Source organism: Oncorhynchus tshawytscha, linkage group LG13 (assembly GCF_018296145.1).
Source record: "Oncorhynchus tshawytscha isolate Ot180627B linkage group LG13, Otsh_v2.0, whole genome shotgun sequence".
NCBI lineage: Eukaryota > Metazoa > Chordata > Actinopteri > Salmoniformes > Salmonidae > Oncorhynchus > Oncorhynchus tshawytscha.
The window spans coordinates 60,922,484-61,066,662 of record NC_056441.1 but is presented as its reverse complement, the minus strand read 5'-3'; the positions used below and the strand labels follow the sequence as shown (position 1 = coordinate 61,066,662).

Here is a 144,179-nt window from a genome sequence, read left to right as displayed (position 1 = left end):
AGATGCAGCAGGATGTGATCATGGTGTTGAAGTTCCCCTCCAACTCCCCGGTGACACATGTAGCAGCCAACACCCTGCCACACCTCTCTGTCCCTGCCGCTGTCACCGTCACCTGCAGCCGACTGTTCGCTGTCAACCGCTGGCACAACACTGTCGGTGAGGGTACTACACACACACAGAGGCCAGAAAGCACAGACCAGAACACACATACTCTACCGTTCAAAGGTTTGGGGGTCACTTAGAAATGTCCTTGTTCTTGAAAGAGAAGCACATTTTTTCGTCCATTAGAATAACATCAAATTGATCAGAAATGCAGTGTAGACATTGTTAATGTTGTAAATGACCTGTAATCGAACCCATAAGTGCTGATGCCCCAGATACTCAACTAGTCGAAAGAAGGCCAGTTTTATTGCTTCTTTAATTAGAACAACTGTTTTCAGCTGTGCTAGCATAATTGCAAAAGGGTTTTCTAATGATCAATGAGCCTTTTAAAATGATAAACGTGGATTAGCTAACACATCGTGCCATTGGAACACAGGAGTGATGGTTGCTGATATTGGGCCTCTGTACCGCTTCCAGCTACAATAGTCATTTACAACATTAACAATGTCTACACTGTATTTCTGATCTATTTGATGTTATTTTAATGGACAAAAAAAAAGTGCTTTTCTTTAAAAAACAAGGACATTTCTAAGTGACCCCAAACTATGAACGGTAGTGTACACGCACGCACACACACACACACACACACACACACACACACTCATAGGCCAGAACACACATGCTCTTGTAAAACTAATTGCGTGTTCCACCACATGTGCTACCTACCACAGCAGTGGCCCTGTAAAACCCCTCCTTATCAACCAGGGCTAACTTACACAGCCTGGGTCTGTAGCAGCCTGGGTCTGTAGCAGCCTGGGTCTGTAGCAGCCTGGGTCTGTAGCAGCCTGGGTCTGGCAAACAGCCTGGGTCTGTAGCAGCCTGGGTCTGGAACAGCCTGGGTCTGGGTCTAGCAGCCTGGGTCTGTAGCAGCCTGGGTCTGGAACAGCCTGGGTCTGGAACAGCCTGGGTCTGTAGCAGCCTGGGTCTGTAGCAGCCTGGGTCTGTAGCAGCCTGGGTCTGGAGCAGCCTGGGTCTGGAGCAGCCTGGGTCTGGAGCAGGCTGGGTCTGTAACAGCCTGGGTCTGTAACAGCCTGGGTCTGTAGCAGCCTGGGTCTGTAACAGGCTGGGTCTGTAACAGCCTGGGTCTGTAACAGCCTGGGTCTGTAACAGCCTGGGTCTGGACAAACCATTTTAGGAGCCATAAGAGATAATTGTGTTACATAAACTTTGCACAGTGACAAGTCACGCCCCTGAGTGAGGTCAGAGAGCGTGTCAGCCTGATGGAACCATCCTTTCGAACAAACTGGGTTAAGGATTAACATGTCAGACCAGAAAAACGTTGAGATGCAGCTGCACATTTAAAGTGGTCTGAACTTTGAATATCAACACGAGGTAGAGATGATAAACTCACCTCTCGGACAATCACTGGTACGGCTGATTAGCTTCGAAAGCAAATTTAAGTGGGACCATTCTACTAACGTTTCTCTGCTCAAACCATCATATTACGTTACTCTCACCACCCCACTGGGAACCATCGACCCGGCTGGCTAGCCTATCTTCATAGAAGCATCTTCAGGAGTGAATGGAAGAAAAATCAATTGTAGTTCTGTTCAGGACTACACGGCAAGTCACCAGATACCGGAAACTACAGAGAAGAACAACAGTAGAAGACTTGTTGGAACCATTTTGGAACAATCAGAGCCTTACAAGCTTGCCACGTAAAGGCCCAACCCCCTTTCTTGGCCCTGTCCACCGAGAGAGATCTGGCATTTCATGTAAATACATTCATGATTTCTTGCTCAAAGAGGGTGGCGGTTCATGTGTAAAGTATATGATTACTGTAAGTGAGAGTAGTTTCTAAATGTACCAAGGTTGTGTCTCTGCCCATCTTTGCCCCCCATCCCTCGATCTCTTTTATAACAAGCAGCCATATTGTTGTCATCCCGCCAGGGACCTGTTTTTAGTGTATAAAGTGTGTATGTTTATCCTGTGTTACCATTTAATTAGCTAGTAAATAATTAATTAAATCAACTTGTGTTGGACTGAATAAGTAAGGCTCTGGTTTTTGCAGATGCAAGGAGGTTACGAATGTGCAGAACAATGATATGATACACGGTTATGATGAATAAGTTGACTGTTTATAGACGTGATAGGTAAAGACCTTTAGAGTTTAATTCGGGAGATGGTAACTCTTTAAAGAACCGCTCTCATGGTGCCCCAGATCCTAATGAGTTAATTGTTACACGATTCATTGAATAGGGTAACAATTAAACATATTTAGGTAATTAGATAAATAACAGTCAGGTTAATGTTAAAGTCAAGCCACGACAATATCTACCCACCATGCTACACCCCTTGGTCAGGTAAAGAGCGACTGAGTGCTTCCACATGTTGGTCCTCAGGCATGAGTGAACAACATTACCCTCCAACGCTCTAAAGAAAAAAAAACACACACACACACGCAGGTGCACACACACACACACACACATTCACACACACACACACATTCACACGCACAAACACAAACACACACACACATGCACACTTCTCAGGGACCAAACTCACCTCAGGGTCAAGGGTCACCTGAAAGCTTACTGGGAAATTAGGCTGCAACTGCACCAGATTCTCTTCACACTTCCACATCTGTCACCGGAGCGCGCACACACACACACACACACCGAGTTGAGGACCAGAGTGTAGCCTTACATTCTGTCGTTAAGGACCACAGCTGCAACTCCAATGTTCTTCTGTTGGAGAGAAGAAAAGGGTTCTGGGTTCCAACAATAATGAGCAGAATAATAAGGGCTTCATATTCCCAGCATACTGCTGTGTTTCTGCCCTCCAGAGGATCATAGCTCTACTCAGCCTGACAGTCAGGAACTGAAATCAATAAGCTTCATGGAAACCTTCATGAACCAACCTCTAACCATGGAGCAGGTGTTCAGGGTGTGTGTATGTGTGTGCGTGCATACTTGTGTGTGTACCTGCTTGTGTGACATACATGTGAAATGTGTGTGTGTGTGTTTCCAGGTTTGAGAGGAGCGCCAGGTTACTCCCTGGAACAGGCCCACCACCTGCCCATAGAGATGGACCCTCTGATTGGTGAGTGTAACCCTGAGGCCAGGCCAGACCATTGTACTGAATACTGACTAAGTTATCCTTCTGATTGGTGAGTGTAACCCTCAGGCCAGGCCAGACCATTGTGCAGAATACTGACTAAGTTATCCTTCTGATTGGTGAGTGTAACCCTGAGGCCAGGACAGACCATTGTACTGAATACTGACTAAGTTATCCTTCTGATTGGTGAGTGTAACCCTCAGGCCAGGCCAGACCATTGTGCAGAATACTGACTAAGTTATCCTTCTGATTGGTGAGTGTAACCCTCAGGCCAGGCCAGACCATTGTGCAGAATACTGACTAAGTTATCCTTCTGATTGGTGAGTGTAACCCTGAGGCCAGGACAGACCATTGTACTGAATACTGACTAAGTTATCCCTCTGATTGGTGAGTGTAACCCTGAGGCCAGGCCAGACCATTGTGCAGAATACTGACTAAGTTATCCCTCTGATTGGTGAGTGTAACCCTGAGGCCAGGCCAGACCATTGTACTGAATACTGACTAAGTTATCCCTCTGATTGGTGAGTGTAACCCTGAGGCCAGATCAGACCATTGTACTAAATACTAACTAAGTTATCCCTCTGTGTGGGTGTGTAGCCAACAACTCTGGGAGTAACAAGCGTCAGATCACAGACCTGGTGGATCAGAGCATCCAGATCAACACACACTGCTTCGTGGTTACCGCCGACAACCGCTACATCCTGGTCTGTGGCTTCTGGGACAAGAGTTTCAGAGTCTACTCCACCGAGACAGGTAATACTAACTACCATGGTACTACTCGCTACTATAGTACCACCATAATACTACTACTATACTACTGTAGTACTATACTACTACTATATTACACTGTACTACTTCCACACAGTAGGCCTAGACACAAAGTTTTAAATCATAATACTGTCTCTGTGCGGGTGAGCTGACCCAGATAATAGTACAGACCGTATAATACTACTACCTTATTACTACTGTACGTCTACAATACTTTATATTGCTCTCTCTGTCCTGCAGGTAAGCTGACCCAGATAGTGTTTGGCCACTGGGACGTGGTGACGTGTCTGGCCAGGTCAGAGAGCTACATCGGGGGAGACTGCTACATCGTGTCAGGGTCCAGAGACGCTACTCTGCTACTGTGGTACTGGAGCGGACGACACCACATCATAGGAGACAACCCCAACAACAGTAAGTCTGAACACACACTTACATGCACACACACACAAACAGACAGAGACAGACATACACAAACACACACACAGACACACACACAGTGTAACAGTCCTGTCCATGAGCTGAAGCCAGTAGTTGCCCTCTGTTCAAGGGTAGAGAGAGGAAGCTCTTCATATGAGCTCAAATGAATTACAGCACTTCGTCGTGGAGCTGTAGTTCATCAAGGTAGATTATTATATTAATAGAAGCATTCTTTGATCAGCAGTGAAAATTCTGGTTTCCACTCTTGTTATGGAATGATGGACAGAGACAGGGAGCGGGGCTGATTCCAGAATGAATCAGTTGGACTGCCTTTTGATTTCTATAGGCGGGCCCGTTTTTTTTTCTTCAAATGTTGTTAATGGTTTAATAGTTTTCAGCTGTGCTAACATAATTGCAAAAGTGTTTTCATTTAGCCTTGTAAAATGATAAACTTTGACTAGCTAACACAATGTGCCATCGGAACACAGGAGTGATGGTTGCTGATAATGGGCCTCTTGTACGACTATGTAGATATTCCATAAAAAATCAGCCACTTCCAGCTGCAATAGTCATTTACCACATTAATAACGTCTGTCTACACTGTATTTCTGATCTATTTGATGTTATTTTAATGGACAAAAAAAATGTGCTTTTCTTTAAAAAAACATGGACATTTCTAAGTGACCCCAAACTTTTGAACAGTGTGTATGTAATGTTGAATTAATAAAAATCAACAATCAAAGGGCAAACAATTCACACAATGAAACAATGACTGTGCAAGATTTGGCAAGAGACAGCAGAGAACATTCTGTAGAGTTTAGTGCATGCCCCTCCTTCTTGTACTGAGGACACATTATCTAAACCCATTTAAGATGCTATTCACTGACAGATGCAACTCAATGTTCAGCCTGGCCTATAGCCGCGCACGGTGCACGAATTCTGGCTTCGCAAATAAGCATAGGCTATTTAAAAAGAAGGAGCCAATGATGCTCTGTGGCTAAGTCAAGCTCTCTGGTAAAGACTTTTAAATGATTTTATTTAGACAGGAGTAATTATATCATTTTTACGTTAGGGGAAGCCAGCCTCCGAACAGTGCACTGTGCACCCGTCAACTTTCCTTTCTAATGTTCAAGTGGCTGAAACCAGAGATCTGTATATAATGCCTTTCAACAAGTTTAGGTCTGCATATTGTGCCCATAGAAACGCATTGGGCTAATTCCTCGCTGCAGAAACTAGCGGACGAAACAGCGCCACTCGGTCTTACTATATGTAGCCCGTGTTTCTGATGCTGTCTGGCCAGAAAAAGTATAACATACCATAGTCCTTTTGCACAGACAGCGTCAGATACATGGTCCACACATACAGAGACAGAGGGGTGCTGTTTTGCTCACTCAGGTGCTTTATCTGAGATTAATGCATCTTTCTGTCGGTGCGCATCTCAGTCAAATAAATTATCATTATTTCAATATTTTATTTGGTTGGGGAAGGGCGGGCCAGGCCCCCTGGATCCCGCACATAACACCGGTGTGTGTCACTTGCGTTCCAGTAAATACTCCAGATGTCTTGCTATTCAGCTCCAGAGTGTGATTTGATTTCTGCTGCTCTTCTCACTTAGTTCCTCATACTCACTAATTATCTGTGTTCAAAACAACCACTTCACCATTTGTCTGGCCTGTGTGTGTGTGTGTGTGTGTGTGTGTGTGTGTGTGTGTGTGTGTGTGTGTGTGTGTGTGTGTGTGTGTGTGTGTGTGTGTGTGTGTGTGTGTGTGTGTGTGTGTGTGTGTGTGTGTGTGTGCGTGTGCTGTGCATCTACTGGTGTCACATGAGGCTGTGGTTGAGGTGAGTGTTTTCTCATTATCTTTACTGAAGATAATTAAGAATTTCAGCTTGGTTTGTTCCAATTAATAGAGGGTGCTGCAGCACTATACTGCAGGAGAAAACACTCCCGTGGTACACACACACACACAAACACACACACACACACACACAAACACACACACACACACAATGCTTACTGTACTGTGCACCTTCCCTAACAAAGGAAGGTTTCTTCTATGGAGAGAACTTCAACTAATCATATTCCATATCAATCAAACCAGGATGTTTGATATCAGTTTTTTCAGATTGAACATTTAATAAGTTCTTCACTATAGATGACCACATAGTGGTCTTCAGTAGCTACCTACTGTACCAGTCAAAAGTTTGGACACAACTAGGGTTTTTCTTTATTTTTACTTTTTTCTAAATTGTAAAATAATAGTGTAGACATCAAAACTATGAAATAACACATATGGAGTCATGTAGTAACCAAAAAAGTGTTAAACAAATTAAAATATATTTTAGATTTTAGATTCTTCAAAGTAGCCACCATTTGCCTTGATGACAGCTTTGCACACTCTTAGTATTCTCTCAACCAGCTTCACCTGTAATGCTTTTCCAACAGTCTTGAAGGAGTTCTTACATATCATTTTCACTTGTTGGCTGCTTTTCCTTCACTCTACTGTCCAAGTCATCCCGAACCATCTCAATTGGGTTGAGGTCAGGTGATTGTGGAGGAAAAGTCATCTGATGCAGCACTCCATCACTCTCCTTCTTGGTCAAATAACCTTTACACAGCCTGGAGGTGTGTTTTGGGTCATTGTCCTGTTGAAAAACAAATGATAGTTCCACTAAGTGCAAACCAGATGGGATGGCGTATCACTGCAGAATGCAGGTTAAGTGTGCCTTGAATTCTAAATAAATCACAGACAGTGTCACCAGCAAAGCACCATCTCACCTCCTCCTCCATGCTTCATGGTGGGAACAACACATGCAGAGATCATCCATTCACCTACTCTGCATCTCACAAAGACACAGCAGTTGGAACCAAAAATCTCCAATTTGGACTCATTACACCAAAAGACAGATTTCCACCAGTCTAATGTCCATTGCTCATGTTTCTTGGCCCAAGCAAGTCTCTTCTTATTATTGGTGTCCTTTAGTAGTGGTTTCTTTGCAGCAATTCGACCATGAGGGCCTGACTCAGTCTCCTCTGAACAGTTGATGTTGAGATGTATCTGTTACCTGAACTCCATGAAGCATTTATTTGGCCTGCAATTTCTGAGGCTGGTAACTCTAATGAACTTATCCTCTGCTGCAGCAGAGTTAACTCTGTGTCTTCCTTTCCTGTGGCGGTCCTCATGAGATCCAGTTTCATCATAGCGCAAGATGGTTTTTGCGACTGCACTTGAAGAAACATTCAAAGTTCTTGATATTTTGGCTGACCTTCATATCTTAACGTAGGGATGGACTGTCATTTCTCTTTGCTTTTTGAGCTGTTCATGCCATAATATGGACTTGGTCTTTTACCAAACAGGGCTTTCTTCTGTATACCACGTGTACCTTGTCACAACACAAGTGATTGGCTCAAACGCATTAAGAAGGAAAGAAATTCCACAAATGAACTTTTAACAAGGCACACATGTTTAAGTGAAATGCATTCCAGGTGACCACCTCATGAAGCTGGTTCTGAGAATGCCAAGAGTGTGCAAAGCTGTCATCAAGGCAAAAGGTGGCTACCTTGAAGCATCTCAAATATAAAATACATTTTGATTTGGTTACTACATGATTCCATATGTGTTATTTCATAGTTTTAATGTCTTCACTATTATTCTACAATGTAGAAAATAGTTTAAAAAAATAAGAAATGAGTATGAACGAGTATGAACGAGTATGAACGAGTATGAACGAGTATGCGTGTCCAAACTTTTGACACTTTTGGTACTGTATTTGAGCTATTTAGTTGTATTATTAATAAAGCAGTTAATCATAATTTACGATACAATTTTAAGATGAACAATAATACTTTTTGTCAGACTTCAGTTCACAGCAAATCTAGGTAGGAGAGTATTATATGATTCATATATGACAGAGTTGAAGATGTTGTAACCCTTGGCAGGAAGAGGACAGTGCCCTCTAATGTACACCAGCCTGCATGTGTCCTTAAACACCTCATGCCTCATTTATCAAAGGTCCGTGCCCAGTCAGCCCACAGAAATGACTAAAGCTTGCCTGCGCCAGTTATCCCACAAAGGTGTTTTATCAACATTTATCAATGTTGAACTTGATGGGAAACTTTGCTTATCTCCATGCAAATCTCAGATCAGGAGTATTTACCACGTCAAGGGGTTGATCAACTGTATTGCAAGCAAATATTGTTATTTTGAGGGAAATGGAGGCGTTTGATACACAGGAATGATAATAATGGTAGGCTAATAAAAACATTAAAACATATGCCTAATGATGAAACAGATGCATTTTCCATTGGTAAGGAGATGTCATGTAGACTATTATTCCCGCTACAAAACAAATATTAGGCTACCATTTATCCGTTGCTCAGAATGTAGTGAGAAATGTACGCATTCTTGATAAATGAGGCCCCTGGTCATTAAAATTACTTCCAGCTCAATCCCCCACCTGCCTCTCAGGCCCAGCCCGGCCCATACCACTGCAATGTGAGGCAGGGTGGGGAGGTTGTGTTGGCTGGCTTGGGGGGGCTCAGTGTAGGTTGATTGAATCTTTTGTAGGGCAGGTGAGCTGGATGAGTCCGTGGTCTCTGGAGGCCTCACACTGTCCTGGAACTGACAGGTCTGTTCTGGTCCTACCCTCTAAGGGACTGGAGAAGAGAGAGGGGTGAAAGGGAGGAGAGGGGAGAAGAAAGAGGGATGAGAGGAGAGAGGAAGGAAAGGACATATGGGGTGAGAGGAGAGAGGGGTGGAAGGGAGTAGAAGGGAGGAGAGGAGAGAGGGACGAGAAGGGGAGAGACTCCAGGTGTCCAGGACCTCCCTTCACTAGCCTCTCCCCCAGCCGTCATCAATCATGGGACAGTGTGAGGGGAGGGTGGTTGGGGAAGGGATGATTTGCCGTCACAACATTTATATGACAATTGACAAGGACCTCGCTAGAAGCAGCTGGGTGGGTGTCACTCTCACAATGTCTGTGGTCAGTTATTTATCAACATAACAACACATTTGAGTCCTGATGAATGCTCTTATTTCAGAAAGTTACATTCTTCTCAATCGCTCCTAATAAGTGCATCCCCCAGTGAAGTGCGCTCTGTTGCAACGATCCCAAGCTATGGTATGTTGTCCTTAATAAAACCCAACTGTTGTGTTCCAGGTGACTACCCGGCACCACGAGCTGTGCTGACCGGCCATGACCATGAGGTGGTGTGTGTCTCTGTGTGTGCCGAGCTGGGACTGGTCATCAGTGGAGCCAAAGGTCAGCAGAGACAGCCTGAGTCCCAAATGGCACTCTATTCCCTGTGTAGTGCACTTCTTTTGACCAGGGCCCATATGGCTCTGTTCCAAAGTAGTGCACTATCTCCTTCATCTAATAATAATGATTCATCTGGTTTATAAAGTGCTTTTCTCGCACCCAAGGCACTATAGAAAGAACTACTATAAAATTGAAGTCACAGTATTTTTAAAAAAACATACACTATATAAAAAAATTATTTGGACACCCCTTCAGATTAGTGGATTTGGCCTGTCAGCCACACACGTTGCTAACATGTGTATAAAATCGAGCACACAGCCATGCAATCTCCATAGATAACACTGGCAGTAGAATGGTATTACTGAAGGACTTTTAACACGGCACAGTCATGCGATGCCACCTTTTCAACAGGTCAGTTTGTCAAATTTCTGCCCTGCTAGAGCCACCCCGGTCAACTGTAAGTGCTGTTATTGTGAAGTGGAAACGTGTAGGAGCAACAACGGCTCTGCCACAAAGTGGTAGGTCACACAAGCTCACAGAACGGGACCGCCGAGTGCTTAAGCGCGTAGTGTGTAAAAATTGTCTGTCCTCGGTTGCAACAATCACTACTGAGTTCCTAACTGTTACTGGAAACAATGTCAGCACAATAACTTTTTGTTCGGGGCTTCATGAAATGGGTTTACATGGCCGAGCAAGCCTAAGAACACCATGTGCAATGCCAAGTGTCGGCTGAAGTGGTGTGAAGCTCACCGCCCTTGGACTCTGGAGCAGTGGAAATGCATGGAATTGCTTCCAGTGGCAGTTTGGAACTCAGTAGTGAGTGTTGCAACTGAGGACAGATGATTTTTACGTGCTGCACGCTTCAGAACTTGGCGGTCCCTTTCTGTGAGCTTGTGTGGCCTACCACTTTGCGGCAGAGCCGTTGTTGCTCCTAGACGTTTCCACATCACAATAGCAGCACTTACAGTTGACCGGGGCAGCTCTAGCAGGGCAGACATTTGATAAGCTGACAGGTTGGAAAGGTGGCATCCTATGACGGTGCCACGTTGAAAGTCACTGAGTTCTTAAGTAAGGCCATTCGTCTGCCAATATTTGTCTATGGAGATTGCATGGCTGTGTGCTCGATTTTATACACCTGTCAGCAACGTGTGTGGCTGAAATAGCCCAATCCACTAATTTGAAAGGGTGTCCACATACTTTTGTTTATATGGTGTATTTGAGTTGGCTGATAGGATTGTAATGTCACATGCCACAGTACATAGTTGAGTTATCTCAGTTAGGAGTGGAATGTTGAGTATCTCAGTTAGGAGTGGAATGTTGAGTATCTCAGTTAGGAGTGGAATGTTGAGTATCTCAGTTAGGAGTGGAATGTTGAGTATCTCAGTTAGGAGTGGAATGTTGAGTAACATTCTTGAAACAGTGTGTGTGCATACGTCCGTGCGTGTTCGTGTGTAACTCTATCTTGCTCTCCCTCCAGAGGGTCCGTGTCTGGTCCACACTATAACAGGGGACCTGCTGCGGGCCCTGGAGGGCCCAGATAACTGCCTGTGTCCCCGCCTCATATCAGTGTCCAGCGAGGGCCACTGTATTATCTGCTACGAGAGAGGACGTTTCTGTAACTTCAGCATCAATGGAAAACTACTGGCTCAGATGGAGGTCAACGACTCAACACGGGTAAGACCACAGACACAATATGTGCCTAGTAAAAGTCTACACACGCCTTACACAGTCTTCACATTTTACTGTCTTAAAATTAAATATAACAAAGGGATTCAATTGGGGAGGTTTTCCACCGATCTACAGAACCTACTCCACATTTTAAAAGTGAAAGAGAATTATGTAAAATTCTCCAAATGAATAATAATACATATATATATTTAAATTAAGATATCTTGATTGCATTCTTGATTGCATACGTCTTCACACCCCTTTTTTAAATCTGAATTGCTCAAGCTCAGTAAATTGTGTTTGTAATCATTGCTGGACAGCAGTATTCAAACTTAGTGCACTACATAGGGCCTAGGGTCTAAATATCTAAAGTAGTTTACTACATAGGGCCTAGGCTGTGATTTGAGGTAGATGATGTCGTATTTGTGATTTATTTTTGTTATTTATTATTATATAATTATTATGATGTGCTCCCTAGGCCATTATGCTGAGTAGTGACGGTCAGAACCTGGTGACAGGAGGAGACAACGGGGTGGTGGAGGTGTGGCAGGCCTGTGACTTCAAACAACTCTACATCTACCCAGGCTGTGATGCTGGTGTCCGCGCAATGGACCTCTCTCACGACCAGAGGTTAGTCCTGTTAGTCCACCCAGTTAGGTTGCCTCTACAACAGGATCAATGGCTTGTGTGTGTGTGTGCGTGCGTGCGTGCTTGAGTGCGTGCGTGCGTGCTTGAGTGCGTGCGTGAGTGCGTGAGTGCGTGAGTGTGTGTGTGTGCTTGCATGTGTGGTTGTAGAGCGGTATGTAGGCTGTAACACTGAAAGGGCCTGTGTGTTTCATGCTTGTCAGGGTACATTTGGGGAAACGGAACGTTCGCAGTTCAGTGAGCTTTGTTTTCTTTAAATAGAACCGGTTGCCATAGAGACACCGAAATTGCAGTGCAAGGTTCTGAAAGCACACTTGCCTTGGAGCAATACACAAGCGTCACTTTCCTCACACACACATACATACACACACACACCAGACACACACCACACACATACACACACACACCTATTGTGTTTATGTTAGTAAAGTAATGGGTCATATAGAGGTACATTGTGTTGATGAACATACTGCATTGTATGTGTGTGTGTGTCCCCTCCCCCAGGACTCTCATCACTGGCATGGCATCCGGCAGCATTGTGGCGTTCAACATCGACTTCAACCGGTGGCACTACGAGCACCAGAACAGATACTGAGGGTTACAGAGACAGAGAGGCAGTACAACATGGCCGCAGGTTTGGAGGACACCTGGAGTTAACCAACTACACAGGTTAGCTGCTGTTAACTACCGATACAAGTTAGCTAATTACGGTATAAGAGTTAACTAATGCTAACTAACCTCACAGGTCAACTACAAGTTAACAACAGGTTAACTAACTAACCATAAACTGTAGGAATACAGTGAGGTCTGCAATTATTGACACTCTTGATGAAGATGAACAATAATGACTGTATAAAATAAATAATTCTGAAACTGAGCTATATTATATGCTCCCAAAAATGTGAGAATTATATTATTTTATGTTAATAGAATTGCTTAGAGAAATAAATGTTGTTTAACAAGTTTTAAAAAACTATTCTCAAAAAGGTAGGAGTGAAAATTAAAGCTCCCTGAAGATTCTTATAAATAAAGTTGTCAAAAGTGTAGTATTAGGTACCATATCCCTAGCATGCAATGACTACATCATGTTTAGGATCCTACAAACTTGTTGGATGCATTTTCAGTTTGTTTAGGTTGTGTTTCTGATTATAGAATGGTAGAAATGAATGGTAAATAATGTATTCTGTCATTTTGGAGTCACTTTTACTGTAAATAAGAATATGATACGTTTCTAAACATTTCGTAATTAATGTGGATGCTACCATGATTACAGATAATCCTGAGTGAATAATGATGAGTGGGAAAGTTACAGAGGGTCAAAATCATACCCCCAAGACATGCTAACCTCTCACCATTACCAATAACACAGGAGTTTAGACTGTCTTGGGGGTATGATCTTTGACCTGTGATAATCTGAAGTACCCAAAAGGGCCACTAGATGTTGTGTGATAGATTACATAAAATCCTTAAAAGAAACCAAAATGCTGGTAGTTTATTGGCAAACTTTAAACATTTCCAGTAATACCCTCCCTTTGCAACCTATATTTTAATATATATATATATATATATATTACTTGTTAAACAAAATATCCCTTTCTCTGAGCAATTGAATTAGTTTAAAATAATACTTTTTTTTAAAGTATACAATATGGCTCAGTATTTGAATTATTTCTTTTATTCAGTCATTTTTGCTCATATTTATCAAGGGTGTCAATCATTTCAGACCCCAACTGTAGATACTAAGGCCTAGAAAAAGACAGGTTAAAATATAGGTTAAAAGACATGGAGAACAAATCCCTTCAACTGATGATCTTAGAAGAAGTCAGTTATAGTGCTACAGTGACAGTTTCTTTCAACACTGATTTTAAAACATGATTTTATTCAACTGGTCATATTTAAAACTGTGAAAAATACAATAAACAAACCTACGGTTAATAACGTTTATACAACATTTGTATGTCAAATACATATCAAACTTGGGACACTTTTCTAGGAAAAAAGGAAAAAACTGTTGTATATAAGGATGATGGAAAGAGTTTATTTCCAGAAAAGATTTGAAAAGAACAAGACGTCTCCATTTAGTCTCCATTTTGACAGTTGAACCATAATTCTCTGTTCCAAGCCGTGACCTGACTCCCTCACATCGTATCTTAGTGTGCGTCCAAAATGGTACCCTGCTCCCTTTATAGTGCGCATCATTTGATCAGGACTCATAGGGCTCTGGTCAAAAGAAAGGCACTATAAAGGGATTAGCGTGCCATTTGGGACGTAGATTAGTTGGTTTGTAATAATGACTGATAGTTGGTCTCCCATCACAGTAGTCTATTGATGTAGGTGTTCTATGTTAATTTGATCATGTGTTTACATGTCTGTAAGGGCAATTTCAGAACTCTACGTACTGTGTGAAATGTGTCCATTGTAATTGTAATTTGTTTCTTAATCACGTTTCACATTATTAGCAGGAAATAACAATCCGTGTAATGATTTCCATCCCATTTGTTGTTCGGTAACAATTTGATTTATATTTCAACAAAGGCAAGGATTTAAAATAACTTCTATCTACTTTTAAAATTACTACCACAGGCTAGTCAGGTTTAGCACTGAATTCTTTAAGTCGTCATGGTTTGTATTTCCAGCTAATGGATTGATAAGGAAGGCAGTGCAAGACATCAGTTGTAGAAACTCTGGATGATAACTATGGCAACTCAATATGAAAACTATCAATACCATGAGTTTATTAAAGCCTGCAATCCAGACCTGTTTTGTACTACCATTCCACTCATTGTACTCTGTGTCATATGCCAAACATGACATGATATTTGGCATGGCAAGTAGTGGAAAGGAATGGAATGTTAGTGCAAACAGACTGATACCCAGGCTAAATGAAAGGTTGGGGCATGTAGCTAACCTAACCAAGAAAAGGCTATAGTCATCCAAAAATGATTCTTAACTATTTTGAATAAACAAAAAATATTACAACAATGTTAAATATACCACATGTGAGTTGACAGTAAGATGAAAAGGAAAAAACTAAATGATATTATGCAAAGAGTTTGGATTTGCATTGTAATGGTACAGACAGCAGCCTAGCTAAACCAGGGGCTCTACATGCAGAGACCCACAGTGGCTGTTGTATGGAAAATCCATCTTACTTTACTGGTTTGATTCATAATAACCATCCATATGAATTTGACATTCTGAGTTAATTTAGAATATTTGACAAATATTTGTGTAAGGAGGATTTAGCTAAATAAATGCATTTTATTTGTGTTGACATTAGCACTGCAATTTGATGTCGTTTTTTTAAACATTTCTTATTGCTTTCAATTTTTTGTTTTGATTTGTATGTAATATATTTTGTTGATATAAGTATATCATATGATTTTACAAGTTATTTGTATTTATCTTTTGTTTTTTGCGTATGTTGCAATTTCTGAGGTATTTTCCTTGTGTTTGTTGGAAGCTGTTTTACATTAAGCTCTGCCAATATATACAGATTGATCAACTGTGCAATATAAAATTGGTTTCCTTTTTGTTGTATTTATAATAAAAATGAATAAAGCAAGCTCTTATGCAGGTGAATGTCCATTCTTTATAGCAGTCTAAACATAACTAGTACTATGTTTACCTAATAGTCTGGCATATAGAATAGAGTATGTATATGTATTTTACTAATAAACCCATGCACTAAAAGTTATCTCAAGAGTGGATGCTCAACGTGCTGAAATGTTTATTGTGTTTGTTGTTGTTTTACTATCTTCTGGATCTGGTACAGATGATCCTATACTGCCATCTACTGACTGGATGTTGTTATTGCTGCTGCTGTGGCTGCTGTTTGTAAATCCCAGATTGTTCTATTGTCGTCCCCCTGGAACGACGCAGCACAATGACCAGGCTCTCAGATTGAAGAAGTGATTTATTCACAGGTTTGGCTTGCTGATGACCACAGCTAAAGGGTTGCTTCTTCAGGAACAAAGACCATTCACTAACATCATCAGGAAGAAAGACCATTCACTAACATCATCAGGAACAAAGACCATTCCCTAACATCATCAGGAACAAAGACCATTCACTAACATCATCAGGAACAAAGACCATTCACTAACATCATCAGGAACAAAGATCATTCACTAACATCATCAGGAACAATGACCATTCACTAACATCATCAGGAACAAAGACCATTCACTAACATCATCAGGAACAAAGACGTGCTACTGGTGATGAATCCCAATCAAATTGGCTTCACATGTAGTCACTGAATCTTAAATATCATCGGGTAACAATACATATTTTGCACAGTAACATACTTTCAATCAGTACATTTTCTTTCTCTCACAACAGAAATTTGGTAACAAATGTCTTTTGGACAATTACATTCCGCAGATAGATACAGTCAACACACTGTCCACTCTCTAGACCTGTCAACACACTGTCCACTCTCTATACCTGTCAACTCACTGTCCTTATCTCTCTAGACCTGTCAACTCACTGTTCACTCTCTAGACCTGTCAACTCACAATTCTTATCTCTCTAGACCTGTCAACTCACTGTCCTTATCTCTCTAGACCTGTCAACTCACTGTCCTTATCTCTCTAGACCTGTCAACTCACTGTCCTTATCTCTCTAGACCTGTCAACTCACTGTGTCTCTGTCTACACCTCTCAACTCACAGTCCTTATCTCTCTAGACCTGTCAACTCACTGTCCTTATCTCTCTAGACCTGTCAACTCACTGTGTCTCTGTCTAGACCTGTCAACTCACTGTCCTTATCTCTATAGACCTGTCAACTCACTGTGTTTCTCTCTCTAGACCTGTCAACTCACTGTCCACTCTCTAGACCTGTCAACTTACTGTTCTTCTCTCTCTAGACCTGTCAACTCACTGTCCTTCTCTCTCTAGACCTGTCAACTCACTGTGCTTCTCTCTCTAGACCTGTCAACTCACTGTGCTTCTCTCTATAGACCTGTCAACTCACTGTGCTTCTCTCTCTAGACCTGTCAACTCACTGTCCTTATCTCTCTAGACCTGTCAACTCACTGTCCACTCTCTAGACCTGTCAACTTACTGTTCTTCTCTCTCTAGACCTGTCAACTCACTGTCCTTATCTCTCTAGACCTGTCAACTCACTGTGTCTCTGTCTAGACCTGTCAACTCACTGTGCTTCTCTGTCTAGACCTGTCAACTCACTGTGCTTCTCTCTCTAGACCTGTCAACTCACTGTCCTTATCTCTCTAAACCTGTCAACTCACTGTCCACTCTGTAGACCTGTCAACTTACTGTTCTCTCTCTAGACCTGTCAATTCACTGTCCTTATCTCTCTAGACCTGTCAACTCACTGTGTCTCTGTCTAGACCTGTCAACTCACTGTCCTTCTCTCTCTAGACCTGTCAACTCATTGTGTCTCTGTCTAGACCTGTCAACTCACTGTGCTTCTCTGTCTAGACCTGTCAACTCACTGTGTCTCTGTCTAGACCTGTCAACTCACTGTGTCTCTGTCTAGACCTGTCAACTCACTGTGTCTCTGTCTAGACCTGTCAACTCACTGTGTCTCTGTCTAGACCTGTCAACTCACTGTCAACCTCACTGTGTCTCTGTCTAGACCTGTCAACTCACTGTGTCTCTGTCTAGACCTGTCAACTCACTGTGTCTCTGTCTAGACCTGTCAACTCACTGTGTCTCTGTCTAGACCTGTCAACTCACTGTGTCTCTGTCTAGACCTGTCAACTCACTGTGTCTCTGTCTAGACCTGTCAACTCACTGTGTCTCTGTCTAGACCTGTCAACTCACTGTGTCTCTGTCTAGACCTGTCAACTCACTGTGTCTCTGTCTAGACCTGTCAACTCACTGTGTCTCTGTCTAGACCTGTCAACTCACTGTGTCTCTGTCTAGACCTGTCAACTCACTGTGTCTCTGTCTAGACCTGTCAACTCACTGTGTCTCTGTCTAGACCTGTCAACTCACTGTGTCTCTGTCTAGACCTGTCAACTCACTGTGTCTCTGTCTAGACCTGTCAACTCACTGTGTCTCTGTCTAGACCTGTCAACTCACTGTGTCTCTGTCTAGACCTGTCAACTCACTGTGTCTCTGTCTAGACCTGTCAACTCACTGTGTCTCTGTCTAGACCTGTCAACTCACTGTGTCTCTGTCTAGACCTGTCAACTCACTGTGTCTCTGTCTAGACCTGTCAACTCACTGTGTCTCTGTCTAGACCTGTCAACTCACTGTGTCTCTGTCTAGACCTGTCAACTCACTGTGTCTCTGTCTAGACCTGTCAACTCACTGTGTCTCTGTCTAGACCTGTCAACTCACTGTGTCTCTGTCTAGACCTGTCAACTCACTGTGTCTCTGTCTAGACCTGTCAACTCACTGTGTCTCTGTCTAGACCTGCAACTCACTGTGTCTCTGTCTAGACCTGTCAACTCACTGTCTGTCAACTCACTGTGTCTCTGTCTAGACCTGTCAACTCACTGTGTCTCTGTCTAGACCTGTCAACTCACTGTGTCTCTGTCTAGACCTGTCAACTCAACTCACTGTGTCTCTGTCTAGACCTGCCAACTCACTGTGTCTCTGTCTAGACCTGCCAACTCACTGTGTCTCTGTCTAGACCTGTCAACTCACTGTGTCTCTGTCTAGACCTGTCAACTCACTGTGTCTCTGTCTAGACCTGTCAACTCACTGTGTCTCTGTCTAGACCTGTCAACTCACTGTGTCTCTGTCTAGACCTGTCAACTCACTGTGTCTCTGTCTAGACCTGCCAACTCACTGTGTCTCTGTCTAGACCTGCCAACTCACTGTGTCTCTGTCTAGACCTGTCAACTCACTGTGTCTCTGTCTAGACCTGTCAACTCACTGTGTCTCTGTCTAGACCTGTCAACTCACTGTGTCTCTGTCTAGACCTGCCAACTCACTGTGTCTCTGTCTAGACCTGCCAACTCACTGTGTCTCTGTCTAGACCTGCCAACTCACTGTGTCTCTGTCTAGACCTGTCAACTCACTGTGTCTCTGTCTAGACCTGTCAACTCACTGTGTCTCTGTCTAGACCTGTCAACTCACTGTGTCTCTGTCTAGACCTGTCAACTCACTGTGTCTCTGTCTAGACCTGCCAACTCACTGTGTCTCTGTCTAGACCTGCCAACTCACTGTGTCTCTGTCTAGACCTGTCAACTCACTGTGTCTCTGTCTAGACCTGTCAACTCACTGTGTCTCTGTCTAGACCTGTCAACTCACTGTGTCTCTGTCTAGACCTGCCAACTCACTGTGTCTCTGTCTAGACCTGCCAACTCACTGTGTCTCTGTCTAGACCTGTCAACTCACTGTGTCTCTGTCTAGACCTGTCAACTCACTGTGTCTCTGTCTAGACCTGTCAACTCACTGTGTCTCTGTCTAGACCTGTCAACTCACTGTGTCTCTGTCTAGACCTGCCAACTCACTGTGTCTCTGTCTAGACCTGCCAACTCACTGTGTCTCTGTCTAGACCTGCCAACTCACTGTGTCTCTGTCTAGACCTGTCAACTCACTGTGTCTCTGTCTAGACCTGTCAACTCACTGTGTCTCTGTCTAGACCTGTCAACTCACTGTGTCTCTGTCTAGACCTGTCAACTCACTGTGTCTCTGTCTAGACCTGTCAACTCACTGTGTCTCTGTCTAGACCTGCCAACTCACTGTGTCTCTGTCTAGACCTGCCAACTCACTGTGTCTCTGTCTAGACCTGTCAACTCACTGTGTCTCTGTCTAGACCTGTCAACTCACTGTGTCTCTGTCTAGACCTGTCAACTCACTGTGTCTCTGTCTAGACCTGCCAACTCACTGTGTCTCTGTCTAGACCTGCCAACTCACTGTGTCTCTGTCTAGACCTGCCAACTCACTGTGTCTCTGTCTAGACCTGTCAACTCACTGTGTCTCTGTCTAGACCTGTCAACTCACTGTGTCTCTGTCTAGACCTGTCAACTCACTGTGTCTCTGTCTAGACCTGTCAACTCACTGTGTCTCTGTCTAGACCTGCCAACTCACTGTGTCTCTGTCTAGACCTGCCAACTCACTGTGTCTCTGTCTAGACCTGTCAACTCACTGTGTCTCTGTCTAGACCTGTCAACTCACTGTGTCTCTGTCTAGACCTGTCAACTCACTGTGTCTCTGTCTAGACCTGTCAACTTACTGTGTCTCTGTCTAGACCTGTCAACTTACTGTGTCTCTGTCTAGACCTGTCAACTTACTGTGTCTCTGTCTAGACCTGCCAACTTACTGTGTCTCTGTCTAGACCTGTCAACTTACTGTGTCTCTGTCTAGACCTGTCAACTTACTGTGTCTCTGTCTAGACCTGTCAACTTACTGTGTCTCTGTCTAGACCTGTCAACTCACTGTGCTTCTCTGTCTAGACCTGCCAACTCACTGTGTCTCTGTCTAGACCTGTCAACTCACTGTGCTTCTCTGTCTAGACCTGTCAACTCACTGTGTCTCTGTCTAGACCTGTCAACTCACTGTGTCTCTGTCTAGACCTGCCAACTCACTGTGTCTCTGTCTAGACCTGCCAACTCACTGTGTCTCTGTCTAGACCTGTCAACTCACTGTGTCTCTGTCTAGACCTGTCAACTCACTGTGTCTCTGTCTAGACCTGCCAACTCACTGTGTCTCTGTCTAGACCTGCCAACTTACTGTGTCTCTGTCTAGACCTGTCAACTTACTGTGTCTCTGTCTAGACCTGTCAACTTACTGTGTCTCTGTCTAGACCTGCCAACTTACTGTGTCTCTGTCTAGACCTGTCAACTTACTGTGTCTCTGTCTAGACCTGTCAACTTACTGTGTCTCTGTCTAGACCTGTCAACTTACTGTGTCTCTGTCTAGACCTGTCAACTCACTGTGTCTCTGTCTAGACCTGTCAACTCACTGTGTCTCTGTCTAGACCTGTCAACTCACTGTGTCTCTGTCTAGACCTGCCAACTTACTGTGTCTCTGTCTAGACCTGCCAACTTACTGTGTCTCTGTCTAGACCTGTCAACTTACTGTGTCTCTGTCTAGACCTGTCAACTCACTGTGTCTCTGTCTAGACCTGTCAACTTACTGTGTCTCTGTCTAGACCTGTCAACTCACTGTGTCTCTGTCTAGACCTGCCAACTCACTGTGTCTCTGTCTAGACCTGCCAACTCACTGTGTCTCTGTCTAGACCTGTCAACTTACTGTGTCTCTGTCTAGACCTGCCAACTCACTGTGTCTCTGTCTAGACCTGTCAACTCACTGTGTCTCTGTCTAGACCTGTCAACTCATTGTGTCTCTGTCTAGACCTGTCAACTCACTGTGTCTCTGTCTAGACCTGTCAACTCACTGTGTCTCTGTCTAGACCTGTCAACTCACTGTGTCTCTGTCTAGACCTGTCAACTCACTGTGTCTCTGTCTAGACCTGTCAACTCACTGTGTCTCTGTCTAGACCTGTCAACTCATTGTGTCTCTGTCTAGACCTGTCAACTCACTGTGTCTCTGTCTAGACCTGCCAACTTACTGTGTCTCTGTCTAGACCTGTCAACTCATTGTGTCTCTGTCTAGACCTGTCAACTCACTGTGTCTCTGTCTAGACCTGTCAACTCACTGTGTCTCTGTCTAGACCTGTCAACTCACTGTGTCTCTGTCTAGACCTGTCAACTCACTGTGTCTCTGTCTAGACCTGTCAACTCACTGTGTCTCTGTCTAGACCTGTCAACTCACTGTGTCTCTGTCTAGACCTGTCAACTCACTGTGTCTCTGTCTAGACCTGTCAACTCACTGTGTCTCTGTCTAGACCTGTCAACTCACTGTGTCTCTGTCTAGACCTGCCAACTTACTGTGTCTCTGTCTAGACCTGTCAACTCACTGTGTCTCTGTCTAGACCTGTCAACTCACTGTGTCTCTGTCTAGACCTGTCAACTCACTGTGTCTCTGTCTAGACCTGCCAACTCACTGTGTCTCTGTCTAGACCTGTCAACTCACTGTGTCTCTGTCTAGACCTGTCAACTCACTGTGTCTCTGTCTAGACCTGTCAACTCACTGTGTCTCTGTCTAGACCTGTCAACTCACTGTGTCTCTGTCTAGACCTGTCAACTCACTGTGTCTCTGTCTAGACCTGCCAACTCACTGTGTCTCTGTCTAGACCTGTCAACTCACTGTGTCTCTGTCTAGACCTGTCAACTCACTGTGTCTCTGTCTAGACCTGTCAACTCACTGTGTCTCTGTCTAGACCTGTCAACTCACTGTGTCTCTGTCTAGACCTGCCAACTTACTGTGTCTCTGTCTAGACCTGTCAACTCACTGTGTCTCTGTCTAGACCTGTCAACTCACTGTCCTTCTCTCTCTAGACCTGTCAACTCACTGTGTCTCTGTCTAGACCTGTCAACTCACTGTGTCTCTGTCTAGACCTGTCAACTTACTGTGTCTCTGTCTAGACCTGTCAACTCACTGTGTCTCTGTCTAGACCTGTCAACTCACTGTGTCTCTGTCTAGACCTGTCAACTCACTGTGTCTCTGTCTAGACCTGTCAACTCACTGTGCTTCTCTCTCTAGACCTGTCAACTCACTGTGCTTCTCTCTCTAGACCTGTCAACTCACTGTGTCTCTGTCTAGACCTGTCAACTCACTGTGTCTCTGTCTAGACCTGTCAACTCACTGTGTCTCTGTCTAGACCTGCCAACTTACTGTGTCTCTGTCTAGACCTGTCAACTTACTGTGTCTCTGTCTAGACCTGTCAACTCACTGTGTCTCTGTCTAGACCTGTCAACTCACTGTGTCTCTGTCTAGACCTGTCAACTTACTGTGTCTCTGTCTAGACCTGTCAACTTACTGTGTCTCTGTCTAGACCTGTCAACTTACTGTGTCTCTGTCTAGACCTGCCAACTTACTGTGTCTCTGTCTAGACCTGTCAACTCACTGTGTCTCTGTCTAGACCTGTCAACTCACTGTGTCTCTGTCTAGACCTGTCAACTCACTGTGTCTCTGTCTAGACCTGCCAACTTACTGTGTCTCTGTCTAGACCTGTCAACTCACTGTGTCTCTGTCTAGACCTGTCAACTCACTGTGTCTCTGTCTAGACCTGTCAACTCACTGTGTCTCTGTCTAGACCTGCCAACTTACTGTGTCTCTGTCTAGACCTGTCAACTCACTGTGTCTCTGTCTAGACCTGTCAACTCACTGTGTCTCTGTCTAGACCTGTCAACTCACTGTGTCTCTGTCTAGACCTGTCAACTTACTGTGTCTCTGTCTAGACCTGTCAACTCACTGTGTCTCTGTCTAGACCTGTCAACTCACTGTGTCTCTGTCTAGACCTGCCAACTTACTGTGTCTCTGTCTAGACCTGTCAACTTACTGTGTCTCTGTCTAGACCTGTCAACTCACTGTGTCTCTGTCTAGACCTGTCAACTCACTGTGTCTCTGTCTAGACCTGTCAACTCACTGTGTCTCTGTCTAGACCTGTCAACTCACTGTGTCTCTGTCTAGACCTGTCAACTCACTGTGTCTCTGTCTAGACCTGTCAACTCACTGTGCTTCTCAATTTCAATTAAATTCAATTTAAAGGCTTTATTGCCATGGGAAACATACATTTATTGGCATGGGAAACATACATTTATTGGCATGGGAAACATACATTTATTGGCATGGGAAACATACATTTATTGGCATGGGAAACATACATTTATTGGCATGGGAAACATACATTAACATTGCCAAAGCAAGTGAAGTAGATAATAAACAAAAGTGAAATATCCAATGAAACAGTAAACATTACACTCACAGAAGTTCCAAAAGAATAAAGACATTTCAAATGTCATATGTCTATATACAGTGTTGTAACGATGTGCAAATATGGAAAATAAAGAAATATAAATACGGGTTGTATTTACAATGGTGTTTGTTCTTCACTGGTTGCCCTTTTCTTGTGGCAACAGGTCACAAATCTTACTGCTGTGATGGCACACTGTGGTGTTTCACCCAGTAGATTTGGGAGTTGATCAAAATTGGGTTTGTTTTTGAAATATTTGTGGATCTGTGTAATCTGAGGGAATATGTCTCTCTGATATGGTCATACATTTAGCAGGAGGTTAGGAAGTGCAGCTCAGTTTCCACCTCATTTTGTGGGCAGTGAGCACATAGCCTGTCTTCTCTTGAGAGCCAGGTCTGCTTATGGCAGCCTTTCTCAATAGCAATGCTCACTGAGAATGTACATAGTCAAAGCGTTCTTTAAGTTTGGGTCAGTCACAGTGGTCAGGTATTATGCTACTGTGTACTCTCTGTTTAGGGCCAAATGGGATTCTAGTTTGCTCCGTTTGTTCGTAAATTCTTTCCAATATGTTCAGTAATTATCTTTTTGCTTTCTCATGATTTGGTTGGGTCTAATTGTGTTGCTGTCCTGGAGCTCTGTGGGGTCTGTTTGTGTTTAACAGACACCTCAGTCTAAACATCAGCACCACAGGTAACTTCCACAAAGCTGTGAATGAGCTGAGACAAGGCAAGAAGGACCTTCTATGCCATCGAAAGGAACATAAAATGTGACATACCAATTAGGATCTTGCTAAAAATACTTGAATCGGTTATAGAACCCATTGCCTTTTATGGTTGTGAGGTCTGGGGTCCGCTCACCAACCAATAATTCATAAAATTGGACAAACACCAAATTGAGACTCTGCATTCAGAATTCTGCAAAAAATATCCTCAGTGTACAACATAAAACTCAAAATAATGCATGCAGAGCAGAATTAAGCCAATACCCGCTAATTATCAAAATCCAGAAAAGAGCCATTAAACTCTACAACCACCTAAAAGGAAGCGATTCGCAAACCTTCAATAACATAGCCATGACCTAATAGAGAAATGAACCTGAAGAAGAGTGCCCTAACCAAGCTGGTCTTGGGGCTGTGCTTCTCTCTCTTTCTCTAGACCTGCCTACCAAAATTATTTTCCAATTGCTTTGTTCTAAACACAATCATTATTATTTCCGTTCCATTCCACTGTTTTGACCAGCAAAATAAAGTTCTGAACCGGTTTGAACCCCCCCCAAAAAGTAACAGTTTATATCGATCCTTTCTGTTCCTTTCTAAACCTCTGAAGTCCTTTTTTATATATACACTGCTCAAAAAATAAAGGGAACACTAAAATAACACATCCTAGATCTGAATGAATGAAATATTCTTATTAAATACTTTTTTTCTTTACATAGTTGAATGTGCTGACAACAAAATCACACAAAAATTATCAATGGAAATCAAATTTATCAACCCATGGAGGTCTGGATTTGGAGTCACACTCAAAATTAAAGTGGAAAACCACACAACAGGCTGATCCAACTTTGATGTAATGTCCTTAAAACAAGTCAAAATGAGGCTCAGTAGTGTGTGTGGCCTCCACGTGCCTGTATGACCTCCCTATAATGCCTGGGCATGCTCCTGATGAGGTGGCGGATGGTCTCCTGAGGGATCTCCTCCCAGACCTGGACTAAAGCATCCGCCAACTCCTGGACAGTCTGTGGTGCAACGTGGCGTTGGTGGATGGAGCGAGACATGATGTCCCAGATGTGCTCAATTGGATTAAGGTCTGGGGAACGGGCGGGCCAGTCCATAGCATCAATGCCTTCCTCTTGCAGGAACTGCTGACACACTCCAGCCACATGAGGTCTAGCATTGTCTTGCATTAGGAGGAACCCAGGGCCAACAGCACCAGCATATGGTCTCACAAGGGGTCTGAGGATCTCATCTCGGTACCTAATGGCAGTCAGGCTACCTCATGGGCTGTGTGCGGCCCCCCAAAGAAATGCCACCCTACACCATGACTGACCCACCGCCAAACCGGTCATGCTGGAGGATGTTACAGGCAGCAGAACGTTCTCCACAGCGTCTCCAGACTGTCACGTCTGTCACATGTGCTCAGTGTGAACCTGCTTTCATCTGTGAAGATCACAGGGTGCCAGTGGCGAATATGCCAATCTTGGTGTTCTCTGGCAAATGCCAAACGTCCTGCACGGTGTTGGGTTGTAAAAGCACAACCCCCACCTGTGGACGTCGGGCCCTCATACCACCCTCATGGAGTCTATTTCTGACCGTTTGAGCAGACACATGCACATTTGTGGCCTGCTGGAGGTCATTTTGCAGGGCTCTGGCAGTGCTCCTCCTGCTCCTCCTTGCACAAAGGCGGAGGTAGCGGTCCTGCTGCTGGGTTGTTGCCCTCCTACGGCCTCCTCCACATCTCCTGATGTACTGGCCTGTCTCCTGGTAGCGCCTCCATGCTCTGGACACTACGCTGACAGACACAGCAAACCTTCTTGCCACAGCTCGCATTGATGTGCCATCCTGGATGAGCTGCACTACCTGAGCCACTTGTGTGGGTTGTAGACTCGGTCTCATGATACCACTAGAGTGAAAGCAGCATTCAAAAGTGACCAAAACATCAGCCAGGAAGCATAGGAACTGAGAAGTTGTCTGTGGTTATCATCTGCAGAACCACTCCTTTATTGGGGGTGTCTTGCTAATTGCCTATAATTTCCACCTGTTGTCTATTCCATTTGCACAACAGCATGTGAAATGTATTGTCAATCAGTGTTGCTTCCTATGTGGACAGTTTGATTTCACAGAAGTGTGATTGACTTGGAGTTACATTGTGTTGTTTAAGTGTTCCCTTTCTTTTTTTGAGCAGTGTATATTCCATCAACCAATCCGTATGGTATAGCAGAATGCCCGGATAGCTTCCAGCTCCCCTCTCTGGTCCTCTGTAAAGTGTGTAATATATTATATCTCCAGCAGCACCAAGAACTGGAGAATACCTTAACGCTAGATAGTTAGATGACTGGGCAGGGACGCAGCCATGGGTGGGCCTGGGAGGGCATAGGCCCACCCACTGGGGAGCAAGGCCCAGCCAATCAGAATGAGTTTTTCCCCACAAAAGGGTTTTATTACAGACAGAAATACTCCTCGGTTTCATCAGATGGTCTCAGACAATCCCGCAGGTGAAGAAGCTGTATGTGGAGGTCCTGGGCTGGCCGGTTAGACGTACTGCCAAATTCTCTAAAATTACATTGGAGGCATCTTATTGTAGAGAAATGAACATTCAATTATCTGGCAACAGCTCTGGTGGACATTTCTGCAGTCAGCATGCCAATTGCACGCTCCATCAACTTGAGCCATCTGTGGCATTGTGTTGTGTGGCAAAACTGCACATTTAGGAGTGGCCTTTTATTGTCCCCAGCACAAGGTGTGCCTGTGTAATGATCACGCTGTTTAATCAGCTTCTTGAGATGCCACAACTGTCAGGTGGATGGATTATATTGCCAAAGGAGAAATGCTCACTAACAGGGATGTAAACAAATTTGGCAACAACATTTTAGAGAAATATGCTTTTTATGCACATAGAACATTTCTGTGATCTTTTATTTCAGCTCATGTAACATGGGACCAACACTTTAGATGTGGCATTTATATTTTTTTGTTCAGTATACATACATTATATCTTTACATGACAGGTGTTATAGAGCATGTCTTATTGAATGTTCTGACTCTTAGATTACATCTTTTCACTTGGAAGTGTTTTTCTGAACAAGTTGTAATGAATTGGATGCTATATCACTTCACTGAAAAGATTAACTGACTGGATGCAAACGTTTTTGAATTTATATAGTGCTTTTCAAGGACCCAAAGTCATTATTATTATCATTATTACTTTTCAAAATGTATGTTTAATCACAGAAATACTTAAGATGCCCTATTCAGGGCGTATGAGGTCCCGTCAAGTTAAATGGAAGATTTTGATCTGTAGGTTTACATAGTTGTTGTGCTAGCAGGTTGGTTGCCCTGCAGTACTCATCTCCCAACACCAGGAGACTTCAGCGGACGAGTCAGTGTTTCCTGAAAAAAGGCTTAACTACTGTATGTCTGTGTGGTGTCTCAGAAAAGATAAGCAGATACAGATTCTCTACCTTAGTAATCTCTCAGGGCCAGAGCAGAACCCATCCAGAATACACCTTTAACCTTGACCCTAACCTTTAACCCTAACCCCACCCTAACTGATTTCTGTGAATGGCTCTGACCCCAGTGAATCTTAGGGTTAATGGACAATTTAGCCGGAATGGCAAATCAAAGTTTAAGTAATTGGCAGGCATCTTGACAGACTGTCATCGTGAATACAGGGACATGGGCTAGTGTTAGTACAGGGATACGTGCCCCCTGTCCTTCCTCGTTCTCTTTCCTTTCTCTCCTTTCTCCTCTCTCTCTTCCTTCGGGGTCTAGACGTCTAGAAGGGCGAGGTGGGGGAGCGGACGGTGTCAGCAGAGCTAGGGGAGGTGGGGGAGGGGCTGGGGGAGTAATCTTCTGACTCTGAAGTGAAATCAGCGGGAGAAAGGGCAGGGTTGCTGGATCTGTGGGTGGAGCTTTGACTGGCACTAGTGGGGAAGCCAGTTGGTTGGGGATGGGGCTGGAGGCGGGGGCGGGGCTTCAACCTCACACCCTGCTGGTGTCTTAGTCTGAAAACCTGCCGCTCCTTATCAAGAGGGGTGGTCTGAAAGGGAGAGAGGAGAGATGAGAGAGGGAGGAGAGAAGAGAGGGGGAGATAGAAGGGGGTGAGAGAGGGAGAAAGAAAACAAAAGAGAGAGAGAGGTGGGGGAGAGAGGGGCAAAGAGGGGGGGCAAAGAGAGAATCAGGAGCGAGGAGAGAGGCAGAGAAAGAGAGAAGAGGGGGATGAGGTAGAAGAGGACATGCATTAGATGTCAGAGTTACATGTGAAGAACCTAATGTTTGGGGCTGTACACATTCGGAACAGTCCTAAACACCTACACAGCCTTGAAAAGAATGACTAAGAGGGATCCTTACTGTGATAACAGACACTCCAGCAGTGGTGCTGCAGGCTTTAGGACCCGTGTTGAAGTGTTTCTTAATCTTCCCAGCCACAGAGAGCTGCTGGTCGTTCACTAATCGCCCATCATCCTGGAACGCAAACAGAACCTGGTTTAACTAACACACACACACACACACACCTACCATATGTATGTTTTAAGTACTAAGTTCTAGTTACTCACATTGATCCAGGGGTGATCCAGAACCTGCAGAGCTGTGTATCTCTGTTCCACCTTCACCTGCAGCATCCCTGTGATCAGCTCCTACAGTAAACCCAATCAAACAGCTTGTTAATTATTTTATTTTAATCAAAATGTTTTGTCACTAAGTGAAGGGATTAAACCATAGACCAACCTTAGCAGTGACAGACATGTTGTCCCAGGACGGTGAAGGGAAGTCTAGTTGTCCCGTTAGAATCTGGTCCAACAGAATCTCCTGGTCCTCACTGCTCCTTGACAAAAACAACAGCAAGTCTCATGTCATTATCATCATCAGCATTATAATGTTATCGTCTATCTGGGTATGCTGAAATACTATGGCCGGGATTCAATGCAAGGCGCGTTATAGCGCAGCAGACTAAAACTGACTTTAAAAGGTCATTTACACTTCAGCCAACATGAGAAGCTTTTACTATGAATGTGATCTCCACAAATGTCTGGGAAAATGCCTTTAAACAGCTTATTGTCGGTAGTCTAGTGCATTGAGCTAGAGAGTGCCTGGGATTGAATCACGGCCTATGACAAATAAGACATAGAGCACTACAGACCCACTGAAGGGAGGGAAGCCACACAGCAGAATGTATGTGATTACTCCAGCTGCCCAGATATCAACCTTCAGCCCGTACCTGTCAGGGGACAACACACACACACACACACCTGTCAGAGAATACACACTCCTGTCAGAGGACAACACACAAACCCTTGTCACACACCTGTCACACAGACGTACCCTGTCTCAGCGATGATCTCAGGTGCTACATAGGTGGGGGTGCCACAGACCAGGTAGAGGAGTCCATCCACCAGGCTAGCCAAGCCAAAGTCTCCCAACTTCAGAGACTTGCTACCATCCTGATGCTCATACACCTGGGACACACAGTGAATTCGTTACAGACTTTTAAAAGTAATTCATGGTTGAGTTGACATGTGTAGCGTTTACCATAAATGCGATTTTCCTGAACTTCAGGCATTTAAAAGGTGCATTGAGTGGTGTGCCGCATTATACCACACCTTGCATTGAATCCCGGCTATATATAGTTTTACTCATTCAAGGGTTTTTCTTTATTTTTACCATGTTCTACTTTGTAGAATAATAGTGAAGACATCAAAACCATGAAATAACACATATGGAATCATGTAGTAACCAAAAAAGTGTTAAACAAATATTTTATATTTGAGATTCTTCAAATAGCCACCCTTTGCCTTGATGACAGCTTTGCACACTCTTGGCAGAAGATAGCCCTATTTGGTAAGTTTCTTCAAGTGCAGTCCCAAAAACCATCAAGCGATATGATGAAACTGGCTCTCATGAGGACCGCCCAGGAAAGGAAGACCCAGTGTTACCTCTGCTGCAGAGTATAAGTTCATTAGAGTTACGATTCTGCTTCACAGAGTTCAAGTAACTGTTCAGAGGAGACTGTATGAGTCAGGCCTTCATGGTCGAATTGCTGCAAAGAAACCACTACTAATGTCACAACTTTGATGCCTCTCCTTGTTCGGGTGGTGTTCGGCGGTCGACGTCACTGGTCTTCTAGTCATCGCCGAACCATTTGTTATTTTCCATACATGATGTCTTTGTGTGTGATTGTTATTTGTTCAGGTCGGAATGTTCCGGCTGGTTTGTACCGGGTGCTGTTTAGCACCCATGTTTTTGTGGCAACCGTTCTTTTAGCACTTTGTAAATGGTTTACTTTGTGCTGTTGAGTAAAGTGTGTTGTTTCACTCATCTCTGCCTTCCTGTGCCTGACTTTCTACAACCTGACAACATTAAGAAGAAGAGACTTGCTTGGGCCAAGAAACACAAGCAATGGACATTAGACCGGTGAAAATTTGTCATTTGGTCTGGAGTCCAAATTGGAGATTTTTGGTTCATTTCTTTGTGAGACGTGGTGTGGGTGAGCGGATGATCTCTGCATGTGTATTTCCCACCGTAAAGCATGGAGGAGGAGATGTTATGGTGTGGGGGTGCTTTGCTGGTGACACTGTGATTTATTTAGAATTCAAGGCACACTTAACCAGCATGGCTTCCACAGCATTCTGCAGCGATACGCCATCCCATCTGGTTTGCACTTAGTCCCACTATCATCTGTTTTTCAACAGGACAATGACCCAACACACCTCCAGGCTGCGTAAGGGCTACTTGACCAAGAAGGAGAGTGATGGAGTGCTGCACTAGATGACCTGGCCTCCACAATCCCCCAAAATGAAACAAATTGAGATGGTTTGGGATGAGTCAGACCACAGAGTGAAGGAAAAGCAGCCAAGTGCTCAGTATATGTGGGAACTCCTTCAAGACTGTTGGAAAAGCATTCCAGGTGAAGCTGGTTGAGATAATGCCAAGAGTGTGCAAAGCTGTTATCAAGGCAAAGGGTGGCTACTTTGAAGAATCTCAAATATAAAATATGTTTTAATTTGTTTAACACTTTTTTTGGTTACTACATGTTTCTATATGTGTTATTTCATAGTTTTGATGTCTTCACTATTATTCCACAATGTAAAAATAAAGAAAAGCCCTTGAATGAGTAGGTGTTCTAAAACATTTGACCGGTAGTGTATAAACATAAATAAACAAACACTCAAAAACATCATGTACACACACACTCACCAGCAGGTTCTCAGGTTTGATGTCTCTGTGTACGATGTTGAGGCTGTGCAGGTACTTGATGGCACTGGCCAGGTTATAAATCATCCCACTTGCATCTCTCTCTGTGTATTTATTCGAGGAGGTGATGGAATCAAATAGGTCACCCCCCTGTGGACCATACACACATTACACCTCACAACACGAAGCGTTGTAATGAACAGTGTTGACCTGCATGACTCTATCCATAACAGGGTGTAATCTATGAAACACCTGACCAGGTACAGCTCATCTTGACCAGCTTGTCCGAGTCTGGTGTAGCGGTCTAAGCTCCGGACTGTATGTGCCCTGTCCTCTGTTTCCCTCTCTAAACCTGTCTCCAAGTCTAACTGTTCTGTCAACTCACCTTGACCAGCTCCATGACCAGGTAAAGCTCGCTGTAGGTGTCCATTTCCTCGATCAGCAGGACAATGTTGGGATGTTTGATACGACGGAGGATGGACACCTCGTTCTGGATCATGTGTTCCTGGGGAATAACATCAAGGAACGGTCAGGTTACAGATGTTAATAGTAGCTTAATAGTACTGTAGTGCAGGTAATAATAATATAATAATACTACTACTACTATCAAACTACTGGAGACCATGCAGTCATTTTCAATAGGGGGAGAAGACATGAGGAAACATTCAGTGACTTATCGGTCAGCTACTATGAGCTGAGCTCAATAACTGATCGGAAGAGGTAGGGTCTCACTAGGTAGCTTTGAGATCCTGCTGGATAGGCTATTAGCGAATGTGACATATTTCTAAGATACACCCACAAAAAGAGAGCTCTGCAATTCCCTTTCGGTATAACTGGGCCGAAACAGGAGTAGTTCTCACCTTTCCCCTACATTTGACTTTGTTGATGATCTTCAGGGCGTATTCTCTGCCCGTACATCTCTCCACACACTCTCTGACAACAGCAAAGGTACCGTCACCTAAAGTCCTCCCCACCTTGTACCTCTCAGCGATGGACGGAGGGACGGAGGGACATTCATCACTCAGCAGGTTCAGCTCCGCTATCAAACCAGGCAAGCAGGAGAGTTCGGTCATGACTGCTACTGCACTCTCCACTCCACAGTCCCCAGATTAATAAGAGCTAGATTCAATCTGTATCGTGGAAGATCAGCGCTATAGCCCAATATAAACGTAAAAGTAATTTCCAATTGAGCCGACAAATTCAGCGTTTACCGTAAATTCAGTCTCCTCGAACGTGGGAACATTGACTTCAAATGTCAGTCACGCTATAGTGCTGAACTTCCATGAGACGGATTGCACCTAGGCCTAAGTCTCTGTACAATAGGCACCCTATCCCCTATACAGTGCACTACTTTTACTTACAGTTCACTATAAAGGGAATAGGCTGCAATTTGAGACCCATCCAATGCCTCCTATAGCATGCGCAATGGAAAAGCTGCCCTTAAACATGTATACAGTACGTCCTCTCTACTACCTTCACTTCCTGCTCCATCTCCCTCATCCATGGATCTACACACCTTGGTGGAGGCTAGAGACAGAGATGAGCCACTGTGTTGGGACCCCTAAGGCACAGAGAGATCACAAATGCTTTTTGAACACATGAATTTTGACAGTTTGGGCATCTATAGGGGACTATCTAAAGGGGACTATATATAGGGGGCCATCTACGGGGGACTATATATAGGGGAATATCAATAGGGACTATCAATAGGGGACTATATACAGGGGACTATCTAAAGGGGACTATCAATAGGGGGTATATATAGGGGCTATCAATAGGGGACTATCTAAAGGGGGATATATATAGGGGCTATCAATAGGGGACTATATAAAGGGGGCTATCAATAGGGGACTATATAAAGGGGGCTATCAATAGGGGACTATCTATAGGGGACTATATATAGGAGCATATCTATAGGGGCCATCTATGGGGGACTATATATAGCGGGCAGCAGGTAGCCTAGTGGTTAGAGCGTTGAGCCAGTAACTGAAAGGTTGCGAGATCAAATCTACGAGCTGACAAGTAAAAAATGTGTCGTTCTGCCCCTGAACAAGGCAGTTAACCCACTGTTCCTAGGCTGTCATTGTAAATAGGAATTTGTTCAGAACTGACTTGCCTAGTTACATTTTAAAAATGAAATAAATATAGGGGACTAAATATAAATATAGGGAAGGTCTATAGGTGACTATCTATAGGAGGCTATGGGCTCTGTTCAATCAGATCCATTTTAGTCCACATCCACATAGTGTTGTTTTGAAGGTGTCGGAGGTGGAAATGCTTTAGAGCTGTGAAATCCACATGCTCCTGGAATTATATCTAAAGCGAACATTGCCATTGGCTGCACAGAGTCGCATTAAGAGAAATCCAATGCAGCCTTGTTTACAAGTTCAAACACTGGAATGTGACGTGTAATCTATACCTTGATTAGGCTGATAGAAATCCTAATTATTTTTTAATAATGATTTTAATGATTTTCAAATTGTAGGCTATAGACTACACTTTCTCGTTCTGAACTTCTAATGGGAGTGGGATGGGTGTGGCTTTGTGACAATGATCAAGAGCAGCAGCTCACCGATTTGACAGCTCCAATGCAGTTATACCTCCGACACCGCCCAAAACATTAGCTATGTGGGTGCCGGCTACCACCGGTTAACGCTTGATTTGATTGAATCTAGGCTTATGTTAAAGCGTTGTGATTATATTAGTAAAGCATTGTTTGGTCCTACCCTGTGTCGTCGGAGGCTGGCAGGACTGGTAGGAGAGGGGCTGGGGGACTTCCCAGATCGAGGAGTCGACAGCTGACTGCCTGCCGTCCCATTGGCTACAGTACAGACACAAGAGGTTAGAGGTTAGAGAAAAACACTCCTCACTCAGTTGGTTGCTGATAAGAAGGACAAATACATTGCTAAAAAAGTTGTTGATTCTGCAGATTAATTACTTATGCATGCACAAAAACACATACACACTCACAGGGCCATACCTGAGCCTGAGCTTCGGCGTGAGCCTCCTCCTCTGGGTGAGCCTCCTCCTCTGGGTGAGTAGCGTCCTAGCAGAGAGGAGATCCGACCATATGACGTCGACTTCACCACGCTACACTCTGGAGGGAGAGGACACTGTCAGATACACACACACACATAAACATCTACAGTACACACACACACTAATTCCAAGGAAATTCTCATTTCAATGTTATGGTACTGTTATTATAATTATCTCACCACTCTCATCTAAGAGGAAGTCATCTTGGTAGCGAAACTTCTCTGGACCACAGGCCATAAAGATGTCGTCGTCACCAAAGAAGTCCTGAAGGCATGTCACCTGGAACAGACAGACAGCTAGACACTGTCAGTCACCTGGAACAAGGACACCACAAACAACTAGTCTTCACACGCTCTCCTCACCATCTCTCCCCATTCCTGCTATCACCCTCCCAGCCTCACCCTCTCCTCTCTCTCCACTCCCCACTTCTCCCACCTCCTCACCCCTCCCCCATATCCCTTCTCCTCTCTCCATGATCCCCCCTCCCCACCTCCTTTCCTGCTCCCCGTCTTCACCCTCACCAACCTTCTCCTCCTTCCTCCTCCCATACAGTCATATAGGCCAACAGCCTTAATGCATGTACAAGAAAAATACTGACTCATAGCTACAACACCACTGGAATTAAATGCCTCCCACTCAGAGACAGGCTCTTCCAGAGACAGGTGGTTTCAGAGACAGACTTTTTCAGAGACCAGCTACTGACAGGCTGTACAAGAAACAAGCTACTGAGAGGCTGTCGGGTGGATAACAGTGTTTGGCCATTAACCAAAAGGTTGCTGGTTCGAATCCCGGAGCAGACTAGCTGAAAAATCAGTTGATGTGCCCTCAAGCAAGTCACTTAAACCCAATTAAGAGTGTCTGCTAAATTACTTAAATGTAATGTTTAAAGAAATTGGCTATTTGCAGGCTGTTTCAGGCTACTGACTGTTTCAGAGAGAGGCTAGTATCTGTCTTAGATCTGTTCATTCATTATTGAGCGACATTAGACAGACTGCTACAGTATGTCAAGCAGGAATGTCCATTATCAGAGATGCGTGTGGCGGGGAGAGGGAATGTATTCATATCAATAACATGTACAAGTAGTCATCAGGTTGAATATGATTACAGTAGCAATCAGTAACAGAATGTCAATGTAATCAATGTCTGAAATGAGCTTATAACCAGTATGTAAATCACACTGGGTGTTTATGAAGCGCTGAGAAGTTCCAGCTGGCTGCTATATTACTACAACTGCATCCCAAATGGAAAGTAGTGCACTATATTGGGAATAGGGTGTCATTTGGGACACAGCCTGCAGCTGCAGTGGAGGAGATGAATTATGAATGGCTTCAGACGGGAAGTCAGCACAACTGTACGTCGCTCCATTACTGTTCTGTAGCAGCTCCCTAACACACAGTTACTGTGGAGTCAGACACTTAGCAACACTACACTACATGAAGCAAAGCTCCATTCACCACTCTGCTGACAGTACTCACGTTAGTCCAGGATTCTCAGCTGTAAGTTGTTGTATTTTCACCTCAGACAGATCACGTCAACAAGTCAACTTCACAGCTGATGTTCAGAAAACAAATTAGTGCAAGGCTGGGATTCAATCTGTATAACACTGTCAACAATTAGGTTTTTAAATGCTACATCACCATGTTTGCAGATATTGCATTTGCGGTAAACACTGTAGATGTCGGCTCAATTAGAAATTGCCTTTAAATAGCAGATTGTCGACAAGTGTTGCTTTACTGTGCAGTAATAAGACATTTCTAACAGTAATTACACAACAGCATCATTTGACCTTAGGAGACGAGAGCTGCTGAAGCCAAACATCAACAGACAATAAGCCTCAGGTAACAGTGACATCTCTACCACAGCGGTGAGGAGCGTGTGTGTGTGTGTGTGTGTGTGTGTGTGTGTGTGTGTCCGTGTGTCCCCGTGTGTGTCCCCGTGTGTGTCCGTGTGTGTGTGTCCGTGTGTGTGTGTGTCCGTGTGTGTGTGTGTCCGTGTGTGTGTGTGTCCGTGTGTGTGTGTGTCCGTGTGTGTGTGTGTGTGTGTGTGTGTCCGTGTGTTTGTGTCCGTGTGTGTGTGTCCGTGTGTGTGTGTCCGTGTGTGTGTGTCCGTGAGTTTGTGTCCGTGAGTTTGTGTCCGTGAGTTTGTGTCCGTGAGTTTGTGTGTGTCTGTGGATTGATTGCACAATCACCAATCACCAACCCTGATACCCACGGTACAGAACTGTACTGTATGGTCCAACCGTGAAACCCACTGTATAGAACTGTACTGTATGGTCCAACCCTGATACCCACTGGATAGAACTGTACTGTATGGTCCAACCCTGATACCCACTGGATAGAACTGTACTGTATGTCTAATTAATACTAATTAAATCAGTATAGAACTGTACATTATACACTGTACCAACTCTGATAAACACTATATAGAAGTGTACTGTATGGTCCAACCCTGATACCCACTGGATAGAACTGTACTGTATGTCTAATTAATACTAATTAAATCAGTATAGAACTGTACATTATACACTGTACCAACTCTGATAAACACTATATAGAAGTGTACTGTATGGTCCAACCCTGATACCCACTGAATAGAACTGTACTTTGTAGCCCAACCCTGATACCCACTGTATAGAACTGTACTCTATAACCCAACCTTGTTACACACTGTAAAGAACTGTACTGTATAGCCCAACCCTGATACCCACTGGATAGAACTGTACAGTACGGTCCAACCCTGATACCCACTGTATAGAACTGTACTGTATGGTCCAACTCTGATACCCGCTGTATAGAACTGTACTGTATGGTCCAACCCTGATACCCGCTGTATAGAACTGTACTGTATGGTCCAACTCTGATACCCACTGTATAGAACTGTACTGTATGGTCCAACCCTGATACCCATAGAACTGTACTGTAGGTCCAACTGTACTGTATGAACTGTCCAACCCTGATACCCACTGTATAGAACTGTACTGTATGGTCCAACCTGATACCCGCTGTATAGAACTGTACTGTATGGTCCAACCCTGATACCCGCTGTATAGAACTGTACTGTATGGTCCAACTCTGATACCCTGTATAGAACTGTACTAGAACTGATACCCGCTGTATAGAACTGTACTGTATGGTCCAACCCTGATACCCTGTATAGAACTGTACTGTATGGTCCACTCTGATACCCGCTGTATAGAACTGTACTGTATGGTCCAACCCTGATACCCGCTGTATAGAACTGTACTGTATGGTCCAACTCTGATACCCGCTGTATAGAACTGTACTGTACTGTATAGCCCAACCCTGATACCCACTGTATAGAACTGTACTGTATGGTCCAACTCTGATACCCGCTGTATAGAACTGTACTGTATGGTCCAACTCTGATACCCGCTGTATAGAACTGTACTGTATGGTCCAACCCTGATACCCACTGTATAGAACTGTACTGTATGGTCCAACTCTGATACCCAACTGTATAGGTCCAACCCTGATACCCACTGTATGGAACTGTACTGTATGGTCCAACTCTGATACCCGCTGTATAGAACTGTACTGTATGGTCCAACTCTGATACCCACTGTATAGAACTGTACTGTATGGTCCAACTCTGATACCAAGAACTGTACTGTATGGTCCAACTACCCACTGTATAGAACTGTACTGTATGGTCCAACTCTGATACCCACTGTATAGAACTGTACTGTATGGTCCAACTCTGATACCCGCTGTATAGAACTGTACTGTATGGTCCAACTCTGATACCCACTGTATAGAACTGTACTGTATGGTCCAACTCTGATACCCACTGTATAGAACTGTACTGTATGGTCCAACTCTGATACCCGCTGTATAGAACTGTACTGTATGGTCCAACTCTGATACCCACTGTATAGAACTGTACTGTATGGTCCAACTCTGATACCCACTGTATAGAACTGTACAGTACCCAACCCTGATACCCACTGTCACCCACTGTCTTGAAGTGTACTGTATGGTCCAACTCTGATACCCACTGTATAGAACTGTACTGGTCCAACCCTGATACCCACTGTATAGAACTGTACTGTATGGTCCAACCCTGATACCCACTGTATAGAACTGTACTGTATGGTCCAATACCCACTGTATAGAACTGTACTGTATGGTCCAACTCTGATACCCGCTGTATAGAACTGTACAGTACGGTCCAACCCTGATACCCACTGTATAGAACTGTACAGTACGGTCCAACCCTGATACCCGCTGTATAGAACTGTACTGTATGGTCCAACTCTGATACCCACTGTATAGAACTGTACTGTATGGTCCAACCCTGATACCCACTGTATAGAACTGTACTGTATGGTCCAACCCTGATACCCACTGTATAGAACTGTACTCTGTAGCCCAACTCTGTCACCCACTGTCTTGAAGTGTACTGTATGGTCCAACTCTGATACCCACTGTATAGAACTGTACTGTACAGCCCAACCCTGTTACACACTGTAAAGAACTGTACTGTATGGTCCAACCCTGATACCCACTGTATAGAACTGTACTGTACAGCCCAACCCTGTTACACACTGTAAAGAACTGTACTGTATAGCCCAAACCCTGATATCCACTGTATTGAACTGTACTCTATAGCCCAACCCTGATACCCACTGTACAGAACTGGACTGTATAGCCCAAACCTGTTACTTACTGTATAGAACTGTACTGTATGGTTCAACCCTGATACCAACTGTGTAGAACTGTACTCTATAGCCCAACCCTGTAACTCAATATCTAGATCTGACTGTATAGCCCAACCCTGATACCACCTGTATACAACTGTACTGTATAGCCCTTCCCTGTTACCCACTGGATAGAACTGTACTGTATGGTACAATCCTGATACCCACTGTATAGAACTATTCTCTATTGCCCAACCCTGATAGCAACTGTATAGAACTATACTTTTTAGCCCAACCCTGATACCCACTGTATAGAAGTGTACAGTATGGTCCAACCCTGATACCATCTATATTGAACTGTACTCTGTAACCCAACCCTGATACCCACTGTATAGAACTTTACTGTATGGCCCAACCCTGAAATCCATTAGTCTCACTTAGTAGCACAGAGAGCATATTAGCCTCATAAATCATCAAGAGAAACAATGATATTGTACCGGAAGTGTGTGACTGGAGAACTCTTGTCAATACTTTCTAATTCTACCTGGGCCATACGAGTACCTTACACCATTCTCTAGCCTTCCTCGATAGCATTGACATAAACACTGTTCTGCAACACTGAGCCACACACAGACAACATTCCCACTGCACCACTCTGCCGCAGAGGCTGTTCCTTAGCAACCAGCCCAGGCAACCAGATCACCATAGAAACCGTCCAGGAGAGAAAAAAGAAAAACTACATCGGAGTTTCTTTGATAGAACCAAAATAAAAGAGGAGAGACGGACTATTAATAGGCATACCGCAACTAAACATCATGATTCCCAACTCTACTTGCCTCTCTGAATCACTTCTCCTTTTTACTCTCTCTAGTAATCCTGTATTCAGGACTCTGTGTTAAAGGTCTGTGTTCATGGGATTTAAACCATATAGTCATCTGGTCATAAAGGCTATACCTCAAAAATATTTAAAGGTCATTCATTGTGAAAATGTCTCAGTGAAACTGTGCTCCTGAAACACCTAATGACTGGGTTAATAAAGGATTATAAGACAGCAGACTGAGTCCCAGAAACCTACTTCTAACTCTAATTGCCTTATAGCCCATCCCTCTGAGTCTGTGGGGGAAGCTAAGCCTGAGAACCAGGCAGTAAATTCACTAGTATAACCGTAATTCATAACCCACCAGCTTCCCGTCCACGGTGTACAGTCTCTTGACAACCCCAGAGTCCAGCTTGATGGCGTCTGTAATGTCAGAGAGAACCTGTTCAAAGGAGTGGGCAGTCTTCTTGTTGAGGAGGATGCGGATGGCCTTACGAGGCTTCACCCCGCTGCGGATGATGGTGACCAGTTTGGGCCGAATGAAGTCCTTACTCTCCCTGGTCTCCGGGGCCCCAGCCTTGGCACTGCCCAGGGATGGGGGGCCACGTGCAGAGGCAGCCACAGCTGTCTTCACCCCAACTGACCAGCTGGGGTTGACATTCTTAGTGTAGTCCAGCTTCTTGTATGACTCTATGGAGCCACACACATAGCTCTCTCCTGCAGATAGGCAACACACAGAGATAGGCATACATGGTCACAGCAACCATAGACTCACATCACTGAATGCACCACATAATGACACAGCTATGACATTTAGATTATAGAGTTTACAGACATATTGGAAATATACTATATGCCTACTATATAGGCCAACTGGAGCAGGTCACTCATTGTACAGTGGGAAACCTAGAAAAAGGCACAACTTAATTTGTTCTCAGACTTCTACTGTCTCAACACTTAGGGTTAGCTGCTCAATACCGTCCCCTCCCTTAGGGTTAGCTGCTCAGTATTGTCCCATCATATCCCTTAGGGTTAGCTGCTCAATACTGTCCCATCCCATCCCTTAGGGTTAGCTGCTCAATACTGTCTCACTCCAACCCTTAGGGCTAGCTGCTAAATACTGTCTCATCCCATCCCTTAGGGTTAGCTGCTCAATACTGTCCCATCCCAACCCTTAGGATTAGCTGCTCAATACTGTCCCCTCCCTTAGGGTTAGCTGCTCAATATTGTCCCATCCTATCCCTTAGGGTTAGCTGCTCAATACTGTCCCATCCCAACCCTTAGGGTTAGCTGCTCAATATTGTCCCATCCCATCCCTTAGGGTTACCTGCTCAATACTGTCCCATCCCATCCCTTGGGGTTAGCTGCTCAATACAGTCTCATCCCATCCCTTAGGATTAGCTGCTCAATACTGTCCCCTCCCTTAGGGTTAGCTGCTCAATATTGTCCCATCCTATCCCTTAGGGTTAGCTGCTCAATATTGTCCCATCCCATCCCTTAGGGTTACCTGCTCAATACTGTCCCATCCCATCCCTTGGGGTTAGCTGCTCGATACAGTCTCATCCCATCCCTTAGGATTAGCTGCTCAATACTGTCCCCTCCCTTAGGGTTAGCTGCTCAATATTGTCCCATCCTATCCCTTAGGGTTAGCTGCTCAATACTGTCCCATCCCAACCCTTAGGGTTAGCTGCTCAATATTGTCCCATCCCATCCCTTAGGGTTACCTGCTCAATACTGTCCCATCCCATCCCTTGGGGTTAGCTGCTCAATACAGTCTCATCCCATCCCTTGGGCTTAGCTGCTCAATACAGTCTCATCCCAACCCATAGGGTTAGCTGCTCAATACTGTCTCACCCCAACCCTTAGGGTTAGCTGCTAAATACTGTCTCAATCCAACCCTTAGGGCTAGCTGCTAAATACTGTCTCATCCCATCCCTTAGGGTTAGCTGCTCAATACTGCCCCATCCCTTAGGGTTAGCTGCTAAATACTGTCTAAATCCAACCCTTAGGGCTAGCTGCTAAATACTGTCTCATCCCATCCCTTGGGGTTAGCTGCTAAATACTGTCTCATACCAACCCTTAGGGTTAGCTGCTAGATACGGTCTCATCCCAACCCTTAGGGTTAGCTGCTAAATACTATCTCATACCATCCCTCAGGGTTAGCTGCTCAATAATGTCTCATCCCAACCCTTAGGGTTGCTGCTCAATACTGTCTCATCCCTTCCTTAGGTTTAGCTGCTCAATACTGTCTCATCCCATCCCTCAGGGTTAGCTGCTCAATGCTGTCTCATCCCAACCCTTAGGGTCAGCTGCTCAATACTGTCCCCTCCCTTAGGGTTAGCTGCTAAATACTGACTCATCCCAACACTTTGGGTTAGCTGCTAAATACTGTCTCATCCCAACCCTTAGGGTTAGCTGCTCAATACTGTCTCATCCCAACCCTTAGGGTTAGCTGCTCAATACTGTCCCACTCCTTTAGGGTTAGCTGCTCAATACAGTCTCATCCCAACCCATAGGGTTAGCTGCTCAATACTGTCTCACCCCAACCCTTAGGGTTAGCTGCTAAATACGGTCTCAATCCAACCCTTAGGGCTAGCTGCTAAATACTGTCTCATCCCATCCCTTAGGGTTAGCTGCTAAATACGGTCTCAATCCAACCCTTAGGGTTAGCTGCTAAATACTGTCTCATCCCATCCCTTAGGGTTAGCTGCTAAATACGGTCTAAATCCAACCCTTAGGGCTAGCTGCTAAATACTGTCTCATCCCATCCCTTGGGGTTAGCTGCTCAATACTGTCCCATCCCTTAGGGTTAGCTGCTAAATACTGTCTCATCCCAACCCTTAGGGTTAGCTGCTAAATACTGTCCCCTCCCAACCCTTAGGGTTAGCTGCTCAATACTACTCTCACCCCAACCCTCAGGGTTAGCTGCTAAATACGTCTCACCCCAACCCTTAGGGTTAGCTGCTAATTACTGTCTCACCCCAACCCTTAGGGTTAGCTGCTAAATACTGTCTCACCCCAACCCTTAGGTTTAGCTGCTAAATACTGTCTCATCCCATCCCTTAGGTTTAGCTGCTGCTCAATCATGTCTCATCCCAACCCTTAGGTCCCATCCCTCAGGGTTAGCTGCTCAATACTGTCCCATCCCTTAGGGTTATCTGCTCAATATTGTCCCATCCCTCCCTTAGGGTTAGCTGCCCAATACTGTCCCATCCTATCCCTTAGGGTTAGCTGCTCAATACTGTCCCATCCTATCCCTTAGGGTTAGCTGCTCAATACTGTCCCATCCCATCCCTTGGGGTTAGCTGCTCAATACTGTCTCATCCCATCCCTTAGGGTTAGCTGCTAAATACGGTCTCAATCCAACCCTTAGGGTTAGCTGCTAAATACTGTCTCATCCCATCCCTTAGGGTTAGCTGCTAAATACGGTCTAAATCCAACCCTTAGGGCTAGCTGCTAAATACTGTCTCATCCCATCCCTTGGGGTTAGCTGCTCAATACTGTCCCATCCCTTAGGGTTAGCTGCTAAATACTGTCTCATCCCAACCCTTAGGGTTAGCTGCTAAATACTGTCCCATCCCAACCCTTAGGGTTAGCTGCAAAATACTCTCACCCCAACCCTCAGGGTTAGCTGCTAAATACGGTCTCACCCCAACCCTTAGGGTTAGCTGCTAATTACTGTCTCACCCCAACCCTTAGGGTTAGCTGCTAAATACTGTCTCACCCCAACCCTTAGGTTTAGCTGCTAAATACTGTCTCATCCCATCCCTTAGGTTTAGCTGCTCAATACTGTCCCCTCCCTCAGGGTTAGCTGCTCAATACTGTCCCATCCCTTAGGGTTATCTGCTCAATATTGTCCCATCCCTTAGGGTTATCTGCTCAATATTGTCCCATCCCTTAGGGTTAGCTGCCCAATACTGTCCCATCCTATCCCTTAGGGTTAGCTGCTCAATACTGTCCCATCCTATCCCTTAGGGTTAGCTGCTCAATACTGTCCCATCCCATCCCTTGGGGTTAGCTGCTCAATACGGTCTCATCCCATCCCTTAGGCTTAGCTGCTCAATACTGTCCCATCCCTTAGGGTTAGCTGCAAAATACTGTCTCATCCCAACACTTAGGGTTAGCTGCCAAATACTGTCTCATCCCATCCCTTAGGGTTAGCTGCTCAATACTGTCTCATCCCAACCTTTAGGGTAGGGTTAAGGTTAAGGGTTAGCTTACCTTCCTCCAGCTGCTCCATGCCGGATATTCTCTTGGTCCCGTCGATAGAGTAGATGGTCCGGACCCCCTGGGGCATATTCACATTATCTGACAGGGAGCGGGTCAGATCAGCCAAAAGGGCTTCTATAGACCGGAACCTGTCCTGGGAAATAGCGTAGACAATCCCTTTGAAGTAGCGGTCTCCATTGCGATAAAAGCGGACCTTTTTGGCCTTCTTCTCCGAGGCTAGAGACTGCAGTGTCCGGGTCCTGTACAGACTACAGTGGGCGCTGCGAGTGGGACTCTGCAGCCCGTTGTTCCTGGAGCCTATGCGGGTGTTTCTCTGGGCTTTCTCCCGCTCGTCAAAGTGCTCCAGCTCCATGACTGTAGTGATGTTACACAGAAAGAGACAAATCAGGGAGGGGAACATTATGAATGAGAACATTTAAACCTCAAGCAACTTATTTTCCTTTGCAGAATAAATAAGGCATCCTTTAGTTTTAGTTGAATGTCATATAGGCCTACTGGAGAGACTGGGGAGAGTAGAATCAATTGGATTTCGGCATGAACTCTGAGGTCGGGTCCGACATTCAGTGGTGCTGAATGGACAGCGCCGCAGGTTCGGATCTCCTAGCAGCTAGCTAGTCTGACAGGTAGTCTATAGCGGTGGTCGTAGTCAGATTGAACTCCGTGGTGCTGAACGGACGGCGCTGCTGTCTAGCCAGATAGAATTCTCCTGCTTGTGGGCAGTTTGTCACATCCTGAAAATTAGCTCTTTCTGAGGCACATAGAAATCTGATTGGGGGCCATAGCACGCTCACACATGTCATGCTCTTTAGTTTCGTCCACCACCCAATTAGCACCGTGATTCTAATCAAACGTAACGTTTGTTTTGATCATATTAATTTCTGACAACATAACCCCAGCTGTTGTTAAATGACACGGAACAACACATTATGGGATTTTAAAACATGTTTTGGGCAAATAACTACTTACCTTTAATTGAAGTCGGATGCAGTCAACCGTGGCAGCGTTTAGCAATTGCATATATCAGCTTTCCAATAGGCTGTGTCAGTGCTGATATGTGTAGTTTGAAGGCCCGCCTGAGCGGCAGAAGAAGCATCCGTCCCTTTGTTGCTCTTTGATTGAGCAAGTGTGAGCAGCACGAGCTGCAGCTGGTTTCTGTCTCTAGCAGTGATTTCCATTTGGCCGTCACTCATTGACATGCAGGTCTTCCAAGGGAAGCACCAAGCATCTCACCTCGCTATCACGCTCCCTTCTCTCCAGCCCTCTAGATGCGCTGAGACAAGGGGCGTGGCGCAGGCGTTCATTACTCTACTAGTCTGTCAGTGCACTAAACTGCAATGACAGACACGAGACTTTTCAGCAACATGCTTGTTCAATAAGGCAGATAGACTAAATTAGTGCCATAGGGAATAGTTTGCCATTTGGTAAGCAGTCATGAGCATGGGCATCTATCTGTATGCTGGTGCTGAGGAGGATGTCTAGCAGTGTCTGCAGTAGTGTACTATACTGCATACACAAACACAGGATGACCAAACCCAAACATGTCTGTAACAACCTAATAATGATTCAGCAGTACACGCACACAAAAATATAGTTGAAGTCGGAAGTGTACATACACCTCAGCCAAATATATTTAAACTCAGTTTCACAATTCCTGACATTTAATCCTAGTAAAAATTCCCTGTTTTAGGTCAGTTAGGATCACCACTTTATTTTAAGAATGTGAAATGTCAGAAAAATAGTGGAGAGAATGACTTATTTCAGCTTTCATTTCTTTCATCACATTCCCAGTGGGTCAGAAGTTTACATACACTCAATTAGTATTTGGTAGCATTGCCTTTAAATTGTTTAACTTGGGTCAAATGTTTCAGGTAGCCTTCCACAAGCTTCCCACAATAAGTTGGGGGAATTTTGGCCCATTCCTCCTGACAGAGCTGGTGTAACTGAGTCATGTTTGTAGGCCTCCTTGCTCGCACATGCTTTTTCAGTTCTGCCCACAAATTTTCTATGGGATTGAGGTCAGGGCTTTGTGATGGCCACTCCAATACCTTGACTTTGTTGTCCTTAAGCCATTTTGCCACAACTTTGGAAGTATGCTTGAGGTCATTGTCCATTTGGAAGACCCATTTGCGACGAAGCTTTAACTTTCTGATTGATGTCTTGAGATGTTGCTTCAATATATCCACATAATTGTCCTACCTCATGATGCTATCTATTTTGTGAAGTGCACCAGTCCCTCCTACAGCAAAGCACCCCCACAACATGATGCTGCCACCCCCGTGCTTCACGGTTGTGATGGTGTTCTTCGGCTTGCAAGCCTCCCCCTTTTTCCTCCAAACATAACAATGGTCATTTTGGCCAAAATGTTATATTTTTGTTTCATCAGACCGGAGGACATTTCTCCAAAAAGAACGATTTTTGTCCCCATGTGCAGTTGCAAACCGTAGTCTGGCTTTTTTTATGGCGGGTTTGGAGCAGTGGCTTCTTCCTTGCTGAGCGGCCTTTCAGGTTATGTCGATATAGGACTCGTTTTACTGTGGATATAGATACTTTTGTACCGGTTTCCTCCAGCATCTTCACAAGGTCCTTTGCTGTTGTTCTGGGATTGATTTTCACTTTTCGCACCAAAGTACGTTCATCTCTAGGAGACAGCATGCGTCTCCTTCCTGAGCAGTATGAGGGCTGCGTGGTCCCATGGTGTTTATACTTGCGTACTATTGTTTGTACAGATGAATGTGGTACCTTCAAGCATTTGGAAATTGCTCTCAAGGATTAACCAGACTTGTGGAGGTTTACATGTGGAGGTCTTGACTGATTTCTTTTGATTTTCCCGTGATGTCAAGCAAAGAGGCACTGAGACTGAAGGTAGGCCTTGAAATACCTCCACAGGTACACCTCCAATTGACTCAAATTATGTCAATTAGCCTATCAGAAGCTTCTAAAGACATTACATCATTTTCTGGAATTTTCCAAGCTGTTTAAAGGCACAGTCAACTTAGTGTATGTAAACTTCTGACCCACTGAAATTGTGATACAGTGAATTATAAGTGAAATAATCAAACAATTGTTGGAAAAATGACTTGTGTCATGCACAAAGTAGATGTTCTAACCGTCATGCCAAAACTATAGTTTGTTAAGAAGAAATGTGTGGAGTGGTTAAAAAAGGAGTTTTAATGACTCCAGCCTAATTTTGTGTAAACTTCTGACTTCAACTGTATATATATATATATAAATAAACAAAGGCTTCATAGCATACTGACTGTCACACCCTGACCTTAGAGCTTTTTATGTCTCTATTTTTGGTTTGGTCAGGGTGTGATTTGGGTGGGCATTCTATGTTCCTTTTTCTATGTTTTTGTATTTCTTTGTTTTGGCCGGGTATGGTTCTCAATCAGGGACAGCTGTCTATCATTGTCTCTATGACAATATGGTTCCCAATCAGAGACAATGATAGACAGCTGTCCCTGATTGGGAACCATACTTAGGTAGCCTTTTCCCACATGGTTTTTGTGGGTAGTTAATTTCTGTTTAGTGTTTTGCACCTTTCAGGACTGTTTCGGTCCTTTGTTATTAGTGTTCAGTTTAAATAAAGTAAGCATGAACACTTACCACGCTGCTCTTTGGTCAGATGATTCCTCATCTTCCGACGACGAATACCGTTACACTGACAAAGTACTCATTGTTCACGGATTTGTTTTATATCTGAAGCAACATGGCAAACAAGTTAAATAGTCAAAACAAATATTTAAAAAAAAATAGTTTTAGTAGCTACATTTCTTTGAGTTGACAATCCAAGAAGTTTGCAGCCATGAGTAGTTCCACAGTATATATACACTGCTCAAAAAAATAAAGGGAACACTTAAACAACACAATGTAACTCCAAGTCAATCACACTTCTGTGAAATCAAACTGTCCACTTAGGAACCAACACTGATTGACAATAAATTCCACATGCTGTTGTGCAAATGGAATAGACAACAGGTGGAAATTATAGGCATTTAGCAAGACACCCCCAATATAGGAGTGGTTCTGCAGGTGGGGACCACAGACCACTTCTCAGTTCCTATGCTTCCTGGCTGATGTTTTGGTCACTTATGAATGATGGCGGTGCTTTCACTCTAGTGGTAGCATGAGACGGAGTCTACAACCCACACAAGTGGCTCAGGTAGTGCAGCTCATCCAGGATGGAACATCAATGCGAGATGTGGCAAGAAGGTTTGCTGTGTCTGTCAGCGTAGTGTCCAGAGCATGGAGGCGCTACCAGGAGACAGGCCAGTACATCAGGTGACGTGGAGGAGGCCATAGGAGGGCAACAACCCAGCAGCAGGACCGCTACCTCTGCCTTTGTGCAAGGAGGAGCAGGAGGAGCACTGCCAGAGCCCTGCAAAATGACCTCCAGCAGGCCACAAATGTACTTCCGGCGCCGACAGAGATGGCCGCCTCGCTTCGCGTTCCTAGGAAACTATGCAGTTTTTTGTTTTTTTACGTGTTATTTCTTACACTAGTACCCCAGGTCATCTTAGGTTTCTTTACATACAGCCGAGAAGAACTACTGAATATAAGATCAGCGTCAACTCACCATCAGTACGACCAAGAATATGTTTTTCGCGACGCGGATCCTGTGTTCTGCCTTACAACCAGTGTAACCGAGTGGATCACATGCAGCGACCAAAAAAAAAAAAAAACGACTCAGAAAAAGAGGGAAACGAAGCGGTCTTCTGGTCAGACTCCGGAGACGGGCACATCGTGCACCACTCCCTAGCATTCTTCTTGCCAATGACCAGTCTCTTGACAACAAGGTTGATGAAATCCGAGCAAGGGTAGCATTCCAGAGGGACATCAGAGACTGTAACGTTCTTTGCTTCACGGAAACATGGCTAACTGGAGAGACGCAATCCGAAGCGGTGCAGCCAGCGGGTTTCTCCACGCATCGCGCCGACAGAAACAAACATCTTTCTGGTAAGAAGAGGGGCGGGGGCGTATGTCTTATGGCCAACGTGACATGGTGTGATGAAAGAAACATACAGGAACTCAAATCCTTCTGTTCACCTGATTTAGAATTCCTCACAATCAAATGTAGACCGCATTATCTACCAAGAGAATTCTCTTCGATTATAATCACAGCCGTATATATCCCCCAAGCAGACACATCGATGGCTCTGAACGAACTTTATTTAACTCTCTGCAAACTGGAAACGATTTATCCGGAGGCTGCATTCATTGTAGCTGGGGATTTTAACAAGGCTAATCTGAAAACAAGACTCCCTAAATTTTATCAGCATATCGATTGCGCAACCAGGGGTGGAAAGACCCTGGATCATTGTTACTCTAACTTCCGCGACGCATATAAGGCCCTGCCCCGCCCCCCTTTCGGAAAAGCTGACCACGACTCCATTTTGTTGATCCCTGCCTACAGACAGAAACTAAAACAAGAAGCTCCCACGCTGAGGTCTGTCCAACGCTGGTCCGACCAAGCTGACTCCACACTCCAAGACTGCTTCCATCACGTGGACTGGGAGATGTTTCGTATTGCGTCAGACAACAACATTGACGAATACGCTGATACGGTGTGCGAGTTCATTAGAACGTGCGTTGAAGATGTCGTTCCCATAGCAACGATTAAAACATTCCCTAACCAGAAACCGTGGATTGATGGCAGCATTCGTGTGAAACTGAAGGCACGAACCACTGCTTTTAATCAGGGCAAGGTGTCTGGTAACATGACTGAATACAAACAGTGCAGCTATTCCCTCCGCAAGGCTATCAAACAAGCTAAGCGCCAGTACAGAGACAAAGTAGAATCTCAATTCAACGGCTCAGACACAAGAGGTATGTGGCAGGGTCTACAGTCAATCACGGACTACAGGAAGAAACCCAGCCCAGTCACGGACCAGGATGTCTTGCTCCCAGGCAGACTAAATAACTTTTTTGCCCGCTTTGAGGACAATACAGTGCCACTGACACGGCCTGCAACGGAAACATGCGGTCTCTCCTTCACTGCAGCCGAAGTGAGTAAGACATTTAAACGTGTTAACCCTCGCAAGGCTGCAGGCCCAGACGGCATCCCCAGCCGCGCCCTCAGAGCATGCGCAGACCAGCTGGCCGGTGTGTTTACGGACATATTCAATCAATCCCTATACCAGTCTGCTGTTCCCACATGCTTCAAGAGGGCCACCATTGTTCCTGTTCCCAAGAAAGCTAAGGTAACTGAGCTAAACGACTACCGCCCGTAGCACTCACATCCGTCATCATGAAGTGCTTTGAGAGACTAGTCAAGGACCATATCACCTCCACCCTACCTGACACCCTTGACCCACTCCAATTTGCTTACCGCCCAAATAGGTCCACAGACGATGCAATCTCAACCACACTGCACACTGCCCTAACCCATCTGGACAAGAGGAATACCTATGTGAGAATGCTGTTCATCGACTACAGCTCGGCATTCAACACCATAGTACCCTCCAAGCTCGTCATCAAGCTCGAGACCCTGGGTCTCGACCCCGCCCTGTGCAACTGGGTACTGGACTTCCTGACGGGCCGCCCCCAGGTGGTGAGGGTAGGCAACAACATCTCCTCCCCGCTGATCCTCAACACTGGGGCCCCACAAGGGTGCGTTCTGAGCCCTCTCCTGTACTCCCTGTTCACCCACGACTGCGTGGCCATGCACGCCTCCAACTCAATCATCAAGTTTGCGGACGACACAACAGTGGTAGGCTTGATCACCAACAACGACGAGACGGCCTACAGGGAGGAGGTGAGGGCCCTCGGAGTGTGGTGTCAGGAAAATAACCTCACACTCAACGTCAACAAAACTAAGGAGATGATTGTGGACTTCAGGAAACAGCAGAGGGAACACCCCCATCCACATCGATGGAACAGTAGTGGAGAGGGTAGCAAGTTTTAAGTTCCTCAGCATACACATCACAGACAAACTGAATTGGTCCACTCACACAGACAGCATCGTGAGGAAGGCGCAGCAGCGCCTCTTCAACCTCAGGAGGCTGAAGAAATTCGGCTTGTCACCAAAAGCACTCACAAACTTCTACAGATGCACAATCGAGAGCATCCTGGCGGGCTGTATCACCGCCTGGTATGGCAACTGCACCGCCCTCAACCGTATGGCTCTCCAGAGGGTAGTGAGGTCTGCACAACGCATCACCGGGGGCAAACTACCTGCCCTCCAGGACACCTACACCACCCGATGCTACAGGAAGGCCATAAAGATCATCAAGGACATCAACCACCCGAGCCACTGCCTGTTCACCCCGCTGCCATCCAGAAGGCGAGGTCAGTACAGGTGCATCAAAGCTGGGACCGAGAGACTGAAAAACAGCTTCTATCTCAAGGCCATCAGACTGTTAAACAGCCACCACTAACATTGAGTGGCTACTGCCAACACACTGTCAATGACACTGACTCTACTCCAGCCACTTTAATCATGGGAATTGATGGGAAATGATGTAAATATATCACTAGCCACTTTAAACAATGCTACCTTATATAATGTTACTTACCCTACATTGTTCATCTCATATGCATACGTTGATACTGTACTCTATATCATCGACTGCATCCTTATGTAATACATGTATCACTAGCCACTTTAACTATGCCACTTGGTTTACATACTTATCTCATATGTATATACTGTACTCGATATCATCTACTGTATCTTGCCTATGCTGCTCTGTACCATCACTCATTCATATATCCTTATGTACATATTCTTTATCCCCTTACACTGTGTATGACAGTAGTTTTTTTTGGAATTGTTAGTTAGATTACTTGCTCGTTATTACTGCATTGTCGGAACTAGAAGCACAAGCATTTCGCTACACTCGCATTAACATCTGCTAACCATGTGTATGTGACAAATAAAATTTGATTTGATTTGATTTGAAATGTGCATGTGTCTGCTCAAACGGTCAGAAACAGACTCCATGAGGGTGGTATGAGTGCCCGACGTCCACAGGTGGGGGTTGTACTTACAGCCCAACACCATGCAGGACATTTGGCATTTGCCAGAAAACACCAAGATTGGCAAATTCGCCACTGGCACCCTGTGCTCTTCACAGATGAAAGCAGGTTCACACTGAGCACGTGACAGAGTCTGGAGACGCCGTGGAGAACGTTCGGCTGCCTGCAACATCCTCCAGCATGACCGGTTTGGCAGTGGGTCAGTCATGGTGTGGGGTGGCATTTCTTTGGGGGGCCGCACAGCCCTCCATGTGCTCGCCAGAGGTAGCCTGACTGCCATTAGGTACCGAGATGAGATCCTCAGACCCCTTGTGAGACCATATGCTGGTGTGGTTGGCCCTGGGTTCCTCCTAATGCAAGACAATGCTAGACCTCATGTTGCTGGAGTGTGTCAGCAGTTCCTGAAAGAGGAAGGCATTGATGCTATGGACTGGCCCGCCCGTTCCCCAGACCTGAATCCAATTGAGCACATCTGGGACATCATGTCTCGCTCCATCCACCAATGCCACGTTGCACCACAGACTGTCCAGGAGTTGGCGGATGCTTTAGTCCAGGTCTGGGAGGAGATCCCTCAGGAGACCATCCGCCACGTCATCAGGAGCATGCCCAGGCATTGTAGGGAGGTCATACAGGCACATGGAGGCCACACACACTACTGAGCCTCATTTTGACTTGTTTTAAGGACATTACATTAAAGTTGGATCAGCCTGTAGTGTGGTTCACCACTTGAATTTTGAGTGTGACTCCAAATCCAGACCTCCATGGTTTGATAAATTTGATTTCCATTGATAATTTTTGTGTGATTGTGTTGTCAGCACATTCAACTATGTAAAGAAAAAGGTATTTAATAAGAATATTTCATTCATTCAGATCTAGGATGTGTTATTTTAGTGTTCCCTTTATTTTTTTGAGCAGTGTATATATCTATTATATATATAGAGAGAGAGAGGAAAGTGGAGAGTGGAGAGAGAGAGCGAGAATTAATAGAGCTGATTGTCAGATCATTAACAACACCCTCAGGTTATGTACAGTACAATTATTGATGATTGGGCAGACAGATGGAAAATACAGTGGTGACCTAATGGTTGTCTAACTCAGGACTGGTGTAGGGCGACAGAGAGCTGTTATGTTGTCTAACTCAGGGGGTAGTTGTGTAGGGAGACAGAGAGCTGTAATGTCTAACTCTGGAGGTAGTTGTGTAGGGAGAGAGATGTAATGTTGTCTAACTCAGGAGGTAGTGATGTAGGGCGACAGAGAGATGTCATGTCTAAGGGGGTAGTGGTGTAGGGAGACAGAGAGCTGTAATGTTGTCTAACTCAGGAGGTAGGGGTGTAGGGAGACAGCGAGCTGTAATGTCTAACTTAGGGGGTAGTGATTTAGGGCGACAGAGAGCTGTAATGTCTAACTCAGGGGGTAGTGGTGTAGGGAGACAGAGAGATGTCATGTCTAAGGGGGTAGTGGTGTAGGGAGACAGAGAGATGTCATGTCTAAGGGGTGGTGTAGGGAGACAGAGAGATGTCATGTGGGGGTAGGGTGTAGGGAGACAGAGAGATGTCATGTCTAAGGGGGTAGTGGTGTAGGGAGACAGAGAGATGTCATGTCTAAGGGGGTAGTGGTGTAGGGAGACAGAGAGATGTCATGTCTAAGGGGGTAGTGGTGTAGGGAGACAGAGAGATGTCATGTCTAAGGGGGTAGTGGTGTAGGGAGACAGAGAGATGTCATGTCTAAGGGGTAGTGGTGTAGGGAGACAGAGAGATGTCATGTCTAAGGGGTAGTGGTGTAGGGAGACAGAGAGATGTCATGTCTAAGGGGGTAGTGGTGTAGGGAGACAGAGAGATGTCATGTCTAAGGGGGTAGTGGTGTAGGGAGACAGAGAGATGTCATGTCTAAGGGGGTAGTGGTGTAGGGAGACAGAGAGATGTCATGTCTAAGGGGTAGTGGTGTAGGGAGACAGAGAGATGTCATGTCTAAGGGGTAGTGGTGTAGGGAGACAGAGATGTCATGTCTAAGGGGGTAGTGGTGTAGGGAGACAGAGAGTCATGTCTAAGTCAGAGATGTCATGTCTAAGGGAGTAGTGGTGTAGGGAGACAGAGAGATGTCATGTCTAAGGGGGTAGTGGTGTAGGGAGACAGAGAGATGTCATGTCTAAGGGGGTAGTGGTGTATGGAGACAGAGAACTGAAATGTTATCTAACGTTGGAGGAATAAGGTTTTGACGTGTCTGTCCTATATCTAGGAGATATAAGAAAGCTTAGGAAATATACTATATATATATATTTTTGGGAGACATATTTAATCCCTTATTTTTGTTGGCACAAAACCACCTCCATACCTTAATTCATTTGTATGGGTTACCTTCAGACAAGTCCCATGACACTAGTGGGGGACGTTGAGCAAAGCAGAGAACATCCTCGTGTTTCTAAGAGTCTCATCTTTCAATAGAGTGGTCACAGGCCAAACTGTTTGTAGGCCAAACTGTTCGGACACTACAGATGGTTTCGTGAAAAGGCCGATTTTTTTAGGATGTCTCATGGTCTGACAAACACCGCTGTAGCTCGGCCACCTTCCACCGCAGATGCGGAAGGCCGACATAGGAGGATGCGGTGGATTGAGACGCAGCCCTTTCAAATTTGCAGATATATTTAGTTTAAACTGACAGATTAATGTTATTTTTGTATTATGTTAATTTGATTGACGCACGGGTGGGTCAATAGACTCTTAAGGATTAATAACTAATAAAACATGAAAACAACAATAAATGATAAAATGTCTCGAGACGTTTTAAGACAGCTGTCTCAAGACATTGCATTTCCAAGAGGTGTTCATAGACTGTCTTAAACGAGTCTTCATTTTCTAAGACGTCTTATGACGTCTCAAGATGTCTTCATTTATAAGCCTTAAGATGTCTCAAGACAGAGAGCCGACAGAGATTTTTCACCGAGTTGGGCCTCTCTTTGTCTTCCTTTCTGTAATGGCTGGGTATATACAGTGGGGAGAACAAGTATTTGATAACCTGCAAAATCGGCAGTGTTTCCTACTTACAAAGCATGTAGCAAAATCCAGAAAATCACATTGCATGATTTTTAAGTAATTAATTTGCATCTGAAATATGAGATTATAGCATCTATGTGTTACGGTTTTCTAGGTGTGAAGGACAGTCGGACCAAAATGCAGCGTGTAGATTGCGATCCATGTTTAAACAACAAAACGTAAACACGAATCAAAACAAACACTACAAAAACAATAAACGTAATGAAAACCGAAACAGCCTATACTTGTGTAACCTAACACATAGACAGGAACAAGGACACTAAGGACAATCACCCACGACAAACTCAAAGAATATGGCTGCCTAAATATGGTTCCCAATCAGAGACAACGATAAACACCTGCCTCTGATTGAGAACCACTCCAGACAGCCATAGACTTTGCTAGATAACCCCACTAGCTACAATCCCAATACATACACACCAAAACCCCAAGACAAAACACACCACAATACAAAAACCCCATGCCACACCCTGGCCTGACCCAATACATGAAGAAAAACACAAAATACTTAGACCAGGGCGTGACACTATGGACCCTCTCAACCTTTTCAGTCATAAGTGGTGGACCACTGGTGTGTGATGTGTAGCCTATGGTTTAATTTTGAGCAGAAGGAAATTCACTCTGCTCTTTATCAAGAACAGGGTATCTTTCAGCGCTCCAACTCACTGTAGCTAGCCATCTCTGTCTTGATTACAAATGTATAAAACATGCAACTCAAATATGTAAATCATGAACATAATATAGAGGTAGGCCTTGAACCTCAAACAATTCTAATACAGTGATATGACATTATGTGATTGAGGAGTAATACAGCCTAATAATAATAATAGTAGTCTAATCATCACCATTATGCATAAATAATTCAAAGTACATTTTGATTGAATGTGATTCAACTAATTCAAATGTGAATGAGCTCCTTTGCATTCAGGATAAATCGCTTGGAAAACATGCTGCAAAACGCTTGAAAATTATCCTATTTCACTAACTTGATTTCCAGGTAATTTGAGTGGCATCTACATGAAAATTCTCCTTTATGCTAGGTAAACACAAATGCATTTCTGAATATGATATATTATGCTTAAGCCAAATACCTTTGGCCCATATTTCATCTTATGGGATAGCCGAGTCCGGCCTGGTTGCCAGTCTATTCCATTCCTTGCATTCCGTGTCATTTGTCAAGATAGAGAGTAGGAGAGGATTGACACAGAGACTGGTACCCAGACTAAGTCGGGTCTACTATGAAGTAGAAATGCTCAGACAGACAGATGACATGCTCTATCCAAACTGATGATATACAACACATTCGTCTATAGCTTTTTATTACATATCAGATATTTGGTTAATCATCAGACCATGTGACTATTTGTTCACATAGGGCCACAGAAGCACAGAGCCATTATTCGGAAAATCACAACCACTTTGTGAGAATGCTGATGTATATTTAATGACTGCATGAGATTTCAAGTTCACACAAAAAGACAGTTTGCCTTCACTTAACCCTGAAGGGGAAATATTACTGAAGACAATTCACATTGAATAAACATCAGCCCAAGGTAAATAATGAATGGTAGACAGCATTACAAGTTAAATACAGTATGTTGACAACATAACACATATATGACGACACTAATCATAACACACTCAAATTGTGCCGAAACTGTTAATGTATTTATATCTGTCATTTTTCCATAATTATTTGTTTCAGATGTCATAGTTAAAAAATTGTCCAAATGTTAATGACATTGAATATGATTCTCTTTACATCACATGAAAAAAAAAAATAGTTTGTCCTTTCATAGAAAATTAATATCACAGCTTTAAAAAGTAAATCAGATACCAAGTTGAAAGGATAGGTTATAGATTCTCAAAGATAATGAACTGGACCACAGGACAATACAGTAGCGTGGGCTTGCTATCTGTAAGGTGGCTGCTTTGGCCTATGGTTACAGTAGCATACAGCCTGTAGTAACTGGTTATTAAGGCATACTAAGCAAACTATGGACCGTTCTCAAACCAGTTCAAACCTCCACTGCTTCTATGTTTGGATTGACTCTTTCCTCTGCATTACAAAGTCATATGACAAGAGTATACCTTAAGAGAACCCTGTTCCATCTGATATAGTACCCTCAATGGCTATATAACTATTCCGGTGCATGCTTGGGTTTCGTCTTGTTTCACACATTAACATTATTTCATTGATTAAAGGAACCCAAACATGTATTATTATAGCACATAGTTAGCATGCTGCTGCGTTTCTTCCCCCTCATACACCTTGACTTTCAGATAAGGTTTGCACATTTCTAGCAACTTTTGCAAAATTCCCAGGTTTTCCAGAAATCCTGGTTGGAACATCCAGGAATCAGGAGTGAATTCATCTTGAAACCCAGAACCCAATGCTGGCCTCAGGTTACGGGTGGGGAAAGAGACTAGGTGGGAATAAGCAGAACATCCAGATTCCTAAAACCAGAATTTCTGGAAAACCTGGGGATTTTGGGACAGTTACCAGAATTGTGCAACTCTACCTCAGTTACACCTTTACTTCTAGATACATTAACTGTGAACAGTACTACTGCAGTAATACTACTGTTACTACAATAGGTCAACAGCAGTAGTCTTGAAACAAACAGTTCCATCTGAAATTTAAGCAAGAATCCTGCTTTCAGTTTATATTCATATCACCTACGTGACTTTTCAAATTCCGGTGTCCTCTTCTCACCAACATTGTACACAAATAACTTAGCGATTATACATCAGCCTACCTACACACCGTCCATCTTAGTTACTATAATATTTGACATTATTATAATGTCATTATACCGTTCATTATGAAGATTAAAGTGCTTAACAGTTGTATCAAACCCTGGTAACATTTCTAGAGGCTATTAGTCAACTAAAGCATTTATGTATAGATAGATTTCTTTATAGAAGAATACAAATCGTGTTGTAATTAAAGCTCTAAAGGAAAGAGAGGAAGAGGACATGAGGTGCATCCCAAATGGCACCCAATTCCCTTTGTAGTGCACTATAAATCAGGAATAGGGTGCCATTTTGGAAGCAAACCTAGCCTCTACTCTAGGCACTTGGGTAGATCTGAAAGAATAGGATATGTTTAATCAATATGGTAGTACCTCAGCCTTTCCCTTTGACAGACTATGCAGGTAGAAGTGGCCAATTTGCTTACACCTATCCAGACCTCTCATATCTACACCAGTGCACTGCGGGTAAGGGCTATGGTAAGTGTCATGGCGTTAGGTGTTGACTGTCCCAAATTGCACCCTATTCTCTATATTTTGTCTGGTCAAAAGTAGTGACAATATGGAATAGGGTGCCAATTGGGACGTAGACTTGTTCCCGGATGGAGCCTATTTGTCCCGTTTCTCTACTTGTTTCTGGTTAGTATTAGGGTCCCGTAGCTGGTAGTCCTCCAGGATGGCCACGGCCGTCTGTTTGCCAGTCTTCTTCACCACAGCTTTAATGCCCAGGTTGTCAATGTTGAAGGCGGTGACGCCCATGTTAATGGCTGAGTTCACAGCATGGTCTGTGGCCTGGCCGGCTGCAGCCCCATACCTTATAATCACACACAACCAACTGTTGAGAGGGGGAGGGCTGCAGGAAGGAGGGCAATTACAGGGAACAGCAAGGACAGCAACATGCAACTAGCATTAAAGCCCCCACCCATGCAGATCATGAATTCAAAAGAATTATTCAAGTTGTCTGACTATTCATAAATCTATAAATATACAACTGATTATATTGTGGGGCTGGTGACTGCACTTATTTCTACAGATAATACACATCAATTCAATAAGTGCATCATACTATGATTATGTATTAGGAATAGTTATATTGTTTTCAATAAAGTCAGGAAAAAGAGTTGGTTAGTTAGACACCAGAGAAATCAGTGTCAGCCACATGTTGAATTACGGGAGCCCAGTAGGATAGAAGAGTAGCCTGTTGAGAGAGTACAGGTGAATCTAGCAGCTTTACATTCAGACCACCTAGAAACAGAGGCTAAGCCTTGGCCATGCTGCTCGTTATTAAGGAGGGTTCATTAAAGGCTGGCTTTAAATACATGTCTTCTTGTCATTAGGAGGGTCTAAGATGTTTTGTAGACCCCTAAATCTGAAAAATAAGTGGAAGAGGGAAATGTACAGTAAGTGCTTGCTTGTTTTTGCTTATAAAACACAAGTGAGTGTTTGCAAGATACACCGCAAAAACCTGGCCTAGCAAAACCTGGCCTAGCAAAACCTGATCTAGCAAAACCTGGTCTACTAGCAAAACCTGGCCTAGCAAAACCTGGCCTAGCAAAACCTGGTCTACTAGCAAAACCTGGTCTACTAGCAAAACCTGGTCTAGCAAAACCTGGCCTAGCAAAACCTGGCCTAGCAAAACCTGGTCCAGAAAGCAAAAGAACAGACATACACATCCGAGCTAGGAGCAAATGTAGAGTCAAACAAGTAGTACTGCCAATCAGACATGGTGAATGAGCTGAGCACAGAACACATTCGGCTGGTAGCCTAGCGGTTAGAGCGTTGGGTCAGTAACTGAAAGGTCCCTGGTCCGATTACCCAAGCAGACAAGGTGAAAAATCTGTCCATGTGCCCTTGAACAAGGCACTTAACCCTAATTTGCTCCATGAGCACCGCACTACTATGTCTGACCTTATAAAATAACACATTTCACTGCACCTATCCGGTGTATGTGACACTTCAACATCTTTACTTATTTTGACATGGATGCGTCTCAAATGGCACCCCATTCCCTATTTAGTGCACTACTTTTGACCAGGACCCATAGGCTCATCGAGTGCCATTTGAGACGCAGACATGTTGAATGAGAAGAGCACAGACAACACGTTGGTTGAAGTGTACAGAGAAAGACTTACTTATGCTTGACAGTGTTGACGGTTTCGGAGGCAACAGAGACGGTGATGTTCTTTGCTGCTACTTCCAAGCCAGTCCACATGGTAGCGAAGCCTTCAGGTAGGATGACAGGAACCACAACAATGACTACACACTTGGTAGAAAAGGGGGCACATCATCCATGTGAACCATCCTTACAGGACAAGACAGACCAATAAGAACGACGGCCATGAGTACCGTCCTATAGCCTCTGGCCATAAAACATCGGCCGCCATTATCTATTAATTTCCCCTGAATCTCCACTGTTCGTTGACAGCCAGCAGGTGATCTACTGTGCACGGCCAACGTTTGTGTTGTTCTGTCTTGTCCTATACAATGAGTAGTCTAGTGACTATAACAACCACAACAGTGACCACGTGTACCTTGAACTCCGCTGGCAGCCACCACCATGGCTCCATCAATGTTGGATCGTCCATCTTTGTCTTTCTTCATGGACTCCGGGACCAACTTGCCTCCATGTTTCTTCACGTGGGGAGCCAGCTCCTTACCCACACACCCTGCCACCATACACACACCGTCCACTACAAACACACCCAGTCATAACACATCACGCACCCCGTCATAACATAATACACACCACCACACACCGTCCACTACAAACACACCCAGTCATAACACATCACGCACCCCGTCATAACATAATACACACCACCACACACCGTCCACTACAAACACACCCCGTCATAACACAACACGAACCCCGTCATAACATAATACACACCACCACACACCGTCCACTACAAACACACCCCGTCATAACACAACACGAACCCCGTCATAACATAATACACACACCGTCCACTACAAACACACCCAGTCATAACACAACACGAACCCCGTCATAACATAATACACACCACCACACACCGTCCACTACAAACACACCCCGTCATAACACAACACGAACCCCGTCATAACATAATACACACCACCACACACCGTCCACTACAAACACACCCAGTCATAACACAACACGAACCCTGTCATAACATAATACACACCACCACACACCGTCCACTACAAACACACCCAGTCATAACACATCACGCACCCCGTCATAACATAATACACACCACCACACACTACAAACACACCCAGTCATAACACAACACGAACCCCGTCGTAACATAATACACACCACCACACACCGTCCACTACAAACACACCCCGTCATAACACAACACGAACCCCGTCATAACATAATACACACCACCACACACCGTCCACTACAAACACACCCAGTCATAACACAACACGAACCCCGTCATAACATAATACACACCACCACACACTACAAACACACCCAGTCATAACACAACACGAACCCCGTCATAACATAATACACACCCCCACCCCGTCCACTACAAACACACCCCGTCATAACACAACACGAACCCCGTCATAACATAATACACACCACCACACACCGTCCACTACAAACACACCCAGTCATAACACAACACGAACCCCGTCATAACATAATACACACCACCACACACCGTCCACTACAAACACACCCAGTCATAACACAACACGAACCCCGTCATAACATAATACACACACCGTCCACTACAAACACACCCCGTCATAACACAACACGAACCCCGTATAACATAATACACACCACCACACACCGTCCACTAAAACACACCCAGTCATAACACAACCCCCTGTCATAACATAATACACACCACCACACACCGTCCACTACAAACACACCCAGTCATAACACAACACGAACCCCGTCATAACATAATACACACCACCACACACCGTCCACTACAAACACACCCCGTCATAACACAACACGAACCCCGTCATAACATAATACACACCACCACACACCGTCCACTACAAACACACCCAGTCATAACACAACACGAACCCCGTCATAACATAATACACACCACCACACACCGTCCACTACAAACACACCCCGTCATAACACAACACGAACCCCGTCATAACATAATACACACCACCACACACAGTCCACTAACACCCCATCATAACACAACACGAACCCCGTCCTAACACAATACACACCACCACACACAGTCCACTACAAACACACCCAGTCATAACACAACACGAACCCCATCATAACATAATACACACCACCGCACACACCATCATAACACAACCAGTCATAACATACACCACTCATAACACAACACACATCCGTCATAACACAACACACACCACCATACAAATCATCAACTACTAACACAACACACCCATCCACAACCAATCAGACAGTCAACTCCTTCCAACACCAGAACCAGACAGTCAACTCCTTCCAACACCAGAACCAATCAGACAGTCAACTCCTTCCAACACCAGAACCAATCAGACAGTCAACTCCTTCCAACACCAGAACCAATCAGACAGTCAACTCCTTCCAACACCAGAACCAATCAGACAGTCAACTCCTTCCAACACCAGAACCAATCAGACAGTCAACTCCTTCCAACACCAGAACCAATCAGACAGTCAACTCCTTCCAACACCAAAACCAATCAGACAGTCAACTCCTTCCAACACCAGAACGAATCAGACAGTCAACTCCTTCCAACACCAGAACGAATCAGACAGTCAACTCCTTCCAACACCAGAACCAATCAGACAGTCAACTCCTTCCAACACCAGAACCAATCAGACAGTCAACTCCTTCCAACACCAGAACCAATCAGACAGTCAACTCCTTCCAACACCAGAACGAATCAGACAGTCAACTCCTTCCAACACCAGAACCAATCAGACAGTCAACTCCTTCCAACACCAGAACCAATCAGACAGTCAACTCCTTCCAACACCAGAAACCAGACAGTCAACTCCTTCCAACACCAGAACCAATCAGACAGTCAACTCCTTCCAACACCAGAACGAATTAGACACTCAGCTGCTTCTCACCAAGGAACTGGCTGACGCGGACAGCGCCCCCGGTGGCCTGTTTGGCTACATGCAGTCCCTTGGAGACAGAGGGGCTGATGTGGGCTGGCTTGTCCTCTGGGGTGATGTGCTCCCGCAGTTTGGACGCCCCCTTCTGGATGGCTATGCCAGTGAACTCAGCCCCCTTCACCAGGCCCCAGCTCAGCCACGATGCCCCTGGATGAAAAAAACAAACACAGTAGGTGTGAGTGAAACACAGCATACATTCCCTAACCTTAACCCCTACAGCCTCGGGTTAGGATGCCATTGGTTAAGGTTAGCGTTGTTGGGGTTAGGGCCCTGGGTCTGACCTGTGAGGATGCCGCTGGCCACTTTCTCGCTCCACTCTGGCAGGTTCTTCTCCTCCTCCTCTGCAGCTGCTGGGACCTCCTCTTCCTCGAGGGGAGCGATGGACACCTTCTGGCTCAGGTTGATGCTGTCTGCTGCCTCATTTGGAGCCTGCAGCAGCAGGACTTGTATTAATATGGTGCTTTGAAACAGCGGTTTTATGACACCTGGTGGTGTACATGTACAGCATTGGCAGAAGAACATAGAAGTTTAATTAACTCTGCTTTGTTGTCATGGTCCTCTTACAACAAATACAGGACTGGATAGCCTAGCTGGAGCCTAGCAGACCCTGCCTCATGGTAACTTCAAGTGCCTTATCCTAACTCTCCTAGTCACATCATAGTAACCTCCTAGTAGTAGCCTCCTGCTACCCTAGGGTGCCTCTTCTCCCTCTATCCCCATCCTGATCACAACGTCTCATTCTTCTCCAAACAAAGAAATGGTCACCAGACATTTCAGATGTCTCCTTGCTTGAGGAAAACAGACAGAGGGGCATTGTTCCAACACCATCATTGCTATTCTCAACGAGACACAACCTCCTAAATGTACATATAGTCAATATGTGATCATGAAACGCCTACTTGTTTATTGCATTCCATCCCAGAAGCAGCTGTCCATGTGAGAGGTAGTTTATCAACAACATGCCCTCAGTTAAAACCTGGCTGAATACTGTTGCTCGGAGACAGAACCCCCGTCTGACTCCATTACTGTAGTGACTACTGAGGCCGTGTTGTGTTCTAGCCAGATAAGAGCATTAGCACACATTAATGCTCTTCATCTGCCTGACGTTCTAAATTCCCTAACTGCTGAGGCCAGGCGTATTCAGGGAGCAAGCAGTGCAGTAGAGCCTTTAGTGTATGTATCCCAAATGGCACCCAATATCCTACATCGTGCACTACTTGGGACCAGGTCCCATAGAGCTCTGGTTAAAAGTAGTGTGCTGTGTAGGGAATAGGGTGCCATTTGGGAAACATGGAAATTTCTTCCTCGACCCACAGTGTCTGCCCTATACCCTCAGTATCTGCCCTAGACATTGAGAAGGCCCAAGACCCACAGGCGAAGTAGAGTGCCTTACAGCAGCAAGCAGTAATTTTCACACCAGAATAGAGCAGCATTTACATCATTAGTAACATCATGGACCAATCAAATATTGACCAATCAGACTGAATCGTTATTGAGGCTAGAGAGAGCAGAATAGCTCATGTTAATCTACTACTGCATTAAATCTAGGCTGTCCGAAATGGACCACTATTCCCTATGCTGTCCACTATTTTGACCAGGCTCTGTTCAAAGGCCCGTTTTGGGATAAATCCCTAATTTGAATCTTACATTCCACTGGGATCATTGGCTGGGAAATAAGAAAACACAGAACAACGCTTGGGAATGACGTCAAACTGTCGCTGTTTCTGAATCTGAACTGCTGATTAAGAATGGATGTAGGCAACCCTGTCATTCTTTTCATCCAAAGTCCATATAACCTTCTGCACAAGGTAACGTGTCATGGTGTGGTGTGACAATGACTCAAATACACCTGAAATCAGCAAAAATGCATCAGGCAGAGAGACAGATTTATAATTCTATTACTAATATTATATTACTATTCCTTGGACCACCAGACACCTTAATATGAGCCAGTCAGAGAGCAGGACCCTATGGGCCATGGTCAAATGTAGTGCACTATATAGGGAATAGAGCACCATTTGAGACACAGCCTCAGCAGCTCACCTGCACCCTGAGGTCTGTCATCTGGGACAGCAGGTCCTGGAACAGCTGTCTGTCTTCTATAGGCAGTTCAGAGGACAGCACAACGCCCACGTAGGACCCCGGGGCGGACGCCATCATGTCGGGGAACATGAACACCCCTGTGTTACACAGCAGGACGGGGGAGTCAGTGGCCATCAGTGGGTACAGCCAATCACACACCTGGAACACATCAACAGTACAGCCAATCACACACCTGGAATACATCAACAGTATAACCCATCACACACCTGGAACACATCAACAGTACAGCCAATCACACACCTGGAATACATCAACAGTACAGCCAGTCACACACCTGGAATACATCAACAGTACAGCCAGTCACACACCTGGAATACATCAACAGTACAGCCAATCACACACCTGGAACACATCAACAGTACAGCCAATCACACACCTGGAACACATCAACAGTACAGCCAATCACACACCTGGAACACATCAACAGTACAGCCAATCACACACCTGGAATACATCAACAGTACAGCCAATCACACACCTGGAATACATCAACAGTACAGCCAATCACACACCTGGAACACATCAACAGTACAGCCAATCACACACCTGGAACACATCAACAGTATAACCCATCACACACCTGGAACACATCAACAGTACAGCCAATCACACACCTGGAATACATCAACAGTACAGCCAATCACACACCTGGAATACATCAACAGTACAGCCAATCACACACCTGGAATACATCAACAATATAACCCATCACACACCTGGAACACATCAACAGTACAGCCCATCACACACCTGGAACACATCAACACTACAGCCAATCACACACCTGGAACACATCAACACTACAGCCAATCACACACCTAGAACACATCAACACTACAGCCAATCACACACCTGGAACACATCAACAGTACAGCCAATCACACAAGACAGTACAGGGAGTTTATACGGAACGACTAACCTAACCCCCCTCCCCAGACCAGGCTTACTGGTATATTCCACAATGACAAGTCGACCCCAACCCACCCCACCTCCATGATACAGTACTGTTAACTCACTGTGAAGACAAACACATCAAGTGGGCTGTTACTATCTCTGACACTCCCACTATCTCTGACACTCCCACATAGCCATGCAGCTGTTGAATACATTCAGGCCTTGGTGAAACATTAATAAGAGTTGTATTATTTCCATTTCCTTATCTTATCACCAGTCTCAGTACATGTTTACACACTTCAGGTGCATGTGTGCTAAATACTACGGTCTGACATAAACGTTCTGCCATGTAATTCTACAGTGCATCAACGGGCCATTCAGTCACATTAGTCCTTTAGTCTGAGTCGGTCCAGTGCTGAGGTGTGGAAAGCATGGGGACAGTATTACTGAGGAGGGGACAACCTTCTCCACTGTCCTACTCACTTCAGACACACAGCGTGGGGTGTTTGTGTGTGTCTGTGTGATTGTGTTATCTATCTCAGGCTCTGTTCAAAGACTAGTGGTGCTGGTGTAATATTCTGTCCATGTGGCAGGCAGCAGACAGACCTCTGGCTCTATGCTGCTGCTGTCTTGTCATGACACCACAGGGACGGGGAAACCAAAGAGGGAAACCGTCCCCCTATAATCTGGCTCAACTAGGCCTACATTCCTACATACAGGAAAACACAGGGAAGATTCAACACCCTGTCTGTCTCTTTGCTGTAACTAGTTGTGACACAGGTATCTGTAAACCTGACAGAGTGGCCACTGGGGTTTCCCACCATGACATCATAGAGAACTCCTGCCTGGGATTAGGGCCACTGAGTCACTAATCACATGATGTAGGACACAGACCATTAGTTAGCCTATCCCACATATACACGAGCCCAATCCTATTCTAAACACCAACCACACACACAAACACCTCTGTATGAGAGGGAGTTTATGAGCAGAGGCAGAGCAAATCACTTATGATAAAATCGTGTTAGAGTGCACAACGGATACAGAGAAAGATCAAAGAAACAGATACCAAGAACCCTGTGATTTCATCATACACTGAAATGCTGAGATACAATAAGTGTTGAAACTATATTGAGGGCACTGTAAATGGCAACACCCACAGTAGACAGTGACTAGAATTCATCACCCCATCCCCCCACATCCCTCTTACCTGCAGGAAGGCTGGGGGCCGGTTGGGCACTCTCTCTGACTGCTGGCTGGTGAACTTGACCATCCGCAGGTACCCTGGGTAGGAGGGAGCGCTGACCTGGCCGTCAGGTGTGACAAAGAATATCTGTACCCCGTGAGGCAGGAAGAAGAGTTCCTCTCCATCCTCCCCCAGGCTATGAGGAGAGGGGGGAGAGGGGGACATGTGGCTGTAGAACTCCTCTCCCACCAGCGACATTTCTCCAGACTCTGTCCCGTAGGAGATAGTCAGGTGGCCGTCAGCCGCCTGGGAAGAGTAGGCTGGGGGCAGCTCGCCAGGCACCACAGACTGTCTAGTGGGAGAAAGAGGCAAGGAGGGAAACACACTGCCTCCCACAGCTCCACCTTGGCGGTTAGTCATCAGCAGCTTGGGTGGAGACGGCCGCTCTGGTTTCTCCTTCTCCAGTTTGGGGTAGAGGTTTGAGTTAGAGGCTGTCCCTGGGACTCCATTAGAGGCATCTAGAGGTGGTGGGAACTCAGGGTCTGGGCTGGTCTCTAGGACCGCCAATCGAGTGGTGATGTTGTTCAGAGTCTCCTGCATCTTGTGCTGCATCTGGCGGGCTGACTCCCAGGAGCACCCCACACACTCATGCCCCTGTGAGGGCACACTGATGGCCCTGATGAGGTGCTGGCGTCCCTGTGTGTACTGGGCCAGGGCCTGGGCCTTGTGGCCAGCTTCATCCTCGGTCAGGCCCCTGTTGATGCACTCAAAGGCCTTCTCATAGCCGTCTTTAATCACCTGCAGCCTGGCTCTGTCAAAGGCATCTTGATTGGCTTCCTCCATGTCTGCAAAGAAGACAAGAAAATACATCCATCTGAAATATCTCTACAAGGATCTGTTCACACCACAAGTAGCAATCTAACTGGCAAAGGTTAAATGCTAAGAATTCATTACCAATAGCTAGCTAAATAGCTCAATTCAAGGAAGCAACAGTTGAGAATCTCAACAACAGCTAACTATTTAGCTAGCATAGCTCTTTACATGAATTATGCATAAAGTCAAAGGCAAGCAATACCATTACTGTAACTAGCTAGCTAGGTTTGCAACGAGAGTAACGTATTAGTTATCAGGTAATAACATCTAAATCCCCTGCTTGAATAGCAAGCAAGCCAATTAGTTAGCTAGTTGTGTGTACTTTACCCCTGGGGTTTCGGTAGCTAGCTAGCTATCATGAAAACAAAAAAACTTGAAACATTTTGTCAATCAAAAGCCATCTAATCTGATAAATCATTACCCGCTAACGTTAGACGACAAGCTCCTGTCAAGTGAATGTGATCAACGTCTGACGTCTGCCTTTTTAGCAGTCTGAACTAGATTTCAAGCTTTTCTAGCAAGGGAAGGTTCTGTGTCATGCGCCTCCAACAACCATGTTAGGCTAATCAACAAAAGAAAATGTAGCGAGAACGAGATCCCCGACCCTCAAAGAGTTGAACTGGTGGAATTCTGGAACAGTTTTGTAATCTTCTGTGTTTACACGTCTTTTCTACGGCGAAGTATAAGAGACAAACAGTTCAAAGTCATAAAGTAAGTCACGATAAGACTGATGAGAGCCAGAGGAGGGCACTATTGCTCTTCCCTGACAGAAGGGCCACCGTTTTCCACTTTGCCCCAGCCTGACAAAGTGAGAGCAAAGAGAATCTGATGGGGGCATAGCTGCGGGAAGGAGTGCCCTCTGCTCATACAGGAGTAATAAAGGCCTAATGCACTAATTTAGTGAGTTTATTTTATTCTACATTTGACATTAAACATGTATTCTTTAATTGTTATTTATCATGGGATGCTGCAGCACCCTCAGCACCCATCCTTCCAGCGGCTATGCATTCATTATTGAGTTAAGTGTTAGTTTTACACTTAAGACATGACTCTACGATGTTTGAATTTTGTATCTTGTATAATACATTCTATACATTCGTTTATACTGGATTAAGCATACATTTTTATTAACTGTAATTTATAGGTTCCAACACTCCATCTTGTGCCAATCTCAGTTCTTGGTTTCAATAGTTTATTTGTTCTAAGAGATTGTCAATTGGATAGGCTTTCTGCAAGGTTTTGTATATCTTACCTATCATATGAGTATCCTTTTCTGACTCAAATAGGATTCCCTCAACATTGCTCTGATGTCCAAAAGATTTCAGGTTGAAATTTGGTGATATAAAACGTTCAAATTGTATGTATTTGAAAATGTCTACAATGGTCAGTCCAAAATGGCTTTTTAATTCTGTCATGTAAAGTAATTGTATTTCCTATTACCAAGTAATTTACCATTTATATGCCTTTAGTATACTATGTGGGCCAATTTACTGTTGAACTCTGACAGTTACTTTACATTAGTGGCAGGGCTCTAGACTTTTTTCCCCCAGTGCTAAGTAAGACAACTGAGATGGTAGTTTATAAGTCAAAGTAAGCTATTTCATATAACATATTCAGGGAATGCATGATTTATATTTTGATGTGCAACCTGTCAAAATAAGATCCAGAATGATCAGAATTATTATCTTTGTGCATGTTGGCCTAGGCTATAAACTATGGTTCACCATGGGCCTGATTCCAACCCAAGTTAAGCCCGCATAAATGGAACATAATTCCCTTTTGATGCACTTTTCTCTCTATGCATATTCTGACCTTGAATTTAAGCATGAGAATAGCATTTTGGGTTGAGATCGAGTAAATGAAGGTGTGGCTGAGGTGTGTCCACAGATATGCTGTATTCTGACCTTTACTTAATTCCCTCAGAATTCCACCACCTTTACGCGCAAGGAAACCATGAATAAGGTCTAACGAACCTAGCGGTTCCAAGTACTTTGTTTTTTTCCGTTAGAAATAACACCATTCTCTATTTACTGTCATGTATAACTTGATAAGATCTAGGTAAATGAGTCATTTGTTTGGAAAAGAGAATTGTAAATATAAATGACAGCCATATGGCAGCAAAGTGAAACATATCGACATATTTCCCACAGTAAAGTTTATGAAATGCTGTGCCATTCTGCGAAATGTAAATTGTACAGCCTTTTAACTTACAGGGATGGTCACTCTTGAATGTCTTAATTCTAGGATACCTAACTTTCTGCTTCCTATTTCTATCATGTTAAATATTAGCCACGATCAGTATCGACCATCAGTAGGCCTAATAACAACACATATTGATCCAACTGCCAATGTACTGTTAGTTCCCTTCAATTGGTTTAGCCTACATTATCATTCCATTTAATTACATAATTTTATTTACCTTAATTTGCTTCCTCTGTAAACGCAGTTAAAGCCATGTGGTTGTTGCTGAAGATTATTAGCAACAATTGATAATACATTTTAAAAAATGACATGTAGGCTAATTAAATCGTTATGAAGCAGAGCGCAGACCAAGCCAAAACAGTTTGAACCCGACGGATGGCGCAATACTTGGCTGTGTCATCACACAATTCCATGGTTAGTGCAGGCAATAGACGAGGGTATAGCCCAGACACGGCGTCAAGTGATTAAGGGGGCAATTTGGGGGTCCATGCATTGGAATTATATTGAATTATACTTATATATATATATATATATATAATCACGCCATACCACAATAAACATAAAGTTCAAATGCAGAGACTCCGAGATCATTGAGTGCTTTTGAAATATGTAGCCTCTGTATCAGCACAATGGACAGCTAGGCTGTTCTGGTATTCAATATAGGCTACAAGATAGATAGGGCAATTCACCTATTACAAACAGCCTAAGTGAATGCAGCCTTACACACAGCTGCCTTACCAAAATAATGCAAACTGAAAGCAGAAAGTAGTAACGTAGTTATCCATGCATGGAAACAAACATACTGAATAGCAGTTTGGCTTAGAATCCCGACACAACTGCGAAAGCTAACGAATGCAAACAGATCAAAACAGCGGTACCAAGGAGTAGGCCTATTCAACAAAATATCAGATCGATAAAGACATGAGACAATCTATATTTAGGCTAGTTACATTAACAGTAAACAAAAAGGCGAATGGAGATCCAAATAACCAAAACATGGCCCACAGCAGTGAGATGCAGCCATGCACAGCTGTCTTGCCAAATAAATAGGCCAATACAGGCCCGCTTCAAACATGGAAAATCATCCCACTCGCTCATGAGTTCAGCAACACGTTGTGATATGGCACAATACCCTTCTGTGAATCAAATTCAACCCACATAATCAATTAAGCAATGCCAGCCTACCATAAACACGTTTCCAACACCTACAGTTCCATTTACAGCAACGAACACCAATAGGCTACCAAGAAAACTATAATAGAAAGTAGCCTATCTACAATGCCTTCTGAAAGTATTCAGACCTGTTGACAGACCCTTTACTCAGTACTTTGTTGAAGCACCTTTGGCAGGGATTACAGCCTCAAGTCTTCTTGGGTATGACACTACAAGCTTGGCACACATGTATTTGGGGAGTTTCTCCTATTCTTCTCTGCAGATCCTCTCCAGCTTTGTCAGATTGGATGGGGAGCGTCGCAGCACAGCTATTTTCAGGTCTCTCCAGAGATGTTCAATCGGGTTTAAATCCGGACTCTGTCTGGGCCACTCAAGGACATTCAGAGACTTGTCCCGATGCCACTCCTGTGTTGTCTTGGCTGTGTGCTTAGGGTCATTGTCCTGTTGGAAGGTGAACCATTCCCCCAGTCTGAGGTCCTGAGCGCTCTGGAGCAGGTGTTCATCTCGCTGTACTTTGCTCTGTTTACCTTTCCCTCGATCCTGACTAGTATCCTAGTCCCTGCTGCCACCACCATGCTTCACCGTAGGGATGGTGCCAGGTTTCCTCTAGACGTGACGCTTGGCATTCAGGCCAAAGAGTTCAATCTTGTTTTCACCAGACCAGAGAATCTTGTTTCTCATGGTCTGAGAGTCTTTAGGTGCCCTTTGGCAAACTCCAAGCGGGCTGTCATGGGTCTTTTACTGAGGAGTTGCCTCCGTCTGGCCACTACCATAAAGGCCTGATTGGGGGAGTGCTGCAGAGATGGTTGTCCTTCTGGAAGGTTCTCTCATCTCCACAGAGGAACTCTGGAGCTCTGTCAGAGTGACCATCGGGTTGTTGGTCACCTCCCTGACCAAGGCCCTTCTCCCCAGATTGCTCAGTTTGGCCGGGTGGCCAGCTCTAGGAAGAGTCTTGGTGGTTCCAAACTTCTTCCATTTAAGAATGATGGAGGCCACTGTGTTCTTGGGGACCTTCAATGTTGCGGAAATGTTTTGGTACCATTCCCCAGATCTTTGCCTCGACACAATCCTGTCTCTGAGCTCTACGGACAATTCCTTCAACCTCATGGCTTGGTTTTTGATCTGACATGCACTGTCAACTTTGGGACCTACTGTGGGACAAGTTTGTGCCTTTCCAAATCATGTCCAATCACGTTGTAAAAACATCTCAAGGATAATCAATGGAAACAGGATGCACCTGAGCAGAATGTCAAGTCTCATAGCAAAGGGTCTGAATACTTATGTAAATAAGGTATTTAAGTTTTTTATTTGTAATACATTTGCAAAAATGCCTTAAAAGCTGTTTTCGTTTTGCCATTATGGGGTATTATGTGTAGATTACTGAATTGTTTTTTAAAATCCATTTTTAGAAAAAGCCTGTAACGTAACAAAATGTGGAAAAAGTCAAGGGGTCTGAATACTTTCTGAAGGCATTGTATAAAATTGTATAAAGACGAGAGGGCCTGAGAGTAGGTGGCAGTATAGAGAGGGGCCTGAGGGACGAGGGGCCTGAGTGATGAGGTCTGCAGATGGAGGACACTCAGTGACCCCTCTCTCTCTCCCTCAGGCCTCACGGAAGAGCAACAGCTCTCATCAGACACAGTAAAAACATGCAGCTACAGTGCATAAAGAGAGGATGGAGAAAAAAAACGTTTCTTTCATGCAAGCCTGTGTAAGTGCAGTGTCCTGTAGACGTTTTGCGAGTGATTCAGTGAAGGTAACACAGTGAAAGACATTGGGGGGAAAATTAAAGAATAAAGCAAGCAAGGGGCTCTCGAGTGGCGCAGTAGTCGAAGGCACTGCATATCAGTGCTAGAGGCGTCACTACAGACCCTGGTTCGATTCCAGGCTGTATCACAATCGGCCGTGAATGGGAGTCCCATAGGGTAGCGCACAATTGGCCCAGCGTCGTCGGGGTTAGGGTTTGGCCGGGGTAGGCCGTCATTATAAATAAGAATTTGTTCTTAACTGACTTGCCTAGTTAAGTAAAGGTTCAAGAAAACAATTAAAAAATGAAGTATGGAAAGATCACAGAGCTTAGAAACACACAAAAAAAGGAAGGATCTGAAAGGGTTCTTGCTATCTGGGCTCCTACCTCCCATTGAAGTTGACATTTTAAGTGGTTAAGGAGACGGTAAGGGTTAAGTTTAGGGTAGGGGGATCCCAAGAAACCGAGTTTGTCCTACCCGAGTTTGAGACACCCCGGAAGGGACATCAAAGCATTTTAATTGGTTAACAGCATTTGCCTTGTTGTGCACCGCCAAACCAGATACTTTATTTAGCTAGCTAAATTCATAGCATGGCTTGATTGATTTATATAGTTTGGTCAAGCGTACACGTGACACACTAGTTACATTAACCTACCGGTAGCTTAGCTTGCTAGCTAGGTGTTGTCAACTTTTCAATGGTGCGTCTTTCAGTTTCAACTTTAGCGTTGTCATTTTGAGCGAGGGTAAACAAGTTTAGAAACGAAACCGTGGGTCGATCTGCTAAGACAGCAGAGTCAGAGATGGCTATCGCCCACGTCGCTACAGAGTATGTGTTCAGTGATTTCCTCCTGAAGGAGCCGGGTCAGGGAAGGTACCCCCCGTGCGCACTGAACTAGCCGTGGACAAGATGGTGACGTGCGTAGCGGTGGGACTCCCTCTCCTCCTCATCTCTCTAGCCTTCGCCCAGGAGGTCTCTGTGGGTGAGTAGGTCACAGGTCTGTGTGTGTGGGGTGTGAGGGGGTTACGTGTTTGCGATTAATTAATTATTAAATCATAAATGCTGATATAATTTAGTGATTATTATCTCTGTGTGTTTGTGTTTCTGTCTGTCTTTCAGGTGTTCAGATCAGTTGTTTCCCTCCAGCTAACTTTTCCAGGCGCCAGGGCATATACGTGGATTCCTACTGCTGGGCAGCCTTACACACTCGAACACTACAGTTATGGCAACACAAGGTAACCTACACTTGCAGACTATCCGTAGGGCTACACAAGGGCAAACACAGAGAACTAATACTTGCTCTCTCTCTTCTCTTTCCCCTCGCCCTTTGTCCACCCTCCTCTCTCTCCCTTTCCCAGTTCTTCCCCTATATCCTGCTGTTGGTAGCAGTAATTATGTATAGTCCAGCAGTTTTCTGGGGTTTCTCTGCCTCGCCTCTGCTTCAGTCAGACCTCAGCTTCATCATAGAAGAGCTTGACCGCTGCTACAACCGTGCTGTCACTCTGGCTAAACGCATGGCCACTGCTGGGGAACACACAGACAGGTAGACTGACTGGGTTGGATTCATTAGGCATCAAACAGACTGAAAGGCTGGAATGGAATTAATAGAACGTCATCAAATCAAGTGTTATGTCACATGTGCCGAATACAACAATACAACCTTACCGTGAAATGCTTACTTACAAGCCCTTAACCAACAATGCAGTTCAAGAAATAGAGTTAAGAAAATATTTACTAAATAAAAAAGTAACACAAATAACAATAACGAGTCTATATACAGGGGGTACCAAGTCAATGTCTGGGGGTACAAGTTAATCGAGGTAATTTGTTTATGTAGGTAGGGGTAAAATTTGCTCCCAAGTGGCGCAGCGGTCTAAGGTACTGCATCTCAGTCCAAGAGCTGTCACTACAGTCCCTGGTTTGAATCCAGGCTGAATCACATCCGGCAGTGATTGGGAGTCCCATAGGGCGGCGCACAATTGGCCCAGCGTCATCTGGGTTTGGCCAGGGTAGGCTGTCATTGTTTTTACAATGTATTTATTTTTTCTTAACTGACTTGCCTAGTTAAATAAAAAATAAAATAAAGTGACCATGCATAGATGATAAACAGTGCGTAGCAGCAGTGTAAAATCAAAGGTGGGGGGGGGGGGATGTGTTAATGTAAATAGTCTGGGTAGCCATTTTGATGAATTATTCAGCAGTCTTATGGCTTGGGGTTAGAAGTGGTTAAGGACCCTTTTGGACCTAGACTTGGCACTCCAGTACCGCTTGCCGTGCGGTAGCAGAGAGAACAGTCTATGACTTGGGTGACTGCGGTCTTTAACAATTTTTTGGGCCTTCCTCTGACACCGCCTAATATATAGGTCCTGGATGGCAGGAAGCTTGGCCCCAGTGACGTACTGGGCCGTACGCACTGCCCTATGTAGCGCCTTACGGTCGGATGCTGAGAAATTGCCATACCAGGCGGTGATGCAACTGGTCAGGATGCTCTCGGATGCAGCTGTAGAACTTTTTGAGGATCTGGGGACCCATGCCAAATTTTTCAGTCTCCTGAGGGGGAATAGGTATTGTCGTGCCCTCTTCACAACTGTCTTGGTGTGTTTGGACCATAATAGTTTGTTGGTGATGTGGACACCAAGGAACTGTCTTGCTCACGTTGAGGGAGAGGTTGTTGTCCTGCCACCACACGGCCAGGTCTCCGACCACCTCCCTATAGGCTGTCTTATCGTTATCGGTGATCAGGCCTACCACTGTTGTCGTCAGCAAACTTAATTATGTTGTTGGAGTTGTGCTTGGCTACACAGTCGTGGGTGAACAGGGAGTACAGGAGAGGACTAAGCACACACCCCTGAGGATTAGCGTGGCAAATGTGTTGTTGCCTATCCTTACCACCTGGAGGCAGCCCGTCAGGAAGTCCAGGATTCAGTTGCAGAGGGAGGTATTTAGTCCAAGGGTCCTTAGCTTAGTGATTAGCTTTGTGGGCACTCTGGTGTTGAACGCTGAGCTGTAGTCAATAAACAGACTTCTCACATAGGTGTTCCTTTTGTCCAGTTGGGAAAGGGGCAGTGTGGCGTGCGATTGAGATTGCTTCATTTGTGGATCTGTTGGGGCGGTATGCGAATTGGAGTGTGTCTAGGGTTTCCGGGAAGGTGGTGTTGACGTGAGCAATGACCAGCCTTTCAAAGCACTTCATGCCTACCAACGTGAGTGCTACAGGGCGGTAGTCATTTAGGCAGGTTACCTTCACTTTCCTGGGCATAGGGACTATGGTGGTCTGCTTGAAACATGTAGGTATTACAGATTCGGTCAGGGAGAGGTTGAAAATGTAGGTGAAGACACTTGCCAGTTGGTCTGTGCATGCTTTGAGTTCACGTCCTGGTAATCTGTCTGGGAATGTTGACCTGTTTAAAGGTCTTGCTCACATCGTCTACGGAGAGCGTGATCACACAGTCGTCTGGAACAGCTGTTGCTCTTATGCATGCTTCAGTGTTGCTTGCCTTGAAGCGAGTAGAAAATGCATTTAGCTCATCTGGTAGGCTCACGTTACTGGGCAGCTCAGGGCTAGTTTTCCCTTTGTAGTCCGTAACAGTTTGCAAGCCCTGCCACATCCGAGGAACGTCAGAGCCGGTGTAATACACATGGAGACCGTTTGAAGTGTTTGATACTGTTCCATTAATTCCATTCCAGACATTACTATGGGCCTGACCTCCATCACTGCTAACTCACTCTCTCACTCTCTCTCCCTCTCTACAGTGGTGCGTCCGACCCTACTGAGGGGTGTTTCATGTACCCGGTGGTGGAGCAGTATCTGCTGACCAAGAGGAGGAGTGTTGTGTTGTTGTGGCGCTACCTGCTGTGTCGAGGCCTCAACCTGCTCACCTTGCTTTTGGCCTGTGTCTACCTGGGCTACTACCTCTGCCTCGCATCCCTCACTGACCAGGTAACTAACCCTGACCCACTGAACAAGTGGGTCTAGTCATAACTCACAATATAAATTAGGGTCAGTTATCTGGCTAACTAATTGGTCGTAAATTGGGATAATCCCCACAGTTCGGCTGTTCCCTACGCACCGGACTCCTGGCCAATGACACCTCGATCCCCGACCAATTACAGTGCAAGCTGGTCGCCGTGGGCGTTTTCACTTTGCTAAGGTTTTTATGCCACCTTTTTAGCAAGTAATTGTTGTTCCCTTTTTAAATGAAGTTGACTGGATTGTGATTTCAGCTTTGTTAACCTGCTGGTGTACGCCATGCTGGTTCCCGTGGTGATATACTCCACTCTGCGCCCTTTCTTCCTATCACACACCCATTTCCTGGAGTCCTACCAATCACTGCCTACTACCGGTGTTCTGCCGCTACCCCAGGGGCAATGGGATGACCTGACACTCTACTTCCTTTTCCTGGAAGAAAACCTCAGCGAGCTCAAGTCCTACAAGTACATGAAGGTGTGTGTGTGTGTGTAGCTCTGTGTTATAGGTGTTGGATTTTCAAGTTTTTATTGTCACATGCACAAGTACAGTGAATCTTGCTTGCACTTCCCTAACAATGCTGTAATGAGTATCAGTAGTACGATAGAGAATAGTCAAGTAGAACAAAAACATAAGAAATAAGAAGAACTTAAGTAAGCTACAGTGTGGCAAAAAAGTATTTAGTCAGCCACCAATTGTGCAAGTTCTCCCACTTAAAAAGATGAGAGGCCTGTAATTTTCATCATAGGTACACTTCAACTATGACAGACAAAATGAGAAAAAAAATCCAGAAAATCACATTGTAAGATTTTTTATGAATTTATTTGCATATTATGGTGGAAAATAAGTATTTGGTTAATAACAAAAGTTTATCTCAATACTTTGTCATTGCCAGCAAAGGGTATATAAAACAGAGGTCAAATGTTTTCTGTAAGTCTTCAAGGTTTTCACACACTGTTGCTGGTATTTTGGCCCATTCCTCCATGCAGATCTCCTCTAGAGGAGTGATGTTTTGGGGCTGTTGCTGGGCAACACGGACTTTCAACTCCCTCCAAAGATTTTCTATGGGATTGAGATCTGGAGACTGGCTAGGCCACTTCAGGACCTTGAAATGCTTCTTACGAAGCCACTCCTTCGTTACCCGGGCGGTGTGTTTGGGATCATTGTCATGCTGAAAGACCCAGCCACGTTTCATCTTCAATGCCCTTGCTGATGGAAGGAGGTTTTCACTCAAAATCTCACGATACATGGCCCCATTCATTCTTTCCTTTACACGGATCAGTCGTTCTGGTCCCTTTGCAGAAAAACAGCCCCAAAGCATGATGTTCCCACCCCCATGCTTCATAGTAGGTATGGTGTTCTTTGGATGCAACTCAGCATTCTTTGTCCTCCAAACACAACGAGTTGAGTTTTTACCAAAAAGTTATATTTTGGTTTCATCTGACCATATGACATTCTCCCAATCTTCTTCTGTATCATCCAAATGCTCTCCAGCAAACTTCAGACGGGCCTGGACATGTGTCCCCCTGCTTAAGCCAGTACGTCTGGCACTGCAGGATTTGAGTCCCTGGCGGCGTAGTGTGTTACTGATGGTAGGCTTTGTTACTTTGGTCCCAGCTCTCTGCAGGTCATTCACTAGGTCCCCCCGTGTGGTTCTGGGATTTTTGCTCACCGTTCTTGTGATCATTTTGACCCCACGGGGTGAGATCTTGCGTGGAGCCCCAGATCGAGGGAGATTATCAGTGGTCTTGTATGTCTTCCATTTTCTAATAATTGCTCCCACAGTTGATTTCTTCAAACCAAGCTGCTTAGCTATTGCAGATTCAGTCTTCCTTGCCTGGTGCAGGTCTACAATTTTGTTTCTGGTGTCCTTTGACAGCTCTTTGGTCTTGGCCATAGTGGAGTTTGGAGTGTGACTGTTTGAGGTTGTGAACAGGTGTCTTTTATACTGATAACAAGTTCAAACAGGTGCCATTAATACAGGTAACGAGTGGAGGACAGAGGAGCCTCTTAAAGAAAAAGTTACAGGTCTGTGAGAGCCAGAAATCTTGCTTGTTTGTAGGTGACCAAATACTTATTTTCCACCATAATTTGCAAATAAATTCATTAAAAATCCTACAATGTGATTTTCTGGATTTTTTTTTTCTCATTTTGTCTGTCATAGTTGAAGTGTACCTATGATGAAAGTTACAGGCCTCTCTCATCTTTTTAAGTGGGAGAACTTGCACAATTGGTGGCTGACTAAATACTTTTTTGCCCCACTGTATATACAGTCAGTTGCAGGGTCAATGCCAATACCACATTTATAATGTGCAGGGATTCAGGAGTGGTGGGGGTAGATATGTATAGGGTTAATGTGATTAGGCATCAGGACATGCAGTACCAGTCAAAAGTTTGGACACAACTATTTCCAGGATTTTTTCTTTATTTTTACTATTTTCTACATTGTAGAATACAAGTCAAGACAAATTCTTCAAAGTAGCCACCTTTTGCCTTGATGACAGCTTTGCACACTCTTGGCATTCTCTCAACCAGCTTCATGAAGTAGTCACCTGGAATGCATTTCAATTAACAGGTGTGCCTTGTTAAAAAAATTGGGGAATTTCTTTCCTTAATGTGTTTGAGCCAATCAGTTGTGTTGTGACAAGACAGGGGTGGTAATTCAGAAGATAGCACTATTTGGTAAAAGACCAAGTCCATATTATGGAAAGAACAGCTCAAACAACCACCCTTCATCACTGTCAAATGCTCCCTAAAACACTTCAGCAAGCAGGCCTTTCTAACCGACCTGGCCCGGGCATCCTGGAAGGATATTTACCTCATCCCGTCAGTAGAGGATGCCTGGTTACTCTTCAGAAGTGCTTTCCTCTCCATCTTAAATAAAAATGTAGAACTAAGAACAGATATAGCCCTTGGTTCACCCCAGACTTGACTGCCCTCGACCAGCACAAAAACATCCCGTGGCGTTTTGCATTAGCATCGAATAGCCCCCGCGATATGCAACTCTTCAGGGAAGTCAGGAACCAATATACTCTGTCAGTTAGGAAAGCTAAGGCTAGCTTTTTCAAGCAGAAATTTGCATCCTGTAGCACTAATTCCAAAAGGTTTTGGGACACTGTAAAGTCCATGGAGAATAAGAGCACCTCCTCCCAGCTTTCTACTGCACCGAGGATAGGAAACACTGTCACCACCGATAAATCTACGATAATCGATCATTTCAATAAGCATTTTTCCATGGCTGGCCATGCTTTCCACCTGGCTAACCCTACCCCGGTCAACACCTCAGCACCCCTTGCAGCAACTTGCCCAAACCTCCCCCACTTCTCCACCCAAATTCAAACAGCTAATGTTCTGAAAGAGCTGCAAAATCTGGATCCCTACAAATCAGCTGGGCTAGACAATCTGGACCCTCTAAAATTATCCCCAGAAATTGTTGCAACCCCTATTACTAGCCTATTCAACCTCTCTTTCGTATCGTCTGAGATTCCCAAAGATTGGAAAGCTGCCGCAGTCATCCCCCTCTCCTTAGACCCAAACTGTTCTAGACCTATATCCATACTGCCCTGCCTTTCTAAAATCTTCGAAAGCCAAGTTAATAGACTATGCAATCTGGTTTCCGAGCTGGTCATGGGTGCACCCCAGCCACGCTCAAGGTCCTAAACGATATCACAACCGCCATCGATTAAAGGCTGTACTGTGCAGCTTTCTTCATTGACCTGGCCAAAGCTTTCGATTCTGTCAATCATCGCATTCTTATCGGCATACTCAATAGCCATGGCTTCTCAAATGACTGCCTCGCCTGGTTCACCAACTACTTCTCAGATAGAGTTCAGTGTGTCAAATCGGAGGGCCTGTTGTCCGGACCTCTGGCGGTCTCTATGGGGGTGGCACAGGGCTCAATTCTTGTGCGGACTCTCTTCTCTGTATATATCATCGATGTTGCTCTTGCTGCTGGTGATTCTCTGATCCACCTCTACGCATGACAACACCATTCTGTATACATCTGGCCCTTCTTTGGACACTGTGCTAACAAACCTCCAAACAAGCTTCAACGCCATACAACACCGTGGCCCCCAACTGCTTTTAAATGCTAGTAAAACTAAGTGCATGCTCTTCAACCGATTGCCACCCGCCTGACTAGCATCACTACTCTAGACGGTTCCGACTTAGAATATGTGGACAACTACAAATACCTAGGTGTCTGGTTAGACTGTAAACTCTTCTTCCAGACTCACATTAAGAATCTCCAATCTTAAATCTGGAATCGGCTTCCTATTTCGCAACAAAGCCTCCTTCACTCATGCCGCCAAACACCCTCATAAAACTGACTATCCTACCGATCCTTGACTTCGGCCATGTCATTTACAAAATAGCCCCCAACACTCTACTCAGACTACATCCAGTTTGCTATTACAGAGCCGTCCGTTTTATCACCAAAGCCACATATACTACTCGCCACAGCAACCTCTATGCTCTTTTAAAAAAAATATTTTAATTAAAAAATATTTTTTTTTAATTATTTTTTTAAAAATGTTTATTTATTTTTATTAACAACAAATCAATACATAAAGCACATGAGAGAACACAAGCATACATAGATTACAAACAATGGACAATTGCGCTAGGGGGTACAATATCACATTACAATTACACAAGGACCTTAAGGGACATGCATATACTTACAATTCTAACAGCTTTTTTGTTAGTAGAGCATTTAACCGTCTTAAAATACAGTTCAATTTCTTTTTGTAGGGTACGAAAATGTGGTTTTCTGTTTATAAATTTACATTTGTGTATATGAAATTTGGCCAAAAGAATAATGAAATTAATTACATAAAAATGATTCCGCTTATTTCTATTGTATGTAAAGAATCCAAACAGTACATCTCTCCACAATAGTGTAAAATCTTCATAAATGTGTTCAATTATAAACCTACTGATGTCTTGCCACAGTTTTCTTACATGCATACAATGCCAAAAAAGATGCACAACTGTTTCTGGGTGGTCATTACAAAAGGAGCAATTGGAGTTGATGTTTTCCTTAAACTTCTTCATATAGTGGTTGGTAGGATAATATTTATGAATAATTTTAAAGGAAACTTCCTTAATTTTGTTAACAAGTAGGTATGTGTGTGGCAACATCCAAACTTTTTTCCAACAGATATTATCAATAAATCCATTCCAATAAGGCATGACATAAGGTATAGATACAACATCCTGCTGAAACAAGGATCGTATCGCTCTGTTGTTGAATGGACCAAAAGATAAACAAATCTTTCCTACTGATGAGTCAACAGGGTCAACAGAAGGTAGGCTCTGAGGGTCAGGTCTTGACATGTTCCTGAATAACATAGCAACACCTGAGGGAATGGCATCTAAAACAATTGCAAAATCTTTAGGTGTTACAGGGACCTTGTAAAGTGATAAGAATTCTTTATAACTGAGTAAAAGACCCTCTGCATTTACCAGTTGGCTCACCAATAGGATATTATTTCTGAACCAATATTCTAAAAACAGAGAGGTATTTTTATACAATATATCCCGATTATTCCATATATAATATCTGTGTGGCAAAAATTGTGTTTATAAATTAAGGACCATGACAAGAAAACCTGCCGATGAAAAGCAGAAAGTTTCACTGGAACTTTGTCAATATTATAATTGCAAAACAACATGAAGTTAAGGCCACCAAAAGTAGAGAAGACATGATGACGAATAAAATTATAGATAGAAGTGGGTCTTCTTAGGAATTGTTTTATCCAATTGATCTTGAAAGTATTATTTAAAGTAGTAAAATCCAGAAAATTCAGTCCACCATTCTCATAAGTGTTCATTACAACAGTTTTCCTAATGTAATGGGTACGGTTTCTCCAAAGAAAGTTGAAAAGCATCTGGTCTATCTCCTTGCTTATTTTACGGTCAAGATATAAAGATAGAGCACCATATGTTAGTCTAGAGATACCTTCAGCCTTGGTTATTAGGACTCTACCTTTTAAAGATAAGTCCCTCTGTAGCCATTGATTTTAGTTTCTTCTGGGTTTTTTTAATAAGAGGGTTAAAATTTAGTAAGCCTCTAGACTTCTGATCCTTTGTAATGGTTATGCCTAAATATGTAAGTTCTTCTTTTACTGGAATACCATAATATGAAGGTGTCACACAATCTTTGACAGCCATGAGTTCACATTTCTTAATGTTAAGAGATAGACCAGACGCTTTGGAAAAGGATTGTATCACATTGATCGATATGGGAATTTGGTTAGCGTCTTTCAGAAAAAGTGTAGTATCGTCAGCCAGCTGGCTTATAATAATTTCTTTACCAGCTATGGAAATACCTTGTACAGGACTATTATTTAAAGAATTTGCAAGAAGTTGGGTGATTAATAAAAACCGGTACGGAGAGATAGGACAACCTTGCCTAATTCCTCTCTTTAACTCAAATCTAGGTGAGGTGCCATATTTCAATTTGATAGAGCTGTTACCATTTGCATAGAGTCTTAATAGCCTTACAGAAAAAATCCCCAAAGCCAAGTCTCTCAAGGGAGTGGAAGAGAAACGGATGCTCTACTGTGTCAAATGCTTTATAAAAATCTAAAAATAATATGAAGCTATCCTCAGTTATTAGGTCTGAGTAGTCAAGTACGTCTAATACTAGTCTGACATTGTTAGAAATATGTCTGTTCCTCATGAAGCCAGACTGTGTTTCATCAATGATTGCATTCAGGACTTCTTTAATTATTTTTGCAAGTAGTGAGGCTAATATCTTATAGTCATTATTAAGAAGACAAATTGGACGCCAGTTATCGATGAGCAGCACTTCTTTTTTAGGCTTAGGTATCAGTGTTATTAACCCCTGACTCATTGTAGGAGGGAGAACATTGTTTTTAATACTCTCTAAAAAGACTTCAAATAGGAAGGGAGCTACTTGTTCAGAAAATAATTTGTAAAATTCTGATGTAATTCCATCAACACCTGGTGATTTATTGTTCTTTAGATGTTTGATAGACTCTATAATCTCTTCAACTTTGATGGGTTCATCACACTGTTTAGATTCTATATCACTGATAGTGAACATTATTCAGTGAGTTAAAAAACATATCTGTGGAAAATTGCTGCAGTATTTAGCGATTAATTTTTGGTCATCTGTAATAACACCATCAATGTTTAACTTATGGATAGTGTTATTTTTAGAGTGAAATTTCTCAAGTCTAAAGAAATAGGATGAATTCTGTTCTCCCTCCTCAATCCATTTTTTCCCTAGATCTAATGAAGGCTCCTTCTGCTTTTAATTTATATATATTATCCAGTTTATTTTGTAACTCAATTAGTTCCATCTTCTCCTCCCCCAAGAGGTCAGCTGGGGACCTCTGAGAAAGGGAAGTTATCTTAATGATCACCTTTTCCTCCTCAGCTCTTCTGGTCTTAGCAAGATTACTACCATATTTTCTAAGATATTTGGACACCTCAAATTTAAAGAGCTCCCAGTTCTTGCAATAAGATTTTTCTTCACAAGCCTTTTCCCAAAAGTGTGAGAGCAGATCTTTAACCTCAAATGTAACTATATCATTATTTAATAATGAGCTATTTAGCTTCCAGTAGGATGCTCTACCAAGGTTCGTATCAGGGGTAAATATTTTGATATCAATGTAAATAGCCTTATGGTCTGTGAGGAGTAGTACAAATATTTGTAGTAACACACTCACTATCAATACATTTGGATATAAGCCAAAAATCTATTCTGGATTGTCTGGAGCCTGTTTTGTTACTCCAAGTGAATGATCTTTCGGCCGGAAACCTCTCTCCATATATCAGTAAGATCAAACTTTTCCATAAAAAGTATTAAACCCAAATTCTGATTGGTTGGCCTACCTGGGGGCCATCTATCAGTTGAATTATCTATTGTAATGTTAAAGTCCCCTCCTATCAATAATAACGAATTGGGAAATTTAGATCACCAATGAAGTATATGTTTCTCTATAGATTCAAGCAACTCATCATTCTCGTGTTTGGTGTTGTACCCGTAGAAGTTTACAGTAATGAGTGTAATGTCATTGTAACTGATCACAAGACAAATAGTGACCAAAGGGGTCACATTCCGAGTGTAGAATATTACCACCAAAGGTATTTTTCATTGTAGTGACACCAGCAGAGCGTTCAGATCCATGGGAAAGCCAAATATCGTTGCCCCACTGTGACCTCCAGAAGTTGGCATCAGCAGAAATTGAGTGAGACTCTTGAAAAAAGCAAAAATCTGTTCGAAATTGTTTAGCAAATAAAAATAAGGCCTTGCGCTTCACACTGTTTCGTAACCCCCTAGCATTAAGAGATAATATAGACAAAGACAAAACAACAAAGATTATATAAAAGTATAAACTGTAGTAGGATGAGTCAAAGATGTAGGAGCAGTGAACGTAAACGATAAGGAACCGAGATCTGCACCATTTAAGTCAATTGAAAGTGAAAATAGCTTATTCCATAACCTTTGAAATTCAACTCAACTGGAAATTATGTTCAAGACCAAACCAAGGGTTCTTGTAGTAAGAGAGACTAAAAACCCTCTAGTGTAATCAGGAACTATTCTGAGAAATAAAACAACAAATAATAATTTAAATAAAAGGGGACCTACTATATTAAGTACATATGAAAACTGATCATAAAATAATTGAATAACAAAATGTTTCACATATAAACGTTCCTAAGACCTTTTTTGGAAATAAGTATTAATAACTAAATGGAACAATAACCGTATAAAGTCAGAGCAGACCTGTATGCCATTTAAAACAGCATCTTAGTTACTGTATACATGAAACATAAATTCAGCTTTCAATCTTCGTAAGTTTGTAAACAAAATAGGACTTCTGGTCATACAAGAACAAACTAATGAATTGAAATACCTGAGTATTCCTGTAAAATAGTCACCTGATGCTTGTTAGGTAAACCACATAAGGAAAATGAGAATACCATGGCTGAAACCATCAACCTGTTCCTTCTGGTGAGATTTTAGGGAGGAATATGGATTTCTGAACCGTTGATGAAACCTCGTCCTCCTACGAAGTAAGCAGCCTTCCCCTCACTTCGTGCTATCTTGATCGTTGGCCACAACTTGTTCCTTCTTTCTATGTCTTCCGGGCTGAGATGCTCGGCGAAACGCATACCATGGCTCTGAAGGAAGGCGTTCTTCCGAGCGGCTTTCCAGACAGCATCCCTGTAGAATCTGGTAGTGAATAGGATGATGATACCCCTGGGTCTTGAATCGCTTTGCTGTTGCTTCTTGCCGAGACGATGTACAACGTCGATGGTATCACCAACTTTGTTCTTCTCTGCAGGCAAAACTTCTTGGCAGATATGGATAGCCTCTCCTCGCACATCTTCCTTCTCCACCTCTGGCAAGCCGTAGAGTCTCAGGTTCCATTTTCTTGTGTATTGTTCCAGATCATTGAGATGTCTATGGTAGACATTGTTATTCTTTTCCACCCTTTCCACATTTTTTTCTACTTTTGCCACTCTCGTTTTCACATCATTAATTTCACCACATGCAAACTCCACAGTCTTTTTCAAGCCTTCGATAACCATGGTGTTCGCGCCTACCATGTCACACCTGGAGTTGATGAGTAAGGAGAGGGTAGCCACGATGTCAGAGTTCATGTTGGGTTTTTTGGAGGGTGGAGGTTTGCACGGAGTAACCGGTAAAGAGGGGAATTCGTCATCTTCAGCATTCGAAAGCATGATATTATCCATAGGCCAAGTGTAGTTATGGCAGTTGTCTATAAGCACGTTTCTCTCTTGTTGATTAGCAATAGAACGGCTAACTTTTTCCTTTTTTTGTCACGGCTTTGCATGGACATGCTGAAATAAATGATCCAATTATCATTCCAGTCACAGGAAAGGTCTTATATCTTGAACAAATAAAGATAATAATGACTAAACTTGTTTTATTTTTTATTTTTTTATTTTTTCACAATCTTTCTGAAGTTTGGTACGGAGCTCGGTAAAAAAGCATCTGTTCAAGCAGCCATCTTGGCACCGTCCCGACCTCTATGCTCTCGTTGGCTGGCCCTCACTACATATCTGTCGCCAAACCCACTGGCGCCAGGTCATCTATAAGTCTTTGCTAGGTAAAGCCCCGCCTTATCTCAGCTCACTGGTCACCATAGCAACACCCACCCGTAGCACACACTCCAGCAGATGTATTGCACTGGTCATCCCCAAAGCCAACACTTCCTTTGGCCACCTTTCCTCCCAGTTCTCTGCTGTCAATGACTGGAATGAATTGCAAAAATCTCTGAAGCTGGAGTCTTATATCTCTCTCTCTAACTTTAAGCATCAGCTGTCAGAGCAGCTTACCGAAGGCTGTGTACAGGTACAGTGAATCTGTAAATAGCACACACAACTACCTCATCCCCATATTATTAATTACCCTCTCACTCTTGTGCAAGTAGATACTGGGGTGCAAATCATCTGCACATATATCACTCCAGTATTAATGCTAAGGTGTAATTATTTTTTGCCTCTATGGCCTGTTTATTGCCTACCTCCCTACTCTTCTACATTTGCACACACTACATAGATCATTCTATTTTTCCTTTCCTTTGTGTTATTGACTATATGTTTGTTTGCAACTCTGTTGTTTTTGTCACAATGCTTTGCTTTATCTTGGTCAGATCGCAGTTGTAAATGAGAACTTGTTCTCAACTGGCCTACCTGGTTAAATAATGGTGTAATATATATTTTTTATATTAATAAAAATAAGCAAAGATAAACAGTAGTCCATCATTACTTTAACACACGGTCAGTCAATCTGGAAAATTTCAAGAACTTTGAAAGTTTCTTCAAGTCCTGTCGCAAAAACCACCAAGCGCTATGATGACACTGGCTCTCAGGAGGAACGCCACAGGAAAGGAAGACCCAGAGTTACAGAGGATCTGTAATTGCTGCAGAGGATAAGTTCATTAGAGTTAACTGCAGCCCAGATAAATGATTCAGAGTTCAAGTAACAGACACATCTCAACGTCAACTGTTCAGAGGAGACTGCGTGAATTGGACCTTCGTGGTCGAATTGCTGCAAAGAACCCACTACTAAAGGACACCATTAAGAAGGAAGCGACTTGCTTGGGCCAAGAAACACGAGCAATGGACATTAGACCGGTGGAATTCTGTCCTTTGGTCTTATGAGTCCAAATTTGAGGATTTTGGTTCCAACCACTGTGTCTTTGAGACGCAGAGTAGGTGAACGGATGATCTCCGCATGTGTGGTTCCCACTGTGAAGCATGGAGGAAGAGGTGTGTTGGTGCTTTGCTGGTGACACTGTCAGTGATTTATTTAGAATTCAAGGCACACTTAACCTGCATGGCTACCACATCATTCTGCAGCAATACGCCATCCCATCTGGATTGCGCTTAGTGGGATTTTCATTTGTTTTTCAACAGGACAATGACCAAACACACCTCCAGGCTGTGTAAGGGCTATTTGACCAAGAAGGAGCGTGATGGAGTGCTGCATCAGATGACCTGGCCTCCACAATCATCTAACCTCAACCCAATTCAGATGGTTTGAGATGAGTTGGACCACAGAGTGAAGGAAAAGCAGCCAACAAGTGGAACTCCTTCAAGACTGGAAAAGTATTCCATGTGAAGCTGGTTGAGAGAATGCCAAGAGTATGCAAAGCTGTCAAGGCAAAGGGTGGCTACTTTGAAGAATCTAAAATATGAAGTATATTTTGATTTGTTTAACACTTTCTTATGGTTACTACATGATTATTTCATAGTTTTGACATCTTCACTATTATTCTAGAAAATAGTACAAATAATGACCCTTGAATGGGTAGGTGTACAAACTGTTGACTGGTATTGTACATGTTAAACAGAGTAGCAGCAGTGCATATGATTGTATGTGAGTGCCTGTGTGTAGAGTCCATATGAATGTGTGTGCGGGCAAATTAAGTCTGAGTGTGTAGTGTGCAAAAATAGAAGGGTTTTTGAAGCCATTAAATAGCTATTTAGCAGTCTCATTGCCTGGGTATGGAAGATGTTCAGGAGCCTGTTGATGTCAGACTTTTTGCTCTGGTACCGGTTGCTGTGTGGAAGCAGAAAGAACAGTCTATGGCTTGGGTGGCTGGAGTCAAACATTTTCCGGGCCTTCCTTTCACACCGCCTGATAGAGAGGTCCTGGATGGCAGGGAGCTTGGCCCCAGTGCAGTTGCCATACTAAGCAGTGATGCAGCCAGTCAAGATGCTCCCAATGGTGCAGCTGTGTTAACATTTTGAGGATTTGAGGGCCCTGACAAATCTTTTCAACCTCCTGAAGGGGAAGAGGCAATGTCATACATTCATCACGACATTTGCGTGTGTGTGTGTGTGTGTGTGTGTGTGTATATAGCTCTGTGTTGTAGGTGTTGGACTTGCTAAGGAGGAGGGGGGTATGTGAGGGCGAGGACTTTGATGCCATGGGACTGCTTCAGATGCTGTGTCTGGTGAAGACTGATGTCACAGACGGAAAGAGGACCAACACAGCTACCTCCAATGCTAGTGACAATACCTCCAATGATCATGCTGGCCTTAATGCTAAAGCTAATGACAACCCTATTGCTAAAGCTAGCCATATTGCTAATGCTAACCCTGCCGCTTGGAAGGCCAGCAGCAAGGCCCAAGTCCCCAGTCCAACTTCTCCAGACCCAGGCTGATGCCAGACCAGTGCCACTGAGATGACGGGTGAGTCTGAATCAAATTAAATTTTAATGGTCACATACACATGGTTAGCAGATGTTAATGCGAGTGTAGCAAAATGCTTGTGCTTCTAGTTCTGACCGTGCAGTAAAATCTAACAAGTAATCTAACAATTTCACAACAACTACCTTATACACAAGTGTGAATATATGGATGAGTGATGGCCGAACAGCATAGGTAAGAGGCAGTAGATGGTGTAGAGTATATACATATGAGATGAGTAATGTAGGGTATGTAAACATTATATAAAGTGGCATTGTTTAAGTGACTGGTGATATATTTGTTACATCCAATTATTAAAGTGTTTAGAGATTGAGTCTGTTGGCAGCAGCCACTCAATGTTAGTGATGGCTGTTTAACAGTCTGATGGCCTTGAGATAGAAGCTGTTTTTCAGTCTCTCGGTCCCAGCTTTGATGCACCTGTACTGACCTCGCCTTCTGGATGATAGCGGGGTGAACAGGCAGTGTCTCGGATGGTTGTTGCTGATTTTTTTGGCCTTTCTGTGACATCAGGTGGTGTAGGCGTCCTGGAGGGCAGGTAGTTTGCCCACTGTGATGCGTCGTGCAGACTTCACTACCCTCTGGAGAGCCTTACGGTAGTGGGCGGAGCAGCTGCCGTACCAGGCGCTGATACAGCCCGACAGGATGCTCTCGATTGTGCATCTGTAAAAGTTTGTCAGTGTTTTAGGTGACAAGCCACATTTCTTCAGCCTCCTGAGGTTGAAGAGGCGATGCTGCGCTGCCTTCACCATGCTGTCTGTGTGGGTGGACCATTTCAGTTTGTCCGATGTGTACGCCGAGGAACTTAACTTTCCATCTTCTCCACGCTGTCCCGTCGATGTGGATAGGGAGGTGCTCCATATGCTGTTTCCAGAAGTCCACGATCATCTCCTTTGTTTTGTTGACGTTGATTGTGAGGTTATTTTCCTGACACCACACTCCGAGGGCCCTCACCTCCTCCCTGTAGGCCGTCTCGTCAAGCCTACCACTGTAGTGTCGTCTGCAAACTTGATGATCAAGTTGGAGGCGTGCATGGCCACGAAGTCATGGGTGAACAGGGAGTACAGGCGAGGGCTGAGAACGCAAGGTTGAGGATCAGCGGGATGTTGTTTCCTACCCTCACCACCTGGGGGCAGCCCGTCATAGTCCAGGACCCAGTTGCACAGGGCGGTGTCAAGACCCAGGGTCTCGAGCTTAATGACTAGATTGGAGTGTACTATGGTGATAAATGCTGAGCTGTAATCGATGAACAGCATTTTTACATAGGTATTTCTCTTGTCAAGATGGGTTAGGGCAGTGTGATTGCGATTGTGTCATCTGTGGACCTATTGGGGCGGTAAGCAAATTGGAGTGGGTCTAGGGTGTCAGGTGATATGATCTTTGACTAGTCTCAAAGCACTTCATGATGATGGAAGTGAGTGCTATGGGGCGATGGTCGTTTAGCTCAGTTACCTTAGCTTTCTTGGGAGCAGGAACAATGGTGGCCCTCAGCATGTGGGAACAGCAGACTGTGATAGGGATTGATTGAATATGTCCGTAAACACACCAGCCAGCTGTCTGCGCATGCTCTTAGGACACGACTAGGGATTGTAATCCGTGATTGTAATCCGTGATTGACTGTAGACCCTGTCACATACTTCTCGTGTCTAAGCCGTTGAATTGCGACTCTACTTTGTCTCTATACTGACGCTTAGCTTGTTTGATTGTCTTGTGAAGGGAATAGCTACACTATTTGTATTCGGTCATTTTTTCAGTCACCTTGCCATGATTAAAAGCAGTGGTTCGCGTTTTCAGTTTTGCGCGAATGCTGCCATCAATCCACGGTTTCTGGTCGGGGAAGGTTTTATTAGTTCCCGTGGGTACAACATCACCGATGCACTTGTTAATAAACTTGCTCACCGAATCAGAGTATACATCAATGTTGTTGTCTGAGGCTATCCGGAACACATCCCAGTCCGCGTGATCAGATTGGTCGGACCACTGTTGAACAGACCTGAGCATGGGCGTTTCGTGTTTTAGTTTCTGTCTATAGGCTGGGAGCAACACAATGGAGTCATGGTCAGATTTGCCGAAAGGAGGGCGAAGGAGGGCTTTGTGTGCATCGCGGAAATTAGAGTAGCAGTGATCCAGAATTTTGCCAGCCCGGGTCGCGAATTCAATATGCTGATAAAATTTAGAGAGCCTTGTTTTCAGATTAGCCTTGTTAAAATCCCCAGCTACAATAAATACAGCCTCAGGATATGTGGTTTACAGAGTCCAATGAAGTTCTTTCAGGGCCGTTGATGTGTCGGATTGGGGCGGGATATACATGGCTGTGATTATAATCGAAGATAATTTTCTTGGTAGATAATGCGGTCGGCATTTGATTGTAAGGAATTATAGGTCAGGGAAAGAAAGGACAGGGAGGAGAGGAAGGAAGGGGAGAGGAAGCTAATTGGAATTATAATGAAATTACAAACTATTCTACAAATAAAACAAATATCGGATTTGAAATTTGTAATGTTCTATTTGACCCCCAGAATTTTCTGCTCTCTTGCCAGGCAACAGTGGAATGGAAGGCGGAGTGACGAGGGGGCGGTCCGACAGCAAATGAGCTGATCGTTGCCATGAAGGAACAGCCCCAGTGGGTTGTGGGACACTAGGAACCAGGGCGGTTCTAAGACCCAGACACTCAACAAGCCATTATCTAAACAACTCAGACTAAGGATTAGCAGAGATGTCTTGATGTCAATGGGACACTTAACTAATGCCAGTGGTACTAGCCAACAATGCCATGAAGTCGCTTTGATGTGATCGGGGATTTGAATTGGACACGCAGTTTCTGGGTATTTTCCTATATGTAAAGCCATACTGCCCAAGGTGTATTTGTGTGTGGTGGTGGCGGCATATTGTATGCAGAAGGGTCTAACTATGGTACCACTGAGGATTTCCTACACAGGACAACTTGATACAGCTGTTGATAACAAAAAAAAGCCTGAATATTATCAATGTATTATGTAACTACATTAAGAAATAAGGGGAGATCGTAGCTATATTCAATACAATTCAAAAGTTGATATAAAACCTACAGTTGAAGTCCGAGTTTACATACACTTTTGGAATTGGAATTGTTTTCAACTTTAAATGATTCTGATGGGCTAATGGACATAATTTGAGTCAATTGGAGGTGTACCTGTGGATGCATTTCAAGGCCCACCTTCAAACGCAGTGCCTCTTTGCTTGAAATCATGGTATATCAAAAGATATCAGCCAAAAAATTGTAGTCCTCCACAAGTCTGGTTCATCCTTGGGAGCAATTTCCAAACGCCTGAAGGTACCACGTTCATCTGTACAAACAATAGCACGAGAGTACGAGAGTATGGGACCACACGGCTGTCATACCGCTCAGGAAGGAGACGCGTTCTGTCTCCTAGAGATGAACGTACTTTGGTGCGAAAGGTGCAAATCAATTCCAGAACAACTGCAAAGGACCTTGTGAAGATGCTGGAGGAAACGGGTACAAAAGTATCTATATCCACAGTAAAACGAGTCCTGTATCGACATAACCTGAAAGGCCACTCAGGAAGGAAAAAGCCACTGCTCCAAAACCGCCATAAAAAAGCCAGACTACGGTTTGCAACTGCACATGGGGACAAAGATTGTACTTTTTGGAGAAATGTTCTCTGGTCTGATGAAACAAAAATAGATCTGTTTGGCCATAATGACCATCATTATGTTTGGAGGAAAAAGGGGGAGGCTTGCAAGCCAAAGAACACCATCCCAACCATGAATCACGGGGGTGGCAGCATCATGTTGTGGGGGTGCTTTGTGCAGGAGGGACTAGTGCACTTCACAAAATAGATGGCATCATAAGGAAGGACAATTATGTAGATATATTGAAGTAACATCTCAAGACATCAGTCAGGAAGTTGAAGCTTGGTTGCAAATGGGTCTTCCGAATGGACAATGACCCCAAACATACTTCCAAAGTTGTGGCAAAATGGCTTAAGGACAACAAAGTCAAGGTATTGGAGTGGCCATCACAAAGCCCTGACCTCAATCCTATAGAAAATGTGTGGGCAGAACTGAAAAAGCGTGTGCGAGCTAGGAGGCCTACGGACCTGACTCAGTTACACCAGCTCTGTCAGGAGGAATGAGCCAAAATTCACCCAACTTCTTGTGGGATGCTTGTGGAAGGCTACCTGACACGTTTGACCCAAGTTAAACAATTTAAAGGCAATGCTACCAAATACTAATTGAGTATGTAAACTTCTGACTCACTGGGAATGTGATGAAAGAAATTAAAGCTGAAATAAATCATTCTCTCTACTATTATTCTGACATTTCACATTCTTAAAATAAAGTGGTGATCCTAACTGATCTAAGACAGGGACTTTTTACTAGGATTAAATGTCAGGAATTGTGAAAAACTGAGTTTAAATGTATTTGGCTAAGGTGCATGTAAACTTCCAACTTCAACTGTCTGTTTAGCCCTTTATCATGGTTGGTGTCTTGAGGATTTGTCCAAAATCATGCAACATAAAATATTACTTTTCTATCCTTGCAATTTTGGCAGTGTAAATTGTCTTTGTGATATATTGGCATTAATCTTAATTAATTAAGATCTAACGATTTGACAGTTTTTTTTTTTCTATAGAGATCTCAGAATTGCAATAAAACTTGTAACATTTAGTGTAGATCTCGTTATGTTATGGGGTGAAAACAGTTTATGGGCACAGAAATCCAAAATGATGTATTTAATTGCAAGATCGGGTGCTTCTAACCGAAAGTCATCTTGCCTTTTATATTTATAATGTATGTTGATACTGTCATTAACGTGGTTCTTCAATAATTATGCATATTTGTTGGATGTGCATTTTGGTGTCCAGCTGATCAGTTACGCTGTGATATTTTCAAATATCATCTGATGAAGGAATTTAATGAATGACAGTCAAATGACGAACAGCTGTTGTGATAGCGCATGCGATGCAACAACTGCCCAAGTGCTGGAAAAAAGGTGTTTGGGAGGAATGTCAAGAATTTAGTTTGAACGTTATTTACTCTGGTGATATCCCTAGCGAGTTGATGTTGATCATCTGTTGTCTGCTTGATTTACAGCAGGTTCTCTTTAGATTCAACAGAGAAAGCATTAAGGTAATGAGTTCATGTTTTTGTGCCTTGGATTGGACACAGTCTGTGTGAAAATGTGTAGGATAGATTCTTGTGCAACACCCATTGCTATTCCTATTCATACTGGATATAATGTCAAATTACATAACCTAGTGGCAGTGTAATATGATCTGGTAATGAAATGACAAATACATTGTTTTCCATATTACACCTGCAATTTTAAACAATACAAGGGGCTTGAAGTAGTCTACATTCTCATTATAAAAACAGATGGTGAGATTAATGCTATCCCTATTTTAGGATTTATTATGAGTCCCTGCATCAGGCCACAGCCTACAGAAAAATCACCATTCATGCATCCAATTTATTTAGTCATGCAATGTCTACATAAACTAAATTGATAATGTAATAATATTTGGAATATTAATGCATTGGCAAGGCCTAAAAAAATGCTTTATTCTCAAAGTGGCAATGGCCTACTTTTTGCATTTTGGAGGGAGGGGTTCTACAACGAACAAAAATATGAACGCAACATGTGAAGTGTTGGTCCCATGTTTCATGAGCTGATATAAAAGATCCCAGAAATGTTCCATACGCACAAAAAGCTTATTTCTCACATGTGTTTACCTCCCTTTCAGTGAGAATTTCTCCTTCGCCAAGTTAATCCATCGACCTGACAGGTGTGGCAAATCGAGAAGCTGATTAAACGGCACGATCATTATACAGGTGCACCTTGTGCTGGGGACAAAAGGCTACTTTAAAATGTGCAGTTTTGTCACACAACACAATGCCACAGATGTCTCAATTTTTTTGAGTGTGCAATTGGCAAGCTGACTGCAAGAATGCCCAGCAGAGCTGTTGCCAGGGAATTTAATTTTAAATTTCTCTCCCATAAGCCACCTCCAACATTAATTTAGAGAATTTGGCAGTACTGATTGGCTGGGCCTGACCCATGGCTGCACCCCAGCCCAGTCATGTGATGTCAATAGATTAGGGCCTAATCAATTTCAATTGACTAATTTCCTTATTAGAACTGTAACACAGTAAAATCTTTGAAATTGTTGTTTATATTTTTGTTCAGTACATATTAAGCCCTATATGTACAATTGGAGGTCCTTGAAAATTACAATTAATCGCTTGAAAAAGTCCCTGAAAGTCCTTGAATATGACTTGCCAATGTCTTTATGAACCCTGCTTAAAGGATGTATAGTCCAATGTTGTTGTATAGGTGGAGTTATGGGCCAATTTGCATATATTCACTTTTATTACTCTAAATACATGTGGAACTGCTTGAAAATCATTTTTATTTTAATTTCAAACCATTTTGATATCTTGATCCAAATGTCACACAATGGCCCCATTATTTATATAAAGACCCAGAACTGTTATTTTTTATGTGGCATATGCGGTGTGAAGAAGTCCTTTTTAGTCCAGAAATAGGCTTTCTGGGCACAGAAGCCAGATTGTGATGCATATGTTAATGTGGATAAACGAAATAAAATATTTGTTCTTATCAAATGCATTTGCAGCATCATTATTCCCCTTTGGACAGGTTACAGTGACAACAGGAGGAATGGGAACCTAAAGGCAGTATAAATAGCCTTTTAGAAAATGGGAGGGACTCACACATACAACATAAAAGTCCATGTAGAAAAAAAAGTGTATAAAATAAATGGTTATTGGATGAACTCGGTGGGACAAATAGCTCTTGCTTCAAACGTTGAGTTAATACATTTATCCATTAGCCAGTCCACATTTTATCATGGCCACTTTCAGCAGGAGACGTTGGCCAACGTTCAGATAGATATCTATGATATAGAACATATTTACTTCTCTGGTATATGTAATAAGCGATCACATCAGCTCGAGTCATGACATTTCTGTCTGCAAAGTTCCACAACGCTGCAGCATCAGCAACTTGACAACGATTCGGGAACACACCCACCCCTTCACGGAAGTAGCAGTCAGGCCACAACAATGAGGCAGATATTTCACTGGATGGTTAAATGTGAAGCATCTGCTTGGTGATTCCACGCACTACCAAATATGGTAGCGAGAGGAAGCCCAATGCCGGGGAGTGGGAGAAGATGGATTTTGGCCGAAATTCTGCAAATGTTCTCATCGATGAAACATTTGATCTCAATACGGTTTTATGAACAGAGTGGACTACGGTTTGTAAACTTTACCCTTTGCAAAAAATGTTTTAAAATCGTGTTGTTTAGGAGTGCAAATGAGAAATGAGTTATCGCAAACGCGCACTTCAGAGTGGGCGTTCCCTAACCGGAAATATGCAGATGATGCTAGAACGCGCCAATAGGATCTCGCAAACTCGTGCTTGGCTCTGCCCACTATGGCTCATTTGTTCCCATTGGAAACGACATGCTTTGGTTAAGGTATAAAACTCTTTAAGTCAAGTTGAGAGGGAACGAACTAGTAAGGAAAAGTAGCAATCACGACTGACGGACATAAAATTCATACCAACAGAAATCTGTAGTAAATGATAAAGTGACATTTGAGCGATACGTTCGTCTATTTGTTAGGGTTTTTAAACTTGTTTGCGTGTTCTTGCTATAGATCTAATAGTTCATAGGGATTCAACTTTCGAAATGTTTCTCACTAGATATGCTTATGTTTTATTAGAATACTTTATATATCCATATTTCTTGCAGCATTGCTCTCAAGTTGACAACCCCTCTGAAAGACACACCAACACAGAGATTGGAGAGGTTTGAGCAGGGCGGCCCCTGTGAGCCATGGATAGTACCCTCCGGTTCCTGGCTTATTCCCCAGCAGGATTCAAAACTGGCAAGCCCCCTGTTGCTAGGCCACCTTTTAAATTAAAAACGCTGCATTTGTTTCCAAATGTGCCTGCAGCACCTGAGACACAACACATGCCCTATGTCGTCACCAGAGATCGCTTCCCTTTCCTGGAGACACATGAAGGTGAAGGGCTGCTCCTCTTCCTATAAGGCCTATAAGGTGTGTCCCGGGGGAAGCCGCACCTGGGACTGGAGAGACTGAGACGGACGTAAGTTCAGATGATAATAGGACGGACAGCACATAGAGATGGACATGGGCTGCACCTTATTTGATGAGAATGTCACTAATGTCTTTACAATAATGTCACTACACACTTTGTGTGTAGCATCACCCTGGAGAGCAGCCTGCAGATCTGGAGGAGGTACTTCAGAAGGGGGTGGAGACGCTGGTCATCGGGCAGGGCATGAGTGAGGCACATTTACCCCAAAAATGTTTATTATATTGACAAGATATTAGAATGACCAATCTAACAATGGAAATAAATGTCCTCAAAGATGGAAGGTAGGTGGGAGGTGAGATCAGGTGGGACTATTCTAACCAATGAGAGCACAGATACGTGTGAACAATAGCCCATAGAGATATATAGAGGACTCATCTATGTATCTGTGCCATTATAGCATCTGACAGCAATAGACATAGCCTCAATGGCAATCTCCTTTATAAAGTAGTACAATATGTTTCTTCATTGACTGATTTTTTTCCCAACTCATAGGAATCCCCACCCAGTTGACTACTTTAACATGTTGGAAGCCTTCAAATGGCAATGTCCATGCTAAAATGGATTAAATCCATGATGAGTCCTCTTTATATCTCTATGACAACAGGGACAACTACAATATAGTAGTTTTTGGGTAAGTTGCTGATATGCCACAGGTGTCCACTTATCACTGCATTCGTAACAACCTAAACATTACAAAAATTACTTACAATCAACTAAGCCTAACGTAGCAAATTAGCAATTGCATTTTTTGTTGACCAAATTCAAAACTCATTGACCTCCATACAAAAATTCCTCACTTCTTGGGCTTATTTGGACGACTGTACGTACATACCCCAACCAGAAGCCATGGATTACAGGCAACATTCGCACTGAGCTAAAGGCTAGAGCTGCCGCTTTCAAGGAGCGGAATTCTAATCCGGAAGCTTATAAGAAATCCCGCTATGCCCTCCGACGGACCATCAAACAGGCAAAGCATCAATACAAGACTAAGATCGAATCGTACTACACCGGCTCCGACGCCAGTCGGATGTGGTAGGGCTTGCAAACTATGACAGACTACAAAAGGGAAGCACAGCTGAGAGATGCCCATTGACACGAGCCTACCAGACGAGCTAAATAACTTCTAGGCAAGTAACACTGAAACGTGCATGAGAGCACCAGCTGTTCCGGACGACTGTGTGATCACGGTCTCTGCAGCCGATGTGAGTAAGACCTTTAAACAGGTCAGGGGTGTGTCTATATGGTCAACATTCACAAGGCCGCAGGGCCAGATGGATTACCAGGACGTGTACTCTGAGCATGCGCTGACCAACTGGCAAGTGTCTTCACTGACATTTTCAACCTCTCCCTGTCTGTAATACCAACATGTTTCAAGCAGACCACCATAGTCCCTGTGCCCAAGAACACTAAAGTAACCTACCTAAATGACTACCGACCCGTAGCACTCACGTTTGTAGCCATGAAATGCTTTGAAAAGGCTGGTCATGGCTCACATCACCACCATTATCCCAGAAACCCTAGACCCTCTCCAATTTGCATATCGCACCAACAGATCCACAGATGATGCCATCTCTATTGCACTCCACACTGCCCTTTCACACCTGGATAAAAGGAACACCTATGTGAGAATGCTATTCATTGACTACAGCTCAGAGTTCAACACCATAGTGGCCTCAAAGCTCATCACTAAGCTAAGGACCCTGGGACTAAATACCTCTCTCTGCAACTGGATCCTGATCGCACGGCCAGGCACGACTCCAACACCATCATTAAGTTTGCCAATGACACAACAGTGGTAGGCCTGATCACCAACAATGATGAGACAGCCTATAGGGAGGAGGTCAGAGACCTGACCTTGTGGTGCAAGGACAACAACCTCTCCCTCAACGTGATCAAGACAAATGAGATGATTGTGGACTACAGGAAAAGGAGGACCGAGCACCCCCATTCTTATCGACGGGGCTGTAGTGGAGCAGGTGGAGAGCTTCAAGTTCCTTGGTGTCCACATCACCAGCAAACTAACATGGTCCAAGCACCCCAAGACAGTCGTGAACAGGGCACGACAAAACCTATTCCCCCTCAAGAGACTGAAAAGATTTTGCATGGGTCCTCAGATCCTCAAAAGGTTTTACAGCTGCACCATCAAGAGCATCCTGACGGGTTGCATCACTGCCTGGTATGGCAACTGCTCGGCCTCCGGCTGCGGTACATCACCGGGGTCAAGCTTCCTGCCACCCAGGACCTCTATACCAGGCGGTGTCAGAGGAAGGCCCTAAAAATTGTCAGACTCCAGCCACCCTAGTCATAGACTGTTCTCTCTGCTACCGCACGGCAAGCAGTACCGGAGTGCCAAGTCAAGGTCCAAGAGGCTTCTAAATAGCTTCTACCTCCAAGCCATAAGACTCCTGAACAGCTAGTCAAATGTCAACCCAGACTATTTGCATTGCCCTTCCCCCCCCACCCTCTTCTACGCTGCTGCTACTCTCTGTTATTATCTATGCAGTCACTTTAATAACTCTACCTACATGTGCATATTACCTCAATTACTTCGACACCAGTGCCCCCGCACATTGACTCTGTACCTGTACCTCCTGTATATAGCCCCGCTATTGTTATTTGCTGTTGCTCTTTAATTATTTGTTATTCTCATCTCTTACTTTTTCTTTGGGGGAGGGGGATTTTCAAAAAACTGCATTGTTGGTTAAGGGCTTGTAAGCATTTCACTGTAAGGTGTAACCTGTTGTATTCGGCGCATGTGACAATTGTTTTTATTTGATTTAACTTTCAAAATACAGAAATCATCCCCGCAGCAAAATATGATACAAATTGCATCATAAGGGAATGATTTATGTATTTGGAAATGTTACGTATCTTGAAAAAATGTTTTGCTTGTCAGCAATCAAGTTGAGACTATGTCAACAATGGATTAATGAAACAAAAACAAAATGATAGTTTTCGGGTGGAATTTGTCTTTTAAAGTCAGCTGCAATGTTGAACACGCTCTCTTTAAAAAGGTCCCTTCCTCAACTGTGGACTTTGTGTGACAGAGGAGTAGAACTGAGGGTGCTGCAGACTGTGAAGGCCATCACAGAATACAACAACCTGGTTGGCCAGGGAGCCAAGGTGGGTGGCGTCTTCCACTCTACCTGCTGATGAAATCATACCACATACCATCTGGTTTCATTTATTGTCATTCAAAAAAAGTTTGTCCTTAACTATAGCAACTAGGAATAGCAACACATAGATCAGACAGGTGACCTCAGTGATACTCTGGCTTAGTCTCGTGCGGAATTCCAAATGGCACCCTATTCCCTTTACAGTAGCCAAAAGTAGTGCACTATATATGGAATAGGGACCTATTTGGGACGCATTTTCATTCTAGTTGAGAATAAAGGCCAGTCAGCTAGTCAGCCAGCCACTAACAAATATATTGTTTTGTAAAAATGAACACAGTAAGGAAGCACCAGCTTTGAGGTCTGCACCAATGGCTGAGGAGAAGCAGGTCAGGGGTGGGAGAGGGAGAAGACAACAGACAAGATAGAAAAGACTAGAGGAAGAGGATAGGGAAAGGGAGATGGATGTTTAAAGAGGTGTGTTTGGTGTCAGCGGCGGGCAGGTTTGGGCATGATGAAGACCTTGACAGGTTTGCTGAAGGGAATGGTTCCCTCAGTGGCACCCTCTGCTGGCTGGAGGCCTTCAATGCTGCTGTCGCTCCACACTGTCTTAGAGACAAGATGAGCTGTAGGCCAGCAGCAGCCTCACTTCGATCTGATACGCCTTTGAGAGAAAGACCGAGAGAAAGGGGCCGGGGTAAATTTCTGTCCTTACCGGTCCATGCGGAGTGAGACAGGTAAAATGCGTGTGGGTGTGCCCCCATTAGTCCATGTGCTGTGAGACAGTGTGTGTCCTCACCAGTCCATGCGCAGTGAGACAAGTAGACCTGTGTGATGAGGCGGTGGCGGTGTGGTCCAGGACTCCTGAAGTCTCCAGGTTTAGGCTGAATCACATGAGACTGGCCATCTGGCTACAGTGTGTGTGTGTGTGTATGTGTGTGTATGTGTGTGTGTGTAAAAGACAAAGCAAACTATTACAACTGGGACCAACACTTCATCCATGAGCAGGATAGAGGAGGTTATATACCGCTAGGGTCCTGAACAAAGGCTCCATTCTGATTCTCTACCATTCACCCAGAATTGTGCATGTACATTGGATTGGTGCAAGCATGGCTGGAGGGAGTTAACACCATATTCCAGTTAATTCCTTTTAAATCCATGAGGGTGAGTGTATGAGTGCACATTTTAGGAGAAGTTTGGAGAATCGGAACGCAGCCAAGGGTTGTGTACCAGAGACCTTATATAACAGGTTGTGTACCTGTACTTTGTGTTGTGGGGGTCTTGTACGTGCTCCAGTGTAGCGTCGATGTCTAGCGCCACCACCAGGCCAGAGGTGAAACACAGCGGGTTGTCAGACTCTCCTGTCGGCTCAAATGATGGTCGCTGATGCACGCTGGACCTGCCAACCAATACAAACCACACCTGGGTCAAATACCTGTGTGTGTATGTATGTGTTCTGTGTACCTGTTTAGGAAATTGAAGGTTTAAGAAGCCACTCTGTCTCAGTGTGGTCCGAAGAATCTTGACCAGTTTTCCAGGCTTGCAGGCCGACAGCCTGGGACTCACACCCAACAGCTTCCCCACAAAACATTCCTGGAGGTGGGGCAGCTCCACCACAAACAGCCTAGAGGCAAACAGGCATAGAGGTTAGGATTCATCAGAATACCAAAAGAAAAGGGTGTGCTTTCTGCAAGGTCAATGTTGCCACCATGTGGCGATAAATTAAGACAACAATTCAGTTGCCCAATTAATTACAAATGCATCAGTTTCTGCTTCTTTTCTAGGACAAATATTCTGTCTTTTTTGTTTTCAACGATATCAAACGTTTATGAAATAAAATAGATTAAATGATTGGTAGATGAAATGATTAAAAAAGAGATAATATACCTCTGAAAGGATTCCACCTCCTGAAGGAACTTCTCACAGACATTGATGAGAGGTTCAACTCTGCAGAGATGAGAGGGGTTGAGCTGCTTGACAGTTATAGACATGGACGGTGGAGGTGTTTGTGTGTGTACTAACCCTCGCCTAGTACGGGCAGTCAGAACTCGCTGTAAGGCCTTAGCCTGTAGTCTGACATGGTGTATGGTGGCCACCTGTCTGTTCTCCAGACCATTATATAAGGAACACCAGTTTATACGTCTCCTTCAGCATCTACAAACACACACACACACACACAACATGACATTATATACACAAAGCTCTGCATATCACATTACTGTCTGAGATTAACGCCACCGGCTGAAGACACATACACACTGAGTGTACAAAACACTTGCTCTTTCCTTGACAGACTGACCAGGTGACCCTTGTTGATGTCACTTGTTAAATCCACTTCAATCAGTGTAGATGAAGGGGAGGAGACAGGTTAAAGAAGGATTGTTAAGCCTTGAGACAATTGAGATATGGATTGTGTATGTGTGCCTTTCAGAGGGTGAATGGGGAAGACAAAAGATGTGTCTTTAAACGGGGTATGGTAGTAAGTGCCAGGTTCACCGGTTTGTGTGTGTCAAGAACGGCAAGGCTGCTGGGCTTTTCACACTCAACAGTTTCCCGTGTGTATCTAGAATGGTTCACCACCCAAAGGACATCCAGCCAACTTGACAACTGTGGGACGCATTGGAGTCAACATGGGCCAACATCCCTGTGGAACGCTTTCGACACCTTGTAGAGTCCATGCCCAATGAATTGAGGCTGTTCTGAGGGCAAAAGGGGGTGCAACTCAATATTAGGAAGGTGTTCCTAATGCTTTGTACACTCAGTGTATGTGCTCCTCTTCCCACTGGAGACCGGGGTTCAATCCCCCTTCAACCCATATCGCCCACTGCCTGTATCCCTTCCATTTCAAATCTGTCTACCCAGAGAGACACCTTGGTGAGCAGTAGTTGGCAGCGGAGGTAGGTGGCAAAAAGTCAGCAGCCCCTGCCAGCTCTGTCTGTAGCTCCCCCAGTCTCTGTAGATCTCTGAGACACACACACACAAAATAGTCACTTCAAAATGTGTTTTTAATGATTTGATAGTATGTGTGTGTGTGTATATGTACCTGATAGTAAAGTTTAGCAGGTCCTGAGCCCCGGGGTCCTGTAGGTTTTGTATGGTGCTAACTCTGCTCAGACTCTGTTGGAGGAACAGCTGAGCAGACTCCACACTCCTGGAACCTTCTATACCACTCCCACCTGGGGCCTGCTTCCTCCCTGGTAACTACACACACACATACATTACAACACAGTGGGTCTCAGCATGGGTCTACTGTCTGAAAGGGGTGTGTGTGTGTGTGTGTCTTACCCTGAGAGGAGGTACTAGGTGAGAGAGGCTGTCCCGTAGGTAGGTGTAATGTCTAAAGGTGTGGTCTGAGAACAGAGCTGTCATGGTGGGACAAGACTGAGCTGCGTTGAACACCAGCACCAACACTGCAATATCTGTTACGCTAGGTCAGGACCACACAATAGGTATAGGGGTGTGTGTGTGTGTAGGATACAGGCAGGGCCGTCCATGTCTGGTTCAGGGGTGTGGAAGTAAGGGTGAGTACTGAGCAGCTCTGGAACCAGCGGTAATACCAGGGTAGGATGACGACAACCTAGAAACTTTAGACACCTAGAGAGATTGAGAGGGGGAGAGATGAAGAGGAAGATAGCAATGAAGATAAAGAGACAGAAAGAGAGAGTGTTGACTTGTAAAAGCTTTTTATTGAATCACTTGCAAATTGACACACACACACACAGGCTTACTTCCAGACAGAGTTGCGGTCAGTGGGGTACTTGGTGAGATTTTTCAGCAGCTCCAGCAGAGCCAGTTGTATACACTCTTTAGTCGACACATTGGTGAAACACAGCAACTCATGTAGCGCCTCTCTGATGTCACGAGACGAGTCCTACACAGGTTACACATTTCAATTGTTTATTATTATCCATAAAAAATAAATAAAAAAATTATCATTTAGAAATGTTCTTCTTTCACCTTGTAAGTGTGAAAAGTATGTGTGTGCGCATGTGAGAATCTGCGTGTGTGTGTATGTCTCCATATCTGTGTTGGTGTGTGTATTACCTCTAGTACAGCTAGTACAGTATCGAGCTGGTCTTCTCTAAGGGTGTTAATAGAGATCTGTCTGAGGATGTGGATGGACTGCAGCCTGACCGCCTCAATCTCATCGTTAAACATGTCAACCAGGAAGTCCAGGCACATCTCAGCAAAGCTGGCAGATGATTGGGCGAGAGCAGAGAAGGCATCCACAGCAGCAATACGCACCTCTACAGATAAAAAACACACAGGCACATTATCATTTACACACACACAACACTCTCTCTCCCTCTAACAGCCTTTACATGGGAGAAAATTAAATAAACATCACACCAACACACAGAGGCATCCCCCAAACACAAACACTGACACACACACACCCTTGCCGATACACACGCACTTACCGTACATTTCGTCCTCCAGTCCGTGTACAAAGGCTCCGCAGGCCCCGGAGGCGATCAGGTTGACAGCGGAGGTGTCCACCTTCTCCTTGGGAGCATCATCAGCCCATTTCCTCCCCGAGGAGAACTCACCAGACGCATAGAGCTCCTTGGCCCGCTCATGAGCAGTACATTTCCTCTGAAATATAGATAACACACACGTACATATATATTATAAACGCAGCAAAAAAAGAAACATCCTCTCACTGTCAACTGCATTTATTTTCAGAAAACATATTTGTATGAACATAACAAGATTCAACAACTGTGACATAAACTGAACAAGTTCCACAGACATGTGACTAACAGAAATGTAATAATGTGTCCCTGAACCCGTGGGGGGGGGAGGGGGTCAAAATCAAAAGTAACAGTCAGTATCTGGTGTGGCCACCAGCTGCATTAAGGGAACTATACAGTCACCTCTCATGGCAGACCTTGTGGATCTGCTACCATATGTTTGGGTTTTCTGTTTAACAAAAATACTGAGTGGAGGGGGAGCCAGGCCATTTAGGATCTTGAATACAAGACATGCGTCGGTGTATTGCACAAGATTTTCCCAACTCAGAGCTCTAGCCCAACTAGCCCAACTAGTCAAGCAGTATGTTAAGTGGGAGAGTATCATAGATTTGAAGTACAGTTTTGCTACCTCTGTAGTCAAACAATTACGTATAAATCGGAAATTAGCTAGGTTGAATTTGGTTATCTGAATGACCTTTTTCACATGCTTTTTAAAAGAGGTTGGAATCAAGTATGATGCCAAGGTACTTAAAATCAGATACCACCTGGAGCTTCTCCCCTGACACATGGACATCTGGCTCAGTAGCATCTGTTGCCCTCTTTGTAAAGAACATGCAAACAGTTTTTTTCACATTGAGATGCAAACATGAGTCACTGAGCCACTTTGTAACCTGGACCATTACAGTAGTGAGTTCTTGTGCAGCTGTATCATCTGCATACATTTGAACTTCAGACCCAGTACAGACAGAAGGCAGATCATTAATGTACAGGCTGAACAGGAGGGGCCCCAGTATTGACCCTGGGGCACGCCCACATCATAGCTAAGAGTGGGCGACAGCTCATTGCCCACTCTGACACACTGAGTTCTGCCTTCAAGGTATGATTTCATCCATCTCAAGGCATCGGGGGAAAAGTTGAACTTGGACAATTTTGAGATGAGAATCTCATGGTTAACAGTATCAAAAGCCTTCCTTAGGTCCAGAAACACAGCCCCAACAACGCCCCCTTTGTCCATCTTGGACTTCACATTTGGTGGATAGATTATCTTGGCAAAGGAGAAATGCTTTAACAGGTATGTAAACAAACTTGTGCACATTTCTTTTGAGAAATAAGCTTTGTGCATATATATGGAAAAGTTCTGGGATCTTATATGTCAGCTCATGAAACATTGAACGGACTGTTTATTTTTTTGTTCAGTGTAGATGACAATATGTATAGATTACATACAGTATATACTGTATTACATTACATCTAGATTACAAAGAGCTCCTTGGCCTTCTTGTGAGCCGTATATTTCCTCTGAAATATACGTTATTAGAAATAAATGACAAATAAAATGCTGTATGCTTCCTCTGAAGAGACATTTTACACACACACACTGTACGTACCCTGAGGTCTGACATCAGTTTCTTGTCCAGAGTCTGCTCAAGGAATTGAGGACTGACTTGCAACATGTTACTCTGAGGAAGAGAGGAGAGGGATGAGAGGAGTGGGAGGAAAGGAGAGCCATGACTATCTGAAAAGTAAGATGTGAAAGAATGGTTTGTGTGTGTGTGTGTGTACACTCACCAGTGTTTTGGCGGCCTGCACCCTGACTACCCAGGATCCATCAGAGACCACGTGACTGATCTTCCCAAACGAGTCGTCGACCAGGCGGACTTGCTCATTGGACGACGGGATAGGCAGATGACACCTTTAGTCACCATCGCACAGCTGTATTCATCAGTGAGTTTGTGTTCAGTGTGTAGTGTTGGGCTTGTCTGACATTGCAGCCAACATTTCAGGCGACTGCTGACTGACTGATCTACAAATTGACTTACATCACAAATAAGCACTCATTATTATTTGTAGATCAGCCTGTCAGTCACAATTTACCCACAATGCATCATGGATTTGGTGCTCTTATCTACTTTGTGCATAACACAAGTAATTTTCCCAGCAATTGTTTACAGACAGATTATTTCACTGTATCACAATTCCAGTGGGTCAGAAGTTTACATACACTAAGTTGACTGTGCCTTTAAACAGCCTGGACAATTCTAGAGCATTATGTCATGGCTTTAGATGCTTCTGATAGGCTAATTTACATAATTTGAGCCAATTGGAGGTGTACCTGTGGATGTATTTCAAGGCCTACCTTCAAACTCAGTGCCTCTATGCTTGACATAATGGGAAAAGCTTTCTGTCTCCTAGAGATGAACGTACTTTGGTGCAAAAAGTGCGAATCAATCCCAGAACAACAGCAAAGGACCTTGTGAAGATGCTGGAGGATACCGGTACAATAGTATCTATATCCACAGTAAAACAAGTCCTATATCAACATAACCTGAAAGGCCACTCAGCAAGGAAGAAGCCACTGCTCCAAAACCACCATAAAAAAACGGTTTGCAACTGCATACAAGGACAAAGACTGTACTTTTTGAGCAATGTCTTTTGGTCTGATGAAACAAAAATAGAACTGTTTGGCCATAATGACCATTGTTATGTTTGGAGGAAAAAGGGGGAGGCTTGCAAGCCGAAGAACACCATCCCAACCGTGAAGCACGGGGGTGGCAGCATCATGTTGTGGGGGTGCTTTGCTGCAGGAGGGACTGGTGCACTTCACAACATAGATGGCATCATGAGGAAGCAAAATTGTGTGGATATATTGAAGCAACATCTCAAGACATCAGTCAGGAAGTTAAAGCTTGGTTGCAAATGGGTCTTCCAAGTGGACAATGACCCCAAGCATACTTCCAAAGTTGTGGCAAAATGGCTTGCCCTATAGAACATTTGTGGGCAGACCTGAAAAAGTGTGTGCGAGCAAGGAGGCCTACAAACCTGACTCAGTTACACCAGCTCGGTCAGCAGGAATGGGCCAAAATTCACCCGAGTTATTGTGGGAAGCTTGTGGAAGGCTACCCGAAAACATTTGACCCAAGTTAAACAATTTAAAGGCAATGCTACCAAATACTAATTGAGTGTATGTAAACTTCTGACCCACTGGTAATGTGATGAAAGAAATAGAAGCTGAAATAAATCACTCTCTACTATTATTCAGACATTTCACATTCTTAAAATACAGCGGTAATACTAACTGACCTAAAACAGGGAATTTTTTACTGGGTTTAAATGTAAGGAATTGTGACAAACTGAGTTTAAATGTATTTGGCTAAGGTGTATATAAACTTCCGACTTCAACTGTATGTATATTGGGACATAACAGGAGCAAGTGAGGTCATACCATGGCTTTGATGGCCGCTGTGCGCACCCTTGGGTCCTGGTTGGAAAAGTAGTCACTGATGACGCTCTGTGCATCTCTCACACACACTCCGCCAGACACCCCTGGAAGGGAGAGTGGAAAATAGTCACTGATAACACACTACTTGTGCACATCCCACACACATCTCTCACAGACATGGTGATGTGATGAGGGGACTAGTCTGGTTAAATTAAGTATAAACATGTAATGTAGTGAATATTTTTTGTTGTTGACTCAACTACCCTGGTTAACGCAAATAAATATACACACCTGAAGCACCGCCCCCAATCATAGCTGGAACCAATACCTGTCCGTCTTTATTTAGGGGCGTGTCCACATCGCCCAGGCAACTCAGGAGTTGCAGGCATTTATTCCTCACGCTGAAATATGTGTCTGACAGGTGCTGAGAGAGAGGAGGATGAGCAAGAGGGATGAGAGAGATCGATGAGCAAGAGGGATGAGCAAGGGGGATGAGCGAGAGAGGCGGATGAGTGAGAGAGGGATGAAAAAGAGGTATGAGAGAGATTCAGGAGCAAGAGACAGGAGCAAGGTGAGGGAAAGAAGGGATGGAAGAAGGAGAGGCAGAAAGGATAAAAGTAGGAGGGGAGAAAGGAGGGACCATGGAAGGAGGGGAGAGGATAGCTGCTCTTGGCAACGCGGGCCTATTTCCATACACTAGCGTTGCTTTCAATTGTATTGGGTTGCACAAAAACAGTTTGCGGGAAGCCAGAAGTTAAATACAATTCCATTTCTACTTACTGTGCCAGTGGGCAGGAAGGTTGGTCATTATGACAGGGGGAATTTGACAAAATATCTAAAAGATTGTATTACTAAACAGACTTTCCAAACGTGGGTCTGTTGAAGACCCACTTCTAATCTGCATTTCTCATGTCAAAATAAAAGTCCCCCACAAGTTATTCCTTTTTTGTCCACATATGGCGCATGTGCAGGACTTTTATTTTGACATAAGGTAAGCAGAGAGTATGCTGGCACAGTACGTTGACATTATATTTGATTGAACTTCTGTCTTTCCGCTGACTGTTTTTGTGCATCCCAATACAACTGAAAGCAACGCTAGTGTATGTAAATACACCCACATTGCTAAGAGCAGCTAGGGATAGGAGGGCTGCTTTACTTTGTAATAGTGTCCCAGGAGGAAGAGAAGGGAGAGAGATGAAGGATAGATAGAAAGAGAAGAGAAAGGACGGAAGGAGAAGATGGAGGGATGGAAGGAGAGATGAAAGGATTAAAGCCAAGACACCATACCTTGTAGTAGTGTTCCAGCAGTATGCGTACCACCCCTTCCACACTCTCTGCCTCCACGGAGCTGCGGGCAAAGTGCAGCAGGTACTACAAGGCATCAGTGGGGTTGGGGGCCTTACACAGGTCAATGTGCAGCGCTGCAGACTTACTTGGTTTGGTCAGACGGAGCTTCTTGGCTGGAGCCTCCTCTTGGGGAAGCTGTTGATCAACAGAGACAATAGATTACCTTTTCTTTTTCATTTTGTGATATGAGATGATACGGATCTGGATAGATAAACGGCATATCTAAAGCTGTAGGGATCGAACTATAGCTAGGATCTAGACAAAGCTAGCCCAGATCGATTTGTGCTCTTCCCCACTATATTGCTGTCCTTTGCATGATCATAACAGAAACAGACTGGCACTCAGGCTAGAACAAGATTGCAATTGCAAATGAGCACCTCCTCCCAGCTGCCCACTGCACTGAGGCTAGGTAACACGGTCACCACCGATAAATCCATGATTATCGAAAACTTCAATAAGCATTTCTCAACGGCTGGCCATGCCTTCCGCCCGGCTACTCCAACCTCGGCCAACAGCTCCTCCCCCCCGGCAGCTCCTCGCCCAAGCCTCTCCAAGTTCTCCTTTACCCAAATCCAGATAGCAGATGTTCTGAAAGAGCTGCAAAACCTGGACCCGTACAAATCAGCTGGGCTTGACAATCTGGACCCCCTATTTCTGAAACTATCCGCCGCCATTGTCGCAACCCCTATTACCAGCCTGTTCAACCTCTCTTTCATATCGTCTGAGATCCCCAAGGATTGAAAGCTGCCGCAGTCATCCCCTCTTCAAAGGGGGAGACACCCTGGACCCAAACTGTTACAGACCTATATCCATCCTGCCCTGCCTATCTAAGGTCTTCGAAAGCCAAGTCAACAAACAGGTCACTGACCATCTCGAATCCCACCGTACCTTCTCCGCTGTGCAATCTGGCTTCCGAGCCGGTCACGGGTGCACCTCAGCCACACTCAAGGTACTAAACGATATCATAACCGCCATCGATAAAAGACAGTACTGTGCAGCCGTCTTCATCGACCTTGCCAAGGCTTTCGACTCTGTCAGACTCAGTAGCCTCGGTTTTCGGATGACTGCCTTGCCTGGTTCACCAATTACTTTGCAGACAGAGTTCAGTGTGTCAAATCGGAGGGCATGCTGTCCGGTCCTCTGGCAGTCTCTATGGGGGTACCACAGGGTTCAATTCTCGGGCCGACTCTTTTCTCTGTGTATATCAATGATGTTGCTCTTGCTGCGGGTGATTCCCTGATCCACCTCTACGCAGACGACACCATTCTATATACTTTCGGCCCGTCATTGGACACTGTGCTATCTAACCTCCAAACAAGCTTCAATGCCATACAACACTCCTTCCGTGGCCTCCAACTGCTCTTAAACGCTAGTAAAACCAAATGCATGCTTTTCAACCGATCGCTGCCTGCACCCGCATGCCCGACTAGCATCACCACCCTGGATGGTTCCGACCTTGAATATGTGGACATCTATAAGTACCTAGGTGTCTGGCTAGACTGCTAACTCTCCTTCCAGACTCATATCAAACATCTCCAATCAAAAATCAAATCAAGAGTCGGCTTTCTATTCCGCAACAAAGCCTCCTTCACTCACGCCGCCAAGCTTACCCTAGTAAAACTGACTATCCTACCAATCCTCGACTTCTACTCAGCAAACTGGATGCAGTATATCACAGTGCCATCCATTTTGTCACTAAAGCACCTTATACCACCCACCACTGCGACTTGTATGCTCTAGTCGGCTGGCCCTCGCTACATATTCGTCGCCAGACCCACTGGCTCCAGGTCATCTACAAGTCCATGCTAGGTAAAGCTCCGCCTTATCTCAGTTCACTGGTCACGATGGCAACACCCATCCGTAGCACGCGCTCCAGCAGGTGTATCTCACTGATCATCCCTAAAGCCAACACCTCATTTGGCCGCCTTTCGTTCCAGTACTCTGCTGCCTGTGACTGGAACGAATTGCAAAAATCGCTGAAGTTGGAGACTTTTATCTCCCTCACCAACTTCAAACATCAGCTATCTGAGCAGCTAACCGATCGCTGCAGCTGTACAGTCTATTGGTAAATAACCCACCCATTTTCACCTACCTCATCCCCATACTGTTTTTATTTACTTTTCTGCTCTTTTGCACACCAATATCTCTACCTGTACATGACCATCTGATCATTTATCACTCCGGTGTTAATCTGCAAAATTGTAACTATTCGTCTACCTCCTCATGCCTTTTGCACACATTGTATATAGACTCCCCCTTTGTTTTCTACTGTGTTATTGACTTGTTAATTTGTTTATTCCATGTGTAACTCTGTGTTGTCTGCTCACACTGCTATGCTTTATCTTGGCCAGGTCGCAGTTGTAAATGAGAACTTGTTCTCAACTAGCCTACCTGGTTAAATAAAGGTGAAATAAAATAAAAATAAATAAAAATTGTACACCAGCCAGCATAACTAGCTACCACTGGCCATTTGCTCAGATCCCTGTGACCCAGCTTTTCTATGAGGCCAATACAATATCTATATCTAGCTAAAGTTAATAAACGAGGATGCATGATGTTATCAACAACTCGGTGTTGTTATTGTTAACTAGCTACGAAACACTCAGGCGCAGTCTAACGTTAGCTAGCTGGCTTGCTATTATTGAAAGAACAACGTTGGTTAAAGGTGAATGTTTCGTTTTTTTCCGTAATCATGGTCTACCAACTTGGACAACTTCTGATAATTGTTCGTAAACTCGCTTTTTGAGATGTGCTGCCATTTCCAACGAAGTTAACGTTCGTTGTTTAGCTAACGGTAGCTACTAGTATTATTTTTTTTGAAAGCTCCTAACACATCGTCATCAAGTGTCGACGGAATACGCAATTCTTGGTATAAATATACTTCCGGTTCCTTAACAAATTCTTTCCTGTCAGGGGCCTCCAGTAAGATGGCTGTGCAAATCTCAAAGAAGAGGAAGGTCAGTTCACATTTCGTCTCAAAATGCTCTTTATAGCGGATGCATTTGTAGCAAATTCGGATGCCATGTGTTAGCAGTATGAATACGGAGTTGGTTGTAGTATTGCTCGGCGTCCTGGTCCCCTAGACTAAAGAGGATTACCACAGATGCTAGCTACGGGTACAGGAATCCTCACTCCGCTAGTGAACGTGTCACGGGTTGCCCTTTATACCGTGCTAGCGAGTAAGCATAACCAGAAAATCACCATTAAATCATAATTCAAATAATTTAGTTGCAACTCTGATTGTTGAAGTGATGTCTAGATTAGTGGTCAGTGTCTAGTTGGCTAATGTTAAAGTCACACAGGTGGCAGGATACTTTATTTTAACTTTGGCGCTAACGTTACAGTTCGCCAGCTCTGTAACTTGTTGGCCAATGATGCTACCTGATGCACGCTCACTAGTGGCTATGTGATTACAAGCATGTTCCCTACAACTTGGTGTTATCCTTCGTTAGTTTGTCGCGGACGGAATCTTCAAAGCCGAGCTGAACGAGTTCCTGACGCGCGAGCTTGCGGAGGATGGGTATTCCGGTGTGGAGGTGCGTGTGACCCCGACCAGGACCGAGATCATAATCCTGGCCACAAGGTAACGTTACTGGTATGTTGGTAGCTAATGGTGTTATTCAGGCTTTAAAATATTTATTGTTGGTAGTAGAATTAATTTGTGTAAGGGGTGGGATTGGGCGGTATCCAGATTTTTATACCATGCCATGCCGAGATATACTGTATTACCGGTAGTGCACACAAGGGGGCAATTTTTTCCCCAAACGCAAGCCGAAAGTATGTCCCATAATGATTACAAAATGCTAACAAGTACTAAGGAATGCAGGTGCTAAAATAGAACTTGGTTGTATTTCCAAATCAAATTGTCGCATGCGCCTAATACAACAACCTTACAGTGAAATGCTTACATATGAGCCAACAATTCAGTAATAAAAAATATGGATAAGAAGTAAAAGTAAGAGGTAATTAAAGAGCACCAGTAAAATAACAATAGCGGGACAATATACAGGGGGTACCGGTACAGAGTCAATGTGAGGTGGCACATTGACGATAACAACAGTAGCAGCGGTGTGGGGGGCAATGCAAATAGTATGGGTAGCCATTTGATTAGGTGTTCAGGAGTCTTATGGATTGGAGATAGAAGCTCTGACACACTGGTATAGAGGTCCTGGATGGCAGGAAGCTTGGCCCCAGTGATGTACTGGGCTGTTCACACTTCCCTCTGTAGTGCCCTGCGGACGGAGTCCGAGCTGTTGTCATACCAGGCAGTGATGCAACAAAATATTGAGAAACTTTTGTTATTGACCAAATACTTATTTTCCACCATAATTTGCAAATAAATTCATTAAAAATCCTACAATGTGATTTTCTGGATTTTTTTTCTCCCTCATTTTGTCTGTCAGAGTTGAAGTGTACCTATGATAAATTACAGGCCTCGTCTTTTTAAGTGGGAGAACTTGCACAATTGGTGGCTGACTAAATACTTTTTTGCCCCACTGTATATTGCATCATTTGTGGATCTGTTGGGGTGGTATGCAAATTGGAGTAGGTCTAGGGTTTCTGGGATAATGGTGTTAATGTGAGCCATGACCTGCCTTTCAAAGCACTTCATGGTTACAGACGTGAGTGCTACGGGTCGGTAGTCATTTAGGCAGGTTACCTCAGTGTTCTTGGGCACAGGCACTATGGTGGTTTGCTTAAAACATGGTGGTATTAGACTCGGACAGGGAGAGGTTGAAAGTGTCAGTGAAGACACTTGCTAGTTGGTCAGCGCATGCTCGCAGTACAGGTCCTGGTAATCTGTCTGGCCTTGTGAATGTTGACCATATAGACACACCCCATGTCTTTTAATAAAATCAACTATCTACTGAGCTTGTCTGATGCTTTAAGCATGCTGTTTGATTAAATAATTAAGAACCCTGTTCCCGACCATCCTCCTGCTGCCGGCCCCGCAGATTCTGCCATTATGCTCCTGAAGTTGCCGGTAATAGGTCGGCAACCATTTCCATTTTGAATATGAGTTATGATTTTTGTGGAACAGTTTCATTTATTTTATTATGGTCTTTCTCTCAAAATCATTATCATTTGGTTAATCAAAGTTCTATCTAATTGAAATCTAAAAGTAACTTATTGCCAACTATGTTAAAAAGTAGCCTACATAAAGGAATTAAATAAAAACATTACAGAATCCTGGCAGAAAATATCCTATAAATCACATTGGCTATTCATGGCATTTCTGAAAGAACTTGAACCATTGTATCGACTGTGTTCACCAGAAGGTGCTAGTGGACAGACACCACTGTAGGCTATTTGTGAAAGGAATAAGAAGTAATCCAGTCGAAACATCATAAAATACCAGATCAGAGCTTTACATTTTCCCTTTCATGACGAGTGGTTATCAAAAGGGGGAGACCTGTAAATATTTTTCTAATGCATTGAGAATGACAATAGTTCCTCAATGGATTCGAAAACAGATTTAGTTTTGAGGTGAAGAACATTACTTGGAGAAGCTCCGCAGCTCATTAGTGGTGGTGAGTATTTCGGATTGTCTTAACTATCAGACATTCGCAGATGGTCACATTTATGGCCTGCATTTAGGCACAGGTCAGGTAGCCTGGGCCTACTTCTATGTGTAATCATGTGTGCGTCCTTACTCGACATTGACAGTAGCGCTTCAAACAATACAATAAATTGACAACTTGTGAATGAAATAAATCATGTTTCTCACAAGTGTAGCATGTTTTGTGAGCTCTGCAAACAACGTGTCAACTCCCATAATGAGAACGATAAACGACTAATAATAATTGAATGCATTAACTTAAATCACCATAACCAAACATTCTGGAGTGAGATGTTTCTTATGCATCTTAGCCACACTCCCCTTCTTGGACAGTGGTATTTTAGTCCACGGAGACATGTGCAAATCAGACTGTCTCGTGTGCAACTGCTCAACACACAAAATCTTGTTTAGGTGGCGAGTTAGAGATATGGTGGGTTAGGGTTGGTGAAAGTGGTCTGCTTTAGAAAGGGCCATTTTGCCAAAGTGTTTTCATCATAATGAGAACACTGGCACCATCAAACTCATCTGCGTTTACTAACTCAAACATGTTTAGATATTAAAAACCTGTTAAATACGGCTGGAGCTTTCAGAAAGACAAAATACACTGATTGCATACAAAGCACATTTAGAAATGGATTATTGTTGTTTCAGGACCCAGAATGTTCTGGGAGAGAAGGGCCGTCGCATCCGGGAGCTGACCGCTGTTGTTCAGAAGAGGTTTGGCTTCCCCGAGGGCAACGTGGAGGTAAACAAACACTACTGACATGCATCCACCGGACACACTACAGCTGCTTATGTGTAAACATTAGACATACTCCCTAACCCCAACATCAAGGAGCTGACAACTGTGGTTCAGAAGAGGTTTGGCTTCTGGGGGACAGAGGAATATGATTGTGAAGTTTAAATTTAAACAAGTGTGAATTCCACATTGGGGATGATTTTAAATGTGTTAATCAACTTACAACAACCAACCTCAAGTGTGTGTCTGAAGGTAGTCTATGACTGGAGAAGCTCTAGCTTTGCCTTTGCACCAGACTGTTAACCAGGAACCACTTTCCTTCAGTGATGATACGATGACGAGTCGGAATGGACACGGTTTGTCTCTGCGGTCACTGGGTCAGGGACACGTTCTGTGTCTCTGGGTTCAGTTCCCCAGAGCAGCGTGTCTCTTCAGTTGAAGACATCGAGGCATTTGTCTGAGAAGGACTCAATCCAGTATAGGAAATGTGTGGATTCAGATGTTTTCTTGTTAGGTAGTCAGGTGGCTAGTTGGGTAAGAAGAAGGTAGTCAGCGACGTATGAAGTAGTCGGCGTTCTAGATACTATTTCCACAACAATTCTAAGAACGTGAATCGTGAGGCTACACTTCTCTTCTGTGGTGGTTAACCTCCCCACTCTCTCCCTCTAGCTGTATGCTGAGAAGGTTGCAACACGTGGTCTGTGTGCCATTGCTCAGGCTGAGTCCCTGCGCTACAAGTTGCTAGGAGGACTGGCTGTACGTAGGTAAGACGAACCCTGGCCTGTGAGCTCTAACATGTTGCACCTAGACACTGCTTCATGGTCAGTTATGCATTAACCTGTAATGGAGCAGGTTTCACTCTGTAATGGTACAGGTTAGGATTTGGGAAGGTAAGCAGGTTCTATATCTATTATCTTAGGCAGCCCCTGGTTAGCTTAGCATGCTAACATGAGTGTCTCTAGGAATCCATTGAGCAGAACATACCCCTGCTGTTACAGTCCACTTTCTTGAACTTTCTCATGATATGAAGTAGAATGTCTCCCTTCGGTGATGATACGATGACGAGTCGGAATGGGACATTCAGTCTCTGCGGTCACTGGGTCAGGGACACGTTCTGTGTCTCTGGGTTCAGTTCCCCAGAGCAGCGTGTCTCTTCAGTTGAAGACATCGAGGCATTTGTCTGAGAAGGGCCAGCAAAATTGCTCACATGTTAGATGTGCTCTCATAGTTGCCATGAGTATTAAAACTATTTTCTTTCTCACTTACACCCCCCTCCCCTTCATCCTCTCTCGCCCACCCCCACCCGCTGTCTTTTCTCCACCTTCACCATCCCTCTTTCCATCCCTTTCCTCCTTCTATCCCTCTTCCAGGGCTTGCTATGGTGTGCTGAGGTTCATCATGGAGAGTGGCTCTAAGGGTTGTGAAGTGGTAGTTTCTGGGAAGCTGAGGGGTCAGAGGGCCAAGTCAATGAAATTTGTTGATGGCCTGATGATCCACAGTGGAGACCCAGTCAACTACTATGTAGACACTGCTGTACGCCACGTCCTGCTCCGACAGGGTGAGTACCAAATCGACCCCTAGACACTACTACCCTATCCCTAAACAGCGAGTCCCAAGTCAACCCCTATACCCCACCTCTAGACAATACTACTAATGGTTAGACGGTGAATACCAAATCAACCCCTATACCCTACCCCTAGATTATTCTGCTCTGTCAAGGTGAGTCATCAACAGTATAATTTTTGGCGTGTTGCTTATGAAGATGAAATGTTTTCCTTCGATGATGATACGATGACGAGTCGGAATGGACACGGTTTGTCTCTGCGGTCACTGGGTCAGGGACACGTTCTGTTTCTCTGGGTTCAGTTCCCCAGAGCAGCGTGTCTTTTCAATTGAAGACATCGAGGCATTTGTCTGAGAGGGGCCAGGAATTACTTAAGTTTAGTTATATTATGATCAACCTCTTTCTTGCTACTCTACACACAGGCTAACCCTTATACTCTATTCTACATGCTTCATGGTTCTGCGTAACTGTTGGGTAGAAGGCACTGATGTGTTCATGTATGTGTTTTTGTCTGTCAGGTGTGCTGGGCATCAAGGTGAAAATCATGTTACCATGGGACCCCAGTGGTAAGATCGGCCCCAAGAAGCCTCTGCCAGACCATGTGAGCATTGTGGAGCCCAAAGACGAGACTATCCCCTCCACCCCTGTGTCAGAGCAGAAGGGGGCCAAGCCAGAAGCCCCAGCAGCCATGCCACCGACTCCTGTACCCACCGCATAGACAGGTACTATACACTAACCCAGCCACCGTATAGTAGAAATGTACTGTAAATCAGTCAACTGGTTTTGCCTCAGGACCCAAATTTAACCAGTGACTCAAAATTTGCATTGTTGGGGAACACCACAAATGAAATCTGGGAGATTATTTTAAAATCTAGATTGATGAAGTATTAATTGTGGAGAAGGATTGTGGTAGTGAAAGGACTCCCCATGATTGTCTCGTTTTAAAATGCACCCTCAAAGCGTCCATCTCAGGGTGGGATACAGTTTGTTTACTTTAGTTTAGTTTATGCTTCCCTTCTGTGATGATACGATGACGAGTCTGAATGGGACACAACCTGTCTGGGGTCACTGGGTCAGGGTCACGTTCTGTGTCTCTGGGTTCAGTTCCCCAGAACAGCGTGTCTCTTCAGTTGAAGACATCGAGGCATTTGTCTGAGAAGGGCTTCCTGAATCTGAATGATCAAATATGTGCGTCTCAAATGGCACCACATTCCCTTAATTTTGCACTACTTTTGACCAGGACCCATAGGGCTCCGTTCAAAAGCAGTACAGTGTATTTGGAATGGGGTGCCATTTGAGTCAGACAATACACTGGTGGCGGAATTGACACAGGATGTTTCTGTTGCGCATTTAGCTAAGCTACTGTATGTTGTGTATAATTCACAAACTGATTCTGGTAGGGTTAGGGATGGTGTCCTAATGTCGGATATTCTGTCTTTTCTTCTCCAGGTGTCAACCATTTGTTCAGATGAAAGCAGGACCCTGCATTTTCTTTCTGTACAAAAATAAAGCCTGGAAAATACACCTTGTCTGTCAACTTTCTGTTCCATCTAGAAGAAAAAGAAACGCATTAAGACGAGGTGCTGGCTAGCGGAGTAAACTTGAAAGTAAAAGAGAGCTGCACACTCTAGGAGCTCAGATGCAAAAATGTAATTACCAATGTTTCGACAGCCAAGCTGTCTTCATCAGGGTATAATCACAAACACTGCCGGATGACTCATATAGTGTCAAAAGACACAAGTGTCTGTAATCAAGGCCAAGAGTGGCCTAATATTGGTTAATAATCAAATATTAAAATGTCATACAAAGAACAGCATACAAACAACAAATGGATAGCATACGATCAAGTTGACTACATAAGCTTGCAAACAATTACAATGGCAAAGTCACAATCACAAGAATGGCTTCAGATCAGTCTACATTGAGACCGAAGGGAGCAAGGGTCTTTAAATTAAAGATCCAGGCAGCCTCTCATTTTAACAATAAATTATCAAGGTCACCCCCTCTCCTAGGGAGGGTGACATGTTCGATGCCAGTATAACGCAGAGACGAAACCGAGTGGCCTGCCTCCAAGAAGTGGGGCAACTGGATAAGTAAAGTTTTTACACCTAATGGTGCTACGATGCTCTGAGATACGTACTTTTAATTTGCGCTTTGTTTTACCTATATAATTTTTACCACAAGAACAAGTTATAAGATAAATAACTGCCTTAGTGGAGCACGTAATAACACCTTTTATAAGTGCCATTGCATTGAGTACAGCCATTACATTTGTAATTTCCATCCAGTAGGGGCGCAATTAGACGACGACCAGGAATATCTTGGGGTGGTAAATCAGTTTACCAATTGGTCTCTGAGATTTCTGCCCCGTGAGAATACGACCAAGGGAAGGTCCGAAAACACATTACCGAGACGATCATTGGATTTTAGGATGTGCCAATGTTTGAACAATTCCCTTAATTTGTTCAGAGCACTTTGAATAGCAGGTAGTTAGAACGCAAGAATGCGTCTTTTTGCGAGACTGACCTTGAAAAAGGTCATGTTTTGTTTAGAATTTTCTCAATGGCAATATTAATCTGATCATTCTTGTAGCCCCTCTCCTTGAACTTTCTTTGCGTCTCAGCCAAATTTCTGTCAAATTATCAAGGGAAGTGGGTGACAACGACCAGCCCTCAACAAACTGTTACGATCAGTAGGCTTCCTGTAAAGATCAGTGTATAGAACATTATCTTCACACAAGATCAGAAAATCAACCAAACTGATTTGACGTGTATCAGATTGCATAGTAAATCTCAGATGCTCAGAACAAGAGTTAAGAAAAGCATGGAACTCCTGGAGCTGTTTTGCATCACCCCTCCATAGAACAAAAATATCATCAATGTACCGTTTCCACATAATGATGTGAGGCAAGAAAACATTTTGGAGAGGATTGAAAATAGGCTGTTTCTCCATGTAACCCACATACAAATTAGCATAGTTAGGAGCCATGGGGATCCCATAGCAGTACCTTTCGTCTGAATAAAGAAATCATGTAGAAACATGAAATAGTTATGCGCGAGTACTATTTCAGCCAATGTTATAATGCAGGCACTGGAAGGTAGTTCATTAGGGTCACGTTGCAGAAGAAAATGTTCCATAGCTTCAATACCGCCCTCGTGTGGAATATTTATGTATAAAGACATCAAAAGTAACTAACAAGGTATTCTCAGGGAAAGGATCAAGAGATTCAATGACAGCGATCATACTGCTGGTGTCCTTTACAAAGGAGGGGAGCTGTTCTGCGAGTGGTCTAATAAAAAAGTAAACAAAAGTAGATAGAGGGGCCGTTACTGCATCAATGCCCGCTACAATAGGGCGCCCTGGAGGTTGTGTAACATTCTTGTGTAGTTTCGGCAAAGTATAGAAAGTGGCAATTTTAGGGTGTTGAATAGCCAAAAAAAGCATGTTCTTTTTTGGTTATCTGAACAGAACTTAAATACCCATCTAGGACAGTAAAGATAGTATTCTGAAATTGGGAAGTGGGGTCACTTCTGAGTTTCTTCTAAAAGGTGTTGTCAAGCAGCTGTCTATGACACTCATGTACATAAACTGTCCTATCCATGAGTACAACCGACCCACCCTTATCAGCGGGACCAATAAGGACTGACGTATCGAATTGTAAATCAAGCAAAGCTTGTTTTTCATTCTTAGGTAAATTATGGAAAGATTTGTATCCCTGTTTATTCTTAAGGAGATGTCCAACATCATTTTCCACAAGTCTGCAATATGTCTCGATAGTGATTGCGATTGGCTGGAGGTATAAATGAACTTGCTTATTAAAGGAGTCGGAGTATGTGCAGGAGAGCAACCTACTGGTTCAATAAAAGTGTCAGAATTAGGGGAGCTAAAGTATTCCCTTAAATGGATGTTTCTAAAAAAAACCTTAAACATGTCTACCTTAATATCAAAATCGTTGCGCTGGGTTGTAAAGGCACAAAAGATAACCCTTTATTAAGCAGAGAGACATGGGCAGGGCTCAATATCTTGCTTGATAAATGAAAGACACTCAGTCCCGTGGGTTCTGGGACCATGTGAACGGTCTCCTCTGCCTCTAATAGTTCAGGAAGTTGGAACTTCCTGTTCCAACCATGCTAATTAATTAATTAAATAATTGTTTGGTTTATGGCACTTTTACAGTTGTGAATGGTAAGTAGCAAGGAGTCTGGGTAGGTAGCCAGGTAAGGAAATGCCACCTCAGTAACTACTTAATACATTTTTAATAATCCCTTAGTTTTTGTTTTTGGAGAATAATATACCTTATAAAAACAGAACTTTGTCAGTACCAACAAAGAACCGAGAACGCAATTGTTTAATAAACCTGGCTTGTTTTAGCCCATGGTCATGTTCTAAAACGTCTTGTCGATGTCATGGAAAATCATTACCTGATGTGTTATAGAATAACAGAACCCTCTTCTGGTAATGAACCCCGATATCAAAGACTATACTGTCCTTTCCCCACCCGTGTTTGGGTTATTTACTTGTTACTAGTAGCTTATTTTATACTGAACCAAAAATGAATGCAACAATTTAAGATTTTTGAATTCCAGTTCATATGAGAATGTTAATTTAAATACATTTTATTAGGTCCTTGTCTATGATTTTCACATGACTGGGAATATGTATGCATCTGTTGGGCAAACACCTTTAATAAATGGGCCTCGGGATCTTGTCACGGTATTTCTGTGCATTCAAATTGCCATCGATAAAATGCAATTGTATTTGTTGTCCGTCGCTTAAGCCTGCCCGTACGTAAGCCTGCCGCCACCATGGGGCTCTGTTCACAACGTTGACATCAGCTAAACTTGCCCACATGATGGTAATCATGTGGTAAGGCCAGTTGTTCATACTGCCACATTTTCTGAAACAGGTTTTAAGGTAGAGAAATGAACATCGCATTCTCTGGCAATAGCTCTGGTGGACATTCCTGCAGTCGGCATGCCAATTGTGCGCTCCCTGAAATTGAGACATTTTGGCATTGTGTTGCGACACCTGCACATTATGGAGGCCCTGTTTTGTCCCCGGCATGAGGTGCACATGTGTAATTATGCTATTTAATCAGCTTCTTGATATGCCACACCGGTCAGCTAGATGGATTATTTTGGCAAAGGAGAAATGCTTACTAACAGGGATGTAAACAATACATTTATGTTCACAATTTGAGAGACAAGCTTCTGAAACATTTCTCAGGTCTTTTATTGCAGCTTATGAAACATGGGACCCAAACATTACATTTTACACTGAACAAAAATATAAATGCACTTTCCCTGAACTGAGCACCGTTGGGACAGCAAAATTGTCCTTCAGTACAAACCTGTCACAGATACCCACCTGGGGCCATGCCTGGACAGGCCGAAACCATAGAAATAGTGACACCTGAAACTCGACGTGACCACGCCCATAGAAACACCTCAGTGCCACTGAGGTAGTCAATTACCGGGCTATGGCCCATGACATGACCGGGCAGAGGAATGTTTGCCCTTCTCAAATTGAACAGGATTCTGCACTGCCCGACCCTACATCATTACCCCACGTGCTTGATGTCGCTTTTAAACTGACTTCGCCATCGGCTTTTGCTGGTGTATGGTACTGATGGTTTGTATAATTGTGGCTAGATGGAGTACAGCTTCATCTCGTCAAGTAGGGGGCTAACTGTAGCACTAGCTAATCCTTTCCTTAACGTAATTCTCCTAACCTGCTACGGTTATTCTCACTTGCATGCTGTTGTGTTTATTTGAAATAATTAATTGAATGTTTATTTGTGCTTCATTGTGTAGTGAAAGTACACAATTGGTGAAGTGGGGCTTGATCTTACTCTATTCGTAACAGGTCCTAACCCTTTACCAAACAGTTTCTAACCCAAGCTGTTCCTATCCTAACCCTAACACTCTCTATCCCTCCTTGTCTCTGACCTATCCTAATCTTAGCAGTCTCCCTGTCCCCAGAGTTGTAGTGCATTTGGGGGGGTTTCTCGCATTCTTCTCTGCAGATCCTCTCCAGCTCTGTCAGGTTGGATTGGGAGCGTTTGCTGCACAGCGATTTTCAGGTCTCACTGGAGATGTTCGATCAGGTTCAAGTCCGGGATCTGGGGTGGCCGCTCAAGGACATTCAGAGACTTGTCCCGAAGCCACTATTGTGTTGTCTTGGCTGTGTGCTTAGGGTTATTGTCATGTTAGAAGGTCAACCTTGGGCCCGGTCTGGGGTCTGAGCGCTCTGGAGCAGGTTTTCATCAAGGATCTCTCTATTTTGCTCTGTTCATCTTTCCTTGATCCTGACTAGTCTCCCAGTCCCTGCTGCTGAAAAACATCCCCACAGCATGATGCTGCCACCATAGTGCCAAGTTTCCTCCAAATGTGATGCTTGGCATTCAGGCCAAAGAATTCAATCTTGTTTTATTCAGACCAGAGAATCTTGTTTCTCATGGTCTGAAAGTCTTTAGGTTTCCATTTCGGTAAACTCCAAGAGGGCTGTCATGTAACTTTGACTGAGGAGTGGTTTTTTTGCCTGTCTCAACTGGCCACTCTAAATCCAATAAAATGGCCTTGATTAGGAATAAGTACATTTAATACATTTTTGAATAAGACTATAACTTCATGTGGGGAAAGTCAACGGGTCTGAATACTTTCTGAATGCACACAATAAGAAATGTAAATAGTGCTACTGCTTTTGATTAAATACAGGTCATGTATTACAATGAAACACTGAATGAATGCATAATAATCTGCTGAAGGTCATTTTGAGGACTGCATATTTTAATTGTTTTAGCAATGTTTCTTCGCTTCTGAATTTGTCTCAATGAATGACTGGTGTTGTATTACATAGACAGGCTATTTCATTTGCTTAAAGTCCTGTCACTTCTTGGCAGAAAGATATGCACTGTCAAATGAAGCACAAAGCTCAATCTATTCACATCCACTAGTCCTGACATCATTCTATGACAAACAAGGTTTATATTAAATAGAAGAGAACAGGAGAGACTGCCAGATCCTTAATGTAGCCATATTATACAGCCAAACAATTAAAGAACTCCCCCTCTCTGTGAAGGGCCCTGCCATTATGTAATAATTGTATAACCCCTTCATGAATGTTGCAGTATCTTTCATAATTAACTTCATAACACAATACCTGACGAAGATCCTTGCAGTATCTTTCATAATTAACTTCATAACACAATACCTGACGAAGATCCTTGCAGGATCTAAAAGTTATTTGTGAATAAAGGTACCTGGTGGAGCTCATGTGTGCTGGCTCCATTTATTTAATGCCACATTAACACAACATCAAGCAGGGCTCCCAAGTGGCACAGTGGTCTAAGGCACTGCATCCCAGTGCTAGAGGTGTCACTACAGACCCTGGTTTGATTCCAGGCTGTATCACAACCGGCCGTGATTGTGAGTCCCATAGGGCGGTGCACAATTGGCCCAGCGTCGTCCGGCTGGGGTATAATAACACAATGTCAAATACAGGTAGCCTAGTCAAATAATTAACATCCAATCACATTAACCGTTACTTTCTCAGACATTTAGAAATTAAACATGACAATTTGAAAAATAATCCACGGGAGTTTTTTGAGTGAGAATAAAAACATGGTATAAAAGCAACATACATGTACCATTAATAAGAAGGGGCTAGAAGAGTCTTATATGGTGACCTACCGAGTGGCTAGGACAGGCAAGCCCCATACTATTGTGGAGGACTTCATTCTTCCTGCTGCCGAGAATATGGCTGGGGGAAAAGGGCAAAAAAACTATATAGACAATGCCTTCATCAAACAACACTGTTTCACAACGCATCAGTGACATGCCAGGAGATGTTTTGAAACAATTACTGCTTCGCATACAAGCCAGTGAATTATATGCGTTACAGCTGGATGAGTCAACAAACGTGGCGGCCCTGGCACAGCTCCTGGTATACGTATGTCCGTTACGTTTATGGGGGGGAAGACATCCTCTTCTGCAAACCATTGGAAACCAGGACAACATGAGAGGATTTTTTTAAAGTACTGGACAGCCTTGTGACATCAAATGGACTTTGGTGGTCAAGATGTGTTGGTATCTGTACTGATGGCTCAAAAGCATCGTAGGGATACCTAGTGGAGTGGTAACGCGTGTGCAAGCAGTTGCTCCCGACGCCACTTGGGTACACTGCAGCATCCACCGAGAGGCTCTTGCTGCCAAAGGAATGTCTGACAGCTTGAAAATACTTTTTGGACACTACAGTGAAAATTGATTTACTTTGAGCCACAACGTGTTTGTATTTTCTTCCATACAGGTCATGGGTCGCTTTGAAGATTTCCCCAGACAGATACCTACCAAAGACAGTGCAACTGTAACAAAGCACTTCTACCTCTTCCCAGGCATCTGAGTAGTTCAATCAATCAAATGTATTTATAAAGCACTTTTTACATCAACCGATGTCACAAAGTGCTATACAGAAACCCAGCCTAAAACTCCAAACAGCAAGCAATGCAGGTGTAGAAGCATGGTGGCTAGGAAAAACTCCCTAGAAAGACAAGAACCTAGGAAGAAACCTAGAGAGGAACCAGGCTATGAGAGGTGGCCAGTCCTCTTCTGGCTGTACTCTATATCATCTACTGCATCTTTATGTAATACATGTATCACTAGCCACTTTAACTATGCCACTTTGTTTACATACCCTACATTACTCATCTCATATGTATATACTGTACTCGATACCATCTACTGCATCTTGCCTATGCCGTTCTGTACCATCACTCATTCATATCTTTATGTACATATTCTTTATCCCTGTACACTTGTGTGTGTATAAGGTAGTAGTTTTGGAATTGTTAGGTTAGATTACTCGTTGGTTATTACTGCATTGTCGGAACAAGCATTTCGCAATACTCGCATTAACATCTGCTAACCTGTATGTGACAAATAAATTTGATTTGATTTGGGTCAAATAACTAATAATCACAGTGGTTGTAGAGGGTGCAACTGGTCAGCACCTCAAGAGTTGTGATGGTTGATGAGTTGTACTGTATTCACAATGTAGGAATAAGGGCATAACATTGTTTTACACTCCTGTTAAGATGATCATCAGAATGTATTGATTTTATTGTTATAATGAACCTTTGAAAGTTTTAATATATTATTTTATCATCAGCCAATTAAACTATCCTCCTGTCGGGCTACTGGGTAGCCTAGGTAGTCTTTTGAACCAGCCCTGCACTACCACACCTGATTCAGCTAATCAAAGTTAAGATCAGCAGCTAATTAGTAGAATCAGCTGTGTTAGAGCAGGGCCGGACCAAATGTGGATATGGTAGGCATACATAAAGAATGAAGTCTTTGTTGGAGGATCAATCCATTCAAGGCTAAATTCCCCAGGGATGACTGAATAACTACTAAATATGTAACCTTAACAAGAAACTCAACGCAGACAACTGTCAAACTTTTTATTTCACTTTTATGTGATACTCTTGTTGCAAAACAAATATTGTTGTAAAACAAACATAGGTACCCTGGCACTGGAATCAAATAGTTAAACTAGTTTGAGGTGTCTGTTAATTAACGAACGTTGACCGCGATACTGAAAAATGTAGCGCTGTATAGAAGCTAGTTTTCATCTTCTTAGCCTAATAGAAAGAGTGATAACACTACCACATCACAGAGGGAAGGGCCAGCAAAGCTACAATCAGTGGTTGGCTAGTCAATTTATAACACTCCAAATGTGTAGGCTACATTCACCCATATTTTCTAGTTACATGCATATTGTTGTTTTTGCATCAATGAAACAATGAATTGCTTTCAAAAGCAGTCGTGATGATCGATTTAATTTTGAGAAATACACAGAGGAAGAGGCCTGGTTAAGAACATAGAAAGATGCGTTTTTAGAACTCAATAACCTAAGAAAATATAAATGATTTGACAATATTGTCCCACAAGCATTATTGACATAATTTATTTTCTGAGAGTATTAAGAATAAAGCACACTTGACAGAGTAGCTTTGCATATTGTTGCATATTGTTGCTCATTTAAGCCTACAGTATATGTTAGGTTACCCAGTGTCTCAACAGGAAGAGGATTGGCCATTCCTGTTATAACATTTGGAAGATGAATGAGAAGTCACAGTGACACAAATGAGAGAGCTCACTCTCAACATTTTAGTCACCCTAGCAGAGCTGAGAAGTGAGTGACTATAATGCAGGTTAGCGTTTTAATCATGAATTTATATCTGGAGGCAGCTCTGCAGAGTGTTCACTAGATGGATTATCCACAAAGTCCAAATCTCATTTTAAACCTAACCTTAACCACATTGCTAACCCTAATGCCCAGTGGCAACCCGTCATTCAGTGCAGGTGGGGCAGAGCTAAACATTTTGTCTGCATGTTATTTCGGCATTAATACAAACATATTAGTTTGCAATGTAAAAAAAATATTCATTTAATAAAGCTGCATACAAAGATGGTCTTTGTTTTGCTTTCTTGAGTAAGGCATCTCCAAAATGCAGGTGTTTCAGCTTAGCTCAGTGCTTTCTGTGGTGGTTGGGCAGCCTACGGAAAATACGGAGTGCAGGTGTTGGTAATGCTCTCAAGTTGCACATTGATTGGCTCAGTGTTCTATCACTCATGGGGACACTACATCACCACCAAGTCTAAGGGTACAACTCTAAAATTCAAGCTCCTTGGGTGCTGCCATATAGTTAAATTAGAAGTGCCCATCCAAGAAGGCTCAAGGTCATTGGCCACAGATAAAATTACATCAAATCACGTTATTTCTACAGTAGCTTTGATTGGACTGATTGTGTCATCATCATACTTTCATAATCTTAGCTAACAGTCATAATCATGTATCAAGGCAACAATCAACTGTCATATCCTTTTTAATCCTTGTCATATGAAGAGAAATTATAGATAAAATGTATCGGTGCTCATCGGCCATTAGACATAAACATTACACAACAGGTTTGGAAATAGCAAATTCAACAATGAGTGGTTTGGAAGGAATCAGTGGCTAACGGCAAGAATTGCAAAGCAATCACTAGCCTGCTATTGTTGAGAGGCTGTGTAGTCCCAAATCTGGAATTAAGGGTTAAGGGTCTTTTCCAAGCTTAAAATTATAAACATTCAACTTTGGCCATGCTGTCAATGAAGCATGATTTGTGCCACGCTCAAAACAACTGTTAACTTGGAACTGCGAAATTGGACTTCAGTGAGTTCATGACAAATGGGAACTCTTAAACAAATCTCAGACTGGAAAATTATGTTTTGAATGGTCATCCAACTTGGAAATGTAAATCCGGAACTCAGGCCTCTTTCTAGAACTACGACCTGAAGATCAGTGACGTCATCATGATTCGACTTTGTTTTTCTCAGAGTTCGCATTTGTCTTGAAAGCACCATAAATCCAGAGAATGCCAGAATTTTGATGACAAAATTTGCCCACGAAGGACCGCCGCGCCACCTTCCTGTTCAAGTGAGCACAGTACAACAAGGTGAGTCCAAAAATGTCTTGTATGCTGCTGCATAAATGATGTAATATGCCAGGGAGATATTTATACTGTAGCTAATAAAGTAATACTAAGTGTATGTTGTGTAGTAAGCTGAAGCCCATGTGCCTCACCCAAATAATTTGGTCTATTTTCCCCTCTTAATTTCAGCCTACGATTGTCCCCTTATGCGATAGTTTGTACATCTCAATTGTCAGTAGAAACCACATTTGTTTAAGCAAGTCAGCCATATCAGCTATGTGTTTTTTCAAAGGCAGTAAATGAGGCTGAATGAACTGTTTCGCTGCCTGACAAGGCTCCGATGATAGCAAGGTGTAGCAGTGGTAAGGTGTTGGGAAAGCTTTATGTAATGTAGGCCCGAACAGTTGGTGGGCACCGTTTGTCACCGTTATACTGCAATTAATGTATTGTTAAGTGTTGTGTTTTGTAGTTGCTTTGCTGGCATGCAACCCACATTTTTGTTTGTCCCACCAAGATTTACATGCAAAAATTGCCACTGCTAATGCCTAACTCTAACCTTAAATTAAAACCAAAAAGCAAATGTTTGTTTTAGTGACTTATCACAATATAGACAATTTTGACTTTGCAGCTTTGCAGCTAAGTGGAAAGTGCTCAGTTCTGCCTCTGAGACAAGACTCAGACGATGAATGTCAATCTGTGACTAAAGCTGTGTTTGAATACCCATACTAACATACTGTATACTACATACAGTTGACGTTGGAAGTTTACATACACCTCAGCCAAATACATTTAAACTCAGTTTTTCACAATTCCTGACATTTAATCATAAGTAAAATTCCCTGTCTTAAGTCAGTTAGGATCACCACTTTATTTTAAGAATGTGAAATGTCAGAATAATAGAAGAGAGAATGATTTATTTCAGCTTTTATTTCTTTCATCACATTCCTAGTGGGTCAGAAGTTTACATACACTCAATTAGTATTTGGTAGCAATGCCTTTAAATTGTTTAACTTGGGTCAAATGTTTTGGGTAGCCTTCTACAAGCTTCCCACAATAATTTGGGTGAATTTTGGCACATTCCTCCTGACAGAGCTGTTGTAACTGAGTCAGATTTGTAGGCCTCCTTGCTCGCACATGCTTTTTCAGTTCCGCTCACAAATGTTCTATAGGATTGAGGTCATTTATGGCCAGTCCAATACCTTGACTTTGTTGTCCTTAATCCATTTTGCCACAACTTTGGAAGTATGCTTGGGGTCATTGTCCATTTGGAAGACCCATTTACGACCAAGCTTTAACTTCCTGACTGATGTCTTGAGATTTTGTTTCAATATATGCACATAATTTTCCCGCCTCATGATGCCATCTATTTTGTGAAGTACACCAGTCCCTCCTGCAGATAAGCACCCCCACAACATTATGCTGCCACCCCCGTGCTTCACGGTTGGGATGGTGTTCTTCGATTGATTTGCACTTTTCGCACCAAAGTACGTTCATCTCTAGGAGACAGAACGCGTCTCCTTCCTGAGCGGTATGACGGCTGCGTGGTCCCATGGTGTTTATACTTGCAGACTATTGTTTGTACAGATGAACGTGGTACCCTCAGGCGTTTGGAAATTGCTCCCAAGGATGAACCAGACTTGTGGGGGTCCACAATTCTTTTTCTGAGGTCTTGGCTGATTTCTTTTGATTTTCCCATGATGTCAAGCAAAGAAGCACTGAGTTTGAAGGTAGGCCTTGAAATACATCCACAGGTACACCTCCAATTGATTCAAATGATGTCAATTAGCCAATCAGAAGGTTCTAAAGCCATGACATAATTTTCTGGAATTTTACAAGCTGTTTAAAGGCACAGTCAACTTAGTGTATGTAAACTTCTGACCCACTCGAATTGTGATACAGTGAATTATAAGTGAAATATTCTTTCTGTAAACAATTGTTGGAAAAATGACTTGTCATGCACAAAGTAGATGTCCTAACCGACTTGCCAAAACTATAGTTTGTTAACAAGAAATTTGTGGAGTGGCTGAAAAACGAGTTTTAATGATTCCAACGTAAGTGTATGTAAACTTCCGACTTCAATTGTATACGACATACTATATACTATTAGTTCATTTTAGTATACTGTAAACTAACGGTATTCTTACAGCTGTCTAGAAGTTGATGCTGTTGCTATGCAATCTCTTGCTTGCTAGTGAGCAAGCAAAGTACTAGTTGGACATTTTACGACTTCATTTTACAACTTCATGTGTCTTTTTAAATTCAATCTGGAGTGCCAGAGTGTGCTCGTAAATTGAGAGCATTGTCAGATTGTACGTGCGCACACGAAGCAATCTGACATTGGCTAGCTTGCTAGCTACTCCCAGAGACACATGAGACCACTCTGACCATTTTACTCACCCTAGCAGAGCTGGTTAGGCAGTTTTCATGTTATCCAGAGGGTTGGTGACTGGAACTGTGCTGCTGGCAACAATTTAATGATGCTTTTTTGCTGATGTTTTCTGACACCGGCCATATTCAACGGTGTTGAGTGCTCGTAAATTCATTATTCTGCACTCTGGTACGCTCAGACGAGAGTGCTCTGAAATCTGAGTAGATAGCCAGAGCAAATATACAAAAGCACTCGAATGTCCATTTTGAATGCACAACTATACCATTTAGCTAAGCTAAGAATGACGGGAATAATCAAGTCAATAACCTTTGGGTAGTTTGTTAGATAGCCTATAGTTAATATACTGGCAAGTTTAATGTATAAGTAGCCACCTAATGTTAGGTAGCTAGCTAACATACAGGTACGTACTTCTGTAATAATATGCTATGTGGTTCATAAGGACAGTGTAGCTAACAAACTGTCAGCCAATAATGTGCCAACATAAATAAGGTAACTTAATTACATTGCAGAAAATTCTCTTAACATTTGTCATAAATTGTTAAAGTAATGAATTTGTATCCACTCTCGTTGTACGTCGGCTCCATCTTTTCCGCCATTTTCTTCAAATCTGAAAACGACATGAAGCCACGCCCATTTCCTGAAGAATTGCATTATAGGCCCTAAAGTACGGAAATAGTGCCCTCTGCGTGAATACTTCATATTTTGTGAATTTAGTACGACATCCGGGAACTTTTGGCACACTAACTATATCCATACTATGACCAATAAGCATACTACATACTCAATTCACGTCACAAATAGTGCTGTTAGTGCAGTTAGTATGAGTATTTGAGCACAGCTGATAACTGTGTTACTGTTTTGGATGTACAAATGCTTCCCACTTGCAAAGACACACACAAGAAACAACCACATCAAAGCACGCCTCTAATGCACACACCTCTTTGGCTGTTAACTAACATGCTATTTGACATTTACAATTAACTTTGTGGTTGAACTTATTTTCTCAAAGCTGCACTGCCCCCACAAAGTTACACTTTCAAACTTGGTGAACTTACATTGCAGGTGAGCATTTTACATATAGAATTAAGTCTTTGTTAGAGGATCTATCCATTTATGGATAGATACAGATTAATTACTACAAAATGAATAACTTTAACAAGAACCTTAATGCAGAGAACTGGCAAACCGTTTCATTTTACTTGCGCTTGTATGTCCTACTCAATTGTTTCAAAACAGACATGGTGTCACGACTCCTACCGAAGGTGGCTCCCCTTCCTGTTCGGGTGGCGCTCGGTGGTTGTTGTCACCGGCCTACTAGCTGCCACTGATCCCTTTTTCCCCCTTGTCTGTTTATTAGTTATACCTGTGTTTAGTTAGGTTAATTGGTTGGGCTTTATTATCCAGCCGGCCCGCCTGCTGGGTGTGCGGGATTATTTTCAGTGTACGATTGTACACGACTGTAAGTCACGGTTGTCCGTGTGTTTTGCTGAACTGTTTAGTTCCCCGTGTTTTGGGGCATTTGTTTGGGTTGGCGTCATTTTCACCGGTGTGGTGAATTAAAAGTATCGCTACCCTGAACTCTCTGTTTCCTGCGCCTGACTTCTTCCTCCACTACACCACGGGCACTGAAATAAAATAGTTAAAATCTCATTTGAGGTGTCTGTTATTGAATTTTGCACTTCAATTGAACACGATACTGTAACAATGTAGCTCTGTATAGTAGGCTATTTTCCATCCTGTTATGCTAGTAGAAAAAATCATAACACTACCACTACATCAGAGAGGGAAGGGCCAACAAAGCTACAATCAATGGTTGGCTAGTCAATATGTCAATCCAACTCAAGATGCAAGGTTTGTCCAATCAAATCAAATCAAATGTATTTTTATAGCCCTTCGTACATCAGCTGATATCTCAAAGTGCTGTACAGAAACCCAGCCTAAAACCCCAAACAGCAAGCAATGCAGCTGTTGAAGCACGTTGGCTAGGAAAAACTCTCTAGAAAGGCCAAAAACTAGGAAGAAACCTAGAGAGGAACCAGGCTATGAGGGGTGGCCAGTCCTCTTCTGGCTGTGCCGGGTGGAGATTATAACAGAACATGGCCAAGATGTTCAAATGTTCATAAATGACCAGCATGGTCAAATAATAGGTCTGGGACAGGTAGCACGTCCGGTGAACAGGTCAGGATTCCATAGCCGCAGGCAGAACAGTTGAAACTGGAGCAGCAGCACGGCCAGGTGAACTGGGGACAGCAAGGAGTCATCATGCCAGGTAGCCCTGAGGCATGGTCCTAGGGCTCAGGTCCTCCGAGAGAGAGAAAGAAAGAGAGGAAGAGAGAATTAGAGAGAGCATACTTAAAAATTCACACAGGACACCGGATAAGACAGGAGAAGTACTCCAGATATAACAAACTGACCCTAGCCCCCCGACACATAAACTACTGCAGCATAAATACTGGAGGCTGAGACAGGAGGGGTCAGGAGACACTGTGGCCCCATCCGATGATACCCCCGGACAGGGCCAAACAGGAATGATATAACCCCACCCACTTTGCCAAAGCACAGCCCCCGCACCACTAGAGGGATATCTTCAACCACTAACTTACCATCCTGAGACAAGGCTGAGTATAGCCCACCCTGGCACAACCCAAGGGGGGGCGCCACCCCAGACAGGAAGATCACATCAGTGACTCAACCCACTCAAGTGACACACCCCTCCTAGGGACGGCATGAAAGAGCACCAGTAAGCCAGTGACTCAGCCCCTGTAATAGGGTTAGAGGCAGAGAATCCCAATGGGAAGAGGGGAACTGGCCAGGGAGACAGCAAGGGTGGTTTGTTGCTCCAGAGCCTTTCCGTTCACCTTCACACTCCTGGGCCAGACTACACTCAATCATATGACCCACTGAAGAGATGAGTCTTCAGTAAAGACTTAAATGTTGAGACCGAGTTTGCATCTCTCACATGGGTAGGCAGACCATTCCATAAAAATGGAGCTCTATAGGAGAAAGCCCTGCCTCCAGCTGTTTGCTTAGAAATTCTAGGGACAATTAGGAGGCCTGCGTCTTGTACGTGTAGGTATGTACGGCAGGACCAAATCAGAGAGATAGGTAGGAGCAAGCCCATGTAATGCTTTGTAGGTTAGCAGTAAAACCTTGAAATCAGCCCTTGCCTTGACATGAAGCCAGTGTAGGGAGGCTAGCACTGGAGTAATATGATATTTTTTTTTGGTTCTAGTCAGGATTCTAGCAGCCGTATTTAGCACTAACTGAAGTTTATTTAGTAGAGCATTGCAGTAGTCTAACCTAGAAGTAACAAAAGCATGGATTAATTTTTATGCATCATTTTTGGACAGAAAGTTTCTGATTTTTGCAATGTTACGTAGATGGAAAAAAGCTTTCCTTGAAACTGTCTTGATATGTTTGTAAAGTTCAAAGAGTGTCAGGCGCAGAGAGCCAAGGAACGGGAAAAACGCTCTTTAATGTCCAACCAAAAAATGTACAAATACAGTAGGTGACACTGAACACAGGCGTAAATACACTCCACCTAAAATACACATTGGTATCTAACCGGACAGTGGAAAACCCACAATCATAATGAACACCTCTACATAACAGAAACAAGCCCGCACAAACACAAGCGGGCTAATCGAACTTAAATAACCCCAAAACCCCAACAAGGAACAGGTGAAAACAATTAGACAAAACCAAACGAAAAGGGAAAAAAGGATCTAGGCAGCTAGTAGACCGGCGACGACGACCGCCGAGCGCCACCCAAACGGGAAGGGGAGCCACCTTCGGTGATATTTGTGACAGTACCCCCCCCGACGCACGGCTCCCGCATGCCGACACCGGCCTCGGGGACGACCCAGGGGGGCGAGGCGCAGGGCGATCCGGATGGAAGCGATGGAACTCCCTCAGCATAGCTGGATCCAATATATCCCCCACCGGGACCCAGCACCTCTCCTCCGGCCCGTAGCCCTCCCAGTCCACGAGGTACTGCAGGCCCCTCACCCAGCGTCTCGAGTCCAGAATGGCCCGTATCATGTACGCCAAGGACCCCTCGATGTCCAGAGGGGGAGGAGGAACCTCACCTTCCTGCATGGGACCAGCTACCACCAGCCTGAGGAGAGACACATGAAACGAGGGGTTAATACGATAATACGAAGGAAGTAATAATCAATAACACACCTCGTTCATTCTCCACAGGTCTTTGAATGTCCCCACACACTGCGGACCCAGCTTCCGGCAGGGCAGGCGGAGGGGCAGACGGAGGGTCGAGAGCCAGACCCTGTCCCCCGGTGCAAACACGGGGGCCTCACTGCGGTGACGGTCAGCACTCCTCTTCTGCCGTCCTCTCGCCTGACGTAATGACTCCTGGACGGCCCTCCAGGTCTCCTTAGAGCGCTGCACCCACTCCTCCACCGCAGGAGCCTCGGTCTGGCTCTGATGCCATGGTGCCAGAACCGGCTGGTACCCCAACACACACTGAAATGTTTACATGTTGGTAGAGTGGCTTAGTGTGTTCTGGGCCATTTCAGCCCAGGGGATGTATCTCGTCCACTCCCCTGGCCGGTCCTGGCAATACGACCACAGAAACCTACTCACCTCCTGGTTCACTCTCTCCACCTGCCCATTACTCTCCGGGTGATACCCCGAGGTTAGGCTGACCGAGACCCCCAGACAATCCATAAACGCCCTCCACACTCGGGATGTAAACTGGGGACCCCGATCAGAAACGATGTCCTCGGGCACCCCGTAGTGCCGGAAGACATGGGTGAACAGAGCCTCCGCAGTCTGTAGGGCCGTAGGGAGACCGGGCAACGGGATAAGACGGCAGAACTTCGAGAACCGATCCATAACGACCAGGATCGTCATGTTTCCCTGAGACGGGGGAAGATCCGTGAGAAAATCCACCGATAGATGGGACCACAGCCGTTGTGGAACGGGGAGGGGTTGTAACTTCCCTCGTGGCAAGTGCCTAGGAGCCTTACTCTGGGCGCACACCAAACAGGAGGAGACATAGAATCGCACGTCCCTCACTAAGGTGGGCCACCAGTACTTCCCCCTAAGACCTCTCACTGTCCTCGAAATACCCGGGTGACCCGACGAGGGTAGACTATGAGCCCACCGAATCAATTGATCACGGACAGCGAGCGGCACGTACCTATGACCCTCCGGGCACTGTGGAGGCGCAGGGTCCTCCCCATACTACCGGTGCTACCAGCCTAGCCGCCGGAATGATGGGAGTAGGATCGATGGACCAGTCCTCAGTGTCGTAGAGGCGGGACAGCGCGTCGGCCTTAGTGTTGGGGGAACCTGGTCGATACGAGATCGTAAATTGAAATCTGGTGAAATACATGGCCCACCTTGCCTGACGAGGATTCAGTCTCCTAGCTGCTCGGATATACTCCAGGTTACGGTGGTCAGTCCAGATGAGGAAAGGGTGCTTAGCCCCCTTGTTACGGATACAAGTATCCTGTGTGTGTATCCTGTGTGTGTGTTTCTTTTCTCTCCTTCTCCCCTCACAGGTGAAAATCATCACTCCCCAATCAGTCACCAATCCAATCATCAATCAGAAGACACACCTCCTCCTGTTTCCTACCCAATCACAGTTCCTTTCCCTTGGTTTAAAAACCCTGTCAGTAGTTTGCTCTAGAGCTCAATCTCTCTGTAAATGCCATGTCTGTAGGTCTCTGTGTTTCACTCTCTCTTTGTGTATTAACCTCTCTTTTGTTTGAGCACCTCCATAGCACTTTGTCATCACCTGTGAGTATTGTTTTGGTTATGGTGTTTGTGTTTGATTGCTGGTGGGAAAAGGGGAAACCAAGACAAGTCGCCCATGGGCATACACTACCCGTAGGTAGACTTTGTTAAATACACTAGTTAGAACTGGGCGGACCACCCACTGTATTTTTGGTTAGTTAGTTAGCTGTCTTTAAAGTAGGCTAGTCTAGCTTAGGCGTGTTTTTGAATACTTATTGTTTCTTTCCTTGGGTCCAGCTCAGCCCCTTTTCCTGCTCCCCCCATTACCGTGTGTTTACAAATAAACCTTGAGTTTGACGGTAGATTTCAGTTGTCCTGGTTATTTCGTTCATGCTTTTACTTTGTCACTATTATAATTTGCATGAGTTATGTTACAGGTCTCATTACCATCCCCCCTAGACTGTCGGGCCACAAGGGATTCCTAACATAAGTGGGGGCTCATCCGGGATTTGTCTTTACTGACACCCATGCCGCTCATGTAGATTGTGATAGTGGTATAGTTCAGTGTTGAGCGTCATAGCTGAAGTAGCATTAGTGTTTGCTATTTTCTTTGGCTCTTGTGAAGTAGTTAAAGATGGCTACTTTTGATTTGAATTCCTTTTTGGATAACCCTTCGTGGGAGGTATTTGATAAATGTTGTAGAGTTGATTTAATGACCTTGGCTGACCATTATTCAATGTCTATTCCACTGAGTTTAGTTAAGGCAGAGGTTAAACAGCTAGTGTTAAATGTATTGTTGGAAGAGCAGGTGCTTGTGTTACCACTGCCTGAGCCTACTACCCCTGTAGCGGATGTTGCTGCTCCTGTAAGCCCATTGGTGTCTGATAATGAGGGCGAGGTTAAAACACCAGCCACATTGTCCCGTTTTGATCCACTCTCCCCACTGTCAAACGGTGATGCCAGGAGGGATGTCCGTTTAGCACAGTTCCAACTGGAGGCGGAAGAGAGAGCCCAAATTAGGCGAGAGACTCTCCAGTTGGAGATGTGTAAAATTGAGGCAGAAAAAGAACGAGAACAGCGGCAGTTAGATTTGGAGATGTGTAAAATTGAGGCAGAAAAAGAAAGAAAACAATGGCATTTGGAGATGTGTAAAATTGAGGCAGATAAAGAACAGCGGCAGATGGCGTTTAAAATGTGCCAGATGGAACTGGAGGCAGAGACAGTGAGGCTAGCCCCCGGTCCTGCTGTCACTGTTAGTGAGTCGTCCTCACCTGCTGTGTCCTCAAACACGTTTGACATTAGTAGGCAGATTGCCTTAGTACCTTTGTTCAGAGAGTCGGAGGTTGACTCCTATTTTTGTGTATTTGAGCGTATAGCCGTATCATTGAAATGGCCTGAAGAGGTATGGTGCCTATTACTTCAGTGTAAATTAACTGGTAAAGCCCAAGAGGTTTTGTCAGCGCTACCTCTGGAGGACAGTTTGAATTATGAAGTGGTCAAAGCTACTGTTCTTCGTGCCTATGAGCTTGTGCCTGAGGCATACCGACAGAGATTTAGGTCTCATAGAAAGTCTTCTAGTAAGACTTATGTGGAATTTGCTAGAGATAAGGGGAATCTGTTTGATAAATGGCATGCTGCTAATAAGGTAACTGATTTCAACTCTCTCCGGGAGTTAATCTTGTTGGAAGAGTTTAAAAATTGCTTACCCGAACGCATTGTAGTGTACCTAAACGAACAGAAAGTATCCTCCCTGGCAGCAGCGTCTGTGTTGGCAGACGAGTTTGTGTTGACGCACGAGTGTTTTCGGCTCATACTGAGAGTAGATCCACAGAGTTGCCTACTTTTAGCCCTAGTCGGCCAGCAGTAGTATATCAAGCATGCCAGAAGAATGAGCGTCCCTGTTTCTATTGTCATAAAGTGGGACATATGATTAATGATTGCTTCCTGCTAAAACGCAAACAAGGGATGCCTCTTCGTGCCAAGCTGCCAGCTGGTGTTGGGTCTAATTCGTACGGTTGTGAGGTCTGCAACAAAACAGGTGCCTCAGGGTAACTGTAGTTTGCAAGTCTCAGTCCCCGACCGCAGTTATGAACCATTCATTTCCGAGGGGTTTGTGTCCCTAACGAATGATGAAGCGTCTCAGCGTCCGGTTAAAATCCTGAGAGATACTGGTGCGGCGCAGTCGTTTATATTGTCTGATGTGTTGCCCTTATCTGACGATACATACTGTGGTTCCAGTGTGTTAGTGCAGGATATTGAAATGGGTTTTGTGCCATTGCACTTTGTGAAAGTACATTCTGAGTTAATCAGTGGAATATTCAGAGTGGGGGTACGTCCTATGTTGCCAGTGAAAGGTGTGACCTTTATAATGGGTAACGATATTGCCGGAGGAAAGGTAGTACCCGTATTGGAAGTATTGGATAAAAGTGACCACTCTCTCTCGAATGAGCTGGCACAGAGTTATCCACATGTGTTCCCCGCATGTGCTGTCACTCGTGCTCAGGCACGACAAGAGGGTGACGTGATAGATTTGTCGAACACTGTTCTGTTCAAAGAGGATGATCAAGAGGATGGATTGTGTGATACCTCTGAGAAGTTGATCACCTCTGACAAACAGCCCAGGAAAGAATCAAAGAACGTTGAACTTATTGCTGAGGCAATACAGTTACCAGTCACTCGTGAGCAGCTGATTGCTAACCAAAAGGTTGACAACAAGCTTGCTAAATGTTTTTCTAGTGTTGTCTCATTGGAATATGTGAAGAAGAAGAACGTGGCTTACTTCATTGATGGTAATCTCCTCATGCGTAAATGGAAATCCCATGTTGACGCGTGTGGAGATTGGAATGCTGTTTATCAAATAGTGTTTCCTACAGCCTTTCGACAAAATGTATTATCCCTTGCTCATGATCACCAGTGGTCTGGTCATTTAGGAATCACAAAGACTTATGATCGGATCCTTCGACATTTCTTTTGGCCGGGTTTAAAACAAGATGTGGCTCAGTTCTGTCGGACATGCCACACATGTCAGATAACAGGAAAACCAAATCAGGTTATTCCTCCCGCTCCTCTTTGTCCCATACCTGTCATAGGTGAACCATTCGAGCATGTGGTGGTTGAATGTGTCGGACCGTTACCAAAGACAAAATCGGGTAACCAGTTAACCGGTTATTTCGTTCACGCTTTTACTTTGTCACTATTATAATTTGCATGAGTTATGTTAAGGGTCTCATTACCATCCCCCCCTAGACTGTCGGGCCAAAAGGGATTCGTATCACCCCTCAAGCCAGTGTCTCCACACCTTCAGGGCCTTAACCACAGCCAACAACTCCCTGTCCCCCACATCATAGTTTTGCTCCGCCGGCTCGAGCTTCTTCGAAAAAAAAGCACAGGGGCGGAGCTTCGGTGGCGTACCCGAGCGCTGTGAGAGCACGGCTCCAACCCCAGCTTCGGATGCGTCCATCTCTACTATGAACGCCAAAGAGGGGTCTGGATGCGCCAACACTGGCGCGTCGGTGAACAGCGACGGAAAGCTCCGTCCGCCTCTGCAGACGCACCGGCCCCCCCTTCAGCAGTGAGGTAATCGGAGCCGGCCAATTACGCACGGCCTTGACGCGGTCACACTCCATCACCACCCCCGAGGTGGAAATGCGATAACCCAGGTTTGGAAAACTCACATTTCTCCGACTTCACGTACAGGTCATGCTCCAGCAGTCGCCCAAGAACCTTGCCCATCAGAGACACATGCGCGGCGCATGTGGCGGAGTAGATCAAGATATCGTCAATATACACCACCGCACCCTGTCCATGCAGGTCTCTGAGAATCTCGTTGACGAAGGATTGAAAGATGGCTGGAGCATTCTTTAACCCGTACGGCATGACGAGGTACTCATAATGGCCAGATGTGGTACTAAACGCGGTTTTCCATTCATCTCCCTCCCGAATACGCACCAGAATATATGCGCTCCTGAGGTCCAGTTTTGTGAAGAACCGCACCCCGTGAAATGATTCCACCGCCGTAGCGATGAGAGGTAGTGGGTAACTAAAACCCACCGTGATGGAATTGAGACCTCTATAAATCAATGCATGGATGCAAACCACCCTCCTTCTTCTTCACAAAAAATAAACTCGAGGAGACGGGTGTCATGGAGGGCCGAATGTACCCCTGTCCCAGAGCCTTCGTGACATATGTCTCCAAGGATACACGTGACTCCTGGGCAGTGCAGCGTTTACCTGGAGGTTTATCACACAATCCCCCTGTCGATGGGGTGGTAATTGGGTCGCATTCTTTTTACTGAAGCCAAATCGGCATACTCAGCGGGAATGCGCATGGTGGAAACCTGGTCTGGACTCTCCACCGTTGTCGCACCGATGGAAACTCCTACACACCTGCCTGAAAACTCATCAGACCACCCCTGGAGATTTGAAAACCCCAACAAGGAACAGGTGAAAACAATTAGACAAAACCAAACGAAAAGGGGAAAAGGGATCGGTAGCAGCTAGTAGACCGTCGTAGTCAGCGACGACGATCGTCGAGCGCCACCCGAATGGGAAGGGGAGCCACCTTCAGTGATATTTGTGACAATCTTCATCAAAAGAGAGATCAGGGTCCAGAGTAACGCCGAGGTCCTTCACAGTTTTATTTGAGACAACTGTACAACCATTAAGATTAATTGTCAGATTCAACAGAAGATCTCTTTGTTTCTTGGGACCTAGAACAAGCATCTCTGTTTTGTCCGAGTTTAAAAGTAGAAACTTCCTTATGTCTGAAACACAGGCTTCTAGCGAGGGCAATTTTGGGGCTTCACCATGTTTCATTGAAATGTACAGCTGTGTGTCATCCGCATAGCAGTGAAAGTTAACATTATGTTTTTGAATGACATTCCCAAGAGGTAAAATATATAGTGAAAACAATAGTGGTCCCGAAACAGAACCTTGAGGAACACCAAAATTTACAGTTGATCTGTCAGAGGACAAACCATTCACAGAGACAAACTGATATCTTTCCGACAGATAAGATCTAAACGAGGCCAGTCCGTGTAGACCAATTTTGGTTTCCAATCTGTATCAAAAGCATCACTAAGGTCTAGGAGCACGAGGACAGATGCAGAGCCTTGGTCAGATGCCATTAAAAGGTCATTTACCACCTTCAAAAGTGCAGTCTCAGTGCTATAATGGGATCTAAAACCAGACTGAAGCATTTCGTATACATTGTTTGTCTTCAGGAAGGCAGTGAGTTGCTGCGCAACAGCCTTTTCTAACATGTTTGAGAGGAATGGAAGAGTCGATATAAGCCAATAGTTTTTTCATATTTCTGGGTCAAGGTTTGGCATTTTCAAGAGAGGCTTTATTACTGCCACTTCTAGTGAATTTGGTACACATCCTGTGGATAGAGAGCCGTTTATTATGTGCAACATAGGAGGGCCAAGCACAGGAAGCAGCTCTTTCAGTAATTTAGTTGGAATAGGGTCCAGTATGCAGCTTGAAGGTTTAGAGGCCATGATTATTTTCATCATTGTGTCAAGAGATATAGTACTAAAACACTTGAGTGTCTCTCTTGATCCTAGGTCCTGGCAGAGTTGTGCAGAATCAGGACAACTGACAGCAGATTTAAAGAGGAGTCCGAAATCTGCTTTCTAATAATCATGATCTTTTCCTCAAAGAAGTTCATTAATTTATTACTGCTGAAGTGAAAGCCATCCTCACTTGGGGAATGCTGCTTTTTAGTTAGCTTTGCGACAGTATCAAAATAAATTTAGGATTGTTCTTATTTTCCTCAATTAAGTTAGAAAAATAGGATGATCGAGCAGCAGTAAGGGCTCTTCGATACTGCACGGTACTGTCTTTCCAAGCTAGTCGGAAGGCTTCCAGTTTGATGTGGCGCCATTTCCGTTCCAATTTTCTGGAAGCTTGCTTCAGAGCTCGGGTATTTTCTGTATACCAGGGAGCTAGTTTCTTATGAGAAATGTTTTTATTTTTTAGGGGTGCAACTGCATCTAGGGTATTGCGCAAGGTTAAATTGAGTTCCTCGGTTAAGTGGTTAACTGATTTTTGTCCTCTGACGTCCTTGGGTAGGCAGAGGGAGTCTGGAA

At 44.0% G+C, this 144,179-nt stretch overlaps 5 protein-coding genes, 4 non-coding genes and 1 pseudogene across 14 annotated transcripts in view; 7 read left to right on the top strand and 3 right to left on the bottom strand.

Annotated features, from left to right (window-relative positions):
* LOC112266105 (neurobeachin a) overlaps positions 1 to 13,571 on the top strand; it is a 255,505-nt gene extending 241,934 nt beyond the window's left edge. The window contains exons 47-54 of the mRNA XM_042296092.1: positions 1 to 156; positions 3,133 to 3,204; positions 3,817 to 3,972; positions 4,228 to 4,398; positions 9,562 to 9,663; positions 11,138 to 11,334; positions 11,807 to 11,958; positions 12,478 to 13,571. The exon at positions 1 to 156 is cut by the window's left edge and continues 37 nt beyond it. Of these exons, the coding sequence (XP_042152026.1) occupies positions 1 to 156; positions 3,133 to 3,204; positions 3,817 to 3,972; positions 4,228 to 4,398; positions 9,562 to 9,663; positions 11,138 to 11,334; positions 11,807 to 11,958; positions 12,478 to 12,568 (1,097 nt within the window). The 3' untranslated portion in view covers positions 12,569 to 13,571. The remainder of the gene's footprint in view (positions 157 to 3,132; positions 3,205 to 3,816; positions 3,973 to 4,227; positions 4,399 to 9,561; positions 9,664 to 11,137; positions 11,335 to 11,806; positions 11,959 to 12,477) is intronic.
* A 13,776-nt stretch (positions 13,572 to 27,347) lies between these two features.
* Positions 27,348 to 45,632, bottom strand: LOC112265424 (serine/threonine-protein kinase DCLK1-like). Of its 2 annotated transcripts, none has more exons than XM_024442703.2 (16): positions 45,335 to 45,632; positions 44,360 to 44,722; positions 40,503 to 40,855; positions 34,844 to 34,943; positions 34,606 to 34,722; positions 34,352 to 34,446; positions 33,099 to 33,186; positions 32,486 to 32,664; positions 32,011 to 32,130; positions 31,629 to 31,775; positions 29,757 to 29,890; positions 29,575 to 29,652; positions 29,163 to 29,259; positions 28,991 to 29,071; positions 28,785 to 28,898; positions 27,348 to 28,473 (listed from the first exon to the last, which is right to left on the bottom strand). In XM_024442703.2, the coding sequence occupies exons 2-16, from the start codon at positions 44,718 to 44,720 to the stop codon at positions 28,210 to 28,212; spliced, it is 2,328 nt and encodes a 775-aa protein (XP_024298471.1). In that variant the 5' UTR covers positions 44,721 to 44,722; positions 45,335 to 45,632; the 3' UTR covers positions 27,348 to 28,209. The 2 variants fall into 2 exon arrangements, with proteins under 2 accessions (XP_024298471.1, XP_024298473.1); XM_024442705.2 differs by having other exon boundaries at positions 29,163 to 29,253.
* An 11,065-nt stretch (positions 45,633 to 56,697) lies between these two features.
* LOC112265425 (spartin) lies at positions 56,698 to 74,227 on the bottom strand. Of its 5 annotated transcripts, none has more exons than XM_042296091.1 (8): positions 74,113 to 74,227; positions 67,486 to 68,306; positions 65,322 to 65,519; positions 63,560 to 63,707; positions 63,231 to 63,425; positions 60,680 to 60,838; positions 60,281 to 60,371; positions 56,698 to 59,001 (listed from the first exon to the last, which is right to left on the bottom strand). In XM_042296091.1, the coding sequence occupies exons 2-8, from the start codon at positions 68,302 to 68,304 to the stop codon at positions 58,758 to 58,760; spliced, it is 1,854 nt and encodes a 617-aa protein (XP_042152025.1). In that variant the 5' UTR covers positions 68,305 to 68,306; positions 74,113 to 74,227; the 3' UTR covers positions 56,698 to 58,757. The 5 variants fall into 5 exon arrangements, with proteins under 5 accessions (XP_042152025.1, XP_024298474.1, XP_024298475.1 ...); XM_024442706.2 differs by lacking the exon at positions 74,113 to 74,227 and adding an exon at positions 68,756 to 69,034; XM_024442707.2 differs by lacking the exon at positions 74,113 to 74,227 and adding an exon at positions 68,756 to 69,034 and having other exon boundaries at positions 56,698 to 58,962.
* A 30-nt stretch (positions 74,228 to 74,257) lies between these two features.
* Positions 74,258 to 93,640, top strand: LOC112265426 (annotated as a pseudogene).
* Positions 93,641 to 102,667: 9,027 nt separating this feature from the next.
* On the bottom strand, positions 102,668 to 111,572 carry LOC112265427 (integrator complex subunit 4). Its single transcript, XM_042296090.1, has 18 exons — positions 111,554 to 111,572; positions 110,752 to 110,800; positions 110,606 to 110,666; positions 109,610 to 109,742; positions 109,322 to 109,422; positions 107,668 to 107,760; positions 107,487 to 107,558; positions 105,826 to 106,000; positions 105,449 to 105,651; positions 105,133 to 105,275; positions 104,883 to 104,998; positions 104,690 to 104,823; positions 104,448 to 104,605; positions 104,263 to 104,367; positions 103,427 to 103,558; positions 103,292 to 103,351; positions 102,971 to 103,028; positions 102,668 to 102,803 (listed from the first exon to the last, which is right to left on the bottom strand). Exons 4-15 carry the CDS (start codon positions 109,629 to 109,631, stop codon positions 103,552 to 103,554), a joined length of 1,329 nt encoding a protein of 442 aa, XP_042152024.1. The 5' UTR covers positions 109,632 to 109,742; positions 110,606 to 110,666; positions 110,752 to 110,800; positions 111,554 to 111,572; the 3' UTR covers positions 102,668 to 102,803; positions 102,971 to 103,028; positions 103,292 to 103,351; positions 103,427 to 103,551.
* Positions 111,573 to 113,475: 1,903 nt separating this feature from the next.
* On the top strand, positions 113,476 to 120,052 carry LOC112265428 (40S ribosomal protein S3). The gene is made up of 7 exons (XM_024442712.2): positions 113,476 to 113,622; positions 114,118 to 114,248; positions 116,877 to 116,970; positions 117,634 to 117,728; positions 118,335 to 118,522; positions 119,047 to 119,250; positions 119,978 to 120,052. Exons 1-6 carry the CDS (start codon positions 113,593 to 113,595, stop codon positions 119,244 to 119,246), a joined length of 738 nt encoding a protein of 245 aa, XP_024298480.1. The 5' UTR covers positions 113,476 to 113,592; the 3' UTR covers positions 119,247 to 119,250; positions 119,978 to 120,052.
* On the top strand, positions 117,283 to 117,430 carry LOC112266227. The gene has a single exon (XR_002955880.1). It is a non-coding gene; the product is annotated as a small nucleolar RNA SNORD15 (small nucleolar RNA).
* LOC112266228 lies at positions 118,007 to 118,153 on the top strand. The gene has a single exon (XR_002955881.1). It is a non-coding gene; the product is annotated as a small nucleolar RNA SNORD15 (small nucleolar RNA).
* LOC112266229 lies at positions 118,740 to 118,887 on the top strand. Its single transcript, XR_002955882.1, has one exon. It is a non-coding gene; the product is annotated as a small nucleolar RNA SNORD15 (small nucleolar RNA).
* On the top strand, positions 119,543 to 119,689 carry LOC112266226. Its single transcript, XR_002955879.1, has one exon. It is a non-coding gene; the product is annotated as a small nucleolar RNA SNORD15 (small nucleolar RNA).
* Positions 120,053 to 144,179: the final 24,127 nt, after the last annotated feature.

What these genes read in the sequence shown, in the direction of transcription:
- LOC112265424 (XM_024442703.2), bottom strand. Translation starts at nt 44,720, where the DNA reads ATGGAGCTGGAGCACTTTGACGAGCGGGAGAAAGCCCAGAGAAACACC. An exon ending in TCAAACCTGAGAACCTGCTG is followed by an intron (nt 29,891 to 31,628) that starts GTGAGTGTGTGT and finishes TGTGTGTCCCAG; the next exon opens with GTGTATGAGCATCAGGATGG. An exon ending in GGCTTCCCTCCCTTCAGTGG is followed by an intron (nt 29,260 to 29,574) that starts GTCTGTAGTGCT and finishes GTTTTTGTCAAG; the next exon opens with GAGCAGTGAGGACCAGGAGA.
- LOC112265425 (XM_042296091.1), bottom strand. Translation starts at nt 68,304, where the DNA reads ATGGAGGAAGCCAATCAAGATGCCTTTGACAGAGCCAGGCTGCAGGTG. An exon ending in GGCCAGCGGCATCCTCACAG is followed by an intron (nt 63,426 to 63,559) that starts GTCAGACCCAGG and finishes TTTTTCATCCAG; the next exon opens with GGGCATCGTGGCTGAGCTGG. An exon ending in GTCAACACTGTCAAGCATAA is followed by an intron (nt 59,002 to 60,280) that starts GTAAGTCTTTCT and finishes TCCTTCCTGCAG; the next exon opens with CCCTCCCCCTCTCAACAGTT.
- LOC112265427 (XM_042296090.1), bottom strand. Translation starts at nt 109,631, where the DNA reads ATGATTGGGGGCGGTGCTTCAG. An exon ending in GATTGGGGGCGGTGCTTCAG is followed by an intron (nt 109,423 to 109,609) that starts GTGTGTATATTT and finishes TCTCCCTTCCAG; the next exon opens with GGGTGTCTGGCGGAGTGTGT. An exon ending in TGCAGGCCGCCAAAACACTG is followed by an intron (nt 107,559 to 107,667) that starts GTGAGTGTACAC and finishes TCTCTTCCTCAG; the next exon opens with AGTAACATGTTGCAAGTCAG.
- LOC112265428 (XM_024442712.2), top strand. Translation starts at nt 113,593, where the DNA reads ATGGCTGTGCAAATCTCAAAGAAGAGGAAG. An exon ending in AAATCTCAAAGAAGAGGAAG is followed by an intron (nt 113,623 to 114,117) that starts GTCAGTTCACAT and finishes ATCCTTCGTTAG; the next exon opens with TTTGTCGCGGACGGAATCTT. An exon ending in TCCCCGAGGGCAACGTGGAG is followed by an intron (nt 116,971 to 117,633) that starts GTAAACAAACAC and finishes CTCTCCCTCTAG; the next exon opens with CTGTATGCTGAGAAGGTTGC.